Below are 144,179 nucleotides of genomic sequence, written 5' to 3'. Positions count from 1 at the left end.
GCGATTTTTTACAAAGAGCCTCCTCAATGCTCTACGATTCCTGTCCATCAGTGAATGAGGTAGACTCGTCTTTGGTTGTGGGTGTTTCTATGCGTTCCAACTTCACAACCACATAGCCAACAGTCGACTTGGGCAGCTTCAGATGCGTTGAAATGTCTCTGATGAATTTGCTACTCAGGTGATGTGTTGTGCACGGTCGAAGTTGTGAGCTCTCCTGGCCAACCCATTCTGCTTTTCTTGCTTCTATAACCGCAGTAGAATAGTCTCCTACTGCTTTCCTAGCTCATTACATAGGGATGTCCGGGACTTTTGATCAGATAGTGTATGTGATTGCGTCGTGGAGAAGGACATCGAACACACCATATTCTGCATGCCAGAGTGAATCGTGAGACAGCTGTTTGACTAAATCGGATATTGATTCGTACACTAAATCTTCTCAGCTGAATAAGGACACTATTTACAACAAATGAGGTGGCACTATACAAACAAATGCTTGTTCATAACTTAACGGCTGCAGAAATTACGATTTATTTAACACGTTTTCAATGTAACAAATATACCATGGTAAGCTAGGAAGCCAGTCATAGCTGTGTGATTGAATATGTCTTTATTACAATATCTGTTACTGCTTGTAAGATGTAGCACGTTGTGTATCCGAAATTAGCTCAGTGGATCATGTACGAGGTCCAAAAATAAAATGATCTAAAATGACATTGGGCTGAAGATGGAATGTATATGTAAATAATCGAGTTTATTTGAAATTTATACTTCGTTGCTCCATAAGTCAGAGTACAAAGCTTTGCCATCACAGAAATTTTTCGTCGCACTTCATTCAGAATTTTAAATTACTGACTCCGGTGGAACATGGATCTGCGACTGTTTCAAGTTAACGGCCGAGTGACGTGTATCAAAATTGCATGAAATGTTAGCAATAGGCATTTCAACGATAACATAACCAAAGCATTCACTGCCGACATTACATACGTGTAAACGTGTCATTTACTTCGTAGTTTGCCGGGTTTTGCCTTTCAGAAAGATGATTGCGAACGTGTCTGCAGCGGTCCAGAATAAGTGGATTAAGTTGGCAGCGTTTGAAGTGGACGAAGCAGACCTAGAATAGCTGTACAGCCTATGCTATTCATATTTTCCACTGATTACCCTCACATGTTACACAGATAATTGTGAGTGCCTCTGTACACGAGTGGCAGCTGCCAGATATTGCGCTGTTTCACACCATGTGACTCCAGTGCGCACGTTAAATGTATCTGTGGTAATGAGCCTTACGGCATGGTCTTGGACATGAAACACACTGGCCATATTATTAATTCGCTGCAGTGTTCCTTCTCGTTTACTGATTAACTTATAGACAAAGAAATAACAAGCACGAGGGCGTGCTGAAAAATAATTCCTCTTAATTTCTGTTTGAAAACTCTTTGAGCTTTTAAAATAACACAAATTTTATTAACATTTTAGTTTCTTAGTTTTCAATTCTAACTATTTCTCGAGATAGTCGCCCTGGCGCCGAAAAACATTTCCCCCAACTTGATACCAATCTATTGACATCGTCACTCAAGAACGTTTAACTTCATTGACGGAGCCACAACCTCAATTCTGCTTGCGGTTCATCACTATCAAAGTGAAATCCTCGATGATGTTCTTTATGGTATGGAAATAGACGAAACTCGTAGTAGGGGCCAAATGGGAACGGTATGGTGATTATCGATGACAGTGAACGCAAGGCGATGAATAGTTGCAGGTGTCGCAGCTCTGGTCTATGGACTGGCATTTTCATCATGAAGGAGAGGAAAAGCTGACGTTAACAGCTCGCCCGAATCACATCGCGTATTCATACCATGATCACGTAATGCATTGATACTGCCGTATGGAAATGAACGGTAACCTCGTTTCTTGTCAGCGACGCACAGAGGTTCTGGGGAAGATCATTTTCGCCTGCCGACCGTTTGCTTGTAGATTTTGCTGGTAAACGAAGCAATGATGCATGTAAGCGATCATTGACTTGACTGTCGTTGTCATATTTCTTGGGTCTTGCTATGCGTGGTGCATCTGTCAATGACCCAGCTGCAAATGCTTTTATTTCCAGTTTCCGAAGATATGCCCCGTTGGGGCTTCTTTCATGAAGCGCCTGAAAAATTTTTCCCTAATTTCACCATATGTCTCGCATGTTCGTTCGTTTTCATGCGCCCATACGCTAAGAAGAAGACGTTCTTCAGTTGACGTTTTGCTTTTATCCGCCATGTTTACAACAGTATCGCCTTGGTATCAAAACATGCCATAGCACTGGTCAGAACGAAAACAAAACAACACGATCACATGCCATATTTTCATGATGTGTCGCCTGAATTGTGATTTGAGCGACCTCTACCAGAAGACAGATGTGCTACGGAAAGGGAACATTATTTTCAACCAATAATTCATTTCCAGATTCACACAATTGCAAAACTGTAAGTTACTTGAATACTTCCCGACCGTGCGTTCTGGTCTACCCTCTAGAGCCTGGGTCAACATCGTGTAGCATTCTGCGATGTTCAGCTTCTGTGTCGCTCAGAACGACGCCAATGTGTTCAGAGCTGACCTTGCGACAGGGGAAGTAAGCTCTCCAACTCGTGAAATCATCTCGTACGGAGTGACGTCTGACAATGGAGACGTGGGCAGCTTAAAAGGGAGAGTTCCGTGGAAGGGCTCAGCGGTCGCCCTCCATGTTTCAAAGAGACTGAGTGCAGGTCGACTGCGGAAGCTGGCTGTGGGAAGAGGCATTGCCACTCAGACAGGCGTGTGGCTGGAGTCACAGTTTCCCGAGTGGCAGAAAAAACTCTCTGAAGCTAACTTTGTGGCACACTTACTGTCTAAACAATGGTATATGTTGCTAGTACAGAAGCAAAAACAGCTTTATTTCTTTTACACAAAACGTTATCCTATAGCTATTTCACGTTTAATAGCAGGGCATATCACCAACCTTAATGGCAAGGCATCGGTAATTCCCTAGCCTTCATTATGGCTGAGATTTTCCATAATAATTCAGAAAACCAATTTACACTAACAACCCTGCTGTAGCTAGCTAAGTTCTCTACTATTACCGCTGTGTGGATGACGCTATTTTGTTCGTTAAAGGAGATCAAAGCGATGTTAGTGACGTAGTGGAGAAAATGATATTCACCCAATAATTAGGTTTAGAGTAGAGCATAAAAATAAACGAGCCATGAACTATCTCGACATTACAGTTACAAAAAAGGCGGATAAACACAGTATTCGCGTGTACAGATAACCATCCTCTACAGACATTATTATTAACTTGGCACCGCGGAATAGTCGAAATAGCATATTTCCGATCCGTGATCAATAGTAGGCCCGGCGCAAGGTACGTGCGTAATGTGCGGCGGTAACATCTGCGGGGCGGTAACGAAGCGTCAGGTTTGTCATCCCAGTTGGACAAGACGAGCGGCAGAAGAGGAGAGGAATTCGTGAGAACTCATTTCTTGCGTATTTTGTTTTGAGACTTACCACTGTTGTGTTTATGTGGTTACTGAGTATGAATGCCATTTTTTGTCAATCGGTGTGTTTATTTTTAGAGCCACTGTAACCATTGTTGCGTTGTTTAAGAGTGAAATGTACAGCATTCATTTTGGCAGTTGGCGAGAGGGTCAAAACCGACCACATGCACTTTTATTACCTTACCTGCCAGCAGAAAAAGAGGCACGTCACATTTTGTTGTAACTTGGTATGCATGACTAAATAGATAAGTGTTTTTCACGTACAGTACAATTAGTATTGTGGATGCACATTGCCTGTATTTTTCGAGATTTCAGAAAGGAAAATTTGTTTTCTTATGATGTAGTACTTGAAAAATTGGCAGTGGTGGCAAAGAAGCTGGTGTCGTCCCAATAGCTAGAACGAAAATAAAGGTAAGAAAAGTGAAGTGATTTGTCGATGAAGACTAATACATGAAGGGGATTACATACATCAACTGCTGATTTTTTTTAAAAAATGGTTCAAATGGCTCTCAGTACTGTGGGACTTAACTTCTGAGGTCATCAGTCCCTTAGAACTTGAACTACTTAAACCTAACTAAACTAAGGACATCACACATATCCATGCCCGAGGCAGGATTCGAACCTGCGACCGTAGCTGTCGCTCGGTTCCAGAGTGTAGCGCCTAGAGCCGCTTGACCACTCCGGCCAGCTGATTTTTTGCTAAGGAGCGACTGTGGTGCAGCGTGTTAATATTTTTTTCTAGTTACTTTCTATTACACTTCTAATTTCAGAATTATGAAACAAGAAATTACGAAAACTGTAAATGAACGTCATTCCATTTGCTGGCCGTTATGAGAAACCTTCTCCCTATCTCTGTAGATGCTATTACGAATTGCATAGTGTCTGGTACGCGCTACATCCGAAACAACGAATTCAGAATGAAGTGATGAAAACTTACGAAACTGAGTCGTAGTGACACCTGAAACCTGACCCTCTCAGCACGCTGCGCTTTTCTGTAACGATTGCTTGGCTATCGCATCAGAAGCTTAGAAAAAAAGAACGTAGGAACAGGTATGGAAAGATTACGTTTCGCAGGGCTGACAAAAGTGCAGCTAGAGATAGGGATATAAGTTGATTTTAACATAATAACATTATGTAGATATTTTGGTTTGCAGAAAAAAAATTTTATTTCGTGTACAGTCAATCAACAATAGAGCTCGTTAGAGCGAAAACTTCAGCGGTTATTCCTTCGGAAGTATTTGGCAAACACAATTTTGCTTTTTATAGCAATTACTAGCGAGCTAGGTAATGCTTCTCAGTTGCTAAATATATATGGAAACCGCATGTACATACTAAATTCCTTACCCCCACCTCTCTCTGCCCATCTTCTCATGCCCCCCCCCCCCTCTCACTATACAGCTCCTCCTTCCTCCATGACACTGTACATAATGTCCTCGTCCCCCTCCCCCCTCCCCTCTCTCCGTCCAAGTTCAGTAGCTCAGTGCCTATCCTCCTCCATGTATCTCCCTGTTCCTAATAAATAGATCAAAGACTTTTCGAGATTTTTAGTAACATTTCCTCTTTCTGTATTACATACGAATTTATATTTTATATATGTAATTGTCAAGCTTTTCATTTTGTTATGACAATATGTGACAGCACAGCTGTCTAACGGAATGTAAGAATTCTCATTTCTCTTTTTCATACCAAAAACAGCATTACCATCTATAACTACGAAGATAGAAAAGAAGAAAACCAAATCTGTCGATGTGTTCACAGGTGAAGATCTTCTGATCTTTCATACGTGTGGCAGTTAATTCTTAGGCCTACACATTATGATAAATTACTGCACTGTGAACCATGCTGGATGACCTAACCTCTCTGTGGAATTATTTTTGAAACCTTCCGAACAGGAAATTGTTTCTTATATTCGGCTATTTCCAATCGACCAAGAAAAAGCTTTAATATCCCTTTTAAAGTATTTGGTTGAGAAACATGAATCCTCGCATATCTGCGTGTATATTTTTTACAATACAAAGTATCCTAACGTGGGACTGAACAAACTAGTTGTTTGAGTAAGAATTTGAAATTAAAGTTATTATATGAAGAAGTTTTTTAGTTTATTGACTGTACTTCAACCTGCTCCTTCGTGATATAAAGTTCTATAACACTCTAATGTGCTTTATTGACGTGTGCGTTTAAGAAACTGTAATGCAGGAAAAGTGTTTTCTGAAACCTGCCAGAAACTCAATATTCGTAAAATTCCAAAGGATGAATTAGTAATTCGGTAAGAAAATTCTATGGATTCGATGATATGTGAAATAATCTCAATGAATTGCAGGACAGGGAAAGGATTCCTAAGCTCCACGGGGCCAATGCCGGAATCATCCCTTTATTTCGACGTGGGCCGAATACCTTCCACATAACTTCTAGTTTATGAAATAGACAAAGCGAAGACGAAGAAAGCGATATGAAGATAAATATTAAAAAATCGTCGACACCCGCAGTTAGTTTCCCGTAATCGTTCTTTACAGGCCGGATAGAGACATGTCCGGCAAGAGAAAAAAGAAACGCAGAAGACTTTTTTGGAAGCTCAGTATCAACAGCCGTTACGTAATGTATAAAATGTATGTTTGACTGTCAGCTGCTTTTACTTTAAACCCTAAAATCGACCGGTTTCAGTCACTGACGATCTTGACGGATAAAGGTTCAAAAAATGGGTCAAATTGCTCTCAGGACTATGGGACTTAACTTCTGAGGTCAGCAGTCCCCTAGAACGTGTTGTTGTTGTTGTGGTCTTCAGTCCTGAGACTAGTTTGATGTAGCTCTCCATGCTACTCTATCCTGAGTAAAGCTTCTTCATCTCCCAGTACCTACTGCAGCCTACATTCTTCTCAATCTGCTTAGTGTATTCATCTTGTGGCCTCTCTCTACGATTTTTACCCTCCACGCTGCCTTCCAATACTAAAGTGGTGATCCCTCGATGTCTTAGAACACGTCCTACCAACCGATCCCTTCTCCTAGACAAGTTGTGCCACAAACTTCTCTTCTCCCCAATTTTTTTCAATACCTCCTCATTAGTTATGTGATCTACCCATCTAATCTTCAGCATTCTTCTGTATCACCACAATTCAAAAGCTTCTATTCTCTTTTGTCTAAACTGTTTTTCGACCACGTTTCACTTCCATTCATGGCTACATCCATACAAATTCTTTCAGAAACGACTTCCTGACGCTTAAATCTATACTCGATGTTAACAAATTTTTCTTCTTCAGAAACACTTTCCTTGCCATTGCCAGTCTACATTTTATATCCTCTCTACTTCGACCATCATCAGTTATTTTGCTCCCCAAATAGCAAAACTCCTTTACTACTTTAAGTGTGTCAGCTCCTAATCTAATTCCCTCAGCATCACCCGACTTAATTCGACTACATTCCATTATTCTCGTTTTGCTTTTGTTGATGTTCATCTTATACCCTCCTTTCAAGACACTGTCCATTCCGTTCAACTGCTCTTCCAAGTCCTTTGCTGTCTCTGACAGAATCACAGTGTCATCGGTGAATATCAACTTTTCTTTTGTTCCCTTTATTGCTTGCTCAATATACAGATTGAATAACATCGGAGATAGGCTACAACCCTGTCTCTCTCCATTCCCAAACCCTGCTTCCCTTTCATACCCCTCGACTCTAACAACTGCCATCTGCTTTCTGTACAAATTGTAAATAGCCTTTCGCTCCCTGTATTTAACTCCTGCCACCTTCAGAATTTGAAGGAGAGTATTGCAATCAACATTGTCAAAAGCTTTCTCTAAGTCTACAAATGCTAGAAACATAGGTTTGCTTTTCCTTAATCTTTCTTCTAAGATAAGTCGTAGGGTCAGTATTGCCTCACGTGTTCCAACATTTCTACCGAATCCAAACTGATCTTCCCCGAGGTCGGCTTCTATCAGTTTTCCCATTCGTCTCTAAAGAATTCGTGTTAGTATTTTGCAGCTGTGACTTATTAAACTGAGAGTTTGCTAATTTTCACTTCTGTCAACACCTGATTTATTTGAGATTGGAATTATTATATTCTTCTTCAAGTCTGAGGGTATTTCGCCTGTCTCATAAATCTTGCTCAGTCAGGACTGCCTCTCCCAAGGCTCTCAGTAGTTCTAATGGAATGTTGTCTACTCCCTGGGCCTTGTTTCGTCTCAGGTCCTTCAGTGCTCTGTCAAACTCTTCACGCAGTATCATGTCTCCCATTTCATCTTCATCTACATCCTCTTCCATTTCCATAATATTGTCCTCAAGTACATCACCCTTGTTTGGCCCCTTATATACTCCTTCCACCTTTGTGCTTTCCCTTCTTTGCTTAGAACCGGGTTTCCATCAAAGCTCTTGATATTCATGCAAGTAGTTCTCCTTTCTCCAAAGGTCTCTTTAATTTTCCTGTAGGCAGTATCTCTCTTACCCCTAGTGAGACAAGCCTCTACATCCTTACATTTGTCCTCTAGCTATCCCTGCTTAGCCATTTTGCACTTCCTGCCTGCTTCATTTACTGCATTTTTATATTTTCTCCTTTCATCAATTAAATTCAATATCTCTTCTGGTACCCAAGGGTTTCTACCTGCCCTCATCTTTTTACCTATTTTAGCTTCTGCGGCCTTCACCATTTCATCCCTCAAAGCTACCCATTCTTCTTCTACTGTATTTCTTTCCCCCATTCCTGTCAATTGTTCCCTTATGCTCTCCCTGAAACTCTGTAAAACCTCTGGTTCTTTCAGTTTACTCAGGTCCATCTCCTTAAATTCTCGCCTTTTTTGCAGTTTCTTCAGTTTTAATCTACAGTTCATAACCAATAGATTGTGGTCAGAGTCCACATCTGCCCCTGGAAATGTCTTACAATTTAAAACCTGGTTCCTAAATATCTTACCATTATATAATCTATCTGATACCTTTTAGTATCTCCAGGCTTCTTCCATGTATACAACCTTCTTTCATGACTATTGAACCAATTGTTACTTACGATTAAGTTATGCTCTGGGCAAAATTCTACCAGGCGGCTTCCTCTTTCATTCCTTGGCCCCAATCCATATTCACCTACTATGTTTCCTTCTCTCCCTTTTGACTACTTTCGCATTCCAGTCACCCATGACTATTAAATTTTCATCTTCCTTCACTACCTGAATAATCTCTTTTATCTCATCATACATTTCTTCAATTTCTTCGTCATCTGCAGAGCTAGTTGGCATATAAACTTGTACTACTGTAGTAGGTATGGTCTTCGTGTCTATCTTGGCCACTATAATACGTTCACTATGCTGTTTGTAGTAGCTTACCCGTACTCCTATTTTTTTAGTCATTATTAAACCTACTCCTGCATTACCCCTATTAGACTTTTTATTTATAACCCTGTATTCACCCGACCAAAATTCTTGTTCCTCCTGCCACCGAACTTCACTAATTCCCACTAAATCAACTTTAACCTATCCATTTTCCTTTTTAAATTTTCTAACCTACCTGCCCGATTAAGGGATCTGACATTCCACGCTCCGATCCGTAGAACGCCAGTTTTCTTTCTACTGATAACGGCGTCCTCTTGAGTAGTCCCTTTCCGGAGATCCGAATGGGGGACTATTTTACCTCCGGAATATTTTACCCAAGAGGACGCCTTCATCATTTAATCATACAGTAAAGCGCATGTCCTCGGGAAAAATTACGGCCGTAGTTTCCTCTTGCTTTCAGCCGTTCGCAGTGCCAGAACAGCAAGGCCATTTTGGTTAATGTTACAAGGACAGATCAGTCAGTTGTCTAGACTGTTGCCCCTGCAACTACTGAAAAGGCTGCTGCCCCTCTTCAGGAACCACACGTTTGTCTGGCCTCTCACAGATACCCCTCCGTTGTGGTTGCACCTACGGTACGGCTATCTGTATCGTTGAGGCACGCAAGCCTCCCCACCAACGGCAAGGTCCACGGTTCATGGGGGGAAGCTAGAACTTAGAACTACTTAAACCTAACTACCCTAAGGACATCACACATATCCATGCCCGAGGCAGGATTCGAACCTGCGACCGTAGCGGTAGCACGGTTCCAGACTGAAGCGTCTAGAACCGGTCAGCTACCCCGGCCGGCGATAAAGGTTAAGATGGTTTAAACCACATCATTACATTTGTCATTTCTTAAATAATGGGTAGAGCATGTCATGAATATCAATATACAGCACAGGAAATTTAAAAGCAGGCGTACTGCTTCACATCAGTGTAGTCAGTAAGACCCTCCAAAGCAAACGTTTCTGAGGCCGTAGAAACGGTTGAAAGTGCGAATGGATATTTTGGGAACTGCGGACAGAAGAGAAGTTTGTCTTTTTGGAAGGATCCAAAGAACTGGGCACAGAATTAGAGCAAGAATATCTACTTAACGTAGATGTTTCCCGGGCACAAAGAAAGAAGACAAGACACTTTACCTACGAAGGAACAGAGAGTCCAACGAAACTTTACAACAAACAATGCTTTCAGAGGAACATCCACAACTGTTATGCCAGAAGTTGAAAATATCACTACAGTTATAAGTTTTTTACTTAGAATACGACCGGGTTAGGGCTCTTATACGCCCATCATCAGGTGTTATACTGAAAACAGCAAAAGTCTGGTAGTAATAACAGTTTTTACACGCGATAATACACACATAAAAAGCAAAGAAAAAGTTCCGTATAACAGTTTAGAAACCACCGGTCGGGCTAGGCGCTGTAAAACCTTTGTGAATGGCAAAATGACACCAGACAGCACTACGGACGACTGCCTGCGTAAAGAAATATACAAAGAATACCAGGACACATACACTTCGTGCTGTGACCCCGAGCGCCGTGGGGGAAGAGTAGCGAGTGCGGAGCACGGAGTAGCGTCCGCTAGGGGGTAATCAAACTGGTAAGCCAGAGAGGCAAAAGTGCTGTCATATGTTGACATGAAGAAGAACGCGGGGCCACTAACCCGGCGGTTCACAATTTGGATTAGTGATTTACATTTAAAATGAAAAAAAATTACACAGAAGCTTACATGAGAAATGTCAAAAGTGTATTATGAGTGTTAAAATAACGTTTTGAACAGAGCAGTACAGAACTGAAGTAAAACTGAGTGGAAGCCAGCGACATAAAATGTATGTATACATTGTAAAACATAATGGAAGCTTCCCTGTCCGCGACTGTCATGCAAGTTTTAATTTAATTGGGATAGAGGAGGTAACTATGAATAACACACCACAGTCGACAGTTAAAAGTACATACACATGTGCCACTCCTATTTAAAAGCATCTCGCTTCCGAACGAAATGTAAGTTAGCAAAACCTTACAGCCCACGCTGTCAAGAACTGTTATGCCAATTAATAGGTAGCAGCAACAGCAGTAAAGGAACTCATTGAAACTGGGGTAAATTTAAAACCTGCTAACCAAAAATCGACGCCTAATCGAGGCTTACGTAAGGTAAGGCCTAAGACAAATTTTGCATCATGAAAGACAGATAAATTTTAAATTTGTGAAGACACGCATAATGACGCGGCACAGTAATGCACCATAGTCACAGAATAAAAAATGAAACACATGCAAACTTCTACTAGAATAGGACATTTTACCGCTGTGTAAAATGAACTGGGTGGACCTTGCAGACCTCACTATACGAGACAGACATATGCCGTACATCCGATAAGCCTAATTAAGAGCCACAAAACTAATGTCGAAAAACACTGACCCAGTTAAGGATTATACATGTACGGTGGACAATAATCAGAAATCAGAGGGAGAAGAAAATGAGGCTGGACTCTATTTCAAAAAAGAAAAGCTATTCAGCAGGACTGTGTGCTTAAGAGCAGTTTGCTCATTCCAAATGCCCGATGGATCACGGCAAATGCGTCGGATAATTTCCGTTTCTCCTAAAATGTTTAAAACCGGGCCCTTACGTTGAATATATAAAATGCTGTAGTATGTGTTTATATTTGAAATTGTATTGTTATTATTCTTCAGGTGGTTAGTGAGCGCCGATTGGGGACTGGTAAGGTCCTGATGCTCTCTGAACCGCACGTTAAAAGAGTGGCCACTATATAGGCGGAAGGACTCTGTCACCGGACTATCCTGTCATCTACCAGTAATGGTAACTCCAAAATATTTTTTCTGGATCCCATACGTAGGTGTTACATCTCACAAGATCGACAAATGGCTTAGAAAAGAGGCGACTATACATGCCTTCTACACCAGCAATAGCGTTGGTCACCTATCCTTCTACATCCTCATAACGTTGGACACCTCTTGAAGCACCACGAAACCAGAGAAGACAATCGGTACGCACCATCGGGTGTGTATCGCATGCAGTGTAGTGAGCGTCCTTCCACCTACGTAGGTCAAAATGGCCGCTCTTTTAACATCTGCTGAAAATGTCAGGTAAACAATTAATTGTATATCTGTTGTGAAATATGTGTTTAATTAATAAACAATCCAAGTTCAAACTTTGCCACTGGCCGTCTCGTAACAGTCAATCAGAATAATTTGAACTATAATTAATAATTCCGAAAGGAATTTTATAAAATAAATTTAGTATGGGAACTACTTTGCGCTGCTGAATAATCTTACCGGCACTAATAGACAAACGAAGCAATGACTCATAAGAAAATCGATAGTGCAATCTGTTCCACAAACTCAAGCTCGCAAGGAAGCAATAATATAGTTTTAAAACTAGGTCTCAGGATAATATTAGTTATCGTGCAACTTTGACCACACAAGAACGTTACTTATTCATTCAGCAGTTGCATCTCCTCGTACTCTACGATCAGGATTATTTTCTAGGCGCATCACTCATCCCTCCAAACTGTGCAAACTTAACTCCAATCCCACGTCATTATTGGGAATGATCTCTTGTATGCAAGTCGCTAGAGCAATCAAAAACGTCTTCCTTTTCTTTTTAGATGAAATACGGTACTGAGATGTCGTTTGGCATCAATCATAATTAGCTGTCACCTAACACCGTTGCAAAACACCATTTCTAACATTTCCTGTTTGTATCAACAAGATTTCACAGATTACGACCTACAAGCCTTACGGAATCACTACCCGCAACGATACAGATGGAACTGATCCTGTAGGAAAAAACAGTAAGTAACGTGCCCTACAAAAGAATCACAATCAAAGTACTTGGAAGTGGAAGAAAACCAGCAGAAAAAGTCAATGAGCGTGGGCAGTGGGAAAGGGTACTGGTCGCTCTCGACATAGTGGCATCTGGCAAGGAAAGACTTAAATTTCACAAGTTGCCAATTTTCAGTTTGTCGCTGAAAAACACGTGTGAAGTGATTCATCGTACACGAAAAACATCACATCTGTCTCTCTCTTGCATTTGTACCCTTCAGGGCAGCTGTCATATTTGTTGTAGGCTATTTCATGACTCGCCACGGCGAGATCTGTGTAGCTTCAGCATTGCTGCTGGTGGGTGTGCATGGGTCATTGAAGAAGAGTTGCTAAACTTTCCGTGTATTACAATATCTGTATTTATACAAAGTCTGTACCACACATGAATGTCTGAAGGAACACATACTGTTTTCACGATTACAGCTGTTGTGAATTTTACGAAATTTCCGTTCGTCGCTGAGCGCCAGTATATATAGACATTTCCGCTGTAACAAAAGTTCATATTGAATCCCTGTTCTCGGTGCAAACCACTTCTACATTATGTAACCCCATTTCTTCTTCTATTTTTTCGTAAATTCTGTTCCTTAAAGTGTACCTAATTTATTTTCCATATTAAGTTGTATTAATTTTCATAAATTGTAATTTTTCATTTTATATTTTGTAGCGAACAATTTCATTTTTCTTTTTTTATTGTAGCTTAAGTACTTAACTCTGCTGAAGGGTTCACTAAAGTATTATATTACATTAAGTATAAAAAGATATAAGATAAGGTGGAAAAGTGACGAAAGTGTTGTATGAGGGATCGTAAGAAAAACAAAGAAGTATTTAGAGAAATAAGAAAAGTGGTGGAGTTCAAAGAACTAAATAATTAATTATCTGATAACATCTCACATACGACGAGAACAGAACTACACGTCCGTATTACGACCGTATAGAATGTAATAGAATTTGCTGCAAAATATACCTACTTGATTTTTAAATGAAGCTTGTACTATTTCAATATCAATTTTATAAAATTCTTTGCGTCGATTCTCCTCACGTATTGCATTTTTGATTTGTCACTGCTCTTTCTGTTGTACCATATGTTAAATAGGTGATGTACCAAGATGTATTTGTTTCCAGACACGATTAGATTTTTTCTATCTTGGACAGTTACTATCTCCTGTAAGGATATGGGACGTTTTTCCTGTACATTTTACTAAATGAAAATCATGCCATTTTAGTAGCGAATATAGGGGAGTAAGGCTCCATGTCCATTATAAGCATCAGTATCAGGTGCAACTCTCGACGGACCCAAATGCACAATTACATTCGGTGCAACGTGGAGGCAAATGGCCTTTGAATGTCATAGCACGAAATTTCTTGCCATGCCTGAATCACACACCGTGTCCGTTCATGGAGATTGCTGACTAGAAACTGGTGTGGGCAAATCAGCGAACTGCGCAGGTGGCCCCAGGATCCATACATTCCTTAAAGTGTTTGTGATGTGAACGGCAGTATTGTGTCTGGCACTGTCTTGCTCGAATACGGGAGTGTCAATTTGTTCCCTGCCCACTAAGACTTTTACCGTTGTTGCCACACACTGCTGAGCATTCATCCTCAATTCAACTTCAATTTTTATCAAATCAGTCCTTTTATCACGTTCAGTAGCTTCTGATATCTGAAACTTTCTTTTAAACTAAGCTATTGCTTGCTTGCGATCTTGACGATATGTTTCAGAATGTACTATTGATTTTGTACATGGTGATCCACAACGAGTGAAACAGAACTGCAACGACAAAAATTCAGACGTTGTTCAGCGATATCTTCTGAGTATTTTAGTGTGAGGGACCCACAGCCTCTGGCAGTTCGCTTCAGCTCTATTGTATTTCAGTTTTTTTTCCCAACAGTTTCGTGTCTGAATTGCGCAGGAAGTGGTGAACAACAGCACCGTAGTGGTCGCAGGTTCGAATCCTGCCTCGGGCATGGATGTGTGTGATGTCCTTAGGTTAGTTAGGTTTGAGTAATTCTAAGTTCTAGGGGACTGATGACCTTAGAAGTTAAGTCCCATAGTGCTCAGAGCCATTTGAAGCATTTTTTTTTGAAGAGCAGCTCAACACAGGTTACTTCCGTGGAGAAATTGTTAGAGCTTTAGCTCCCAGCAGCCAGAGCCTCAAACCCTGGTGACGATGGTTTTTTTAATGTATTATCCGAGAAAGCGTTATATGGGGCATGTAAAAGGACAGTTTGGAGCTCACAGCAATGTTCCCTTTGACAGTCTTCCTTCGCTTCGTTTTTTTGAAAGTAGTAAACCTGTAGAGTACATTCATAGCTTCACAGAATATATAATCTGAACAGAAAAATAAAGAAACAACTGCATCACACGTGGGGAAGTAATAGTAATAATAAAAAATAATAAACAAAACAATAAGATCCATAAAAAGTACATAACGTTCAACTAACAGAGTGAAAGAAGATTACCCAAAGAACATTGCTACAAACTGCGAAAAGTCCTTTTACCCGAAAATGTTCCCCCGTACAACAGTTTCACGTGTAAACAGTTAAAAACAATTGTGATCATTGGGGTTTGAACGCTCTACCCACCCACGCGAGATCTGCAATGCAGTCACTCACGGACACGCTTTTCCTGTGCTCCGTAGAGTTCGTGATACTTTTAACTACCGTTTACGCATGTTCTACTTTACCGACAGCACACAGCGCGAACTAATTCGGTGTTTTGGTTCTTACCCTGTCGACGTACAACTTTTGATACCGATCTGAGTGTCTCACATCTGGAAGTTTGAGTGTCAGAAGCAAAGGCAACTCGGGCAACGAACTGAATCAAAAGTGTGATCGCACGCTACAGACAGTCAATGTCAATAAGTTGTCAGTAACTCATGTGACTATTTTGCCCATCTGCGGCTCGAAAGCATATTACCTCCTGCACGCACGAACAGCGCCAACGCCGAGATAACATAACAAGGCGCCGCACCGACGCCAGCCCAATCGGATAGCGGAATTTATTCGGTGCATTCGAGAACTATCACCTACCCTCGCTTCTTTGACGTTATCTACGACGAACTTGCTTGTATCAAGCAACTGATGGAACGTAACTTGACTTGCCGAATTGAAGTGAAGTAAACCACAGTTAAGAATGTCTTATGTGCCTTCTCATTACTTTGATCTCTGTCTCAGCCCCCCCCCCCCCCCCCCCCCCTCTGCCCGTGCCTCCGCAGCCACCGCGAGCGAACCACTAACTGGCGACGAGATTGTTCCAGTTTGCTTCTATTTCTCTCCATCCATTCGCTTTGTGCCACTAATGCTCCTGTATCTTTCTCTATAGAACTATAATTTTTCACCGGTGTTGGCTTAGTAAGGCTTTTGCATTTCAGAAAGTTGCTTGCAATTGACTGTGTTTAATTTTGCATGTTGAGATTAAAATTTGTGGTTGCGCATACAATTTCTTGTACTTTTTGGTTATGTATTTGTTCAAATGTGTGTGAATTCCTAAGGGACCAAACTACTGTGGTCATCGGTCCCTAGACTTACACACTACTTAAACTATATTAAAATAATGCATGCTAAGGACAACATGCACACCCATGCAAGGAGGAGGACTCGAACCTCCGGTGTGTGCGTTGTGGGGGGGGGGGGGGGGTTGGGGAGAGGGGTATTGGCGACACAGCTCTCCAAAGAAACTATCAGTAACAGAGGTTGTTCAGTTTTAGGTGCAGCAGATGCAGAATTTCATGGAAATGGTAAAATGACTGCTCGCTGCGCAAGCTAACGCGCCGCTATTGTCCGAGCCTATAATTGCACAGAGTCAGCAACACTTGTTACTGTACTGCCATTCCGTGCGTTGATTCAACACATGAGGAATGGTTTGAATATCGAGCACAGCGAAATGTTCGCTTCTTGAAGCATCACATTGAAACTACAACCAAGCAACATTATTCTCTTGCAGAGGTCAGTGTGTCTATGTATAGGTTCGCCTGTAAGCTTTTATCCACCGATCGCCCTGAAATGGTTCTTTATGAACGACTAACTGCTGTGTTGCACCAATATTTTGATAAATGTGACATCTACAAGTAACATTGTTTCGGTTGTAGACGCACTCCAGACTCATAAGCAGTGGGTTGCACACTAAAGACGGAGTACACACAGTTGCAAATTTAAATCAGAGGGTGGACGTTACTATAATGATGACATGATTAGGGACGCCATTACTCAGTAAGTATCAGATACACGCACACATGAACAGAGTCTTTACTGCGCTGGTCCTAGTTTATAGCAGGTTTTGGATTTGTTGGGGCATCTGGAGCCGTGCAACAGTGGTGTCTGATTCCGCTCCTGTTTGTGCAATACAAAGTAATGGTAAACAGTGGCCAAAGGTCACGTTCCGCAGAAGCAAGAACAGCGGCGTAAACAGAACCAGTATGCCAGGCAACAGTTTAGCGGTGCTAAACCTCGCCCTCGGTGTTTGACCACGCAAAAGCGGCAGGCGTGCTCCAGTCATGACGTCATTGTGGCAAGCACGGCCACGTTCAAGTTGTTTGTTAGCAATAATGCAGGCCCAACAAGCACTTTGGACGTTCTCGAAACTCTCGATCCATGAATGTGGTTGAAATTTTTTCAAATCCCAGTAATATTTCTAGGGGTATACAATGTAAGAAAAGTGCAACAGCGAAGAAGTCAGACACTGCTTCCATTCTAACTCAAGCCAGTAAGTCGTTTGTCACTCTGTTTATTGCCAGCCACAAAGAACGCATGCTGTTGGACACTGGTGCATCAGCGACTTTGCTGAATAGAAGGAATGAAGAACTGTTAATCAAGCCTAAGCTACGTAAGTTTGAAATTGAAATGGCTCTGAGCACTATGGGACTTAACTTCTGAGGTCATCAGTCCCCTACAACTTAGAACTACTTAAACATAACTAAGGACATCAGACACATCCATGCCCGAGGCATGATTCGAACCTGCGACCGTAGCGGTCGTGCGGTTCCAGACTATAGCGCCTAGAACCGCTCCTCCACTCCGGCCGGCGCTACGTAAGTCAAAGGCAACTCTTTCTAGCTGGCGTGTACATGATATTCCTGTTCTAGGAATTTGCAATCTATCTACCACTTCTCGTAACGTTACCAAGACAATTTCATTTATGATTTTGTTCTCATCCGAAAGTGAAAACACACTGACAGAAAAGAAATCACAACACGAAGAATGAGTTGTGTGACACCAAAGGAAGTTGGTAGGTACCTTTTTTACATCTGAAAGATGATGTCCATTCAAATTTCGCTTCAATCTCTTAAGAGTGGCGCTAGTAACACCGCTATGAGGTTGCAAGTTACGTTTGCTTTCAGTAAACGGTGTAACGGCCGTGAGCGTTAGTTACCTTTGGACTTTGACTTGGTGAGTTGACGTTAGTCAAGAACCCTTTAAAGCGAGAAATACACCGTTATCAACACTGAGTTCGAACGAGGTCGTGTAATAGGGCTAAGAGAAGCTGGACCTTCCTTCAGTGATACTTCACAAGGACTTGGCAGAAATGTACCCACTCTACATGGTTGCTGGCAGCGGTAGATACAATAATGTACTGTTGCAAGATGATCAGGCTCGGGACGGCCACGTGGCATTGCCGAGAGGGAAGACCATCGTGTACGGCCTACAAATTGGTTACTTCAAGGACAGCTTCCAGCCAGAAGCCATGTAGCGCGTGTTCCACGGACACAAAATCACTGCCATTTGCGACTTCAGTGGTGTCAAGTGAAACCTCATTGGTGGGCAGGGTGGATATCTGTTGTGTTTTCTGCTGAAAGCTGTTTCTGCCCCTGTGGCAGTTATGGCCATGTGTTCGTTTGAGGGAAGCTAGTTGAGAGGTTGTACCCAAACTGGAGTTATGTTCTGGGGTGCGAATTCGTGACGGCAGGAGCACTCTCATGGATGTCCTACTTGTACATCAGTCTGGTGAATACACCTGTTGTGCTCAACAGCATTCCAGAAGTGTTTTCCAACAGGATAACGCTCGTCCAGAAACCGCCGTTGTAACCCATCATGCTCTGCAGAATGTCCAAATATTGCATTCGCCTAGTTGATCACTGGATTTGTCTCCAATCGAGCACATATATTACATCATTGGACGACATCTACAGCATAATCAGCAACCAGCATTAACCGTCCCTGTATTGACCGACCAAGTGCAACAGGCATGGAACTCCATCCCAGAAACTGGCACCCAGCACCTGTACAACTGAATACATGCATTTTTGCGTGGATTCAATATTCTGGTGGTTACACTGGTTATTATCGCACCAGCATTTCACATTACGAATGGTTTATCCCACACTTACATTCACCTGTGATATTGCAGGCAAATATATTCTCGAAATTTCATAACTTTACATTAATGACTCCTTACATCAAGGAATCTTGCCTTGTAAGGACAACAGTGTGATTTCCTCTGTAGTAATCAGGCATTGGGCACCGCCTTCAGTAATAATAAAGAAACTTCCAGGGTGGTTACACTTATGTGCAGATTTCGAGGCAACAGTAAATCCACAGTCTTTTCCCCTGCCAAGATTTACGTCTCTCTTGGATAGCCTTGATGCAGGTAGCTTCTTCTCCTAGACTGATATTCACTATATTTCCAGCTTCCCTCGGTTGAACAATGGGAACAAAAGTGTGATCTACTCCAACATGCGGTTACCTACGGTTTGGTATTTCCCATCGGCAATTTCTGTCTGCACTTTGTATCTGCACAGTGCGTGTACTAATGTGTGCAGACTTAGCTTACCACATAGCAAACAAATGGACATAACATCTGAACTGTCTTCTGAAGCCCAGGGCATTAAACAGACATTATAAAAACATATGAACTTGGCCCTGTAAGCCAGCTAATATCAGGTGCGGATCAGAACAAAAATCATTAGAAATGCTGCTGTCACATAACTAGAATGCATGAATTAATAAATGTGAAAGTTTGGGGTATATTCTAGATATAATTTATCAACTGTGCTTTCAGGGGTCAAGTGTTACACAACAGTTATAGGTCAAGTGATACACAACCATCATACTCAATTACTTTTGACACTCAGTAACAAAATATTTAACTCTAGGACATATTGAATTGACGATTTTTCCAATACTTATCAGTGTTAACTGTTACAGTTCTTTCTTCTTCGAGCTATCTGAATAAAATTTCATTTCGGGTCCTACTCCTGACGAACATTTTCCGATTCTCACGAAAATGTTTCAAAATGGTGAGTACTTGACAGTAAAGCGCGCGAAGGGACAGATCGTAGCCCACAGGCGCCGACACCTCGAAGGGACGATCAACCGAGCATGATCACATGACAGACTCGCAACGAAACGACCCACAATGTACCACGTCATTGTAGAATATAAACTGCGAAGACAGGTGCTGATACAGGCCATCACCACTGAGGACGGTCGTCACCATACCACACAACGCGATGTTGGTGCAGCCTTCTTTGATCATTACGCACGACTTTATTCTACTCAATGTTCCGACGGTGATAGGAGTCTCACGACAGGTTTATGGCACTGTCCCACAGCATCTACAAACTGAATTATTGAATCACATTACGGAGGACGAAGTTATCGGCGCCATAGGTAAAAAAATGTTCAAATGGCTCTGAGCATTATTGGACTTAACTTCTAAGGTCATCAGTCCTCTAGAACTTAGAACTAATTAAACCTAACTAACCTAAGGACATCACACACATCCATGCCCGAGGCAGGATTCGAACCTGCAACCGTAGCGGTCGCGCGCTTCCAGACTGTAGCGCCTAGAACCGATAGGCCACCCCGGTCGGCACCATAGGTAAAGGATTGGTGAACAAGTCTCCTGGACCAAACGGTCTCCCTGTGGAGTTTTACAGAACTTTCCAGTATTTACTGGCTCACAACTTGACAGACATCTGTCAGGAGCTTATGCCACTCGCGGTGCCGCTCCCCGCGGCCTTCGTAAAAGGAATAACTATAACGGTTCACAAACCTAAAGGTGGGGCTCGAATACATGATTACCGCCCACCAACACTCGTCAACTGCGACGTGAAGATATTCACCAGACTATTAGCAAATTGTATACGACCTACCCTGCCCCATGTCATCTCACCAGATCAGGCTTCCCTAGGGGTAGCAATAACATCCACACAGCACTGTGTTGATACTGTGACAAAATAACCCAAGAGACGGCACGCCGCATCCCGGGAATGCTGGCACCACTAGATCTTAGACAAGCTTTCGATCGAGTGTATCACAAGTACCCACAGCAACTCACAAATGTTTTGCAGCGCCTCCTTTGAGGGGCAACCTCCAAGGTGCTCGTTAACGGGTGTCTCACACACTTCCTCCCGATTTCCAGATCGGTGCGTCAAGGCTGCCCCCTGTCGACCTTACTCTACTATCTGGCACTGACACCGCTCCTCTGTGGCCCCCGTCAACGCCTCTTAGGACTTACCAAACGTGACGTCATATTTCGCTGTGTAGCAAAGTAGACGACCTGGGTGTCGTGCTTCGCAATCGCGACGATGTAACCTGCGTACTAAAATGTATTACCTGATACAGTGTGGCTTGCGGCAGCTGTCTCAACGACACCATATCGGTCGCCATGCCCATAGGAGCCGGGTTGACCACAGCGTGTGTCGACCCCCTACACCTTAGTGGCTTTATCAAATGTCTCGGAATAGAGTTTCACGACGGCATACGGTGCACTGCGGCCCTTCACTACCGCCACTTATTACAACAAATTCAGGTCAAGATCTCCAATCTTCGTTTGCGGACCCTCGACATTCTTCAGAGGACACACTTCGTCAATGTTTACCTCGCATCGCACCTTCCACCAGTAGCGCGTGTCCTTCCAATACCGTTACTGATGGCGTGAGGTCTATTAGTGGCATTTGGAGCCTACGTCAATACGAGCATGCTCTTCAGATTCAGTTACTAAACTCTGACCCTTCCCCTGAAAGGGGAGGTGTTGGCCTAGTCCATGTCCACAACAGAGCGGTGGCCTTGTTATCACCTCGCACATCAAGCTGTGGCGCCATCATTCGGAAATTTTGACAGGTTTGCTGCTGGAGTCCTTAGCTCCGTCCACCCTTATGCTCCCACTGACGATGCAAAGCATACCCCCACCCTTCCACTGCTTCGGGCACTTTTACATTAACCACAGTGTAAGACATCGTGGTCTCCTGACCTTCATTTCTTACATATTCCGCCCTCACAATCATATTCCGCACATCAAGACGCTTTATTCGAACCCAAACTCGATAAGATAAAGTCAATGTTGTATAAATTCATGTAAACAATACCCAAATAACAAGTGCGCACCAGGGTTGAGATACTCAAAGCTGGCGTACACACACACACACACACACATATACACACACACACAAGACACATTCAAGACACGATGGTCACAAGAGCTTTTAGTTTGGGAGAGGCAGACCACACGCCAAGAGGCCGGTCCCTTCAGAGGACGATTCACCCAATCTACATCGGACGGCGACTGCCTGTGGAGCGGACAGTGTTTGCCCAAGTGAAAGGGGGGAATGACCCCAAGTTCAGCTTAAAAACAAATTCCGCTACATTGTGTGGGAGTGCCCAGCCTACGCATTCTTTACAAACATAGCACACAGTTTCAGAGGTTTTCACAGGCAGACAGCAAACGCCAAACGCCGATGCTAGACATCTCCGGATTGATCGCCTTAAACAATATGTCATTCTCCCGTTTTAGAAGAGCAATGGTGATTGGCAGACGATATTCCTGACGCCTTGAGCCGAAGGAGTAATGGAAGAGACGGAAAGATATACCCCTTCAAGTCTGGTGTGGAGAGGGGCCGTTCCGTTGCTGCTCTTGGAGCGAGAACATGTAACGAGAGCGTGTGCGCTCGTACGTGTACTCAAAGAGCGAGGAACAAGTCTCTCCTCAGTACTTCACTGGGAGAGCACCTCTGTCGAGAGTGAATCGGAATGCGACTCTGTATTGAGTCCTCACGATTGTGCATTGTTCACTGTGTTGGCCACCACACTTATTGTGTGGTGTGAATAGAGAATAGGCAGACAGGCAGTAGATTACCAGAGAATAAACACGATGACACAAGCAGTGGCAGATTATTTGAGTCCATGAATCAGCCACAAACCCGATTTATGAGTAGATATGATACAGACCACTTCCTTACAGTTAGAAAATTTCAACATTTCAAGGAAGAAGGCGGTAGCTTGCATGCACGCACATTCATCGATCAGTTTCAAGTAGGCTTACCAAACCACTGGAGCGTAGCTCACAAACTTGACTTCTTTTTTGCACACATGTCAGGGACAGTAGCATAGGTGATGCAAAATATCGCGGCCACCTGTACATCTTACCTACAGTTCAGAACAGCATTTCTCGAAAGACATTGGTCCAATGAGGCGCAAAACAAAATTAAATACGAGCTACTTCAGATAAACCATATGAATACGCAGGAGAGAAAAGCGTGGTAAAATTCTTTGATACAATGGACAAAAAGAATCAATGCCTATAGTAACCATACAGTAATGGAGAACTGATACGTCTATGTAAAATGAAATTACCGGTAAAGTATCAACAGGTGACAGTAGGAAAAAATGAAAATACCAAAGAATTCAAAGAGGTTTTAAGGGAACTTGAATTTTTGTTTAAAGAAGATGAGGGGAAAAAAAAGAAAGTAAAGGGAACAGCAAAAGGTGAGGACTAGGAACGAATATTCCAACAGTAATAATCGTAATCCTAACACCAATAATTTCAGGCAATTTAACAGACAAGGACAGTGGGACAATGGAGACAATTGGCATAGAAATGATAACCAGAATAATTGGTACCGATATAGGAACGGTAATGGACACTCATACAGTGGCGGATATGGGTTTAGGAATCAAAATTCCAACGGTCAAGGGTACTTTAAAGAGGTCGCGATGTTAGAAACAGCAACTGGCGAGATCAGGGCGCGAATAATTACCGAGGAAATTATGCTCCACAGAGACAAGAACAACACAGCAAAGAGGAACGAGATGTAGAAGTTAGGCCACCGAATACTGCAAAACGTAAAGATTGACGTGAAAAATGCGGAAGAGGTTAGACAAACAAACGTCTACCCTATCTTATACTAACCACTAAATAAATGTTAAACTAAAATATCAAGAGAACAACATAATTAAAAGAAGAAAAAAAAGGGACACTAAACAGACTAACAAGTTCTTGTAGTATCAAGTACACTACAACATACACACAAACAATGAATGGTACACAACAATTAAAAGAATGAAGAAGTGGTAGGACATAATTAAAATAAAGAAAAGAAATCATATATATACAATAATTTTTGCCACTGTTAGAAAATTCTTGCGTTATATAAAATCAGAGATTTTTTGTAAATAACAAATAAATGTAAGACAAAAATTGTAAATATTTCTCCGCGTCAGAGGGACATCGCCACCAACACCAATCACCAGCTCCCTTAACACTAGATGCTTCGAGACAGCGCCGGAGAGTCTACAGATATGTTGAGAAAGCACTTAGGGCAATAACAACAACACACTAACGCCACACTGGAAATGCAGGTTGCAACTAGGTTGGGCTTCAGGAGGACAACGCACAGCATGGACATTTCATATGTCACGACACTGCTACACAGGTTGGGGAGAATCATAATACGACGAGACGACAATGAAGGTACAAGAATTTACTTAGATATACAAACTCATCAAGTAACATTTGGAAAGGCAGTCAGATCCTATGGATCCTATATCACTCCTACACTAAAATTCACATATTCCTAGCCCAAGAAGAACAGAAGAATGCAAGAAAGAAGAGAAGAACAGAAGATGCAAGATGAAAAAGGGCAGAAGACAGCAAGATACCTTTCTCTCCTATCCTACAAAGCAAATTGCTACAAACATCTTTCCATGAACTTCGAGGCATGGCCACTACCACAACCATCTCTCCAAAAATAAACCTTGAATCGTCAAACAAATACAATCGAACGGCAAACAGAATATCAACTAGTACCAACCAACATTATCTAGAAATAGATTCAGAAAAATGAACAGTATTCTCCGTACCACATCATCAAATCGCCATACCGAACCAGGTGTGAAGTACCAAGACGTCACAGCACATTATTGGATTACGATCGTCGGTAGTCTTCTACAATCATTGAACTGCCATACTGCACCAGGTGTGACACTAAAGGAGTACAAGGGCATCACTGTATATTCAGTAAACCACAGTCATGAACAACCATTGGTGAGAACACCACTTCATGATGACAACATCAACAAATAAGACTTGGCATCGCATGCTAGTGCTTCTCACATGATTTGTGACACCCATATAAGTGAGTCTACGCCTTGCAGTACTTTAAAGGAGATCGTCAAGCACAGAAGCTGACAGAGCAGCACAAAACGAAAAGACTATTTCGAAAAATAAAAAAATTAATAAATTCTCTCTGTACTAAAACAAGTGTAGATTTATGAAAATTATATGTTGTTGTTGTTGTGGTCTTCAGTCCTGAGACTGGTTTGATGCAGCTCTCCATGCTACTCTATCCTGTGCAAGCTTTTTCATCTCCCAGTACCTACTGAATCTGCTTAGTGTCTTCATCTCTTGGTCTCCCTCTACGATTTTTACCCTCCACGCTGCCCTCCAATACTAAATTGGTGATCCCTTGATGCATCAGAACATGTCCTACCAACCGATCCCTTCCTCTGGTCAAGTTGTGCCACAAACTTCTCTTCTCTCCAATCCTATTCAATACTTCCTCATTAGTTATGTGATCTACCCATCTAATCTTCAGCATTCTTCTGTAGCACCACATTTCGAAAGCTTCTATTCTCTTCTTGTCCAAACTATTTATTGTCCATATTTCACTTCCATACATGGCTACACTCCATGCGAATACTTTCAGAAATGACTTCCTGACACTTAAATCAATACTGGATGTTAACAAATTTCTCTTCTTCAGAAACGCTTTCCTTGCCATTGCCAGCCTACATTTTATATCCTCTCTACTTCGACCATCATCAGTTATTTTGCTCCCCAAATAGCAAAACTCCTTTACTATTTTAAGTGCCTCATTTCCTAATCTAATTCCCTCAGCATCACCCGACTTAATTAGACTACATTCCATTATCCTTGTTTTGCTTATGCTGATGTTCATCTTATATCCTCCTTTCAAGACACTGTCCATTCCATTCAACTGCTCTTCCAAGTCCTTTGCTGTCTCTGACAGAATTACAATGGCATCGGCGAACCTCAAAGTTTTTATTTCTTCTCCATGAATTTTAATACCTACTCCGAATTTTTCTTTTGTTTCCTTTACTGCTTGCTCAATATACAGATTGAACAACATCGGGGAGAGGCTACAACCCTGTCTTACTCCCTTCCCAACCACTGCTTCCCTTTCATGTCCCTCGACTCTTATAACTGCCATCTGGTTTCTGTACAAATTGTAAATAGCCTTTCGCTCCCTATATTTTACCCCTGCCACCTTTAGAATTTGAAAGAGAGTATTCCAGTCAACATTGTCAAAAGCTTTCTCTAAGTCTACAAATGCTAGAAACGTAGGTTTGCCTTTCCTTAATCTTTCTTCTAAGATAAGTCGTAAGGTCAGTATTGCCTCACGTGTTCCAGTGGTTCTACAGAATCCAAACTGATCTTCCCCGAGGTTGGCTTCTACTAGCTTTTCCATTCGTCTGTAAAGAATTCACGTTAGTATTTTGCAGCTGTGACTTATTAAACTGATAGTTCTGTAATTTTCACATCTGTCAACACCTGCTTTCTTTGGGATTGGAATTATTGTATTCTTCTTGAAGTCTGAGGGTGTTTCGCCTGTTTCATACATCTTGCTCACCAGATGGTAGAGTTTTGTCAGGACTGGCTCTCCCAAGGCCGTGAGTAGTTCCAATGGAATGTTGTCTACTCCGGGGGCCTTGTTTCGAATCAGGTCTTTCAGTGCTCTGTCAAACTCTTCACGCAGTATCATATCTCCCATTTCATCTTCATCTACATCCTCTTCCATTTCCATAATATTGTCCTCAAGTACATCGCCCTTGTATAGACCCTCTACATACTCCTTCCACCTTTCTCCTTTCCCTTTTTTGCTTAGAACTGGGTTTCCATCTGAGCTCTTGATATTCATACAAGTCGTTCTCTTATCACCAAAGGTCTCTTCAAATTTCCTGTAGGCAGTATCTATCTTACCCCTAGTGAGATAGGCCTCTACATCCTTACATTTGTTCTCTAGCCATCCCTGTTTAGCCATTTTGCACTTCCTGTCGATCTCATTTTTGAGACGTTTGTATTCCTTTTTGCCTGCTTCATTTACCGCATTTTTATATTTTCTCCTTTCATCAATTAAATTCAATATTTCTTCCGTTACCCAAGTATTTCTACTAGCCCTCGTCTTTTTACCTACTTGATCCTCTGCTGCCTTCGCTACTTCATCCCTCAAAGCTACCCATTCTTCTTCTACTGTATTTCTTTCCCCCATTTCTGTCAATTGTTCCCTTATGCTCTCCCTGAACCTCTGGTTCTTTCAGTTTATCCGAGTCCCATTTCCTTAAATTCCCGCCTTTTGCAGTTTCTTCAGTTTTAATCTACAGGTCATAACCAATAGATTGTGGTCAGAGTCCACATCTGCCCCTGGAAATGTCTAACAATTTAAAACCTGGTTCCTAAATCTCTGTCTTACCATTATATAATCTATCTGATACCTTTTAGTATCTCCAGGATTCTTCCATGTATACAACCTTCTTTCATGATTCATAAACCAAGTGTTAGTTATGATTATGTTGTGCTCTGTGTAAAATTCTACCAGGCGGCTTCCTCTTTCATATCTTAGCTCCAATCCATATTCACCTACTATGTTTCCTTCTCTCCCTTTTCCTACACTCGAATTCGAGTCACCCATGACTATTAAATTTTCGTCTCCCATCACAATCTGAATAATTTCTTTTATTTCATCACACATTTCTTCAATTTCTTCGTCATCTGCAGAGCCAGTTGGCATATAAACTTGTACTGCTGTAGTAGATGTGGGCTTCGTATCTATCTTGGCCACAATAATGCGTTCACTATGCTGTTTGCAGTAGCTTACCCACATTCCTATTTTCCTATTCATTATTAAACCTACTCCTGCATTACCCTTATTTGATTTTGTGTTTATAACCCTGTAGTCACCTGACCAGAAGTCTTGTTCCTCCTGCCATCAAACTTCACTAATTCCCACTATATCTAACTTCAACCTATCCATTTCCCTTTTTAAATTTTCTAACCTACCTGCCCGATTAAGGGATCTGACATTCCACGCTCCGATCCATAGAACGCCAGTTTTCTTTCTCCTGGTAACAACATCCACTTGAGTAGTCCCCACCCGGAGATCCGAATGGGGGACTATTTTACCTCCGGAATATTTTACCCAAGAGGACGCCATCATCATTTAATCATACAGTAAAGCTGCATGCCCTCGGGAAAAGTTATGGCTGTAGTTTCCCCTTGCTTTCAGCCGTTCACAGTACCAGCACAGCAAGGCCGTTTTGGTTATTGTTACAAGGCCAGATCAGTCAATCATCCAGACTGTTGCCGTTGCAACTACTGAAAAGGCTGCTGCCCCTCTTCAGGAACCACACGTTTGTCTGGCCTCTCAACAGATACCCCTCCATTGTGGTTGCACCTACGGTACGACTATCTGTATCGCTGAGGCACGCAAGCCTCCCCACCAACGGCAAGGTCCATGGTTCATTGGGGGGGGGGGGAATTATATACATTTGTAATATATTTCTCTTCTCTTTCTTTGTAAAAGTAATTATTTTTATTATGTATTTAAAGTCCTTAATTTATAGATACCTTAAAACCTTTTGTAAAGAAACTTAGTTAGTATAGTTATATATCCACACAAACTCATTGAAAGTCTGTTTATTTCTTTGATATGTAAAATTGGAAAAGGATTTATGTAGGATTTTTCTTCTTTAAGTAACATTCAAAAGCACTTTTTGGGGTAATAATATTAATACCGAGGCTAAAAGCAAGAGGAAATGCTTCTTCATTGTTACACAAAAAACAGTGACATAAAGAAAACGATAATGCCTAAATAAATAAAACAAAGCAACACAACAGAGCTTTCTCGAACATTTAAGCAAAGCCTAACTGAAGAAACGAGATAAGCACACCAAGATAAAATACACTGTACACTTACAAGTTTAGAAAAATTAATATTGTAAAAACAATTTTTGAAAATGGAAAAGGAAAACAGAGGCACGTAATAGCAATGGCAAAGAACACTAATTTTGTAAAGTCCATTTCTGCCTAGCAACCAAACACAAATTGTATAACCAAAAAAATAGAAACAATAGCTATAAAGAAATCATTAGAAATTTTTTTTTTAAGAATGGCTGAGCAAAAAAATTTATTGGAAAATCTAAAAGAACTATTTTTGCCTCACTTTGTCAATATTTTCCTCGGCATTGATAAACCCCATACAAAAATTTTGTCAAAAGGAGGGAGGTAAGTAAGACATAGTGGTCTCCCGACCTTCACTGCTTACATATTCCGCTCTCTCAATCATATTCTGCACATCAAGATGCTTCATTCGCACCCAAACTCGATAAGATAAAATCAATGTTGTATGAATTCATGTAAATGATACGCAAATAACAAGTGCACACCAGGGTTGAGATACTCAAGGCTGCCGTACACACACACATTCAAGACAGGACGGTCACAAGAGCTTTTAGTTCGGGGGAGGCGGACCACACGCCTAGAGGCCGGTCCCTTCAGAGGACGATTCAGCCAATCTACGTTGGACGGTGACTGCCCATGGAGCAGACGGCGTTTCCCCGAGTGCAGGGAAATAACTGCGGCTTAACAGCAAATTCCGCTACATTGTGTGGGAGTGCCCAGCCTACGCATTCTTTACAAACATAGCACACAGTTTCAGAGGTTTTCACAGGCAGACAGCAAACGCCAAACGCCGATGCTAGACATCTCCGGATTGATCGCCTTAAACAATATGTCATTCTCCCGTTTTAGAAGAGCAATGGTGATTGGCAGACGATATTCCTGACGCCTTGAGCTGAAGGAGTAATGGAAGAGACCGAAAAATATACCTCTTCATGCCTGGCGTGGAGAGAGGCCGCTCTGTTGTCGCTCTTGGAGCGAGAACACGTAACGAGAGCGTGTGCGCTCGTACGTGTACTCAAAGAGCGAGGAACAAGTCTCTCCTCAGTACTTCACTGGGAGAGCACCTCTGTTGAGAGCGAATCGGAGTGCGACTCTACATCGAGTCCTTGTGATTGAGTGTTGTTCACTGTGTTGGCCACCACACTTATTGTGTGGTGTGAACGGACAGAGTTATAGTTAAACGCCTGCGAGTGAAATTTGGAGTGGCATCACGGTGGAGTGGTTATCTGAGCGGTGTACCACGCCAATAGTTAGACTAGGGGCGAAAAGGAGTCCTTGACTTCATCAAGGCGTAGGGAGAGTTTGCTTGGTAAAGGTCAATCCACATAGAACGAGAGTTACGTTATTTGTCAGCAGTGAGCGGCGCAGACAGCAGTCATCGCAGCTTACATTATTGTGCGCTACAGCTCTTCCTCCACAACAGTACACTTCTCTGCATTCCACACGCGACAGCCTCGACCGTACCTAGCAACAGTCTAACGGATAGTTATTCAAGTTGAGTAGGTGCGGCTCTCAGCCATTCTGCCAAGTCAATAACAATCTTAAACTTTGTATAGAAATTTCATTTGCGAATCCTATCCATAAGAGGTAACTTCACATTCCGAAAAGAACCTGGAAATAACTTGTTCAGTCCATAACTAAAAGTGCCATTGTGATTTCTCAGAATTTTTGCAAAATAAATGATAATTTTCGTTAGTTTCATGTTTTTCTTACACTAGCTAGGACTACTCTAGTACCCTAGTATCCCACTAGTTACGTAAGAAATTTTGTGAATTTTTGTGTCTTATCCTTACAGCAGACTACTCCAAAAGATATTTATTTGCTGAAAGTTTTTCAGGCATTTCTCTTTAGAACGTTAGGAGCGTCTGTCTGAATTCTGTAGTGGTGTGGGGGGTGAAAGTTGCATCTTTCAGGAGACACAGCGTAAAGGGTACATCTCAGATTAATCCTTTGCGCAGAATGACAGAATAGTACCCACTCACTCAGAACAGTTATGTCCGTCTCGCAGTACCACCGACGAAACAGGCGTTGGCGCGGGATATAAACACATCAAAAAAAGTTTTGCATCACCCCAGTTCCCAGAACTCCTGAAGACAGACGTGGACTGTGGATGTTGTATCACAGACACAGCCGCTCTGAATGTTGAGAGATGTCACTAAACCCACACAAATACGTAAACAACTATGCTTCAGGCGCGGGGGGTCCGACAGCCGATCAGTTCCAGTTATTCCACCAGGAAGGACGTACGCAGCTCATGGAGTCTGTAGTTCAACCATGCCTAGACGGTCAATACCGTTACTTTGTGTCAGGAAGGGCTTCCAACAAGGGAAGTGTCCTTGCGTCTCGGAGTGAGCCAAAGCGATGTTGTTCGGACATTGAGTAGGTACAGAGGGGCAGGGACTGTCGATGACTTGAGAGATGACTTCCGTGTCAATACAAGTGCCTGAGAGACGACTTCCTTAACAGGCTCCTGGGTACCTTTCCTTCTCAAATCAACGGAGTGCGTTATCATGCAGTAGCACACGTGATGTAGTTTTGTCGGTCGATTTTCTTACAATGCGAGCAAAAGCTGTGTCAATAAAAAAAAATGGTTCAAATGGCTCTGAGCACTATGGGACTTAACAGCTATGGTCATCAGTCCCCTAGAACTTAGAACTACTTAAACCTAACTAACCTAAGGACAGCACACAACACCCAGTCATCACGAGGCAGAGAAAATCCCTGACCCCGCCGGGAATAGCTGTGTCAATCGTTGGCTACAAATTCCATTTGTGATGGACATACTCTTGGGGAAGAAATGCTAGTGCAGAATACACTTTTGGAGCTATCAGATAAAAAATACTATGTTCATACTACTCTTTGTCGAGTTTACGCCTTTTGGTAGGGGCCAGCCTTTCATTTCTTCTTAGGATGTGAATGATAAAGTCATAATAGCTCGTAACCAGTAACAGTATTGCATAGGAATGCTCAATGAGCGACCTGATGACGTTCAAGCAAAACTACCATAATACACTCCGTTGATTTTCGTTGTTTCGAATTAGACCATGCAGTACTTCTGAACATTGTATGTTGAATGCAAATGTCGCGTGATGGTTAAATGGTAATCCATCATTTATATCAGTAGTCGAGACTTCCTTAATGTGGAAAATCACTCAAGTCACAACGATCTTTGTTGAAACAAGAATATCTTTTTCTTGCGTATTTTTTTCCAAAAGCACTCGCACCACACACAGTTCAAATCTTTCTAGCTGCCTCCTCTACATTCACCCCTCTGTTATACCAAAAGTAAATACTGTGTTGCAGATGTGACACCTTTTTCCACTTGAGATTCAGTTTTACAACGCTTAACGGTAGTTAATGATTTTCGAGCACACAAAATCCAATGCTTAACTGCAAGATGATAACTAGAACTTCAAATTCGAAATTGACAGTTGATACATACACTGACAGCGTCGCACCGCGTCCTCCCGTGCGGCGCCCGATTTCAGGCAGCGGGTGGCTTCTGGCTGGTGGCCGGTAGCCGCTGCAGTGAGAGGAAACGCTCGAGCGTAAGCTGCTCTGATCATGACACAGCCATGAGCTGACCTACGAAATTGTTTCTGAACGTATTTTTTATTACTAGTGGGTAGACTGTGAAGCGAATTATCTTCGATGTTCTGTAATTGTCATAACTTTAGAGGAGGGCTAAAATGTGGTAAAAAAAGAAGTACGGTTGAACACGAATATGCGACTATACTTCTAGAATTCACGGCGATTACCACTTTTTTTTCATAAGGAACCGCCGTAGGAGCAGAACGACGGGTAGGGCAGGGGTTGACACCCGGCGCCTTCCCATCCCGTCGCCATAGCCACGCAACGTGTTCTAGAATCGAAGGATCAGGGAGTGGATTAGCGGGTTTTTCTGTGTTATTGCATTTATTTATTTAATGAATTTGTATTTGTATTTTATTCTATTTTATTTTATTGTATTTATTTAGTTAATTTTGTTGTGCTAAAAAAGTGATCCTACAACTGCCGTACCCGAGAGTCCGAGTCGTCTTCTCGTCTGTTGGGAGGGGTTCCCCCCTATTCCGTCCGTAGTATATCAATACGCTCCAGGATTCTTCTTCACGATACGGGCACCTTGTCAAAGGGCACCGCCGTTTCGTCGGAAAGCTCTCCACGACATCCATGTACTTTGTCTCCTTTACGTTGATGACCACCCAGTACTAGCGTAGCCACCGAAGCGCCATATACATTAGATCCTCTGATCTGGCCAGACACACCGCGTCATCGACGAATGCATGCATTCCAAAGCTACGAGTAGGAAGCCGTGGTCGAAACAGTCGAAAGCGTGGTCAAAATCGACGGCTACAACGGAGCCTCGTATTTTGCAGGCCGCCGTCAAAGCAATTACGTCGTGGTATGCTCCTAACGCTGTATGAATGTTGCTGACACCACCTAAACATGTCTGATTGGTGTGGATGGCTTTCCCGATAGCGGTGTGGAGGTGCGCGCGGAGGATACGGGCGAAGATCTTGTAGTCGTTGTTGAGGAGTGTGAGTGGGTGAAAGTCCTGCCACCTACAACCACCATCCGGTTTCGGTACTGGGATCAAGATGTCGTCTGTGAATTCCGTGGGAACAGTGAAATGGAGGTGGACCAGTTCTTGAAACATTTGGAGCCGCTTGTCGCCCATAAGGTCATAAAAAGTGCGGTAGAATTCCAGGAGAAAACCGTCCGGGCCTGGCGATTTGTTTGGTGCCCCACGTGCCATGGCCAATGTCAGCTGGTCGGATATGATGGGCAACAGCAGAGTATCATCGGGTGCCACGTCCCTAGGGGCGGGAAAATCGTGTAGCAGCCCGCCATAATCATGTATGTTTCTCCGATCTTTCATGTACAAGCTCCATAGTGTGGGACGAACGTGTGAGCTATATCCGTTTGCGGGAGCTATATCCGCCTCTGTGTTTATTGCCGTAATGAAGTGACGTTTGCGGTGACGAGCACAATGTCATAGACTGATACCGTTTCGTTTGGTGTGCAGTCTTGCACACACGCACGGATGCGAAGTAGATGAGCTTTGATGCGTTATACGGACATCTGACGTTCGGGAAACGGTGGTTGCATCGCCAGCTCACGTAAAGCTGTATAGTAAAATTCAAATGTTGTCCTTTGCCAGTTCGGTCTGTCACACCTGTAGGCCATCAGGGTCTTTCGGAATGCAGGTTTGACGCATTCCAGCCACCGTAGCAACGTGGAAGCGTACATGGGTAGGCGCCTGAAACAACGATGTCACGGCCAGTGTTCTGCATATGGGTCACTGTGCAGAGACCACGCGAGACGAATGCCTGGTCCAAACGACAGGCAGAGTGGCTAGTAAAGTGCATATATCCGCGCTGGTTCCCATGATGTAAGAGCCGTGTGTCGTGGAGCGCGAGGTTTCGTGGAGTGCGAGGTAACGCCCCGGTGTTTGTAGAGCTGGGTATGAGACGTAATGCGGTATCTGGTCCTTAGGCCACAGAACACTGTTAAAACAGCTACCCACTATGTAATGGTCCATATTTCCTTGCAAAAGTCGGGCGACCTCTTCCGAATAGAAGACGTGCCTGTCACCACGGAGTGAAGTACCGGAGGGCTCATAGACGGTAACGAGACGGACTGCACCAAGTGTGAGAGCTATGCCTCGCACGTTCGGCAAGTATGTCGCATCCTTCATTTCCATACCATCTCGGAGAAGGATAGCCATTCCTCCTGCGCCGTCACCACATGGTACGCTGTAGTTGGTGTAGCCATAAATGTCTAAATGCAGCCCGGGACGGACCTCCTGTAGAAGGGCAATGTCCAAGTATGCCCCTCTGATCATGTCATGCAACATACAGGTCTTAACAGTGGAGTGGACACCATTGAAATTGACTTTCCCAAACGGTATGACTAAGACATATTAAGTGCTCCGCCCAATCACCAAGAGAGGATTAGGACGTCAGTGGTGTTTGGCTACTTTCACAGGAGCCATCATTTTGGGAGTCAATCCGATGCACCTCGTTTTCAGGGCCACCAGATGTAGGAGAGTGTACCACATCAACAGGCGCTTTCTGGTAAATGAGACCGCTGGAATCCATTGCAACTGCAGATGCGGCAACGGAGTCGACGTCTTCCGTCTCTTCTTGTGTCGCTTGCGTGATTTTTGCTTGCGGGTCCGAGACTCGACATCCACTGGATGGCAGGGCTCGACACAGTCTTGATCATCAGGAATCACTGTGTCCGATGGCGACAGTGATGGCGGCTGGGTGCCCGCGACGCCATGAAGGACAGAGACTGCGGGAACCTCTGCACTGTTTGGCTGTGGTGGAGTCGTTGTCGTCATCATCGTCGTCGGTGCCGACTCTCCAACGGAACTTGCAGTGGCTTGAGGTGGTATCAAGTTTTGATCATTCATAACATCATGAGGTGCCGCCTCCATCGTGGATTGTTGGGAAAGTTCATTGCGGGGCACCTGAACGAGGAGGCGCTGCAGCACTCAGTTCTAACATGGCCCTCCTGGCCACAGCCCGAGCAGGTCCTCTGTTGGCCATCATATATGACAATTGCTCGGCAGCCGCCAACCGAAACATATCATGGAACGTGCTTCTAAAGTTTTATGCAAACTTGGCGTACCCCGTTAAGGACAGGGTACGTTTCGAATGTATTCCATTTCTCCTCTGTGTGGTTCGAAATTGTGCCGTATGGACACAGCGCGTCTGCGACAAGGCTGGCGGCAACTTCGAACGGTAGTTCAAAGATGCGCACAGTACACACTCAACTGCTACCAAACTCACATTACCGTCAGCGTGGCAGAAGCAGAGGCCGTTTGTAGATAGTTGGACGAGTCTATCGCGGACCGCTTCGTCAATCAGTTTGAGGTACACTGTGCTGGATACAATAGGCAAATAGATGCCTATCAGTTCCGGCGGTTCTATGTGCATTACGTCTCGAAGAGAGCTTTCATGGGCCTTCGGTCTCGTGTCGATGCGTTGAACGTCAGTTTGACTGTAGCTTGTCGATATGATATAGCCAAGGCGGGTCGGTACCGGTACTTAAAGTCAATACAACGATGCATGACCGAGCGCTAGCGGCTAAATAACAACGCCTGCGGAGCGCTGCTCGGCACGCCGAGCCCATCCGCGCGGTATCACGTCTGAAAGCCGACTGTCACTAGACCACAGGCTCCCACAGCACAACAACCTCTCGCTAGTAGACAACACTTCCGCATCTTACAGTGTTGCCAGATTGTGTAGATGGCCGGACTTGCGATCTTGAGGGCGGTCGGTTTTATTGGTCGCTTTAAGTGAAGAACTCGGACTTAGTCTCTGTGGCGGCGGGTTGGTGATCAGTTTTCATGTCGAAGGCTATACAATCTCAGAAACTTCTTCCTCAAATTAAGATATATGTTTGATCTGAAACTTCCTGGCAGATTGAAATTGTGTACCAGACCGAGACTCGAACCCGGGACTTAGCCTTTCGTGGGCAAGTGCTCTACCATCTGAGTTACCCAAGCAAGACTCGCGACCCGTACTCACAGCCTCATTTTCGTCAGTCCCTAGTCTCCTTCCTTCCAAAATTCGCAGAAGCTCTCTTGAGAACCTTGCAGAACTGCAACAGATCCAACAGACCATCAATTTTTTTTCCATTCTTTTGTGTATTCTTCTTAGCAGCAACTTGGATGGATACAGTGTGACGCTCATTGTGCTGTAATTATCGAGCTTGTCAGCTCTTGCAATCTTCGGAATTTTGAGGATGATGTTTTTCAGAAAGTCAGATGGTATATCGCCAGACTCACACATTCTACACACCAACGCAAATAGTCGTTTCGTTGACACATTCTATACTTCATTTATCCTATTGTAGTCTTGTTATTATCAATATGGGCATCTTATGACTGTGATTTTTAATTTTTTATGAGTCTAGTATCTAGCACATACAGAAGATGCTTATAAATGCAGGCATCCCCTGTCCAAGATGGAGACTGTTAATGAACGTTCGGGTAAAACTACAGCAGGTCGTGCACAGTTTGACTGCTATTATTAGCTGTGCATGTTAGGGGCGAGCGTCATCAGATGTGTGTAAATAATGCTGTATCAGTTTCAGTATTATTAAGTGCTAAAAGAATTTACACCAGTCTTCAAAAACGTTTTGTACATTTTCATATATACATACGTACGTGTTTGAAGACTGGTGTACATACTTGCTTGAGGGTGTTAGTATTTCTATCGATGACTGATGACTATGTAATGAACAATGTTGCATCAGTATGTACATCAGTATGTACATTTTTGGTTTGGTTATTATCTCTTAGTACGCTTGGGGCAAACAAGGAATTAATTTTTATTTTCAGCTGGTCAGCAGGTCAGGTATTGAAGTGTGGAACCAAGGCCGCAAATCAGAAAGTTAGTACTCATAGGTGTATTCCACTTAGTGGCAGAGTTACCACTGTGCAGAAAACATCAGATACTAAATTATGAGATATATTTGCTTGACGACTTTTAGATGAAGAGAAAAAATAACTAACACACTGAATTAAATATATATTCAAAAAAATGTTCAAATGTGTGTGAAATCTTATGGGACTTAACTGCTATAAGGTCATCAGTCCCTAAGCTTACACACTACTTAACCTAAATTATCCTAACGACAAACAGACCCACACCCATGCCCGATGGAGGACTCGAACCTCCGCTGGGACTAGCCGCTCAGAAATACTAAAGTACCAATTGTCATAATTTCTGTAGCTATACTCCTAACACTCTGTATACATATACACATTCTGATATACAGGGTGTCCCATTTACCTTGACCACCCTAAATAACTGTTTGTCCAGATGCAATTTACAACATGTTTCAAGCCAATGCTCTCTAGCCGTCAGGGGGACATTAATCAGCGTAATTGCCTTTGTTGTTGCTTTGTTTTTTTTACAAAGATATGAACAGCCGTATGACTTTTTTAAATCGCACCCGGTATTTATTATTTGGTAATTCATTTCCTCTCCTAAAGACCTATAAAAAAAATGTATTCGCCGGTTCGAATCCTGCCTCGGGCATGGGTGTGTGTGATGTCCTTAGGTTAGTTAGGTTTAAGTAGTTCTAAGTTCCGCAACTGCTACGGTCGCAGGTTCGAATCCTGCCTCGGGCATGGATGTGTGTTATGTCCTTAGGTTAGTTAGGTTTAAGTAGTTCTAAGTTCTAGGGGACTGATGACCGCAGCTGTTAAGTCCCATAGTGCTCAGAGCCATTTGAACCATTTTGAGTTCTAAGTTCTAGGGGACTTATGACCTAAGATGTTGAGTCCCATAGTGCTCAGAGCCATTTGAACCATTTTTTTGAAAAATGTATTATAGTGTACCATTCACTGAAACACAACGTTATTAATTACATAACACAACATTGATTTTCAGTCCACATGCTGGAGTTGTCAGAAAACAAATGAAAACCAAGTAAAAACCTAACACAAAATTGACTTTCACTCTCTTGTACCATTGCCCAGGAGCAGAACATTCAAAGGTGCTCATGGTGGTGACCCTGGACACCGAGACACTGGTGCACTAGTTGAATGGTAGAATAATTTACTGCTTCCAGTGTCGCCTGCTGAAGAGAATTACAAGCAAACGCGATACGTTCCTGCATGTCCTCTGGAGTTGTTGGAATATTGCGATAGACAACGTCTTTCATACAACCCCAAAGAAAAATGTCCAGAGGATTTAAATCAGGAGACATAGCAGGCCAAGTAACTGTTCCTCCTCGACCAATCCTTCTGTTAGGATACCTTCGGTTCAGAACACGACGTGCACTCAAGGCATTCTGTGCTGGACATCCATCGTGTTGATACCACATAAGCATTATGGTTCTTAGCGGCACTTCATCCAGAAGAGGAGGAAGCATTCGTCTGAGGAAGTTGGCATACGTTGGCCGTTTAGACTACCATTGATGAAATAAGGGTCGAGAATTGTAGTGCCAAACATCCCACACCAGACGTTAATCCTCCATTGACGCTGATGTTCCACCTGTCTGAGCCATCGTGGTTTGTCGCTGGAACAGTAATGCATGTTCCTTGTATTTACCTGTCCTTTGTTTGAGAAGGAACATTCATCGGTAAATAGAACGTTGGAGAAGAAGTATGGGATGGCGAGGATTTGTTGTTGTCTCCACTGACAGAACTGGAAGTCATTCTCATGCAATTCTTGATGTAGGTGTACATGGTAAGGATGGAACCTGTGACGTGTAAGAATACGATGTGCACTGGTTTTAGGAATGCCGATCTCGTGTTAAAGCTGTCGTGTGTTTACATGTGGATTCATAGCAACGGAAGCGAGAACTTAACTTCGGCAGCTTCGTCTGTGCGAGTACTACAACGACTGTGTTGTCGTGGGTTGAAACTTCCCGTTTCCTGAAGCGTCGCAACATGACGAGAAAACATCCATCGGAAAGGTGAGTTCTTGTCAGGATATCGCTCTCTGTACGCTGCCTTCGTAGCATTTTGTCTATCTCCAACAAGAACAACAATAAAAGAAGCGTTACGTCGATGCAGTTTATAGGAAGTAAAATTACGAGCGTTTGTTCATTAGAAGACACATGTTTGAAAGTAGCGAAGACGAAAAAATGTTCACAGCTCTTAACGTCTTAACGTATGCATTTTATAACACATGTTTACTGGACGTTTTTTTCTTGTTGTGGTCCATACTATCAGTTCCCAAAACGTGGAAAGCAAAGAGCTTGCAATAGAAGAGATTTGTTTCACAGAATCGAAGATGAAAAATTGCTCGTAGCTCTTAAGGTATGCATTTTCGACCCTATGTTTACTGAGACTTTTTTGCTTCTAGTATCGTGTGCTTTCAACTGTATGCGTTTGCGCCATTAATTATGATACAATATAAACGTATAAGTAGAATCTTCACGACTAAATCATTCTAATGCCCAATGGTTAGGTATATGGCAGTAATCTCGCTAGTTCTTGATTATACTTACAAACTCTTGTACTCATTCTCCTTTCTGTGCTGGTACAGTTCACTTGTTCCCCTACAATAAACTCAAGTGGCGAGTTTTTAGTAAAACGAGCATCGGCGGAGACTTGCGAGTCATGTCTCGGAGCACGGCGAGTTCGGAAATGACATCACAGGACCCGCTGGCGAGTTTCAAAAGAGCATACGGAGCTTATTTGTAATCTCTAGCAGAGAGGCCACTTCGTCGAAATATGCAGGTAAACTCCCCGCGCGTATCAAAACTTTCGCATAACTGTCCCACTGATTTATGCCATGCCTATCTTTTTGCGTTTTCATCATTGTTGCTTGTGCATTGAAATGCTTTAAGAATATTGTCGGCTATTACCAGTAGTCCTGTGTTTATTATTTTTTTCAGGGACAGCTGAAGTAATATATTGTGCTGTGCTTTCTCGTAGCTATTGAAACGACTTACGGTCATAATGTTGTTCATAATTGTTGCAAATGAGATGAAACAAATAGCCTTTTATCCAGAGTTCTTTTACTTGTATTAATGTGCCCACTTACTGCAGCAGAGGAATCATTTTGTAACCATGTTTCTTTCAAATATTTAAACTAGGCATACCGTGACAATGGGTGCCATGAGTAATTAATTGGTAACAGTCTGAGACCGATGGATGGATAGATCCACAGCAGCAAGCGGTGCTTTTAACTACCTAAAGTGTTGCCATGAGGACACTGATTGTAAATTGTCATTATCTGTTTTGTTAAATACACGATCAAATTGCCCTCTAACTTTGGTTGTTTTATCTGAGTACTAAGCGTAAGATCTTGTATTACTGATTTACGACTATAACTTCAAGTGATGATGTGATCCTACAAAAATTGTAAAAGCCCTGCATAGAAGAATACTATAGAAAGAGGATACGGGCTGTTGTATAGCATTCACGTTGCGTGACGTGCAAATCTTCTGTGTGTTTCAGTGACTGGGAAATAATTACGGTTACTCATACAAACACCTCCAGCAGAAATCATTTCCGCAAGCTAACTCTTGTAAAATCTCTTTATTAAGCATCTAAGTGAATTCGGTGCCTAACGTTACTGAAAACGTTTTACTCTAGAAATAAACGCCTACAGATATCAAAATCGATATAACGGAGAGTAGTAGTTTTGCGGCAAATATGAGTCGTCTTGCGTCACTAAGGCAGTAGTGTCTGAGCAGTGGAAAATGCTTCGTCAGGCTTTGATGCGCTCGGTCCCTGCAGGTCACCCTAGAACCAAATACGAATAGTAATCTAGTGGCTTCGTTTATAGTGCTTTGTTGAGGGGGGGGGGGGGGGGTAGGGGGGGGGGGTGGTTTCAGTGTGAAGTGTTACAGAACTGATTGCATTTAACAAATACCGGCGACGGCGGTTAAAGTGCAGACAATTTTGTTGCATTTGTGATCCTCGCCATTAAACAACTACCAAGTGTGGTCGTGAATTTCGAAAACGTCTCGTAAGTTGTGTGAAGTTACGTCATCCTTCGGTAATATGACGACTCATCATAAAGTAGTGGCCGATCTGCCGCGAAATGGAAACCGCAGTGAAAATCAGAAATGTTTTATTTGCAGTACATTTCTACACCTTCTAGTCATTTCTCTACATAACCGCTGGTCCAACTTGGACTTTTGTCGTTTCGTTGTACCAACTTTCCAACACCCTCCTCATAAAACGCAGCCGCCTCCGCTTTCTGCCAATTCCACTGTTCGACATGGGTTCTATTTCTGATATTAAAGTATGTGCTTCTAGACCATTTTACCGTGGGAAATTCAAATATGTAAACAAAATATCGTTGTCAGGAATACTTTTTATGTAATATGTATATATATATATATATATATATATATATATATATATATATATATATATATATATATATATATATATATATATATGTATATTCACAATTCATGGCAAACGCAGAAACGTTGTAGAGAAATACGGATATGTTGCCGCATCCAGTAGTGATAGAACGTGATAATTTCTTGTGCAACAGCAGGTGGGAAGAATCAGATATCATTAGGTTACCCCCCGCCACACCTATGTCATTAAGACCACCTTAAACATCTCATTAACTCGAACGGTGACAGCCGGTCGCTGCCTCGGCAGTAAAGCTTCACGCCTCCTAGGGGCAGCTGCATCGAGTTTACAACAGTGGTGTTAGCCGCAATTTGTGTCAGTCTTAACGAGTGGGTGTTTTGGCTGCCAAGTAACTGTCTGTCATATTTCCGAGCACGGTTGAATTTTTTAGTTCCTGTGTGTAAACTGATTGAGCCTGGTGCTGAAGGTAAAACGACTCCTTGTTTTTACACATCAGCGTTCCTCTAGTTCCTACTATTAATTTAATACAGGTATATCACCAAAGTGGTATTTTTAAATTTGCAGAAATGCCACGTCGCCGTGGATGTCGATATAAGCCGGACAACGTCTGCTACATCTGTGGGAAGTTCACTTTTGCCAGAAATAGGAAGAAAATTTCTTCAGTCCTAAAGAAAGCATACAAACATTACTTTGGAGTAGAGGTAGGACACCAAGATAAAGAATGGGCACCACATTTCTGTTGTGCTACATGTTACTGCAAACTAATTCAATGGTGGAAAGGTAAAGAGAATGTGGCGTTGTTTGCTGTTCCCATGGTGTGGAGGGAGCCTAAGGACCATGTTACTGATTGTTATTTCTGTCTAACAAAAATTCAGGGTTTTACGATTGTTATTTCTGTCTAACAAAAATTCAGGGTTTTATAAACAAAAAGTCAAAGAGGCACATTGTTTACCCAGATCTGCCTTCAGCGGGAATGCCAGTGCAGCATTCCGACAATCTTCCAGTACCTTCAAGAGCTCGAGGTCAAATTCCGGGTGACAGTGAAATAAGTAGTACTGAAGAAATTCATTAACATACAATGAACACAAATGGAAAATATGTACAGATTTCAAGGTAATTGCTATGGTACTGGGAATGCAACAAGGCTACACAAAGTATTCCTGTTTCCTTTGCGAGTGGGATAGTCGAGACCGAAATTCTCACTACGTGAAAAAGGAATGGCCTAGGCGAAGATGGAAAGTTGGCGAAAAGAATGTACAACGTGAAAGTCTGGTAGCTCCTGAATATATACTACTTCCACCGCTTCACATCAAACTTGGCCTGATGAAACAATTCGTGAAGGCCATGGATCCAACAGGCTGTCGGTTTGCATATCTAGCTACCAAATTCCCCCGTCTTTCAGCTGCAAAAATAAAGGAAGGTGTATTTGTGGGCCCACAAATCAGGGAGCTGCAGAAAGATGCAAATTTTGAAACATGTTTAACTGATAAAGAAAAAACCGCATGGGACTGTTTCAAGATGGTGTCGGAAAACTTCCTCAGAAGAAGAAGAGCTACTAACTACAAAGCAATGGTGAAGGATATGATCAAAGCATATCAGGATTTGGGGTGCAATATGTCTTTGAAGGTACATATGATGGACTCTCATTTGGACTACTTCACAGAGAGTTGTAGTGACGTATCGGATGAATATGGGGAAAGATTCCATAAAGACATTTCTACCATAGAAAGGCGCTATGAAGGGAAGTGGGTACCTTCTATGTTAGCAGATTATTGCTGGAATATCATTCGAGAGAAGAAAGATTCACAATACAAGATGAAAAAGTGATGTGCATTACAAGGCAGTGGCTCATTGATTGACAATTTTCTGTAATTTCTGATGTCAAATAAATGCATCAAAGTGTATACACAAAGGTTACTGTGTTATATGTTAGATCCCACCCTCCATTAATGTGATGAACTTATAACATCATAAAGATGTGCATTTGTTTGTCGAATTTCACCTCACGTTTGCTGCACTATATCTGAAACTGAAAAGAGAAATAAAATTGCGATTACTCATAAACTATCCCTGACAGAAAAAAACCAAAAACAGTTTTCAATTCAGCACTCAAAATACAACTAGGATCACAATATTTTTTATCAGAAATAGAAGAAAAGGTTTTTTTTGTAGAATAGTGTTCTCTGCGCTGGTCAGCATTTCGCTTCTGTGCCAAAGCGTTGCCGTCATAGCCATCGGTTTATGTGAGCAGAGATGAACATCAGAGGGAGCTAAGTCCGGGCTGTGTCGTGGGTGATCGAACACTTCCCATCAACAATGCCGCATGGGTGTCTTCATTACCCTACAGTGTGCGGACGAGAGTTGTCACGTAGAAGGAAATGCATGACAGGTATGTTACGTGGGCTTAAATGAAATCAGGCGTAACCTCGCAGTGAATACCCAAACACGGCGGAAGACACTATTGATCAAGGCATCCCTACGTACTCACTGTGTACTCAGAACTGCAACGAGCGACGTGACACGATCGGCAGGCATACAAAACACACTGTCAAAAACATCTGTGCAAAGCTTCATCGGACTGTCCCTGTCTTGTCCATTTCGACATGTATCGAAACTTCCTTTCTGAACATCTCCCGTAAATGTCTGACCTAATTTTTGTGCATCATATCCATCTCCTACGGCATCAGGACAGTGTTCCTTAGGTAATAAATCACTTATGAAAAAACAGTGGGAAGGTACGGATGATACGGTGTTTTTAAGGCAAACACTAAAAGTTGGATATCAACCAGCTCACCAGAGGGTCTTTTTTGGTTTAGTCGTCTTTATTAAATGAGAACTGATATTTTCCCCTTGGTCAATATTATACTTGTGCTAAATAACTCTTGGTAGGAAACTTCCTGCAAGATTAAAACTGTGTGCTAAGCCGAGAGTCGAACTCAGGACCTTTGCCTTTCTCGGGCAAGTGCTCTACTACCTGAGCTATCCAAACACGACTCGCGGCCCGTCCTCACAGATTTACTTCTGCCAATTCCCCGTCTCCCACCTTCCAAACTTTACAGAAGCTTTCCTGCGAACCTTGCAGAAGTAGCATTCCTGAAAGGAAGGATATTTCGGAGACATGGCTTAGCCACAGCCTGGGGGATGTTTCCAGAATGAGATTTCTGTAAAGTTTTGAAGGTAGGAGACGAGGTACTGGCAGAAGTACATCTGTGAGAAGGCGCCGTGAGTCGTGCTTGGGTAGCTCAGTTGGTAGAGCAGTTGCACGCGAAATGCAAAGGTCCCGAGTTCGAGTCTCGGCCTGGCACACAATTTTAATCTGCCAGGAAGTTTCATATCAGTGCATACTCCGCTGCAGAGTGAAAATCTCATTCTGGAAACTCTTGGTAGCGTTACCAGCGGTGCGTCAGATAAGTAGAATGATGGCGTTGTCAGCAATGGACATACCTCCTAGCTCGTGTATTACCTTAAGAATCAAGGGATACTTCTGAAAGTTCTGATGGACCCCTTCTCCGGGCAATATGCCGTTCAATTCCTAATCGTAACTCTGTTGAATGGGCATTACAAAGCTTTATCCAAAGACTAATAGTCATTTAGCCGTAGTATTTAATAACACCACGTATGAAAGCCGATGATGACTGTATATTCGATGGCACAAATAACTGGAAAAGAGAGTTCAGCGAACCTACATTTGTAGACTACATAGAATATACTGAAGCTGATCTGTTCGCATAGGTTATAGTGCAGCGCATTAGCTTGTGAGAAACGGCCGTCAGTCATGCCTGTATCGAATCCGACCAGCAGGTTAACGTCTGTTTGTCTGTACTTAGACCAGTTGAGTGTAGTTTAAGATTGTTTTCCGCACTCGTTTAGGCAACTACTGTCTCATAAAACATAGTACATAAACAGTTGGAGTACGACAACACGCAGAACAAAGTTTAATCTGTTGTCATTCTGGTGGCGCACTTAACTTCGACCCTTAGGTTAACCAGTGGTAATATAAATATACACTACATAACACGATGAAACTGCGGATTTCATAAGAATAAACACTAACAAAGAGAGAGAGAGAAAATATGTTAAATCTACTAACAGAGTGGTTTCACGTAAACTATGGGAAATTACGGGAGAGAAACGAGTCTCAGGCCCTCTGACAATTGCCTTTATCAAGAAACAAACACTGAATGTGTGTGAGGAATAAAGCGAGACGATACTGGTAAAGGTGAAAAATTTTGGGTCCTGATCTACAATAAAGAGCGACCTAAACTGAGCCTACTCTTAGCATACGACCAAGTAGTCTTAACAGAATTATAGCGTTATCTACTCAAGTCGATTTGTGAAAAGCACTTCATAAAGAAAAGATATAATTTTGAAATAGTTGTGCTTAAACCTAAAATGCTATAACGGGAAACATTTGATCAATTCTCAGTTGGAGCCAAATATGTTTAACGGCTAAAGTTATTGATAGTTTGAGACAATCCTAGACTTATTGACTCCACAATTAAATCATTCTGTAGCTTATGTAGAAGAGGCGACTAAAAAGTTTCCGTTTGAAGGCCATACACTACATAATCGATATGCCAGTCGGGAAAAATCGCTGTGGACAGTGACGTAATCATCTCACCGACATGCTAGGTAAAAGATACTCTTTTGGTAAAACACTGTCTCCTGCTGCATGAAGGAGTGCGTAACTGCCTGTTACACTTTCTCGTCCGACAGGAATCGTCGACCCTTCAACACATTTTTTAAAGATCGAAGGTTGATAATCGCATTGAGGAGATAGGGACTATAGGGAAAAGGGGGGGAGGGGGACAGCTCGATTGTCTCCCAGCTAAGATAGCGTAACTTTTGGGTTAAATTTGCGATGTGGGGAGTGTGCGTTACCGTGAAGCATCACAGAACTTGGTGCACAATTTGACAACTGTGGTTTCCGACAGACATATTGCCCCACACATTTGGATGTGTACGTTGTTTGTCCTCTGGTAACCAGAATAAGGATAACAGCACATTGGTCCTGCGTGGACTCATTTGGTAACAACGTCGACATAATTCGCGTTGCCACATTTACCACAAGCACGTCGGCAAGACACGAATGCCACACTAATCCTTTGTGTACATGATGGTGTTTACATACCGGCATCGGAGTCACGCTACGTTCCTTATACTATGGAACCACTCCCTCGAATGGAAGCTTTTTGATCACCCCTTATATCTCTCTTAATAGAATCATAGGTGGCAAAATCAACGTGTAGCAATGGCAGTTCCTACAACCTTTTGTCGAGCGGAGTGATGGGCAGTGACAGTAAAGGAAAAAAAAAGAAATCAAAGAGATATTTGTTTTCGATTTTAAGGTATGCAGGAGCGGATCGCACCGAAAATGAAGCTATTAAAATTGAAATTAGATGTAAAGAGCATACTGAGCATCAGAAAAAAATTACTAAATCAGGTTGAGAGCATGAACGATAACGAAAAATATAATCCATCTGACCAGGTGACAGACTGCCCTTGATCCATGGTCCAACCTCGATAATCTCGTCCCCACACATGGATCTAGTATCTTGCGCAGCAAAACCTCCAACGATGTGAGCTGAACGATGTGTTCCGAAACATTTTGCCTTCACCAGTACTGTACTGTGTAGTCACATCTGTCACAGTTCGCTGCCTATCCCGTTTTACAGAGCGGGCAAACATCAGACGTCCATATGCTGCTATTAGGAACAGACGTTCAAACATTTTTCATAGTTCATAGACGCACACAACAGAATCCCGCTAACATCGACTTGATTAGCTGTTTCTGTGGTGACCGTTACCAAGCGCCACATCATAGCAACCTGTTCTTGTTCAGAGTCGCTTATGTCAGTGGATTTCCACATCTGCCGTCCGCCTGCTTAGCTGAGCGGTAACGTGTTTGCCTACCATGCAGCGGGCCTAGTTTCGAATCCCGTCCGGCTTGAAGATTTTCTCCGCCCGTAGACTGGGTAATTTGTTGTCATCATCACCATCATCATCGACACGCAAGTCGCCCAGTGTGGCGTCTCCTGAAATAATACTTGCAACCCAGTGGCCGAACTTCTTCGGATGGGGCTTCCCGACCAACAATGCCACACGATTATTCATTTCATGTCCACTTTTGCTGTGCAATGAGGGTCCATTCTTTCGACTCTGCTTATCCACTTTCCGTAGTGCTTCAAGTGTTCGTAACGCACCCAGCAGGCGTTCAGTCTCGCGGTGGGTCTTCATATTCTGGCACATCGTTTCATTTGCAGACAAATTTTACTTATAGTGGTTGACTTTTTGCGAAAGCATAACTCAGAATCGATGTACCATTTGTGGGAAAAACGCCAGGAAATACAGACAGTAGTGTGAGACAACTAGTATTTAAATAAGACCAGATACGGGAACCAGCTATGATATTTTCGGTGAAGAGTAAAGAACGCCAGGAAGTGCAGGGTAAAATAGGATTGCGAGCCACAACCACAGAGCAATTCCGCAGTCAAATTCTTCTCCTGCAGTAGAAACGGATGATACCCAAACACAGAGGCGCGCACCTATGGTTTGGAATGAGGCACCTGAAATCCCGTAGAGACCTGACGTATTTCTTGACGGGTCACGTGCCTTCCGCCACTTACTGGCATCGAATGGGGCAAGACACACCTCCGAATGTCATTGTGCTGAAGAAAGTACGGCGGATCGTTCTGTTTAAGGATGCCTGCTGCTTGTTACCGATCGGTAGTAAATATAATAGCACGCAAGGCTCGATGTCAAGGTGGTAGTGCTGGGAACATGGCAGTTCCTGGACAATATTAGCGATGCTGTTTCATGAAAGGCTTTGGTAGCGCTTCACCTTATCGATCAGCTTCCTCTGAGCTGCGTGAGGCTACTAGCAGGGACGCAGAAGCATAACAAGGAAGACAGCTGAGGTCAACAGCTGCTGCAGACGGAACAGCCAGTAGTGTATGCACGCCTATTATAACAACAACACCAGTGTGGCAACCCAACCATAAGCCGTGACTCACCACCGTTCGTGATACGACCCAGGGCCGACGAGACATACGGACCCTGTACAATACGTTACAGCACGGACACTTCAAGTCTCAAGAGCAGAAGCGACTGTCTCCAGATGGAGCGAGTTACTGTTACAGGACGTTATATCTACAACACACATCTGCTCCAAACGCAAGTGACGTAAGAATCAGCTCTAATTGCGCGGCCGTTATGCCTGCTGGCCCTCCTATTCTCAGACAGCTGATTATTTCTGACAACGATGACTATACTTGTCAATCATGTTGTTTTCATTTGCTGCAATTTAAGCTGTATTCATAGTCCATATGTTCCTACCTAACCACACACACTCAGAAATCACCACATATTCGGAAATGACATATATTTATTTAATCTTTCGTTTTATAATCGGATGGAATAACATCGAATATTGCACCAAATACCACTATGACGCTCTTAAGAAAGTACCAGAAGGTGCCAACAACGCCAAGATGAGAAACCTAGTTCTTTCGGCACCGTAATTCACGACGTTTCACATTACGCCCGCTGTAGTCATACGATTTTGGCGTTTTGTCTTGGGTATCTCTTGAAGTTAAGTATCAAAGTCTAGATCGCAAGGCATGTTTCAAAAATCACATGGTCATCTTAAGACCTACAGCCATTTTGATAGACAATGGGTGTGAATGGAGGAAGAACCGCTGAATAACGATTGTCAACAGCTCCAGCACATCTATTGTCCATTAGTACGGTGGTAGGACTCAGGATGATAATGTGATGATGGAAACTGGTCACCTTTTAATAAACGTGCTTTGCGGTCTACACTTGCAATTATTGTGATCACTGATTTGTCAAAAAATGTTTCTAAAAATATTCTCCTTAAGGCGTAAGCCGTTGACGAGTAATGAACTGATAATAACAAGGGAGGCACCGAGCGAGGTGGCGCAGTGGTAGCACACTGGACTCGCATTCGGGAGGACGACGGTTCAATCCCGCGTCCGGCCATCCTGATTTAGGTTTTCCATGATTTCCCTAAATCACTCCAGGCAAATGCTGGGATGGTTCCTTCGAAAGGGCACGGCCGCCTTCCTTCCCCATCCTTCCCTAATCCGATGAGACCGATGACCTCGCTATTTGGTCTCTTCCCACAAACAACCAACAACAACAAGGGAGGCATGTTTGTGATAAATATTCAATGCACTGTTACCTGTAAACGGCACACTGCAAATTGTGATGCAAAAAACCTAAGTATGCCAAAATAAAGATGGCGTCTGCTGCATCAAATCCCTTCCGTTTGGAGCAGATGCCTCTTGTAGGTTTAACGTCTTCAGTTACTCTATCAAGCCAGTTTAATACATTGTACCCGTTCGCTTAAATACAGTCAAGCTCTCGGTAACACATGACAGAGTTAAGGTCTTCAGTGGATACCTTTCTATTCACATACTGATTTCCCGCCTCCCCCAGAGGTAGCCGAGCATTCGCGAAATATGTCAGGCAACGCAACTAGTGGATGTCGCAAGTTGGTTGCGGGCCCGTATTTTTCGTGGGCGCCGCTAGGACCGTGGTTACGTAGGCTGGCTTTTGGCTGCTCTACTCACCAGCAATATGGGAACAGAGGAGTCGTCCCTCATAACCAAAGAGCCGTCAAATACGTTTATAATATGTAATGAATGTCTCCAGAATGAGATTTTCACTCTGCAGCGGAGCGTGCGCTGATATGAAACCTCCTGGTAGAGCAAATGGTTCAAACGGCTCTGAGCACTATGGGACTTAACTTCTGAGGTCATCAGTCCCCTAGAACTTCGAACTACTTAAACCTACCTAATCTAAGGACATCACACACATCCATGCCCGAGGCAGGATTCGAACCTGAGATCGTAGCGTTCGCGCGGTTCCAGACTGTAGCGCCTAGAACCGCTCGGCCACTCCGGCCGGCCCTGGTAGAGCACTTGCCCGCGAAAGGCAAAGGTCCGAGTTCGAGTCTCGGTCCGGCACAAAGTTTTAATTTGTAATGAATGTCATTGCACACACACAAAAACAATAAATCGACTAACTAATAGCATCTAGGTTTCTAATTTATTCCACGACTGTGGCCCTGGCATTCATGGAATCATTTCATTTGATGCTCTAGCGTCGTACAGTGCTCTCCTCTCTTACATGTCTGATAGATCGTCTCAGCGCAGCACAGTCAGAGTACCCCATTTATAGAGGCAGAGGACCGACCATATCCAGTACGAGTTTCATTTAATTTGACCCACACAGTTTCCTGTGAAGTGTGACGACAGTATCATAATTATATTTCTCGAACGATTCCCGTTCTTGATAATTTCCGATGTTTTGGCTGTTGTTGTTCCAGAGATCTGGTGTTACTTGTAGCCAAATGTTCAGCGTGCAATAGCGGCGAGTGTCTCGAACGAAGCCTATTTCGTCGTAAGATGGGTATGTCGTGATGAACAGGTAGTTTCGGATAGCGGAAGAGGCAGATTCCACTACAATGCCGTCTGCAGTCCACATGGATCGAGCGTGGTGTCCATATGGACTGGGGATCGGTGGAGTGTCTTAACGTAATGCGGCAGGTAGAGCGGGTGCTGTCACTATTTGTAAAATACTTGAATTAGTTACAGTGTATACCAGTCAGACAGAGCAGGGGAAACACTTTGTATGGCTACAGAAGTGGTAGAAACAGGTATGGCAGTACATGTAGACTCAGTAGCAGGACGAATCCCTTTGACGATGTTCTTCTTGTTGGCCACGAGGTCAGCATGTAATGCCAGGTTTTGACATTGTGACTTGTAGTGGGTGGCCGGATGAACTTTACGACACAACTCCACCTGGGGATGAAAGTTCATCTGTCTGTGTTCTATGTTATGTCATACGCAATGTAGAGAAGGTTTTATAATTGTAAATCGTGTAACTAAGGCAGAAAGTGTGTATTACCCCGATATCCACATAGTTATATGTGGAAAACTGCCTAAAAACCACATAAAGGGCACGTTCGGGTCACCAGCCCACGTCGTTAACCTACCGAGTGGAGTTGCCGGGGGCTAGCGGACTCCACGTCTCAGAAGCAGGTGCTTCAATACACTCCGCTATCGGGGCGGTAAATAATTCTGGGGACGGAAAGTAGTATTTTGTTAGATGGAAGTTACATTTTGTATCAGGTGTCAATGTAAAGGAGACAAAAAAGAAATTTAGTGTTAACCAAGGCAATTGGAGTTAGATTGTTGAGGTCTGTATTTAAACTATAGGTAGTTGGATACAAAGTACTGAATAAATAAATACAAATACAATGATTCTTATTGTTAAAAAATAGTGTAACAGTTAAGGGGGGAAAACGTGCGACATTTAACTTCTCTGAGCTGACAGGTTGAGTCTGTACCAGTCGCGAAGTTCGGAGAAACGAAAGGGTCACTCGCCGGCTTAAACGACCAGCCATCTGTCCCCACTTAGCACTCGTTGTGTGTGTGTGTGTGTGTGTGTGTGTGTGAGACCAGGGGGCTCCGCTGAGGCAGACTGCGTGCTCGCTTGCTTGAGGGTGCGGTGTAGGGCGGCGGGGGAGGGCCATGGGGGTCCGTCGTTTTTGCAGTGGGGTCGGCTCGCCACCGCGGCTTTTAGTCCCGCCTAAAACACCCAAATTGGATTGGAGCCCATCCAGGCGGGCCATTCCTCAAGCAGGCGCGCCGATAAAACTGCGCGCTGCCCACGCGGCTCTTTTGTTCGTTTTTCGCGCCCTCTGCCCCCCAACCCCGCTCTGGCTGACCGCAGGGCCCAGCAGTTGAGCACCGTGAGGCTATGTGGGCCAAGAGGTCTCCGCTGCTAAAAGGCTGGCGCTCACCACTGCCGTGTTTTAAACGCGGGAAGCACGAAGATCCATACCATTTTACTTCTTGTCGTTCAACCAGTATGTGGAAACATTAGTACTCATCGCAGGTAGATTTTCTACTTTGTTGTACCGAGATGTATTTACTCCTCTTTTTTTTATATATAAAACGCAGCGTGTTTCCGACTATTCAGGCGCAGATTACTCACTTTGCTGACTATCCCTTCATGGTTCAGAGAATTTTGAAAAATACATAAAGTGAATCTCTACTGGCTACAGTTCGGATTAATATTGACATGCGGCAGCAGTAGATGGTATGGATCATTGTAACTAAAATTACTGTAATACTTTCGTCGTTGTTATGAAATAACTCATAACCGCATATAACTTTTGCTTGAACATGTTTTTCAAGCAAATGAAGAAAAAAGGATTTCTAGCTAAAACGAAACACAAGACAAAAAGATATTCTAAGACTTACAATTAAGAAATGTGTCGCGTAGTACGAACAATACAACAAATTTAAGAATTGAAAAAGGTGTTGTTCCGGTTCACAAGAAAATTCAGCTGTTTACATCTCAAAATTACAGGGCGGAAAAGAAAGTAACTGTTTAGAAATCTTTCAGCTTGTGGTCTGTTGAATTTAACAATTGTGGCCTAAGATATTCTGTAAAACAGCTTCATGAAGTTTTAATAGAAACCTTTATTTTCCATTTTTTCTTTTTAAATCTTTGAGGCAGTTTTACATTATTTTCCAGAACTCAAACTTAGCTAGAGGCATTAGCCTGGAATTTAAATCTCTCTTTGTAATTTTGATAAAATGCTGCTTTGAGAACGCCATCTAAAATGTGACGGATGTCTGTTGATTCTCTGTAACTACTTTTAGTCTCTTCTGAGGTGTAGTTCTAGGAACAGTAAATGATCGACAGCAGACCTTTCGGTAATTTCGCCTACCTAAATACCTGCGACCGCTTGGTTCATTGCAGTCTTAAGTCACTGCCATCCATCCTCGGCGATAGGCTTCTTCTTTCAGCTAGGAATCGTGCCCTAAAAACGAAAAATAAAATCACTTGTATGCGCAGTATCACCCAATAGACACTACACATAAAAATAAACGAAGAAACAGAAACCGATTTGAATGAGAGGAATTTCATTATTACGATACAGTCTATATTAGACTCCTAAATATTAGTACTAGTACGATAATCTTACCTGTTACCGTTAAATGTATAAACCGATGCCGCAAATTACTCAAAAACAAAGAGAATTTACTTGTGACAAAAATTCCACAGCTGTAACACCCACGTTCTAACAAATAGCGGAGTGATGCATGTGTCTTATTCCAAGCACTGCAAGCGTCACCTGTTTTACGTCAAACCCGAGAAACACCATGCGGTTCATACGACACGCCGGCCTATAGTAAAACTGGTTTCCCCATAGAACAACTGAGGTACTGAAATACGTTTATCTGTTATTATAGTAAGCAGCACAAAATTCGTTTGAATATAGGAAAGTTCGTGTAGCATCGAAGAGTGGATTGGTGGGACAAGAAGTGCTTCTAAACTCTAGTACTAAAGGGAACACATAAAGCGCCATGGAAGAACAAGAGCCGGCCGGGGTGGCCGAGCGGTTCTAGGCGCTACAGTCGGGAACCGTGCGACCGCTACAGTCGCAGATTCGAATCCTGCCTCGGGCAAGGATGTGAGTGATGTCCTTAGGTTCGTTAGGTTTAAGTAGTTCTAAGTTATAGGGGACTGATGACCTCAGATGTCGAGTCCCATAGTGATCAAAGCTATTTGAACCATTTTTTGAAGAACAAGACAACTTCCGCGACTTGGATGCAAAACAACAGCGCACTTCGGAGTGGCAACAAATTATGTGTTTGTAGCGAGATTTATGCTGCACGAACTTGACTTTTGAGCATTCTGTTCAGTCTATAAGTCAGTACTACAACATTTTTACTGTACGAGTATCTGTTTCGTATATTGTAGACTATGACATTGCCTAGGCCATGTATTAAAGACGAGAATGTTTTCTACCACAACGGTGGTTTGGAGAAGTCTCGGACAAAGAAGTTTCAGTTTCTACCGATGAAAACAGTTAGCATAGAACTTATGTTTTTAAATTTTTCTTTCTTTGACAGGCAAATAAGGAGAAGTCATGACATAATAGGAAGGACATAACGTGAAAGTAGCCATAGAAAATGTGAGATCCTTTAATAATAAAACCCAGTAAGCTGGTAAGTACTATTCAGTTCCAAGAAGTATGTTACGTGATGGACCTAAGGTTTTACAGCAAAACAATCATGTCACGTTGCAAACCTGTTACAAGGAAATAACAAGAGTTCGTTTTGCAAAAGTATTAAGTGATGAAGGGAAACAACATTTTTCAAACAAGAAACGTAAAGGAAGACTTGAATCAGTGCCATAGCTGTGTTGGACATATGTGGATTACGTCCACTTAGAACTGAACAGTTTTTACTATGGGGGTGATAAACGTTTCAGTAAAGTATAACATGGTATTTTTATTTTGATCTGTATAGTCAAAAACTTTAACCTATAAATTTATTATTATTTATTGCTTACTTGAGTCAACTTCCTTCTGACGTGGAAACTTAGTACTACGAAGCAAAATTCTTAAATTGATCAGTAATCTACCAACTTTAATCAACTGTATATTTATCCCGTCTGGCCGTGCGAATTTCCTGCATTTCTCACTTTTAAATATATTTTCCACTTTGTGTAAAGTAATAAACTCTATTTTAACGCAATCAATTACATTTTCATAGGAAGAACAAAACTCTGGATTTCACCACACGCACTTATAGTGTTCTGCTCATTGTCCCTAGCTTATTACATATACTTGTGCTATACTTTTTTCATATCTAGTTGAATGTCTTTACATTTTGAAAGTGGACTGTATTGTGCCGTTTAAATCATATTGTATCACTGCTGCACATTTATCCACTCCCGACGAACATTTCATATCAGTGGCTTCACTTTTTCTCATCAGCCTGTAATTTTCGCTCACTTGCTGATGGGGAAAACATTCGTATCTTCTTTGTTTTTCTTTAATAATGTCCTCAGTTATTTCACTCCCAATTGTAAGTAGTTTTTTGCCATTAAGGTTACTTTCCTGTACCTACTTCCACAGGTTTTATTACAGTACTTGCTAAGTATCTGCCATTACCTAGATACATACTTACTCAAATTCTATTACTCCATCTCCTCCTTCCAACACTCGGTCCATCTCTCACTCTCTATCTCCTCATGCCCCGCTTGTTGTCCATCTAATACTTCTCTCTGTCTTTTTTCTATCTACTCTGCCCCACACTCTCTGTCCATCTACTCCTTCCCCCTCTATCCATTTCCTCCTCCCCTCTGAGTCCACTTCGCCCTGCCATCTCTACCTTCTCATTCCCCATATCTCCCCTTTTCCACTTTCTCTTTTAATCTCCTAGTCCTCCTTTCTCCGTTTTCCCTCTCCCTATGCATCTCCAACTCCCCGCTCTCTCAGCCCATTGATTCCCCCCCCCTTCCTTTGTCCATTTTGTCCTCTCTCCTTCCTCTGTCCATGTCCTCCACCTCTCTCCCCTCCCCTGTCCCAGCATCAAAACGTTATTAACGTTACCCCAATAGCAGGTTTTTGTTCCCATTACCTCAGTATATCTTTCCAGACAATAAGCAGCACGTGCACCAAGTTTAGAGGAATTAGATCCAGGAGTTTAGGAGGAGCGTTTACCTGCAGCTTTGCAAGCATACGCACATGTCACACATATTTATTTTACATATATTTGTACACATATTTAACCTGTGTTGCTAGTGAATTTCGCCCTCCAGTTTCATTTTCACGCGCGTTTCAGTTTATGACGTCATATCTCTTGGAACAATGTGTCGTAAAATGTTATAATTTGCCGACCGGAGTGGCCGTGCGGTTCAAGGCGCTACAGTCTGGAACCGAGAGACCGCTCCGGTCACAGGTTCGAATCCTGCCTCGGGCATGGATGTGTGTGATGTCCTTAGGTAAGTGATGTCCTTAGGTTAGTTAGGTTTAATTAGTTCTAAGTTCTAGGCGACTGATGACCTGAGAAGTTAAGACACATAGTACTCAGAGCCATTTGAACCATTTGTCATAATTTTGGACGTGCATTCAGTGGCAAGTGCGTATATTGCCTAGAATATGCTGCGAATAGAGTTAATACCAAAGAAGTAATAAATATAAAAGTCGTGCGCTATACGGAAGGTTTTTAAACATCTCAGCGTTTATGACGTCATATGCCCTGAACTATGTGTCGTACAATGATATAATTTTGGTGGCACATCCAGTGGTATGTTTGATTGCTGTCTACAAAATGTGTTGCAAATTGAGTTAGTTGAAGTAAAAACTATAACGTCACGCCTAAGGCGGCAGTTTAACGAAGTTAACAGCGAAAATATAGTAAGCGATAAACTTTTCCCTTTCATGAATTAGTGGCGGTTGACAGTGAGGAAAAGTTTCTGAAAGGTTCGAAATTGTGTGTAAAGTATGTTGGAAGCCTCTAAGAGCTCTCATTCTCAAATTCTGGGTATTTTCGCGTCGTGGGCTACACTTCATCACCACTGCCACACCTTTGCTTCGTAGGTGGTTCTTACCAACACAATTCTTTCCATACTGTAAATGAAACATCTACCGAAATTGGTCGAAATCGTTCCAGTGATTTAGGAGCAGATGGTGGCTTAGGAGAAGTGGGACACACACAGACGCATACAGTGACCAACCAGAACATTATATGACTACCGACCTAGCATCAATATAGACCAGTCCAGGCGATAGCAACGCCACCTGGTGAGGAATGACTGATGGCCACCCACACACACACTCAGGGTGCGTGTAGTATCAATGAGAATGCTGAACGTATGTAGAATAGGGAAGGCGCGATCTATCTGAGATTGATCGAGGGCAGATTGTCACGTCGTGGAGGCTCGGCGCGAGCATTTCGAAAACTACACGAGTTTTACGGTGTTCGAGGGGTGCTGTGCTGTCTTCGAGACGCAGTAAAACAAAGATGAAACCACATACGTCCCCAGACGTCATGGGGTTGGGCGGCCACCCCTCATTACAGATGTCGGGTGTTGTAGGGTGGGCAGACTGGCAACACAGGACAGGCAGCGAACTGTGGTGGATGTAACACCAGACTTAAATGACGGCCAGAGTACAAGTTTCTATAGACAAACAGTGTACCAAATACTCTTAATAATGGGACACCTCTGCCGACGGCCCATGCAAGTGCCAATGTTAACAGTACGATATCGGCAACTACGAATGAAATGGGCACATGCTCATCGGCACTGGACGTTGGTGCAGTGGCAGAGCGTTGATGGTCTCATGAATCCCGATACCTTCATCATACTGATGGGCGGGCACGAATCCCTCGTCTTCCAGGAGAATGGCTCCTAGACACCTTTACTGCGAGTTCCTTAATTCTGAGCATGAATCTGCTCCATGGATAAACTCTATATCGATTATGTGGGGCCCTTACCTTGCACCAAAAGAGGCCATCGGCATGTACACGCCTGGAAATGGAAAAAAGAACACATTGACACCGGTGTGTCAGACCCACCATACTTGCTCCGGACACTGCGAGAGGGCTGTACAAGCAATGATCACACGCACGGCACAGCGGACACACCAGGAACCGCGGTGTTGGCCGTCGAATGGCGCTAGCTGCGCAGCATTTGTGCACCACCGCCGTCAGTGTCAGCCAGTTTGCCGTGGCATACGGAGCTCCATCGCAGTCTTTAACACTGGTAGCATGCCGCGACAGCGTGGACGTGAACCGTATGTGCAGTTGACGGACTTTGAGCGAGGGCGTATAGTGGGCATGCGGGAGGCCGGGTGGACGTACCGCCGAATTGCTCAACGCGGGGGGCGTGAGGTCTCCACAGTACATCGATGTTGTCGCCAGTGGTCGGCGGAAGGTGCACGTGCCCGTCGACCTGGAACCGGACAGCAGCGACGCACGGATGCACGCCAAGACCGTAGGATCCTACGCAGTGCCGTAGGGGACCGCACCGCCACTTCCCAGCAAATTAGGGACACTGTTGCTCCTGGGGTATCGGCGAGGACCATTCGCAACCGTCTCCATGATGCTGGGCTAAGGTCCCGCACACCGTTAGGCCGTCTTCCGCTCACGCCCCAACATCGTGCAGCCCGCCTCCAGTGGTGTCGCGACAGGCGTGAATGGAGGGACGAATGGAGACGTGTCGTCTTCAGCAATGAGAGTCGCTTCTGCCTTGGTGCCAATGATGGTCGTATGCGTGTTTGGCGCCGTGCGGGTGAGCGCCACAATCAGGACTGCATACGACCGAGGCACACAGGGCCAACACCCGGCATCATGGTGTGGGGAGCGATCTCCTACACTGGCTGTACACCACTGGTGATCGTCGAGGGGACACTGAATAGTGCACGGTACATCCAAACCGTCATCGAACCCATCGTTCTACCATTCCTAGACCGGCAAGGGAACTTGCTGTTCCAACAGGACAATGCACGTCCGCATGTATCCCGTGCCACCCAACGTGCTCTAGAAGGTGTAAGTCAACTACCCTGGCCAGCAAGATCTCCGGATCTGTCCCCCATTGAGCATGTTTGGGACTGGATGAAGCGTCGTCTCACGTGGTCTGCACGTCCAGCACGAACGCTGGTCCCACTGAGGCGCCAGGTGGAAATGGCATGGCAAGCCGTTCCACAGGACTACATCCTGCATCTCTACGATCGTCTCCATGGGAGAATAGCAGCCTGCATTGCTGCGAAAGGTGGATATACACTGTACTAGTGCCGACATTGTGCATGCTCTGTTGCCTGTGTCTATGTGCCTGTGGTTCTGTCAGTGTGATCATGTGATGTATCTGACCCCAGGAATGTGTCAATAAAGTTTCCCCTTCCTGGGACAATGAATTCACGGTGTTCTTATTTCAATTTGCAGGAATGTATTAGCTTACGGCTGCTCCATTATGCTCTGCCGAATATTCACATGGGTATCCATGGGTCCAGTGGAGCTCGTGCAGGGCACCATGAAAGCCAAGTAGTATGATACACTGGTTGCAGACCACGTACACCCTTTCGTGACCATCACGTTTGGTAGTGGCATTTTTCAACAAGACAATGCTCCATGTCACAAGGCCAGGAGTGTGACGGAGTGTTTCGAGGAACGCAGTTGCGAGTCCTAATTTGTGCTGGCGCCCCAACTAGCCAGATCTGAAAGCAATCGAATACATACGGGATGTGATTGAACGTGGCGTCAGAGCTCATCGGCCCCCTCCCGGAAATTTACGGTATTAGGTGACTTGAGTGTGCAGATGTGGTGCCATCTTCCTCCAGTGATCTGCCGAGGCCTCATTGCTTCCGTGCCACGATGCGTCGCCGCTGTTATCCGTGCGAAAGCTGTACTACCGGCTATTAGGTAAATACATATACAGTATGACTCGTCGGCAAGACTCACCGGAGGAGAAACACCCCTCTGAAGATGTCTAGCGCAGCTCTGGACGAAACGTTAGGAGCTGAAGAGTTTCATGGACCACGACCTTACATCCCGGAAGGTTTACCAGAAGTCATACTATGACTCGTGTAAAACTTGCACCCAAATATTGCGGAAATATGTTACTGATGCCCATTTTTCACTGAACGGATTGATAGTCAGGGGCTCGTACTGTTATCCAATAAACAGACTGTAATAATACTAAGAGTACTTTTTGTTCAATCATATACTTCTTTAAATGGAACAATGCCTGTAGATATTAACAGACAAAAAGTAGGGTAGATCAGAATGTCAGTGGTGTTTGTTGTAGGGTTCTAGTGCGAGTTGTTTGTGAGATACCATGTTTTGGAAAGTTTCCACACCGATACTTGATTGTGCCGGTGAAGCCTGCGTAGCTTCTAGGTACCATATTGTTCATTGTGAGTTCCTTGAGTACACTGGGACTTGTTCGTCAGTTATTGTGTAACAGTCCAAACAATAGATCGTGAGGGGACAATGAAATTTACCAATGGAGGAAAAGCTGACGCCCTTATGATATGCCGAGAGTGTTCGTTTCTGTTGAGGTATATGCGGCAAGATATCCGAATGAACGTCAACTATGCCGTTAATTGTTTATCAATCTTTTCAACCGGTTATGTGAAAATGGTATTGTAAAATCTAGAGAACGTAACGGAAAGAAACAAGTGACGCGACAAGATGGAGAAATTAATGTTCATGCTGCTGTTATAGTTGATTCGCATGTTAACTGCCGCGCAATTGCACGAATAAGAAGCATGAGTCAGGAAAATGTCCCAAGCATTCTCCATCGTCATCGGTTCGATCCCTACCACACATCCCTCCATCAACAGCTGCACAGAAACGATTATGATAGTAGTGTTAACTTCTGTACATGGGCATTAAGACATGGTACTCTAGATGTATCGTGTATTTTCTTAAGGGATGAATCCACATTTACGAATCATGGCCAGGTAAACCGACGATGCACGCACTATTGATCTGTTGACAATACCCGTTGGCTCCAACAGGTGGAACGTCAACGTCTATGGAGAGTAAACGTGTGGTGCGGGATAGTCGTAAAAGCCCGTTTTTCACAGACGCAACGCTGAATGGTCACAAATATCGCAGTCTACTAACAGACCATCTTCCGTGGATGCTAGAAGATGTTCTTCTACAGACTAGGAGGAACATGTGGTACCAACATTATGGCTGTCCAGCCGATAGTACTACAGCATGTCTTGAACAACTGTTTCCAAATCGCTGGATTGGACACAGAGGACCTGTACCCTAGCCAGCCCGTTCCCCGGATAACATACCAGTTACATTCGATGATATGTAACGACTTATTACAGCAGCTGCACGGATAGCTCCGTTTTAATGCTAGCATGTGTGGGGCAGTGGCTTCCAGACCAGACTGGAAGCGTGTTCTGCCAGTGCCGATGATCGTTTTGAACACAAGTGATGGTCAGTTGTCTCGTTAGTGGTCCAAATCCACATAACCACAATATGCGCTCTTGTTGTTCGTTAGTGTTTGCGACCACAGATACAGTACAAGTGTGGCAGTGGGAACATTTCAAGATATGATCTCTTGTAAAAGACTGACAATAAAATCCTGCAACAAACACCACTGACGTTCTGATTTCCTTTAGTTTTAATTTGTTATTGTCAGTAGCACTGTTCGTTTGGTGTCAACGATAGACACCACGCTAAAGGTTGTTATAATCGATAGCGGTCCGGCACTTGCAACCTCTCTGGACTCGCTGGGGCTTGCAGCTCCGCCGTATGGCACGGACAGAAACTTGCAGATCGCACCAGACATGTCAGCTACAGGTCGTGAGCGAGGACAGATTAGGACAGCTTTCAGCTAGCTAGTTTCGTAGCCTCTAGTTCGCGCATGTATTATTCAACTAATACCAGAATTGTGTTATCTTGCTTTTTGTACAATCCAGTTAATGTTTGTTAATGAGTCATTTGCATTCACGAAAGACATTTGTTATTAGTTATGTTCCTGGAGTGCAGTAGCAGGACAAAGATATGAAAAAGTTATTTACTAAAGTATTCCAGTACTAATTATTATAGAATGATCAAGATTCCTACAACCACCCTACTCGTGCTAAGCTCTATCAACCCACTGCAAATCGCAGGGGTACCGATAGAAAAGCGTAATGCAATTGTGTGAGGTCATGACATGCTGCCATCGACCTTCAGATCATGTTTGCACAAAACATACACTACTACTCATTAAAATCGCTACACCAAGAAGAAATGCACATGATAAACGGATATTCATTGGACAAATATATTATACTAGAACTGACATGTGATTACATTCTCACGCAATTTGGGTGCATACATCCTGAGAAATCAGTACTCGGAACAACCACCTCTGGCCGTAATAACGGCCTTGATACGCCTGGGCATTGAGTGAAACACAGCTTGGAGGGCATTTACAGGTACAGCTGCCAATGCAGCTTCAACACGATACCACAGTTCATCAAGAGTAGTGACTGGCGTAATGTGACGAGCCAGTTGCTCGGCCACCATTAACCAGACGTTTTCAATAGGTGAGAATATGCTGGCCAAGCCAGCAGGCGAACATTTTCTGTATCCAGAAAGGCCTGCAACATGCGGTAGTGCATTATCGTGCTGAAATGTAGGGTTCCGCAGGAATCGAATGAAGGGTAAAGCCACGGGTCGTAACACAGATTGTATGAAATGTAACATCCACTGTTCAAAGTGCCGTCAATGCGAACAATAGGTGACCGAGACGTGTAACCAATGGAACCCTATACCATCACGCCGGGTGATACGCCAGTATGGCGATGACGAATACACGCTTCCAACGTGCGTTCACCGCGATGTCACCAAACACGGATGCGACCGTCATGATGCTGTAAACCGAACGAGGATTCATCCGAAAAAATGACGTTTTGCCATTCGTGCACCCAGGTTCGTCGTTGAGTACACCATCGCAGGCGCTGCTGTCTGTGATGCAGCGTCAAGGGTAACCGCAGCCATGGTCTCCGAGCTGATAGCCCATGCTGCTGCAAACGTCGCCGAACTGTTCGTGCTGTGGTTGTTGTCTTGAAAATGCCCCCATTTGTTGACTCAGAGATCGAGACGTGGCTGCACAATCAGTTACAGCCATGCGGATAAGATGCCTGTCATCTCGACTACTAGTGATACAAGGTCGTTGGGATCCAGCACAGCGTTCCGTATTACGCTCCTGAAGCCACCGATTCCATATCCTCCTAACGGTCATTGGATCTCGACGTACGCGAGCAGCAATGTCGCGATCCGATAAACCGCAATCGCGATAGGCTACAATCCGATTTTTGTCAAAGTCGGAAACGTGATGGTACGCATTTCTCCTCCTTACACGAGGCATCACATAACGTTTAACCAGGCAACGCCGGTCAGCTGCTGTTTGTGTATGAGAAATCGGTTGGAAACTTTCCTCATGTCAGTACGTTTTAGGTGTCGCCATCGGCGCCAACCTTGTGTGAATGCTCTGAAAAGCTAATCATTTGAATATCACAGCATCTTCTACCTGGCGGTTAAATTTCGCGTCTGTTGCACGTCATCTTCGTGGTGTAGCAATTTTAATGGCTAGTAGTGTACTTCCTTAATATTATTGCAAACTGTTGATTGGTTAACAATACGACCCCCTGACAATCAATCCATTCTGTTGGAACCGCATATCAATAACCATTCCCATTTCCGTAATATTTGCAGTGTAAATTTTAGGTGATTCACCTGGTACAGATAAACTGATAAGGAAAAACGTTATGACCACTGGCGACTGCTAGATTGTATGTCACCTGATGGCGTTGCGAGAATGTAACTCGGGAAGGAAACTATGTAAGTGGAGCAGAGACGAATGGGGCAATCATTCTTGCGACGATACGGGCCGAAACTGGAGAAATCCACTGACATAAGCTTCTTTGACAAATGCCAGACTGCTATTATGAAGCATGTGAACGAGTATCTCAGAAACGAGGAATCTGGTCGAGCGTTCACTTACTATTGTCGTGAGCATCTACGGAAAGAGGTAGGACAGTGAAAGTACCACTAGGCACCAAATGGTTGGGTGTCTGCGACTCAACAGTACTTGGAGTTCGGAGGATCGCGTACTCTGTAACGTAGGATACGCGGCAACCTATGGCATCTCTGGTGAAAAAGCACAATGCTGGTGCAGGCACAAGTGTTTCGAAGCACACCATTTCGAACATTGATGAACATTTGGCTCCGCAGCTGACGACCCCAACGTGTTCCCTATGTCGACCCAACGACATCACCAATTAGGATGGTAGTGGGCACGGGCTCATCGTGATTGGGCACTTATTTAACGGAAACTTGTCTTCTGGGCAGATCAATCACATTTCCTGCTACACCAGGTCGACGATCATTTCCATAAACGCCATCGTTGAGGTTGACGGCGGCTCGAATCGTGCTCTGCACCAAGGACGCAGGCTGATGGAAAAAGTATAATACCATGATAGGCATTATCCTGCTCTTGTAGGGGGCAAATCTATGACACTGTGACAACTGCAAACCACTTGACCCCTTTCATCCTTGGTGTTATCCCATATGGCGATGTCGTTTTTCTATAGTACAATTGTCGGTGTGTCAAAGCCAGAATCGTGCTGAGTGGTTTGAGGAGCGTGATAGATAACTCACGTTGATGCCTTGGTCATCAAATTTGCCTGATGTGAATCCGATGGAACTTATCTGGGTCGCTGTAAGGCGCCACACCATGTACACAAATCATCGGCCCGTTATTTAACGGAATTACATGACTTGTACCTAGACATCCGCTGTCATATACTTCCACAACGAACTGTAGAGCAGATGATATGCGGTGTCTGTGATGTATTGCATTCCAAAGATGGCCCAATAAGGTATTAAGCATCTGGTCATAATGTTTTGGCTCTTCACTGCACATGCAACTTGAGACGCCCAGATAAGCCGCAGGACAGGACAGGTAGTTGGGACTGTCAGTTACACTAGAACGCATATAACTTTATTTATTTGAACAAACATTACAGTACAAATTGTTGAACTTAGTTATCGGCTGATTAAGCCACACTATTTTATGCCTTAAGGGCACAACCACTCTAATTATAAAAAAACGGCTAAAAGCCGTTAACTCAAAATTCAGAATATTTAGAGGGCAGAAGGCCTCACGTTAAGTAAGTTCTACAATTTGGTTGAAGGCCCAAAATCTAACACTTTAAAAGCAACAACCTTGATTTAAAGACGGCTGAAGGCCCATGATTTAAGGCTCAATGTAAAATTAAATTTAAAAAAAACACAAGGAAGAATGCCTTATCTTCAATTAGGCTGAAGGCCCCAAACAGTATAATACTTGACAAGCCAGGAACTTTAATTTTAATTTTAAAACGGCTGAAGGCCCATTACTTAAAAGACAACTAAAATCATTTTTAGTAGGCAGAAGGACCAAGACTTTATCTTTAAGCAGTATATTTATCAGGCTGAACGCCCAAACAGTCTAACACCTCACAAGCAAGAAACATTTAATTTCAAAACTGCTGAAGGCCCATAACTTAAAACATAACTAAAGACAATTAAACTTTAATTCAAAACCATCGGCTATGAGCCATACAAATACACACACAGAAAATAAGAAAAGGCAGTGCAGCTAACGGCACTCAGAAGTTTCGGGGGACGGCCCAACCATTCTCGATCCGATGACAACCCAACCAACGGACAGTCAACAGACCCATTGACAAGGTAACTTGCGCTCCGCTCGACCAGCACGCAACCGGGAGTTCAATGCAAAACGTAAAAGGCATGGACGCCCACAACCAAGCATACATTAAGCTCTTAAACTACACTCTGTGCTGGACAGCGACAACACCGTGAGGAAGGACACTGGCTGAATTTACGTCAACGGCCAGGGCAGGCAACCGGAACGTTAACGGCCACAAAGCAGAAAATTCCGCGGGTGCACTTCAATTGCAAAAAACCAAATACAGTTAGACTCCAACGGACGGTGGCTAAACTTGCCAACTTGCGGGAATGTCCCAACAGCCAGCAACGAGAGCCAGATGGCACAATGTGAACAGTCTTGACTTGCTGATAAATTAAATCGAAACTCAACTTTCATATCCAGGGTCGGTTAGTGACGGACCTCGTAGTGGTGGAAACAGCCCCACACACTCCGACACTGCGTAGAGACCGCCGGCGAGTCCGGTAAAACTACGACCAGCGGAGATTTCCTGGCTGCTCCACGCCAACCAACCGACTGCTACACATCACCATGAAGACTGCAGGCAGTGACTGTGCAATAATAAGGACTAATCACGAGTTGGCACATGCAGGCAACCCATAAGCGATCGCCGGCCAACATACACATCGTCCGACAAGACGAGTGACCCACGACCAACCAAGGTGGTCCGCACTCAAGTGGTATGTACCAGCAACCATCCAGCGAGTCATGGCTATCCGGACCTCACTGCAGCAGCGCCCCGACTGAACTTCTGCCGCATCCTAAGTCAAACACCACCAGGTCCGAACTGCATTGCTAGCGTCTCCCAACTCCCTGGCCGATCCCAACTCACCCGAACACACGACAGCCGGGAAGTAATAGCGGTCAGCAAAGATCATACGCCAGGGCTTATAACGATAAGCGCCGCTACTGCCGCTCACCTGGAGGCAAAGCAGCAACTCAGTGACAACAGAAATAGAAACTAACATTACGAGGTGGCAGTTTTGTTAAAATAAAAATTCTGTCAATATTGTACTGATTTATTATTTTTACTTACTCCCGCATGCAATAATTTACATTTTGATCTGAACCTCAAGTAAAACTACGAACAAAGTAAGAGCATATGGACTACCAGACCAATTGTGTGATTGGATTGAGGAGTTCCTAGATAACAGGACGCAGCATGTCATTCTCAATTGAGAGAAGTCTTCCGAAGTAAGAGTGATTTCAGGTGTGCCGCTGGGGGGTGTCATAGGACCGTTGCTATTCACAATATACATACATGACCTTGTGGATGACATCGGAAGTTCACTGAGGCTCTTTGCAGATGATGCTGTGGTGTATCGAGAGGTTGTAACAATGGAAAATTGTACTGAAATGCAGAAGGATCTGCAGCGTATTGACGCATGGTGCAGGGAATGGCAATTGAATCTCAATGTAGACAAGTGTAATGTGCTGCGAATACACAGAAAGATAGATACTTTATCATTTAGCTACAAAATAGCAGGTCAGCAACTGGAAGCAGTTAATACCATAAATTATCTGGGAGTACGCATTAGGAGTGATTTAAAATGGAATGATCATATAATGTTGATCGTCGGTAAAGCAGATGCCAGACTGAGATTCATTGGAAGAATCCTAAGGAAATGCAATCCGAAAACAAAGGAAGTAGGTTACAGTTCGCTTGTTCGCCCACTGCTTGAATACTGCTCAGCAGTGTGGGATCCGTACCAGATAGGGTTGATAGAAGATATAGAGAAGATCCAACGGAGAGCAGCGCGCTTCGTTACAGGATCATTTAGTAATCGCGAAAGCGTTACGGAGATGATAGATAAACTCCAGTGGAAGACTCTGCAGGAGAGACGCTCAGTAGCTCGGTACGGGCTTTTGTCAAAGTTTCGAGAACATACCTTCACCGAAGAGTCAAGCAGTATATTGCTCCCTCCTACGTATATCTCGCGAAGAGACCATGAGGATAAAATCAGAGAGATTAGAGCCCACACAGAGGCATACCGACAATCCTTCTTTCCACGAACAATACGAAACTGGAACAGAAGGGAGAACCGATAGAGGTACTCAAGGTACCCTCCGCCACACACCGTCAGGTGGCTTGCGGAGTATGGATGTAGATGTAGAACCTGCGGCATTTCGTGTCACATTATTACACGAATCTGATGATGTTGAGTCTGTCCCATGCTTATCTTTTAAGCTCATGAGTGATGAGAAACTTAGCGAGGCAACGCTGTAAAGCAAGGCAGCAGTTTGTCTTTTCATCACCCTTAGAGCTACTTCCGATCTTTGAGCCATTGTGGTTGTCGCTTGGACCCATCTCGCTACACTCTTCGCTGTAGTCTTCACCGCAAACCCGGCGAGGAATCCTTATGAGATTCTACTAGCTGAAGCAAGCTGGACCAAGATTTCTTCAAATACAGTACTCCTCTCGCCTCGTCCTTTCGGAAACGGACTTGTGATTGGCTGGGAGGATTTATAGCCGAATTCACAGCCTCTTTATTTTAATATCTGGAGGGAAGGGTTGTATCATTACAAATATTTCCTGTATTTAGATTAATTCTGTCGGATCTTAGGTGGACTTCGAAGAGAATATATGCGATTCAGCGATCATTATATTCCACCATTCCAGTAGGCCATCCGGACCTGAGATGTAAACGCCTTGCTGCTAGAGGTTTTTACCGGACTGGCTGAATTTAACGATGGTAGCATGAGAGCCTGATCGTGGCCAAGTCTCGTGATCAGCCATGCTGCCGTTCAAATAGTTCATCTGCTTCTACCAACATCTTTATCTACAAATCTATCGTTCGTCCCATTCTACCTAACGCCGAAATTGCTCTAACGTTAGGCTCTCCCAGATGCTATAATTCAATTCCAAACTAAAGGATACACACTTCCTCTCCTTCACAAATGGTTCAAATGGCTCTGAGCACTATGGGACTTAACGTCCGAGGTCATCAGTGTCCTAGAACTTAGAACTACTTAAACCTAACTGACCTAAGGACATCACACACATCCATGCCCGGGGCAGGATTCAAACCTCCGACCGTAGCAGTCGCGCGGTTCCAGACTGTAGCACCTAGAACCGCTCGGCCACTCCGGCCGGCCCTCTCCTTCACATCCGTGTGCCTTTCCCATTTCTCATCTCGTACCATCTCATTTAACCCCCACAATTTCTCCTCTTCCTAGAGCATGATCCAATGCAATAAATCAACAGTCCAGTTTCAGCACCCAATATTCTACCCTCCACCCACTAGTCGTGGTACAGTGCTACGTAGCTGTACCCTCATCTACTCATTTAATTATCACTGATTGTCCATTCTCACCGACCAGAGTTCGCAATAACTCCAAATCCTTAATAATTATTATTATTATTAAGCATTACAATCCATGAAGGCTTTTTGCTGCAGAATGGACAATGTTGAACCACTTTGCTCTGTCTTTACAAGTAATTTGCCACTGTCTGTCATGTCCTAGTTTTCTGAGATCGTCTTGAATATTGTCCAAGTATCTCATGCGTGGGCGTCCAAGAGGTCGTCTTCCGGTGGGAATCTCTTCAGTCACTTTCTTGATGGTCCTGTTTGGTGGTGCTCTGATGACATGCCCTATCCATTTCAGTCTTTTGGCTTTAATTTTGGCCACTATATCGGAGTCTTTATATAATTTGTAAATTTCATTGTTATTTAGCAATCTCCATTCATCACTGATCCTATCTCTTATGGGTCCAAATATTTTTCTCAAAATTTTTCGTTCAAATACTCTTAATCTGTTTTCCTCTTTTTTTGTGAGAGTCCAGGTTTCAGATCCATAGGTGAGTACTGGTATAATCAATGATTTGTACACTTGTAGTTTGGTGTTCCTAGAAATTAACTTGCTTTTGAAAACTGTCAAGAGACTATAGTAGCATTTGTTAGCCTTCTGAATTCGTGATTCTATTTCAATTTTTATGGAGTTGTCAGAGGTTACTATTGTACCAAGGTAATTAAATTCATTTGTCTTTGTGAAAGCTGTGTTATTAATTTGCAGTACATTATTATTTGATGGATAGCGGGATAAGATAAAGTACATTGTTTTGTCTGTATTCAGCTGGAGGCCTGTGCCATTTGTGGCTTTAATTAATTGTGCTGTAAGAAGCTTCAAATCATTCTCACTGTCAGATAATAATGCAATGTCATCAGCGTATGCTACAATGTTAATTTTGCTTTCCAGTTGTGCTCCAATTTGTAGTAGCTTTACTTTTTGCATTATTCTATTGATTACTATGTTAAAAAGAACTGGTGAGAGTGAATCCCCTTGTTTGACTCCAGTTTTAACCTCAAAGTCTTCAGAAAGTTTGCTAGCTACTTTTATTTTGTATTTTGAGTTTAAAGTGCAAGATTTTATTAAATTTATCAATTTGTTAGGGATGCCAATCTGCCTCATGCACTTCCATAAATATTCCCTGTTGATACTGTCAAAAGCTTTTTTAAAATCAATGAAAAGCATATGTACATTTTGATTGAATTCATATTTCTTTTCACCCAACATCCTTAGGACATATATATTGTCAATAGTCGATCTGTTAGGTCTAAATCCACATTGGGCATCATCTAGGGAGTCTTCAACGTAAGGGCTTATCCTTGCTAACAGTATATTTGTCAGAATTTTATATGTTGTGTTTAGTAACGCAATTCCTCTGTAGTTTGAACAATTTGTTGGGTCCCCCTTCTTGTATATAGGGCACACAACTACTTCTTTCCAATCATGTGGGACCTGTTCCTGCTTCCAGATGTTGGTGATGATTTTGTGTAAGCAGTTTACAAAAGGAAATTTACTGAGCTTCCATATATCTGTGTCTATACCATCACTTCCAGGAGCTTTATGTCTCTTCAGCTTCTTGATGCTTTCTTTAATTTCTGCTAAGCTGGGCTCTTCGTCCGATGGGTCAGCAGTAAGATATTCATTGTCATCTTCCTGAGAGACGCTTATAGTTGGAGCATTTAGTAACTCATTAAAATATTCCTTCCATCTGTTAGCAATGTCACTTCTTTCTGTTAGCAAGGAGCCATCTGGGTCTGTTATGAACTGTCCATAATTTTTTATATTCCCACTTTTAAACATATTTATGCTCTTGAAAAATCCTCTGGAGTCTGTGGTACGGTCATTCTCAGCTCTTTTTAATTTGTAATTCATAAAATCCCTTTTCTTTTTCCTAATGAGTTTCCTGGCAAGTTTCTGTTTCTCTTCAAAAATAAGTTTGTTTTGTGTTATTGGTTTTTGTAGGAATTTTTCCCTTGCTAATTTTCTATCTTCGATAGCGTTCGAGCACTCGGCATCAAACCAGGGGTTCTTAGTTGTAGTAAAATGTCCCAAAACTGAGGTAGTTGCTCGTGTGATATTTTCTTTCAGAGCGTTCCAGGCTTGATTAGTATTATCATTGTTAATTTTACTTTCCACTTCAGGTTTGTGTGTTTCTAATTCTCTAATGTACTGGTTGAGAATGTTTGGGTTTTTCAGTTTCATTGTATTAAACCTAGGAACACCATTTAATTTAGACCATTTATGTCTTGAGAGTGAGATCTTGAACTTGGCTTTTACAAGAAAGTGATCCGAATCACAGTCTGCTCCCCTTTGACTTCTGATATCATGTATGCATTTATGATGTTGTTTTTCGATTAATACATGATCAATTTGATTTTTTGTGATGCCATCTCTTGAAGCCCATGTTTGTTTATGTATATCTTTATGTGCAAAATATGTACTTTTGATCAACATGTTTTTGGAAGTGGCAAAGCTAATAAGTTTTGTTCCGTTTTCATTACTCTGCTGATGTAGACTATGAGGTCCAATTGTAGGTTTATAATGATTTTCATGTCCTAACTTGGCATTGAAATCTCCTAGAATTATTTTAATTGAATTTTTCGAGAATGTATCATATACCTGTTCCAATTTGTTGTAAAATTCTTCTTTAATATTGTCCTCTTTATCCTCTGTTGGAGCATGGCAATTTATAACATTTAAAGTCTTATATTTGCATTGAATCGTAATGTGAGATATCCTTTCATTCACTGCCTCAAATTTCCTAATAAAAGGTAACAATTTGTTGTTTATTATAAATCCTGTCCCTAGTGCATGTATTTGTGTATCATTTCCCCCATACATTATTGTATACTTATTTTTGTTTATACTTCCATTACCCGTCCATCTGGTTTCTTGTACTGCAACTAAATCCATTTTATACCTTTCAAGTTCCTGTATGACATTTATCAGTGATCCTGATCTATAGAGACTTAATACATTCCATGTTCCCATATTCATAACCTTTAAATCTTGCAAGTTCGTCATCAAGTTTGGTGGCCCAGCATTCTTGTCATTCTGATTCGTAGCAATCCATTTTCTCCTACAGGATCCTGTGATAGGGTCGCTGGCCCTAAGCACAACCCCCAACCTGGAGGACCAGGGTCTTGATTTCGGGGATGCCTACCCCTAGAGCAGTTGCTTTCACTTCAGCTAACGAACTTGCTCTGCCCGGCCTGTTGGTCCGCGGGAGGTATTTGATTTCCCTCCTACCACCCATATCCTTAATAATGGCGTACAGAAATACACGCTTCCCATAATTCACAGCTAACTTATCCCCATCTTGGACTCTTCTCAGTGTTTTCCTTTGTAGTTTCCTCGTGTTCCCTCATAATAAAATGTCATCGTCAGTTCCCTACAGTAGTATTTCTAACATTGCTGTAATTCACGAAGAGCCAGAACTGTTCCTAAACTCTGCGTGTAGAATGCAAAACAAAATGCTACACACACAAATACATGGGTTAGATAAAAATATGGAATTACCGCGATAAATGCATGCAGGAACGTAAATGCAAGTGGGAGCCAAGAGTGCAAGTTGCGCTGCTGTCTTTGGCGACGAACATCACTTGTCTAATGTTCTCAATACGTTGCAAGTGCCGTCGTCAAAACACTGTTCTGTGTAGTTGCGAGTGTATTATGTTGGAGCTAAATGTATTCGAATGTAACTGGTTGGTGCTCTTATGGTGTGTGGTTCCGTAATCAAGGGTACCGAAGTCTTTGGTGTTTCAGGAGGTATTGTGATGAAGATTTATTATGCCTCATACAGGGAAAGTCGAAAAATATCATTCCCTAAGTTGAAACGCTGACGAATGTGAGTTGAGTGATCGTGGTAGACGGTCATCGAAGAGGATTTTGACAAAAATAAGACGACAGGCGAAAATCTCTCCGCAGAACTGAATGCTGAATTCGCGAACCCTATCAGCCTCAAACCAACAAAAACTGGCGGGCGAGCTGATATTTCAAAATCACACATCAGTGATACAGAGGTAACGTCTTTCGTTTTTGGTGTTTACATAGTTTTGTCCAGTCACTGCACATTAAAACCTAATATATTATACCAGCATTAACGCAGTTATGTGTTTTAGCTGTTACACAGATTTTCCTGGCTACAAAATTTTGAAACTATAAAATGGTAATCTATGCATAGTTTTGAGCTTATAAATATCACATCGTTCGTTGTAATTAGTCATTTTAACACAATTCACGGATTTAACTGAATAGATGACTTTACAAACCGCCAATAACTGAAAAATGGGAAATTCGAATGAAAATAATGGAACAAAATGGCACACCACTTCATGTTTGCATGGGAAACAGATGAAATTGCTTCAGTGGCTTGTTAAAATCTTCATAGAACGTCTTTCCGACTAACTAGGTCGTCGGTGCTGCTGGAGTTCAAATAGCCCAAAATCCGGCAGTAACTGTACGCAGTTATTCACAAACAAAGGCCACAAATTATATGTAACGTGCATGAGAACTAAGCACGGTGTCTTCCTGCAATAGTAAACACTGTAATAGCAACACAGTGAGCACCTAAAATCAACAATACGTCTGGCAGTGTAGTAGGAATGAAAGTTGGCAATAGGAGAATCTCGTCACTTAATCTGATTGAAACGTTAGCTTTTGAGTAATCTCAGCGTTGTATTGTTGCGAGATGGCAACTAACCGTTTAGCAGCGGTGGTGTCAGCCCGAGTACATATATATACTCGTATATCACTATCATCATAAGAGTACGCGGTAGCAGTAAGTGACTGTCCGAAACCTTTCTCTCGCGCGCACACTCACAACTTTATAACGTCGAGTCACTCTCCCTCCGAACCACCCAGTAAACTTGTGGCCGCCCTTTTTCTTCAGAGTCGGGCGTATCCGGAGAGGCCTAATTTGTGTCGTGGAATTAGGCCAGGAGCTGCGGCCACGTTGGAGTTTATGCGACAGTTAGGGGAGATGTTAATGATTATGAAGCACCGAACTGCTCGCCGGTAGCTCGAGGAGAGGAGGAGATAGCTCCAGGGCTTGCGTGTCTGGTCTTAAATGGAGGGCTTTCACAGCCAAGTATCGAGGCGCGCTGCGTAAATTGATTTATAAGGCTCACCCGTGGCGAAAAGAAAAAAAGGCACCAACATTTTTGCCCCTTCTTTACCACCTCCACCAATGAGCACCTGAGTTACGCAATGGAAAGTCAGTCTTCAGGGATCCTTATGAATATTGCATTATTATTTAGCTCGAATTGTGTAAAACATCGTAATTCAATCAAATAACGACTTTCAGTGTATTTCCCTACATTAGCACCCTCGAATACCACGTGGGAATAATTAAAACGTAGGTCTTTCCATGTACGGTCTGATATGCCTTACTTTACCAGGATGATCGTCTCTCCGTGTGTACGTGGGAGTCAATTAAGTATTTTCCCATTCGTAGGAATAAGCACGTGATTGAATTTTCGTGAAAAGATGTCACCGCAAAGAAAACTTACGTTGTTATATTATATCCGTGACACACGATCCCGTATTTTGTGACGAAATAAAATAAGTCTGCCATTCTATGAAAATTTTCTGTGTCCTCTGTCAATCCCATCATGTAACGATTCCATATCGCACAATAGTGCTGCAAAAGACGATCAAGAGTGATGAAAATTTCTTGCTTCTTTTAAGCGCTCTGCAAAAGAACACTGTGACCTCGGGGCACATCGGATTGAATTTCCGCGAAATGGAGGAACACGCGAGACAATACGCACCTTACGACTTACCTTAGACAGATTAAGGTAAGGTAAACCAGCGTTTAAGACATCTGAAAACTTAGGAAAAGCTTTTGAGAATGCTAACTGGAGTGTCCTTTTAGAAATTCTGAAGGTAGCAGAAGTAAAATATAGGAAACTAAAGGCTCTTTACAACCTATAAAGCAACCAGGCGGCAGTTACAACAGTCGAGAGGCATGGAAAGGAAGCAGGGTTTGAGAAGGGAGTGAGACCAGATTGTAACCTATTCCCGAATTTTACTCACTGTGTGTACATCGAGCAAGCAATATAGGAAACAAAGAAAATGTTGAGAAGCAATTAAAGCTCATGAAAAAGGAATAAAACCTTTGAGTTTTGCCTAAGCCAGTGAAAAGGCTTGGGAGAGTATATGAACGGAATGGGCAGTGTCTTCAAACAATAAGTAAAATGTAAATAAAAAAAGCAAAACAGGCGTAGTGGAATGAATCGAATTAAATCCTATGATGCTGAGCGAATTATATGAGGATACGAAGCAGTTAAAGTGGTAGATGGGATCTGCTATTTGGGCCGTAAAATTACCTACGTTGTCGGAAGCAGAGAGGACAAGAAACGTAGACTAACAATGGCAAGAAAAGCGTTTCTGAAGATGATAAATTTGTTACCATCGAATGTAGATGTAAATGTTAGAAAGTCTTTTCTGAAGGTAGACTTACATGGAAACGAAATTTCAACGGAAAACAGTTCAGACAGAAAGAGAATAGAAGCTACTGAAACAGGTAAGAATGCTGAAGATAAGATATGTAGGTCTATAACTAAGGAGGTGGTGCTGAACAGAATTAGGGAGAAAAGGAATTTGTGGCACAAGTTGACTACAAGAAGGGATTGGTTGATGGGACACATTCTGATACATTAACGGACCACTAGTTCAGTATTTGAAAGAAGTGTATGCGGTAAAAATCGTAGATGGAGGCTAACAGATGAAAACAGTAAGCAGATTCGAAATGATGTAGGTTGCGGCAGTTATTCAGAGATGGATAGGCTTATTCAGGATAGAGTAGCATGGACACTGCATCAAACCATTCTTCAGACTGAAGACCAAACCAACTATTCGCTTTCCTTAGAATATTTTCTATGTGACGATTCCAATTTAAGTCGTTCGTAAATGTAAATCCCTAATGTTTTGTTCAATCGACAATTTTAAAATTTTGTGTTTTTTAATGTACTCTTGTTAAAAACTCCTAAATCAATTAAAATCAAATACGCCGTGTAGTTCAGATCGCAAGTTGAATGTGGTATTTTAAGTCATATTGTTCTTGCTTGTAGAATTCTCGGGTGTCCACCCTGATTACGTCGTATGTTCTACGTGATATTTCGAATAACGGCCTAGTTTCCATGTTTAGGTGGTTCCCAAGAACTGACTGCTGCTCTGCCCGGGAAAGCAGCGCTCATCACAAAAAAAGCTCAAAATGGAAATGGTGTTGACAGAAATGTTGTGGAGGACTTACAATGTGTCCAGGAGAGACAATCGAGAATCCCGCAAGTTACAAATACGCACATCTTCTCCTTAAGACACCGCCTCCTAGTAAGCTATAAGTATTTCTGGGAGCACACTTGTACAACTGTTCTACGTTTTATTGTGACGTATTTCTGGTTTTCCATTTAAAATATATCTTAGGAATTTGAAAAGCTAATAGGATGGCCGATGTCTCCACTGCTCTGAACTGACACTTCATGATGCTTTGAAGGGAGAGCAACTCTTTGGCAATGATGACTGCGTCGTCCTTATATCAGAGCCTCTCAGTAACTTCCCGATCCCTCCAGTATCTTCTCCCACTTCTTCTGATACACACCTGTGCCATCTTCGACAGCCTTTCAGCCACGGATTTTCTCCGTCTCCCAGTAGACCTTACACCATGTACCTTTCCTTCAGTATAGATTTCCCCAAGGAAATGTTATAAGCCCTCCATTAACGATATAGGAGACAATCTTAGTAGCCGTCTTAGATTGTTTGCAGATGACGCTGTCATTTACCTTCTTGTAAAGTCATCAGATGACCAGAATGAATTGCCAAATGATTTAGATAAGATATCTGTATGGTGCGAAAAGTGGCAACTGACCCTGAAAAAAGAAAATTGTGAAGTTATTCACATTAGTACTAAAAGAAGTCCAATAAATTTAGATTATGCGATAAGTCATACAAATCTGAAGGCTGTAAATTAAACGAAATACTTATGGATTACAATTACAAATAACATAAATTGGGACGATCACATTGATAATGTTGTGGGTAGAGAGAACCAAAGGCTGCGATTCATTGGCTGAACACGACGAAGGTGTAACAGGTGTACTGAAGACACTGCTTACACCACGCTTGTTCGCCCTATTCTGGAGTATTGCTGTGTGGTGTGGGATCCGCATCGGGTGGGACTGACGGATGACATCGAAAAAGCACAAAGAAGGGAGGCTCGTTTTGTATTATCGCGAAATAGGGGAGATATTTCCACAGACATGATACGTGTATTAGAGTGGCAATCATTAAAACAAAGGCGTTTTTCGTTACGACGGGATCTTCTCATAACATTTCAGTCATCAGTTTTCTCCTCCACTTGCGAAAACATTCTGTTGGCACTCACTTACACAGGGAGAAATGCTCACCACGATAAAATAAGAGATATAATAGCTCGCACAGGACAATTTAAGTACTCGTTTTTTCCCGCGCCGTTCGAGAGTGGAACGGTAAGGCGACCGCTTGAAGGTGGTTCATTGAACCCTCTGCCAGGCACTTTATGTGAATAGCAGAGTAATCACGTAGATATACATGTAGGTGTAAATGAGTTGTAAGAAGTAATATCGATTCTCACAATATCTCTCAATTATTGTATCGTTATTTTTAATTTTTCATTGCATTACGGTCCTCGATATTTGATATTTTCAGTACCCGATGTATACGCAAGAGACGACGACAAGACTAAATTCTTCCGTGCTTGTTTCCAAGGTACAAATGTCTTACCCATAAAGCAGAACAAAGTTCATGTAGCACGTCATCATTCTGGTTCTGAGTTTCAAACTAAGATCTGACATCATGAAGAATTTACGCATGTTGATTAATTGTTTCCTGGCTTGTTCAAGTCTGGGTGTGGACTGCCATAATTGATCCAAAATGGCGTCCATGTATATCAAGATATATGCTAGTAGGCACATTAGAAAGTGATTTTATTTAACACACAACTGATTTCGGGCTTGTGCCCGTTTACAGTTTGTTTACTTTCAGGAACAAGTTTCCATACTCATTGTTCGCGATCACTGTTTACATCGAAAACAAATTGTCCGATGATGACTAAATAGACACAAATAAAACATTAGAAAGTGACTAAGCAACACGTGCTGCAAAATATTATTGTACTTACATAAAGTTGTTTCCACAGTACATTTGATACATTTTTTACAAAACTATATTATTCACCTTGCCAATTATTGGTGCCTCCCTGTTATGTCTTTAATAAAGTGGTAGCACCTTAGATGTTTGTGACCCCAGACGCACGTGCACTCATGAGAGCGACCGTGTTTGCATTTGAAAAACAGATGTTGTGGTCAAAGGGCCTAATTCAAGGATTACAGACATTACACCTATAAATACATAACAGATATTACAAAGTATTAAAATGAGCTTCTTATATGATTGTGGAACCACACTGTCATTTATGATATGTGCAGTGGTTGCTGGTAAATTATATAAGGTTAAAGAAACTTTTTTGCTTTTTTTTCCCTCAAATATTTCTAGTTGTGCCATGAATTAATTTTTGATTCTTAAATATCCGTTATGAATAAAGTACATATCAAAGAGTACATCAGCACAATTGTTTCACCTTTTATTGTAAAGTATATCTGGTTTTCCATTTAGAGAATATTATGTTTTTTAGGACTCGGAGAGGCGAATAGGTAGGCCGAAATCTTTATTGGTCTGAACGAGGCATTTTATGATGCAATGAAGGGCTGGTAGCTCGTTTAAGGTGATGATGGTGTCGCCCACATACTGAAGATTATCAGCAACTTTCCTATTTAGGATCTCATTTCACTCTTTCCCGAAAATTCTTAAAGCCAATTCTTGCAAATATCGCAACAGGTGGAAAATTCCAATAGGATGCCTATTCGAAAGAGCTATCACTTTCTACATTACATACTTAATTAAGCGCCCTGCTAAATAAGATAAAGTTGTTGAATATAATTCGTCCCTCTTGTAGCGTATCTTGTTACTGAATAATGATGCGATGAAACCTCATAGCCTTTACATTGGTATCTACTTATGTAGAACTTTAATGCAAGTCATGCTATGCACAGCAGCCTTAAGTTTATATTTCATAGTTATACACATGATAACAACAAGTCTCCATCACCAATATCTGAGACATACCAAGTCACTGTCTCTCTTATTTTCATATTCAATGATATTCTTTAATATTGTTATTACACCTTGGTCATCATTTTCTGTGAGATGACAGGAAGTTAACCTGAGCACGTGCTGATGACAGTATGTACACTGTCAACGCATACTGGATTTTTATGGTGTCTCATCTTCGATTCGTATTTTTTGGAGTCGAGAACAATCAGGCAGTTTGGTCATCTAACAGTAAATCTTGCAATGGGCATTCGGGACTTGTAATCCACTTGAATGCTAGAGAAAGGAACATCTCAAGGAACTTATCGGGGAGAGGAAGCTGGTCCCAAGCATTTCTCGCACCGGTCCTGCAGATGTGCTTTCGAATGAAGAGGTGAAAAACAGCCTACCTCGATCTACTTCTGAGGAATTTCTGGCCACGGAAGGTATATGGGCACAGGAGAGTAAGTATGTCACCCGGCCAAGGCATTTGCACAGTGTTGTAAATTTTATATAGCGCTGGCATCCGTAAAGATCCATGAGTTTCCAAATTCGTCTTGGACTGGATATTATACATGGAGCTATCACGGGGTGTTGTCAATCTGCCTGCCGAGTTTCTAGAAAGTCCCAGGCATCCGGCAGAATTTTAGGATGGAATGCAACATTTATGGTGGCTCTGAAGCAGTTTATATTGTGACACAAAAGCCCTTATTTTAGAGGCCGCTGTTCGGACGTGCTGAAACTTTCGGCCTGTCATGATAACCATCTCTGTGATAAATGTGTTGTTCACTTTGGGCCTAAACAAAAACTCTTAAAACATCCAGCGTAAAGTGGCCATGAGAAACACCACGTGGGAGCGCATAGTCTTTTCCTCCCTGCAAAGAAATGTATGAGTCAGTAATTGGATGCTTCTCCAGCAGGGAAAGGAATATTATTAACTTTGGTTAGGATTGTCCTGGAAGTTGAGCAGATAAGCTGACAGGACACATGAAGCTCCTGGAATCTTGTTATTGGCATGAACCCCATGTGGGGGTGATTGTGCTGGTGCATTTTTCGAGTTTGCTGAGTTTATGTATGGTAATGTAAAGAGAGCAGAAAAGTGCCTGTCCAATTCAGTCTCCAGTCTGGAGAGGCAATTTGGGTATTCACTCTTGCTATGCGTGGGCTGTACTTGGAACACTAATGCTAAGCGTGACTTTGCACTGACACTGTTCTTGACTGGGGAACTTGTGGTGATGTCTTTGGACGTCAATCATTCGGGGAACTCGCTGTGCTGAGAAATATGTTATTCGTATCAGGTCTGCTGCCTTGATGTTTGATCTGCACGTGTTCACTGCCTTATAAGTGAGTCAAATTGGCCCATGGCATGACAAGTGAGTGGTAGTGTCATCTTGGAATCTGCAGAGATTGCTCTGCTACTCTGCCAATGCTTGCTCCACAACCTGGGAAGAGCTACTCATCAAGCAAGACGTGTACTATGGCTGCCTCAGGTTGTTAGGGGAAACTGAAACACAATCTCGCCCCTTGTTCTCAGCTGCGCCAACGTAGTGTAACTTCCGTGTTGAATAAATCCATCAAGCTCTGTGCAGCGTTAGATCATTTCATGTTATGTTATCCATGTTTTAAGCGAGAGTAAATAGATTACACAGATAAACCTGAATTTTTGCCAACCAAAGGCCACCCAGTGGAGTGTAATTATTTGTTACTTCTATTTGTGTTGCCAACAGTTCGTGCTTTATTTCTCATCTCGGTTAATTTGTGTTGTTTGTTATGTTTTGTTATTAATAAACTCTTGCCATTTTTATGAAAGATTAAACCAATGTTAATGTACTAATCAGCGATCACTCATTGCGTACAATGGTGACAGGGCCAACAGTTCATTAATTTTTCGCAGCATCCAGTTTTATTTAAGATTCTGATGAAACTGATAATCTCCAGTCTAGGCTAGCAATAGTGGCCACTGTCAGAAGGCAGATGAGACGCATGGCCACCTAGATAAACGGAAGACTGACAAGTTAAATTGTGCCAAGGTGTAAATTTGCAGTCGCCTGTGTTCTTACAAATCAAACCACGGAACAACTGTAATCTTGCGTACTTTAATCAGAGAGCTATTAACTGTAGTTAGATATTATGGAAAATGTAATGTTGGATGTTTTCGGCACATAGTGAAGAAGTCCATCTCCTTGCATTGCAACACTTACTGTTGGTTACTGTGACCTAGGTTTCAAGCATGGCACGTAGAACCTTAATGTTCATACTGTAAATTGAAGGTAAAGGCTATTTTTATGCACGTTGATGTCAAGAAGTGGGCGTACATTATTGCCTCTTCGCCTTATATGACTTTATTTCACATACTTCGCAAAATTTTTCTTAAGCTCTCCTCTTGCTCGGACTCTATCACTGCCTTCATTGGAGAGATAATCAAATTTTCAGACTTTTTTCTTCAGGTGATTACTGTTTACTGCTCTTTGTCCTGTGGGTGCAGCCACAGATTCCGCAGACAGGGTTACGTTGTAGCAGCGTGGCTGCACCTCATGACGACAAAGAAGCGACTTAAGTACAGTGCGACTAATAGAAGAGACAAACGGCTTGTATTACATCAGCATCTTGCACTAGTCCCATAAAAAGTGCTGTGTAAAAAGATACTGACCGAATTTTGGTACGTTTCTGAATGTTGTTTTTACCTCTACAAGTGCAGTGTACTAAGCCACTGTTTAGTGTGTGGCAAAGGATATTTCGTATTATTAACTAATCTCTGTCATAAGGCAGAGGTACGAGGGAATCTCAAAAATGGTTCAAATGCCTCTAAGCACTTAACATCCGGGGTCATCAGTCCCCGAGAACTTAGAACTACTTAAACCTAACTTACCTAAGGACATCACACACATCCATGTGCGAGGCAGGATTCGAACCTGCGACCGTAGCGGTCGCGCGCTTCCAGACTGAAGCGCCTAGAACCGCTCAGTCACAACGGCCGGCTACGAGGGAAGCATTCGCAATATACCGGGTGATCAAAAAGGCAGTATAAATTTGAAAACTGAAAAAATCACGGAATAATGTAGATAGAGAGATACAAATTTACACACATGCTTGGAATGACATGGGGTTTTATTAGAACCAAAAAAATACAAAAGTTCAAAAAATTTCCGACAGATGGCGCTTCATCTGATCAGAATAGCAATAATTAGCATAACAAAGTAATACAAAGCAAATATGATATTCTTTACAGGAAATGCTCAATATGTCCACCATCATTCCTCAACAATAGCTGTAGTCGAGGAATAATGTTGTGAACAGCACTGTAAAGCATGTCCGGAGTTATGGTGAGCCATTGGCGTCAGATGTTATTTTTCAGCATCCCTTGAGATGTCGGTCGATCACGATACACTTGCGACTTCAGGTAACCCCAAAGCCAATAATCGCACGGACTGAGGTCTGGGGACCTGGGAGGCCAAGCATGACGAAAGTGGCGGCTGAGCACACGATCATCACCAAACGACGCGCGCAAGAGATCTTTCACGCGTCTAGCAATACTGGGTGGTTCTAATAAAACCCCATGTCACTCCAAGCATGTGTGTCAATTTTTACCTCTCTATCTACATTATTCCGTGGTTTATTAAGTTTTCAAATTTACACTGACTTTTCGATCAACCGGTTTTTGAAGAAAGCTTTAGCGCAACAGAAATATTTACACAGATGTCGTTACACTGAAAAAGTGTGACATTGTAACGTAGAACATACCATGAGAAACAGAATTAGACAAAGGACAAACCGCGATAGCAGAGATAAGATGCACAAAAAGAAGCTAGGAAAAGACATCAGACAATCATGCCCTCCCTTTCCATCCCGATTCAACGGGTAACACTCATTTCATAACATTTCCTGCAAACGTCATGTCATTTTGATCTCACGCGCAATGCTGTTGATCAGGGGAATTGCTGTCGATTTTAATTAGCGTTCGATTTGTGTCTCTTACGCATGTGTAACAGCGCACATATGTCGTTAGTGTCAGAAATATATCAAACGCAACTGCCATTGGTTTGCAGGACTTTTAAGATGACCGTTACCCTCCAAAAATTTCTGACAAAGAAAAGGGTGTTACTGCTCATAGTTTCACTTGAAACAATTTAAACTATTCTCTTAGGATCCTGTCTAACCGCAAGTTCGAAAACGGTCACATATTCTGATATAAGAGCCAAATATTTATTTTGTCTTTCGGTGTCCAGTCAGACGGCAATCTTAAACAACGACGAATATTGTAGAACATACTTGTATTACCATCGTAAGGAAGGCATAGAATGTGTTAACAATGTGTTAATAAAAAACTAATGGCATGTAGTGAGTTGGGTACCGCCCCCTTCAACGCCATAATCCATTATGCTACGGTATATTCATGTGATAAATATCTTAAGTTTTGCTGAAACTTGTCACTACTCGACATGTTTTGCATCCGACAATTGGAAAATTCCGCTTATATATGTATCGCTGTATCTTCCAAACGAGTCCCTGACGGCATTAATTAATTACGAAATACTGTCTTCCAATACGCATTCGTTCTTGCATGATTCCTGAATAACACCATTTGTATGTGTTACAACATTGCTCCTGTTTTCCGCAGTGCTATCAGTAACCGTGGTTACGTGAAAATTCAAATTTCCTTACACTGGCCACCTTAAACCATACATGAATGGATAGTTGGGGAAAACTTACCGATCCATTCATGTATGGGCTGCGGGCAGTTTGATTAATTAAACGTCCCTCTGCCCAATGCAATTAGTATAATGTTGTCCTGGAGAGCCCACGGTGAGCGATACTTAGGAGTTTTAGTATACTCGTAGATTCAACACTTAAAGCGGGATCTTCAGTCTTTCAAATAGGCTTTCGCTTCAATGTCTCACTGACAGTTTAGTTTCTTCAGAATCTCCGTAACACTCATCTCTATGAAACGAACCCGAGACCTCTCCTTTTGGCCGCACGGTGTATCCACGCGGTATCAGGCACCTTGTCACGGTTCGCGTGACTCCCCTCGACGGAAGTTCAAGTCCTCCCTCGGACATGAATGTATGTGTTGTCCTTAGCGTAAGATAGCTTAACTTAGATTAAGTAGTGTGTAAGCCTGGGGAGTGATGACCTCAGCAGTTTGGTCCCATACGAACTTACCACAAACTTCCAAATTTTTCCTCTCCTTGTGCATCTCTTCAATATCCCCTCTTCGTTCAATTTGGAACGAGTCTTTTGCACTGGAACAGTATTGTAGAATGGGTCGCTTGAGTGTTTTGTAAGCAATCTTCTTTACTGACCGAGCCTATGTTCCTACTATTCAACCAACGAATGGACGTCTGCCACCTGATTTACCTACAGCATTATCTCTGTATTGTTCCATTTCACGACGCTATAATTGTTACTCCCAGGTATTTGAATGAGTTGAACTAATCCATTTGTGACTTGTTGATATCGTATAACGTTTTCGTCTTGTGAAGCGCATTATTTTCATTTCTGAAAACTTAACGCACGTTGCCAAACTTTTCACCATTTCGAAATGTTATCCAACTGAAATTATGGTTCAAATGGCACCGAGCACTATGGGACTTAACTTCTGAGGTCATCAGTCCCCTAGACCTTAGAACTACTTAAACCTAACGAACCTAAGGACATCACACACATCCATGCCCGAGGCAAGATTCGAACCGCGGTCGCGCGGTTCCAGACTGAACTGAAATATGTTCAACTTTTTTCAGACATTGCTTCATTATAAATAACTACATAATTTCCCTAAAGTCTTAAGCTGCTATTGATATCGTAAGGAAGATCATTAACATACAGTATAAGCAGCAAGCGTCTCAACACGCTTCCCTGGATACACCTGAAATTACTTCTTCAGTGCAGCCAAGAAATCATGCTGCTTTCTCTTCACATGGTAAAGTTCCGTCTTTTACTGACTTCACATAATACATCACACGACAGTACTTTCGATAATAAGGCGACGTTTGGTGTTGAGTAAACGCGTTTTGGAAGTTAAGACAAAGCGCATCTGCCTGACTTAATCCATGACCTTGTAAGTAGGCTGTTTAGGTTTTCTTATTGGTAACGCCACGTAGCGCTACGTATGAAAATCACTGGCTGTACTGTGTGCAGTCTGTGGCAAGTTTTCACTGTTGTCTGCCATTGTAGTGTTGGGCAGCTGGATGTTAACAGCGCATAGCGTTCGGCAGTTGGAGGTGAGCCGCCAGCAGTGGTGGATGTGGGGAGAGAGATGGCGGAGTTTTGAAATTTGTAAGACTGGAGGTCATGAACTGCTATATATATTATGACTATTAAGGTAAATACATTGTTTGATCTCTATTAAAATCTTTCATTTGCTATCTATGCCTATCAGTAGTTAGTGCCTTCCGTAGTTTGAATCTTTTATTTAGCTGGCAGTAGTGGCGCTCACTGTATTGCAGTAGTTCGAGTAACGAAGATTTTTGTGAGGTAAGTGATTTGCGAAAGGTATAGGTTAATGTTAGTCAGGGCCATTCTTTTATAGGGATTATTTAAAGTCAGATTGAGTTGCGCTAAAAAAAATATTGTGTGTCAGTTTAAGCACAGTCATGTATAATTGTTCAAAGGGGACGTTTCATATGTCGAACCTTAGCCGAGGATACCTCACTGGAATCTTCTGATTTTTTCTTGTAGTTTGTGTAATTAGTGTAGCTTTTGTTTATTGCTAGCGCGTAATTGTAAAGAGAATCTCTTTTGTAGTTGCAGTCTTTCATTGTTGTACAGTAAAGCAGGTGGGGCACGCATGTAAATTTGCACCAAGTACACTGCTGGCCACCGTAAATTCAACACCAAGAAAGACAAGAGGTAGCACAACAAAATTTATTTTGTAGCTAACATGTTGACCAAGTATCAAATGATTACGTTTACAGACGTCTGTCACATGTGGTTCCTGCCAGGATCAGTAGACAGAGTAGCCGCCATTGTTGGAGATCACCGTTGCCACCCGTCTCGGCATTGAGTCAAAGAGACGTTGGATGTGTTCCTGGGGTACAGCAGCCCAAGCAGCTTCCACACGTTGCCAAAGATCATCTGGTGTGGCAACTGGGGATGTAATCTGGGTCACTCGTTGAGCAACCATGGACCACATGTTTTCTATCGGCGAAAGATCAGGAGAGCGAGCCGGCCAGGAAAGCACTTCAATCTGGTTATTGACGAAGAACCTTTGGACAATCCGTGCCACGTGTGGTCGCGCATTATCCTGTTGAAATATGGCTGAGGCCGAGCCCTGAAGGTAAGGAAGGACAACTGGCTCCAGCACCTCGGATATGTAGCGCCGGCTATTTAAAGTACCGGCAATGCGTACTAGAGGCGTGCGAGAGTATTATCCAATACCGCCCCATACCATAATACCCGGTGCAAGACCAGTGTGGCGGTGCATAATGCAGCTGTCCAGCATCCTCTCTCCACGGTGTCTCCACACTCGAATCCGACCATCGTGGTGCTGCAGACAGAGGCGTGCCTCGTCAGTAAAGACAACGTCATTCCATTCTGCTGTCCACATCCGTCTGTCATCACACCATTGGCGACGGAGACGTCTGTGGTTCTGCGTCAGTGGTAGACGAAGCAATGGACGTCTTGCGGACAGACCACTCTGTTGTAAACGGCGTCGAATGGTACGTGCAGACACTGGATGATGCGTTACAGACGCAATGTGCTGTGCTATGGTTCAGGATGTCACTGAGCGATCCGTCACTGCCATGCGCACAATTTGCCTATCAGCACGTGCAGTGGTGCACCGAGGTGAATGCGATCGACCACGTCGGTCCGTCGTACCCTCCTGCATCCAACGGTCACATATCCGCATTACAGTTGTTTGGTTTCGTCCAACACGACTAGCGATTTCTCTGTATGATAATCCACAATCTCGGTAAGCCACTATCCTTCCTCTGTCGAACTCGGATACTTGATCAAACGATGTTCGCTGTTGTCTACGGGGCATAGCTGATCGTCTTGTGAAACAACCACAAGGTAAACACACGTGCCGAACGTACACTCGTCGAAATCGCCAAGCCTTAAATGGCGCTATGAGGTGGCGCCACAGGCGCGCGTGATGTGCGTCTGCGGTGAAATTCTAATCAGTTGCATATCTCATCGCTGCAAACCCATGGTGTAAATTTCACTTGATTCGGATGCTTCCTTCAGGGTGTTGCATTTACGGTGGCCAGCAGTGTATTTCGCAGCTTGCAGTTAACTAGATATTATTTTCAGCGCTATGTTAATGTGTTCTCTTATTTTCTGTTTTATCGTGTGAAATATTGTGACAATAATGGCGTGTGAAAAACGTAACACTAGGCTCCAAATTAAACAGAGAAATAAAGTGAGGACAAGCGTAGCTTACCAGCACCGCTGTGTAATGAATTAACAGACATTCAAAGTAGTAATTTGGTAATTGTGCATAGGGAAATGGAGCGGGCGTCAAATAATGGTGTAGACAGTGAAACAGGTAGTGAACAGGGAAGCATTATCGATCGATCCGTCGGCAACAGCTCGCCTCAGGAATCGGGAATGACAGAAGACAATATTGCAAATACTGTAGACTCAGGTTTTGGGTTCTCACCGCTTTCTCAAATGAGTCAAGACACATTTTCCGCTTGTCAAAATGTGAATGTTGCCAGTGCAAATTCACTGCCGAAAAGCACTGAGGAACATGTTTCAGACATCAGTGCATTGTTATTACAATTAATGCAACAAATGGGACAAAAGCTTCAAAAGTTAGACACAATGGAGCAAAATCAGAGACAAACACAGCAAAAGCTTCAAAAGTTAGACACAATGGAACAACACCAGAGACAAACACAGCAACAGTTAGACGCAATGGAACAAAATCTTCACACCACGCTTGAACAAACACGTGAAGATTTAACTACTGAGTTACATAAAATCGAATCGAAATGTCAAAAAGTCTGTAACGACGTAAAAACACAAATTTGTGGGCATTTTCAACCTATCTTTTCGCGGCATGAAAATGCATTACAGAATCACGAAGCAGCCATAAAAGAACTGCAAATTATTGTTCATGAAAATCATGAGACCTTGCAAGCTAAAATTGATTTAGTTGCATCTACCGATTCGGTTACGCAACTTGCAAAAACTCAGGAAAAATTAAAGGACACAGTAGAAAGACACATGGAGGAAATTAGTTCATTATCAGAGAAAGTAGTTGAACTTTCGGATCAGCTAAATAATTTATCTACGAAGGTAGATGATAATCTGAATGACACAAAACCGGTAGTCTTTAATGACACAGAAGTGTGCGAACAAATTAGGAAATTCAAACAAAATCAGAATCAAATTAATACGCAACACCAAAGAGAAATCCGGGAAGTACAAGATCAGATGACACAGTTAATACAAGAATTACATATTTTAGAGGACACTCGCGCTCCAATACGGGAAGAGGGACATAGAAATACGGAACAGCCACAAAATAATAACACAGGGCACTTCGGAAATTATGAAAGAAATTGGCAAGGTACACCGAATTTTGAGATGGAACCGCCGAAACTACGTAACAATGACCGACATGCGACTCGCCGACATGATGATTTTGACTATAAGCTGTTCATTACTACACGTAAATTCAAAACATTTAAGAATTCTGGCAACGACATTCATCCACAAGCATGGCTTCATCAATTCTCTCATTGTTTTCTTCCCAACTGGTTGTTAGAACACAGATTAGAATTTATGTGTGGCTACTTGGAGAATGAACTAGCTGTAAGAATGCGATCGGTCATGCACGATTGTCACAGTGAAGGAGAATTTTACCATGCCTTCCTCTCAGCATATTGGTCTCAAGCCACACAAGACCGAGTAAAACATGGCATCATAATGATGAAACATTTCGAACAATCTGAATTTTCCATTCTTGTCAAATATTTTGAAGACATGTTGCATAAGAATCAATATCTTTCAAACCCATACAGCCCTTCAGAACTCATCCGCATTTGCGTAATGAAATTGCCTGAACATTTAAGAAATATTATTTTGGCAGGACGTTGCAAAGACGACATTGGAGCTTTTCAGGGACTCTTACAAGAATTTGAAATTGACACAGACAGTCGTGGGATTCGAAAACAGGAAAACAATCACTACAGGTCACATCCGTCACAATTTCCATGACGACAGAAACAATAATTGAACACGACAAGTCTATTCTTACAACGCAAATCGTGACCAAAACAGACACCACCCATATGACAACCACTGGCAGAGTAATAATAGTTACAGAGAAAGATCGCATTTCCGTAGTAATGAATATGACAGAGATTACCTTAGAAACAGACAATATGGGAACAAAAACAATTATCAAGGGAGACAGAATAACTTCAGATGCAACAGTTCAGCTCGCAGTTACGATTCAGGAAGAAATTCCCCACCACATGACCGACAAGAAAGAAATTATGAAATCTACCGACATGACGACAGACGAGATAATCATAACGACAGACCTGAATTTCATCAGAACTGGCGGGATTCAAACAGAGCAGGTTACTATCGACAACGTGAATTTGTAGAAGCTAGGTCTCCTAATCCCCATAACGACGCGCGCCAACAAAGGAACAGACAATGTCTCCCCGCAGGCAGCCACGTGCGCCGGGTGGCTAAGAGAAAAATAACATAGACGCTAACTTTGAGAAAAATTTTAGCATACCTCACTGACATATACCGCATGATAATTCCGTTCAAGTTGAATCTCTGCGTACTAGGAAGAGTAAAGGATTGCACCACATTTCACATGTAAAACCGTTTATTGAAAGATAATCTGCTTTATAACTTAGTCTTTGCCATAAAATTTTTCACTTCACATTTCTAGTATGCTTTGTCAAACTTAGAATCTGTTAACATGCAACAATGTCTGAAGTTAAATATCCAATCAAGAACCAAGAGAACTTATTTAAACAGAAATTACGAATGCATTGTTATTGTGAACAGATGACACAGTGTTATTGTGTGCGTACATTCTTGCTTGTTAGTTGCACGATTACGTAACGACTATAAGGCTCACATACTTAGAACATTTACCAGTACTGCTAATGAGATTTGACTGACGTGTTATGCAACATTTTGGTTTACTTGAAAATACATTCTGGATTTAAAGTACTTTCTGTGAGGTACCAGATGACGCAGTGGTTTGTTTATGTGACATCTACACGACTTTATCACGACGCTACTAATGAGTGACAATTTACAATGTTGTTTTTGCAGTGTTTCTGTTTTATATCTGCACAGTTTTTCTGAATTCTTCTGGAAAGTAAAACATGTTTTAGTAGTACCTTTTGTGGTATAGCTACAATGAGACAGCCTTTTTCGTAGCACAACAATACGTTACAGTATAGTACTTTCTTGATCACGGTAATGTACGTGATAACTACGATATCTATATGCATAGCATTTCGCTTTTGTTTATTACAAGGTAAGTACATTGACTTCCACAGAACTTTGCTTACGGACGACGATAATTACGACACTAGGCACATTTTTTACCAGCGCTACAGTACACGTATTTGCGTGATTAAATTTGTTCTTAAAACATTTATTTTTAAAGATTTTTGAATTACAAAGAAAGTTTTCCGTGATACGTTTCATTCCATTGCTGTAGTCTGTAACACCTGTGGGTATAATTACATTAATCCTCAGGGAGGTACACGCTTACTTTGTGTACCATGTGTGTGGCAAGCACAAGGAGCCCTAGCTAATATGGTATTTGCTTATACAACTTTACACATCGGTACCATATTTCTCTAACACAGAATTACACAGCTATCTGATCATTTAACTGAGAGAGACAAACTATTTTACTACGGCAGTGACAGATGTTTACGTAATTACACCGTTGGATAACTTCACACTTAGGAAATTGTATTTTGTCTGTACTTTGTGAACTGTTCATATTTTTTCAGACCCCTTGTGACATTATGAGAGCTTTGAATGATATCTTTGGTATGGGATCACGATTTTTAAAGTACGTTTGAGGCAGATGACACTTTTGACATGAGCAGAGAATTTTTTTTTAGGTTTTGAAATTATTGAAAGAAGTAGGAACGATTCTGAGATGTGATTGATCTGTTACTATATTATTATTACGATGACTATGTGTATTATGCTGTTGCGGTATGTTTATGATCAATAAGCTGATGCTATATGAGTTATTTGATTATGCTACATATCTGTTATGATGAAATATTGAAGAAGTGTCGACGAATAAGGTAAGGAATAATGAGTAGTGGTTAGGGACTCTGGTCTGTGTAAAAGGTTGTTGGAAACCAAGAATCGTACTTTAAGAGTTATGAAATGTGTGTAAATGCGTGAATGTATGTAAATGCTGACGAAAATTTTTTGGACACTGTTATACCAATAGGATTTTGTTTCTACAGATTTGTAATGCAAATTCTTGACCTGTGAAATATTTTTATATGAGACTGTCACTGTAGTGGAAACTGCTGTCGTAAATATTTTGGTAAGAAAGTTAAGTGACCACCTTGACGTAATGCGTCGTGGGCACCCAGCTGCCCGACACATGCCTGGAAAAAAGCCATTAGTGTGTGCCTTTCAGAGGTACAGGTGGAGAAGAAAAAAAAAGAGGCCATTAGCCTCGCTATTGACATTCCTTTGTAGAAAGCATCGTAAATACAACACCCTCAAACTTGAAAACATGATTACACTGTAGAGTTCGTAATTTATGATATTTATTGAAATGAAATGATGAGAAACATTTCATGCCTATTGTTTTGCTAGTTGAAAGATTGTTTACTGCATTATGAAATGCCATATGGCTAGTGAATGACGTTTCACGCCTTGCTTTGCCTATTTTGTTTAATATCTAGTTCCTAGCTGCACTGCAGCATTGGTTAAAGTAAAATTTTATAGATGTACTAATATAAATATTTTATGCCCACAGATCCAGTAAAAAATAACTTTATGATGGATAGACTCCAAAAAATGAGGGAGCACAAAAAGACATTTCCACTTCACAGGAATTGCATACATAATTTTTGTCAGTGACTTGGTAACTTGTCTGCTAGAGCAAGTTACAGTGATGCATCACTCTGGTATTAAGATGTGACATAGGTATTAAACATGGCCATTTTTACTGTAATATTTTTTCTGCTTGAGCTTTCTCATGTTTAGATATAAGTTATTGCATTTGCTGCAGCTGTTTGCCAGGCATAGTGCTACCAAATTTCACTTTGTATTACTCTGTTAAACTAGTTTTACTACTGATATATTTTTCTTGTTGCTGCACATTGGCTCATATTAGTTGTAATGTTGCATTGCTTGGTAATTTAGATTTACTGCAGCTCGTTTGACAATTTCCATTGTTTTTTCATTGCTGTTTGTATTAATTGTTTTATGCTGCTGCATTGCCTTGTCCCTTAGTTTAGCATCTGAGCTCAGTAGATTTAAGTTAGCTTAAGAGGGGGTAGACTATATAAGAGAATGAATTGCGATGGAATGGAAGAAATGCATTGAGAAGTTATACGAAAAAAGTACAGAAAGCAGGTATAGATAGGACTTTTTGGGAATAATGATGAATGAAGGGAGATCTCCAAGGAAAAAAAGGTTTTGTTTGCAAAGTACTGCAGTACCAAATGTTACACTGAAAACAAACCCTGTCCTTTCCCTCTGTGTTATTCTGCTATGTGTTTGTGTGCTCTTGTATATTTGTGTTTTTCCTGTCTTCATGTGTTTAACTAATAACATTTATGTTGTAGAATTTTTCAAATACTATGTTATTTACTTTGTAAAGATGTTTAGACATTATTTATTCTGTTTTGTTTTAATGATCATGTGTGAAATTAATGTTTCAAGAACTATTCTCATTATTTTATTTATTTAATTATGTCATAATTCCTGTAACACTGATGTGTATGTTTATTTCTATTCTTTTGTAAAGCCCCTATTACTACAAATGTTATCTGTATTATTATGTTTTAATGATTTATTTTGTACTGTTGTTATTGTATTATTATATTATAAAATTGTAATTGATACCAGTTCATCATATTATGAACTTGTAAGTTACATATCACTGCACACGTTTCTGTTGGTCATAGTATATGGACAATATGTGAGAAGTAGGGATTGTTAGTGTTTGCAAGTGTGTTAATAATTCAGCAAGGGACTGGATAACAGCATTGCTGGTTCTAAGGAGAATTCCAAAAACTTTGTGAGTGCACAAGTGGTGGTTATGGACTTGCTATATTATCCGCAAGACTCTTCAATCGTGATTGTGCACCTGCACAGTCACAACAGATGGCTGCTGGCCATCTCTACAAGGACTACAGTGGGTCTGCATCTTTGATGACCCACCAATACCATTATTTCTACAAGGACTACAGTGGGTCTACACCTTTGCTGACTCACCAGTACCATTATTTCTACAAGGACTGCAGTGGGTCTGGACCTCTGGTGGCCCACCAATACCGTAATCTCACTGTCCATAAAGACAGTCCTGATCATCAATCACAGTAAAATTGCAGTGGTTTTTTTTTCTCAAAGTCTGAGCAGTAAAAGAAAATGCACACGGAAGTAGTGGATTTCCATGCAATCTTGAAGAAGTAGTGTTGTCCTTCCAACGGAAAGACAGTGCTGACTCTTGACATGCAGACAGGTATTGGTCCACAACAGAGCAAACCCACAGCAGAGTCAGTCGAAATTTTGAAGAGTATTGGTAGATAGGTCATCACACAGCAGACCCACTTGTGTGTTATACTGTTGATTTCTTGCCACTTTGTTATTTTGAAGATACAGAGGACATGATTTTTCAAAGTTTACTGTTGTAGTGAAGGTTATGTTTAGTGCTCTGGCCCGTGTGGAGACGATTCAGTTTTGTATGTATTCATGTATGTATATTTGTATTCATGTATGTGTTTTCAAACTTTATCATTACTTGAATTGCCAGTGTAATTGTATTATTTTATTTGTGTTTGATATAATGATTAGTATCTTTGGGGCCTGTTACAACATTGTGGATTTTAACTAACTCGATGGTTTTTTCATCTTGATTTGATTGTGTGAGCAATAGTTTATTACCAACACTTTGTTGTTCTTTAGCCACTAGTTGTTGCATTTTAATGCATTTCTCTTATACATTTGTACGATTGTTTGTAATATAGCATCCTTTCCAATCCGGTAAAATGAAAGATATAAAACTGTGCTTAACGTAGACCTACCACTTCCTGTTACGACGTGCTTGTAATGAAAGGATGTGGATGTGGTACATGTATGATGGTACACTGGCGCATTTACAGGTGGCTACTGTGGATTACGTAGCTTGAATCTTTGACAACGGGTATCGGATGTGGCTCGCCGTTACCATGGCCTATCACGTTCCCCCGAATTGAACCGGCCGGATTTTTTTTTTCTCTGGGAATATTTTAAAGCTTTGTAGTATTCCAACTCTGTTGATAGTGTCAATGATTTCATGAAACGCATTGTGGATGGTTGTCAATGCATTTGGAACAGATCAGGAACTTTTGAACCTGTATGGGCATCGATGAGGAGACACTATGAAGTCTCCCTGCGCATAAACGAGGCCTTGGAGAGCACTTGTTATGTTGTGTTTATCATCCAGTGAAACTCTGCTGTTTCGATCATCGGGGACTCAGGAATAGCGTTCAGGCATTCAGTCGTAACACGTACTGTCGGCGAAGCCACTGATTCAGAAACTGCGTTTATTAAGATTATTTGCTTCTTACACTCTCTTCTGCTCGCTCGTTTCGTCTGTATCCATATCAGACCAACAACCTGTACATCTTGTAGATTATGATTTATTTTCTCTGTGTACTGACAAAAAGTAAACAAAACAAATTTTTTATTCCAAGAAACTGGCAAACATCTGCAAGTAAAAATCTTGTCGCTCATGACGTAGTCTTTAGACTAGCATTCATGTTTCTTTATAGAGCGTGTAAGTTGTATGAAAATAATAATGGTTATGTACCTGATTCGTCAATAAATTTTAAGAACGTTTATAGGCCCACATAGTAATAATAAAGCAATGTGATGTCTAAATGCTAAGTTAAACAGTTTTACGAATGTTTGTAGGCCCACATAGTAAAAATAAAACAATGTAATGTACAACAGTGAAATTCTACAAATAATTTCTGAACGAGACAAAGATTTCGAATTATCGTGCTGGGCTTCGTTGAGGAATATTAAGTGGAATAACAATTTTTGCTGTGATAAGAGAAGAACGAGTCCTGGTGTCCTGATTTGCCTACTAAGTTTTACATGTCGTCAAATTATGTATATTGCACACTACCTAAAACGCTTTCAACAATTCGGCATTTCATTTTCTCATCTTCGCTACGGGCCATGCGCTGCTAAACGCCGAAAGGCTTCCAGCAACCAACTGCCGACTTCGAGAAACTTTCCCGACTTCCGACAACTTCTCAACAACTGCCAGAAATTCTTGCAATTGCCGGTAGCTACTTTAACGCGCACCAACTCGTTCTGACAATACCATAATCTGATTCTCTGGCTCCAAGCCTTTGTTCTCTAATTGCTTGTCTTGCTTCCGCACCGTTCCGCGGTTGTCTCTCGACGTTGTATTTCGTATGTCTAACTTCCAAAGCCACCACATTTTCCCTAGCGCACGTACACACCACTGTTTTACGGGTAGTTTCAGTTAGCGGAACGCTATTACGATTTGAATCCACTTACGGAGTGTTTCCGGAAAAAATTCTAATTCTTTGTTAACTAGTTTTCTTCGTAAAAAGAGACTGGGTTGCTGACAGAGAACATTAATAGATTAAACTGCATGTAAGGCACCACTTGCAAGTTTCTTTTAGCGAGCTGCTATCAATCACACTGACTTTCCATTGTGCCTACTGTCATCCGCTTCTCTCCTGATTACCACTAATCAACAATACAGAGGGGTCCAAAAAAATGTATCCACTGTTTAAAAGTCCATAACTAGCAAACTAATTGACGGAATTGTCTCATCTTTGGTAGTGTAATGGTTTGTAGTTCTGGCAATCGCCACACAAGCGTTGTATTGCGTTGTTTTGTTTTGTCATATGACAGTCGACAGATAGTGTTTTGTTCTTAGTTGCACCCAGTTACTCGAGTAAATATGGCTGACGCAAGGCTTACATTCGATGAAAGGAAATCAGTTTTGAAGTGGTATTTATAAGTAGGATAACATTAATGAGGTTCAACAGCAATGGCGAAATGAGTATCAAACAGAACCACCGATTAGTTGCAATCGAGGCAAATTTGAAGCCGAAGGCTGTGTTAGAGATGTACACAAACAACGATATGGACGACCTGTAACAGTAACAAGTCCACCTAACTCCCGTCGTGTGGTACAACAATACACCCGCTCACCACAGAAATCCGTGAGACAGTGTGGCCGTGAAACTGGAGTGAATCGCTCAAGTGTTCGGTGAATTTTGAAGGCAGCAAAGTGGAAGTGCTACATCCCACGATTGCTACACACAATGAACGAGGATGACCCAGATCGAAGAATGGAGTACTGCGAGTGGTTTACTAACATGGTGCGCAACGATGAAGAGTTTGCAGAGATGATTGCATGGTATCATGAGGCACAGTTAAAACTCAGTGATACAGTAAATCGCCACAATTGCATCTACTGGGCCGCTGAAAATCCGAACGTCCATGTAGACAAAGCCGTGAATTTTCCAGAAGTAAATGTGTGGTGTGGGTTGTCTTGGGGGGGGGGGGGGGAGGGGCTTGATTGGGCCATTCTTCTTTGACGGCACAGTTACCGGTGAGGTGTACCTTCAGAAGCTTCAGACATCCTTTTACCTGCCATCCGAGACTTGTATGGAGATGGAAGAGTTTACTTTCAACAAGATGGTGCCCCAGCCCACTACCAAAATCGTGTTAGGGCGTATCTCGAAGAAAATCTACCAAGAAGATAGATAGGCCGTAGAGGTGCTGTGGAGTATCCACTATGTTCCTCAGACCTAACTCCTCTGGACTTTTACCTGTGGGGAACACTAAAGGAAGTCGTTTATCGACAAAAGCCACGCACATTGGATGAACTTCGAGAATCCATCGTACATTCATGTGCAAATATCCAACTGAACACGTTGCAGTCAGTAGTTCGTGCTGCAGTTCGGCGGCATCGTTTGTGTGTGGATGTTAATGGTGACTATTTCGAACACCTAAAGTGATGTCTTTATGTTGGACTTTAAGCTCCACTTTCACCAAAAATGAGACAACTCCGTCAATTAGTTTGCAAGTTATGGACCTTTAAACAGTGGATACATTTTTTGGGCCCCTTTGTATAATTCTGCAGAAGTGAGGAAGCGGCCAAGGAATTCTGTTACCTCTATATAAAATACACTGTCCAGTCAGAAAATTGCGAGCACCTGCCAAAAGTCTGAATAGCCACCTTTGCATCGCGGACCGCTACAAGACGGCAGGAAGAGAGCGAATGAGGTTCTGGAGGGGATCAACAGGGATTTGAAGCCATGCCGACCCCAGTGCAGTGGCCAGCTGCATTAGCTTTCTCACTGAGGATCCATGAAGGTGAGTCTAAATCTGGAAAGGTCGCTTGCCGGGGGAGTACAGCAAATTCTTCCCGGTGCTTTTAGAACCATGCACATACATTGTGAGCTATGTGACACGTTGCATTGTCCTGCCGGCAGATGCCATCGTGCCGAGGATAACAAACTACACGTAGGGGTCGACATGATCCCCAACGAAAGATACATACTTGTTTCGGTTCATTATGCCTTCCGGAATACGGGATCCACCAGGAAACGCCACAAAAACATTCCCCGGGACATCGGGCTCCGTTCTCGTTGCGTGGTGTTTACTTCCAGACGTTTCACACCTTACACGCCAACGGCCATCTGTCAGATACTGCATAAAACATGAATCATTTGAAAAGGCCACCTGCCGCCATTCAGTGGACGTCCAACTGCAGTACCGACTTGCAAGTTCCACCCTTCGTCGCTGATTAACGGCAGGCGGAGTGGGTGAGCGAACGGTGCTATTGAGCCGCATTCGCAGCAACGTCGCTGAACCGTCGTTGAGGAGACATCGTCCGTAGCTCCTTGGTTCACCCGGGAGCGCATTTGGGCAACAGATTCACATTTGTTCGCTCGCACACACTTCCACGTTCGCCGTCCACCTTTCTATGGTCCGTGTTGCACCGTAGGTGCTGGTTTTGGCTACCCCCATTCTGCCATGTATGGAGTACTTTAACCTTGGCAGTAGTCGTACAGTTTAGTAATGTATCAATTTGGGAAATGCTTCTTCCACACTTGGTTCGAAACCAAATGATCGCGTCTTTTTGCACGTCAAATAAATCCCTCCGTTTCCGCATTACGATAACATCTGTACTGTTATAGGCCTCCTCCCATCACGCTTTATATCCCCTCCTCTACTAATGCTGCTACCTACCGTTTGTGATTGGCTACTGCACATTGACGTCGAACGTAGGTAGTGGTCACATTAATGTAACTGCACAGTCTAGACAGTGTTGTGTTACGGGAACTTCCAAAAGGTGAGTAGTTTGATGGACTCTGGTAAGATAACATAATTTCAGCAGCAGTAAGTAGAACATAGGAAATTGTTAGGATAGAATGATTTATAAATGGAAAACGTGAAGATGACCACCGTAAACTAGCAAATGGAAAGTTTTGCCTTGCATTTATATGAGTGTGGAGGTATAGAGTGCAAGTTGATAATTGCTAAGTTGCGACAGCAAATGAATGAAACCGAATTTTATCGTGCCATACACATTGCGCCTTTACGTTTTTGGCAGACATCATCAACGGCTCGAAATTCTTGGGACGTCCAAAAATGATTGGCACTTATTCTTTTTCTGTTCAGAGGAACCATTTGAAGGCCTCACAGGAAAAAGAGTGGTAAATCCATTTAATTAGAACATAATTTTACCGCACGTTCGGTACTGCAACGCAGTTAAAATCACTTTCAAATAAAATGGCAAGTCACCGAGATACAAAGGGCTACAGTTTTAGTGGTGACGAAGAGAACGTTCTGAGTCGGTCTTCAGACGGAAAGATCGGGGGAAGTCATTGTTTGCTTCCACAGTTTACATTACACCTATTAGGTCAGTTGAGTTGCGACTGCAATCCTGATCGGTTGAGTTTCTCAATTTCTGTCTTTTTCTGATTGTAATAGAGTTTAGCTTGAAGAATGCTAATCCTGTGGTCGTCTTATGAACTTTAAAACTTGTGGATCACCACAAGAAGAAGATGAGAATCCATCTGTGAATCAATAAGCTAGAAACAGAAGAAAAGTTATGACACAATGAGTAACGTTTGTAGGAACCTTAGAGTAATGTTCCATCAGCTAGGCAGTAACTGCGAATGCTCATTGTTTGAGTCTTTCGAAAAACTCCTATCCCACGAAAGGGAACAGCTGATCAAGAATTTTAATTTGTTAGGTAAATGGAACGATGAATCTTTCTACATAACCAGCTTTACTTCTGTGACATTAATTGCTCGAAGAAGGCCTAGACAAGACTATGCCTATGCCAGAAATTGCTCTTTCTGACACATTGTCTGAATCAAACAAAATGGTACCATGGCTGAAATTCCTGTTTGTCCGCAGGCCTTCACTGTTTTGCATAGAATAACAAGTAGCAGACTGCAGGTTATGCATTCGAGCATGAAGAGTTGTAGAGTATCTTCCAAGGACGAAAGGGGCATACATCCTAACGACCTTACCTCACAAAAAAAAAGTAGGCGTTCGTTATAAACCACATAGCTGCATTTTAGGGAAGGTAGAGCCATTTTGGTAAGAGTCAGACTGGCATAATTTACACTCATGAAGAACTGTCAATAAAAAATGCCTTGAGATACATAAAGAAAAATAATCTTAACTTCTTGTTGCATATGAGACACACCGGAAAATATTTAAAAGCAAATTCAACTAACGATTTGGGTATCCGCGTACTGATATCTGTTCATCATGTGACAAAGTCTGAGCAGAATTAAAGATGCAAAGCTTTCACAAAATATCTCTGAAAAATAAAAGTTAGAAATAAAAATAAAATGAAAGTACTTGCTGCAGAATACCAAGTTCACAAGCTAACGACTACTAAATTTGATACAAGAAATCGAAAAACGAGACAAGAAAGTAAAAAGATAGCGGAAAATGAAGCAATATGCTTCGACTTCCACGAAAAACTTAGCCTTGACAAATATCACGATTAATGACATTTATTACAAGTGTCAATTGTCATTTTACCGTTTCTACAGTCATCAACTGTCCAACAGTGATGTGATATTTTATACTTACAATGAAGATGAAGGGTATAAAGGAGAGAATAAAGTTATTACCTTTTTGCGCAGTTATGTGAAAGAAATCATTGATCCAGAAGTAAGGGTTCTTGTAACATTCTGTGATTCGTTCTCAGGACAGAACAAGAACTATGCACTGGTCTTATACCTTCACTATGCCGTGCATGTTATTAAGATATTAGATAATGTCAAAACAATGTTTCCAATGAGAAGACACTCTCACGTTGGATGTGATAAAAACTAATGCTTGCTAGAAAACTGTTGTAGAGTTACCTGAAAACTATGTTAATGATTTTGAAATCGCAAGAGTAAATCCAAGGACTCACAAAGTCATTCTTGTTTAACAAGAATTTAAACGAGAATGGACGACCTTTTTAAATGCATGTTACAAACTGAAGCGTTCTTCCAAGACACAACAACTCAGGGAATCCCTGGTTGTGAAGGAAGATAAACTGCTCAGATATACGATTACTTACACTGTGGTGTGGACAGCATTAGATTTGGAACGTTCTGGTGGTCTACAATTAGAGGCCGAGTCTGAGTATTAGCCTCAGGGACCTGACGAATTCGTATGGCCTAAACAAGCGTGTAATGGTAAGTGTTTTGTAATGTGTAACATTTTTGTTTCTCAAGTAACTGATTCTAGAGGTATGTTTTCAGAGCTCTGGCCGATATCATGTGAAAAATATGCAGACCTTCAAGAACTTAAAAATTTTTGTGGTCGATCTACCACATAACGAACCAAATTCAAAGACTAATAAAAAGAAATTCAAACAACACAAACAAGGAACGACAACCTTCAAAACAGTGATGGCCTTACCATGTTCTTTCGATGAAAAAAATGTACTTTCTTTGCGTGTTTTGCTTTTTTATCATATAATTTCAACTGTTATTTTTTTTAAAGTACCCTGTTTAGAATAATTTAATTTGACATTATCACACTGAATACGCTGGATTGTAGTGTCTTAACTCCTTTCTTGTAGCCTTGAACGTTTATATCTCTCCTACTGATAAATGTACAAAATGTGATTTTCCCAAATTTTTCTGTGGGCTCTCCATTTACTGAACAAAGGAATACAGATTATGTTAGAGGAATTCTTCGCCATTGTCTATATGCTTCTTCTGTGTTTGCGTAGCGCACCAATCTGTGGGGGTATCCCGGTGCCACTGGTGGACGGCTGCATAAAGCTAGTCATGGCGGTGAACTTCTTATCGCGCATGACCTCTTTCATGGAGACGAATAGGGCATAGTCGCTAGGAGCCAGATCCGACAAATATGGAGGGCGTGGTGGCAAAGTAAACCCTGGCACGGTGTCATTGGTCTGGCAACTGGCATGTGGGCGCGCTTAGTACTCTTGCAGCAGACCGGTACAGCTCTATTTTCCGTGATGGCGCTCTTGAACGCGTCGGCGGAGTTGTTACAGTGAACTGCGGTACCAATCACTGTTGAGATCTGAACTGAGAGGGAACCAACTCACCAGTAGGATCTCTTTCTGATACCAGAACACGATCGCCACATATTTCTGCATAAATAGTCCCCTCTGCTACACCTTGGGACGAGGGCTGGCGTTTCTTTTCGTCGATGGTGATCAGGAGTTCAAAGAAATTCGTAGGATCTGCACTGTACTGTTGAACCACCTGTTGGCATATTTCCACACGCTTCTCTTTCTTCGCATCGTGAGGGAACGTGGTACCCACTGAGCACAACCTTTCATCTTCAAGATCCTGATGTATGATGTTTGGAGTGTAGACCTGTTGCCGTACTAGTTCTTTAAACGTGATTTGCCTGTGTCCCATTATCAAGTCGTTGACACGCTGGGCATGGTTTGGTTTGCGTGCAGTTGCTGGACGCCTATTGCTTTTACGTTTTCCTGCACAGTCCCTGTTGTCTCTCCACTTAGATTCGCAACGAGACACGGATTAGCTTCTTGGTTCTCTTTGCCTACATATTAGCTACTAACCTCTTATGTATATTTGGAGGAATCACTTCTCCCTACAGACAAATCGCACTGTCCCTCATTGCCCTTGGTTTTCTGCTTCCATGATGTCTTATCGATGTCCACCAATGTAGTCGCAAACCGACACAAATGCCGCTGCAATGTACGAAACGACATCTGGTGGCGGTAGATAGTACAACAGTGTTTAATGTACACATCGAAACACATTTGAAACTACTAGTTTTCTGGAGGCACAGGGGAAATGCCAATCAATATTGAGCGAACTAAATACATTCATATATATATATATATATATATATATATATATATATATATATATATATATATATATATATACCATTTTGTTTTAGATCACAGATGATGTAGTTCAGTTTAGGGACAGTTATGGCACTTTATGAATCGTAATAGTAGTCAGTAATCTCAGTTAAAACGTGTACAGCTATTGCACATGACTGCTCGATGTGCTGGTTCTGAAGCTGCTCTTCGGTTGCCAGTCGTTCGAATTATCATTAGTACAGAACTGAGCACATACGCTTCCTTCATGTTTTGTTTCGAATACTGTTAACTGCTGTAAGCAATTACTAACTTCTGAATATTATTGCCAACTGGCGAATGTTTCTACGTGATACCATGTGTGCGTGTCAACTGGTATATGCTTCTGTATAGTTAGGTTTTATTTTTTAAAACTGCTATTTCTTTAATATTTCATTTCATTTATGAGACTGAGCGAAGAGCATGTTTTTATATGCGTTTGGTCTTTTATCGACTGCTCGTTTTTGTACTAAAAAAACAAAAACAAAAAAGAAACTGCCAACAATATTCAAAATGAAAGGCGAAGTAAACATGTGTTCACATTCTCAGTCCTGAACTAGTGTAATTCGACAGATTGTACGAGAAAGAACTACTTTACAACCAGCAAAGTGAATACTCAAGAAGATTATCATGTAAAAACATTGTAAGCAGAAGTCTGCACTACCATTATGTTGCAGCGATTCATTAAGTGCCAGAACTATTGCTAAACAAAGCATCTTGAATGTAAAACAAAATACTACACAACCAAATACACGGGACGAGCAAAAAATATGGAAACACCGTGAGAAATGCATGTTCGAACATGTATGTATGTTCTAGAGAAGCCTGTTGCTTTTGCGGCACCTGTGCAATGTCCTGCATACGTTGCAAGTGTCAGTCCTAGTCGGAACTGTGTTCTGTTTAGTTGTGAGTGGATTATGTCAGAGCTTCGTGAATTCGCCCCGGGCATATTGCTGGTGTTCTTATGGTGGGTGCTCCGTACGCAAGGTTTCCGAAGTGTTTGGCGTTTCAGGAGGCAATGTCCCGAAGATTTATACTGCATACAAGAAAAGCGCAAGAACATCCGCTGTCAGACTAGATCGTAAAATGTGTGTTGAGCAGTCGTGACAATTGGCCACTGAAGGGGACTGCAACGAAAGATAAAGAGCTCGAGAACTGCAAATGTCATTGCAGAAATTTCACGAACCCTGAAAACAGCTGTTGGCACAGAAGCGATTTTTTCTGAATATTTTACGGCTGTAGATAACCATTTCAAAAAAAAAAGTAAAGACGATAAGACAGCAAACATTCAACAATGCAATCGGTAACAAGTGGGGACCATAAAGACTGTCAGAGCTTTGGAAAGTAATTGTTTGTGTAATAAGAGAAAACGAGATGATTTTAACAGTATTCAGTTACAGGTTTACTCTTCTTGAAACATTTGAGACTGTAGCATGTATGACTCTGGTATCAGGAGGATTCGACCATTTGTTGGCGTCTGTGGCACTGTTAAGGCCATCAGTAGTCAGTTCGTATTCTGAAAATTTTCGGGTAAGTAATACCAGAAGGCTTCTATAGTCAGCGAATGAGGGCTACAGTTAGCTCAGTTCTGTTACCTGAAAGCCATACACCTTCATCAGTATTGATGATTGTCGACAACTATGGCGCTCTGATTCTCTGGGGTGCTGGAGATCAGAGGTCGCGAACACTGTGAAATGAATATCACAGCAGACGAATAACACATCATGGAGATAATTTAACTCAGGGACTGAGCATATTGCTATGATTACATCATAATGAACTTCGAGCTGTTATATGCGAGGTGTTGGGAATATAGTGGGTGGCTATAAATGAAGTGCGGCTACTCACATAGGGCGAGCGTGGGCTGCAATTATCGTGTGGCAGCGATGCTTGTTAGATATGCCAATGCGTTACTGGTTTACGCTGGAAAAAAAAAGTTCCAATTATGTCCACAAGGTGCAAATCTGGCACTGTGAATTGAAGAAAGACGTATAGAAATGTTTCGACATGTAATGGATTTGGAGAGGGACGTGAGCAGAAAAGGTCAAACAGTGAGAAAGGAATAATATTGATTTTATATTTAATCGGTGCTTACACAATTTGTCCGGTATGCGCATCGGAGATGTCGACGAGACTTTTTGCGAGGGTTGTTGCAGCTTCTTGCAGTTACGCCGTAGCGCTGGTTCGGACGACAATCCCGCAAAATCTCAAAAAACTTGCAGCATTTCCAAGCTTCTGATACAAAGGCGGTATACTACCTTGTTTATTATGCATGTATCAATCTCTGCAGACTGAATTATTCCATTAACAAAAGCGATGTGTTCTCAAGTCGTGAACATCATCAGTTGTATACTTACTGAAACTTTTTCCCGAATCTTCCAACTATTCTTTGATTTTTGTGAAGCTCCTTGGCAAATAACTTCTGCAGGAGGGTTCCATGGCGCGGCGCACAGCGCTGAAAACTCCGAGAAGTACTGTATACGACGCAAGCATTTTGTAAAGCACCCCGCGTCGCCACACGACGTTCCAGAAGTACGTGAAACGTACAGGTGCCCAACAAACAAAAACAGCTTCATGCTAACATATCAGCTTACTAACGCCAATCATACGTTGGCCGGACCTAGTTCAAAATATCCACGGAATTTCAATCATACAAGACTGCTGAGGGTACAAACGCTATCCAAACGCTTGCATATGTTAAAAAAAAAACACCTGTACCATCACAAACCTTAAAACTACATGATCAACGGTTGCTCGCAATAGTTCCTGCACAATCTCAGCAACGTGTTCGGTATAGCCTCCAGATCAGGTAGCGACCGAGTGTGTACCTGGTAAGTGCGTCTTTTTAGATGTTCCCATACACAAAAGTCTCATTGATTGAGATCAGTCGATCTTGCAGGCTATGGATCTGCAACACCTTTGGAGATAACGCGATCGTGTGGTGTGTCCTAACACAGTATAGAGATAAGACAGTCTGCAATTTCCGAGCGGTGAAGAGCATATGAAAAAAAGACAAATTCCCAGTGAAGAAAGGTTGGTGACTTGGATCAGCGCCAAACACTGTCACAGGTCACCAACGAGAGGTGCGGATTTTGAGACTCTACAGGATGCTTCCGGGAGGAGACTCGAGGAATTGAGGGGTCTAATTAACATTATTTAATAGCGATCAGTCTAACTACTACACTAAAGGTCAATTCCAAATGTTACAAAAAGCAAAGAAGGCATTGGTTGCACAACAAAGTCATTGTTTGAATCCACGGAGTCAGTGCTAAAAAAGCAACGTACAGTAGCACCATGTTAAGTACAAACTTGAAGGCTGCGGTCAAAAAAAAGTCAGAAAAACACACGTCTCGGAGCTTACCGACGCTAGCCACCAGCGACACGGAGTCAGCGCGCCAGCGATCTGAATACAGGAACACCGGTTTTTAAAGGATCGTGTCGGCGCACTATTTCTCACTTCCACTGGCACTTAACAGGATTTGTAGAATCTGAGAAGTAGCTCTGCACTTCCAGGGCGCCTCCGGCCAACCACATTTAGATTCCTCGCCTGTTCCTGCGTGGTAGGTAGGGACTTTACTTAAACAGACTCCAAGTTTGATAGCAACAGCATTCAGCTGAAAGCTAAACGTCACTACCACTTCTATTACGGCCAGAAACAACAGCTTTTTACGTCACTTGCCCCTCCCTCAGTCCTTTTGCGACTGGGGGACACTGTAGTAGCACTCTAACCTTTGTAAACGTGCTGACGGTGCAATTCTCAGGAACAAGCACGAAGCTCGCTGCGTCTGCTAAGAAGTGCCTTTTCGTTGCCATCTTCTTCTGCGACGGCATGGAACGGCATCTGGGTAGTGAATGGAGTCTCCAGTTAATTCCCTTCTCCCCTCCCCCTCCCCCTTCATCAGTACTATTCACAAATTCATTCATGTGGCTATGAAACTTTTCCATGTTTGTAACAGTCATTTCCTCGATACGTGCTAGGCTACCTACTGTACGATTGAAAGTATTCAATATTGCTTTTACTACTGTCACTTGCTCTTTGGTCAACTTACGCAACTGCCTCTGTTCATTTCCAGTTAAATGAATCTTTGATTTGAAATACCTGCCCATCAAATGTCCCAAACAACATTTTAGTAATTTCATTCACATAACACTTCGTTTCTTATGTGCCTCATGTCTGGTTAATCGCCCAATTAAACCTTGAGAACACTTGGATCTTTTTGACATGCCATTGTAGACCTTGCTCTACTACGATACATTCTTGATCGCTTATTCTCAAACTTGTTAACTCCCGTTTCACGGTGCTCTGACGGTAAATGTGAAAGTCTCTCTCTTGTTCCTCGAAGTTCTCCCAAACTGATATAACTGACGCTTTTACACATCACACCATAGATTTGTATCTTACCAATACCGTCATAATAAGCCCCGCGACGAAGAGAACTTTATTCTAAAATCTGGAAATTGTTCAAGTGTGTGCACTGTGGCAATACAGCTCACCTGGTGTAACACTCTCTCCAGTTTCCTTATCTGAAATTCGAGAAAATTCCTGTTTCAGTAAAGCTCTTATAACCTATTGGCATGCACCGTTAAAAATTCGTTTATCTTTTGACGGATAACCACATTTTTACCCTTTGCCCTGACTAGAGTATATCGGCCAAGCCACTGCCTGTCTAGCTTATGGCTTCTTCCTCTTCTAACGCTTTCATCATACAATAAGACTTGATAACCTGTTTTAAAGCCGGCCGGTGTGGCCGAGCGTTTCTAGGTCCTTCAGTCTGGAACCGCGCGACCGCGTCGGTCGCAGGTTCGAATCCTGCCTCGGGCATGGATGTGTGTGATGTCCTTAGGTAGTTAGGTTTAAGTAGTTCTAGGTTTTAGGTGACTGATAACATCAGATGTTAAGTCCCATAGTGCTCAGAGCCATTTGAACCTGTTTTAAAACCTGTCTGTTTCTGGTCTCTATCACAGCCTTTTTGTTCTTCTCCTTACACTGTTTATTATTATCACTGTTTATTATTATTTCAGGCACTTTGGGAAATCTGTTCATCTTCTATTTGAATTCGAGTACATAATCATCGTAACTGGAACACCTGTGGGATCTCTCTGCAATATAGCCGGTGTGTTACGTCCCCTACAGAAAAATAACTCATGTGGTATACTATTCGTTGCTCTTTGGGGCTTCGTATTGTACACAGATACCGAGAATGGAATCCGTTCGTCCCAATCTGATGAAGCCCTGTTGATATAGCGTCTCAGATATTCTGTTATACTTCGTTGTGATCTCTCCAAAGCTTGGTCCGATTCGAGATGTTTACAGGTAGTTTGTACCTACCAACCCTTAAGAATCAGCGGACTCTCTGTAGTGTAACACTGAAAAAATTACTACCACTGTCATTGAGTATTACTCATGGTGCCAAAATCTTAGAGAATTATTCTTTCCACGAGGGCATGAGTTACTGTATGTGCATCCTGTTTTTCTTCCGGTTCTGCTACATTGAAGTTTCTCAGACTATCTTGGAATGTTAGTATACATTTACTATTTTTGTCTACGCCGCCAGTGGACCGACGACATCAATATCAAATCTGTGAAATACTCGTGGTGTTGGTGTTATAGCTAACAATATTTTTGGCTTCTTTTGCGTTATTTTGCGTTTGTGACATCTAGCGCAGTTTCAGATGTAGTTCTCAATATCCTTCTTCATAACGGACCACGTTCGGTATTTCCTAATTCGATCGCTTAAGTAAGTTCTTACCACCTCTTGATGATCTCTTATGTGTGCGCCATGGACCTGCCACAAAATTTCCGCTTTTTCTTCTGTAGTTTTCTCCTTCTGTTCGCTTCCTCGACTACCGCTTCTTCCTCACTTCCATTAGCCCTGTTTCGGGATTAGCTGACTGTACTTCCGTTATAGTCGACAATGCATCTCTACACAGTTGTTCTTGCCTATTTTAGATACAAATTCGTAATCATACTCCTCTAATTTCAATCTGGGCATCATTAAGTGTGAGGACGTATCACTAATATTTCCAGTCCAGTAGAATGGTTTACGATCTGTACAAATCGTAAACTTACGAACAGAAACATACGGTCTGCAGTGTCTGACAGCCCAAATTGCGGCCAATAACTCTCTCAATTGTGCTATAATTTCGCTCCGCATTGTTTAAAGCTCTGTACGCATATGCAACCTACTCCCCTTCGCCAAGAACTGAGCCAATAGCGTCCTGGCTCGCGTCAGTGGTGACTATAAATTTTTCTGAAAAATATGGATACTGTAAAAAAGGGGGACTGAGTAGCTTCTGTTTCAGCACTTGGAACGCCTCTTCTTGCTTAGATCCCCATTCATACTTAATGTCTTTTTTCAACAACTCATGTAGTGGTTTTGCCACTTTACTAAAGTCACTTAGAAAGCGTCTATAGTGTACAAATAACCCGAGAAAACTTTTAATACATTCATGGTAATGGGCTGTGAATATTCCTCCATTGCTGGTTTCAACTCATCTCCGGTTAAGACATGTCCCAAAAATGTGATCTCCTTCCTGAAAAATTCACATTTATCCACCTGCGATTTCAACTGGTGTTGCCTTAGCCTCTCGGTAGCCCCGCCCCCGTCGGACATTGCGTTTTTTCTGCGATTGACAAAAATTTGTTACGTTGTCGAAATACATAAACATCTTTTCACCCTGTAAAGTAATTAGAACCGAATTCATCAATTTTTGCAACGTTTAGGATGCAGAGAGGAATCCCACTGGCATTCTTTTGTACATATAACTGGCGTATGGTGAACAAAAAGCTGCCAGCCGTCGGTCTTTCTCGTCTAATAACACCTGATAGTATCCCTTAGCCAAATAAAGCATTGAAAAATATTTTGCTCTCGGGCAAGTCTATAATTTGATTTATACGTGGAATGGCAAAGTCATTTAGTTTTATATACTTTAACCACATGCGTATATGTTTTTGGGAATCATGAGTAATAGGAAACTATAGTCGCTTTTTGATGGTACTATTATATCGTCCTCCAACTTCTGATTTATCTCCTTTTGTATCACTTCTTTCTGTGCTTCTGGTGCTCTGTAGCCGTGACAAATAACTTGACCCTCTGCTTTGGGAATAAGTTTTATTTTATGTCGGATTGTATCCGTATATGTCAACTTACGCCTGGCAAGTGGAAGATATCAGTGTACCCAGAACACACCTCTTTAATGGACTGTTTTTCTACGACATTTAAATGAACTAACCGCTAGATTTCTTTTAACGAACTGATCTTCGACTTTTTCTCGCTGGAGACTTTGTCTACCTTATGCACTGTCTGATTCAGATTTGGGCTAAATGGCGGAACTTCTTCCACCTTATTACGAGCCATCTTCATAGAGATCGTCTTTTCTCGTGTATTTAACACAATAATTAATTAGGAGCTTTTTCGTACTTGCTCCAGCGCCTCTGGCAGCTACAAGCCTTCCTGCAACTTTTGTTTCTTGACAACTCCTTCTCTTAAACTAGTATTTACAACATTGATCCTCAAAACCCTCTCCTCAGGAGGACCCCACTTTATTTTAACCACCTGACCTGCCTTACGCTCTGAAGCGTCCGTTTCTCATCGGTAACTCGCCTTCCTACTGGTACCTTCCGTCTACTATTGTTTATTGGCCCCTCTGAACAGCTCAGAAAACTTTGAACTCGATTGCATTCACACCCCGCAGTTTCAAATTCTGTTTGTGGCTTCCCAAAGCCATGCCCCCGTTTACTTGTGCATTGGGCTTCTATCTCTACACACAGATTAACTGGCCTACCCACGTTCCACAATGTTCCCTTATCGTAATCAGTTACTACAATGCGCTTCGTAAAGATGTCTATACCAATTAAAATGGTTCAGGGAATATTCAGTTCCCCTCCTACTAGATGAAACTTATGTTTCACTCTTAATTCCCGTTCTATTACAAGATCTAATAGTGCCGTCACGTATTTATGACATTCCTTTAATCTTTATAGTTTCTATAGATCTATACACGACCTGGCTCTGCAGTTATTTCACGCTAAACAAGCTAATTTGTGCTCCATTATGTAGAAACAACTTTAATGGAATTTCTGTATTCTGTAGGCAATTCAGTTCTACAAACTGACAGTCGATTTTGAATACCCTTCCCAATTCAGCAAAAGGCGACTGTAGTCTTATGCTTTTCTTTCATTTCCCTGCTTTTTATTTTTCACGGATTACCCTGCGTTCTCATCAAACTCTCTAGTCGTGTACCCTGGTCTATGACATGCGATACTCAACTGTCTTCGATTCCTTGCAAGGACTTTTCTGTCCCAATAATGTGCAAGTTTCGCACCTGACTGTATTCGGAGCCTTTATTTCTCGCACGTCTTATCCGATTTACTTTGCAAATTCTTTCCTCAAGTCGGCAGCCTCGTATTCAGTGCCCTGATTTGCTACAGGTTTTACACTTAACGTTACTTATGTAATCCTTAGACATCTGCCCTACTCGTCCACAACGGAGACGCTTACGGGTAACCTTCCCCGTCAAGCCCTAATTATTTTCATCACCAAATCCCATTTCCTTGGTGGATATAGTTGCCAACTCTTCCGACAGTGCTACCTTAACAGCCTCAGTGAGGGAGATGTTTTTGCCCCTTGCAATCACAATTGTGTCTATGAGCCCATCATAAATGACCTTAATGAATAGTTCTCCCCATGTAGAAGATAATTCACGCACAAGCAGCTTACTTCTTGCAGGACCCTGAATACGTGGTTTTGCGAAGTTGAACAATTCAAAAGCTATGTCCACATTATAAGGCATTAATTTAACGCACATTTTGTACCATCGGAAGTATGAAGAATGCGTCTGAGGGTATCACTAATACTAATGTTAGATACTAGTGCTCCATCATCGGCGTCTTGATTGTTAGAGAAGACGGTGACTTATTGCCTGCTGCCGCGTTGTGTACAGGCGACATGACATAGCGCCACTACTGAAAGTGGAGCGCCCTGCTGAGGTGAGGTGAGCTGAGCTGAGCCGATACCAGTCGAGTTGAGCTGAAGAGGACTGGACAATGTGACACCTCTGTGCTGTGCGGGGCAACTGACTGCTGCCGCTTGCCGTCTGTTCGCTGGCTGCCGCTGCTGCTGGATCTCGCGAGCGCTGCGTGTGGTCGCTACTGGGTCGCACTGTCCCCTCATGTCGTTGACCTGGCGGTCCCTGCACCACGGCCCCAGCTCCGCCTTGTTGCCGCTCGTCCGTTCCCGCGACCTCTGCGTTGTCCCGAAGTCTTGCAGACATGGCTGCCCTGGCCGCGTCTTCCCTTATCAAGCGTCGACCTCCGGGCCTGTGCTTCTTTCTTCTGCTCTTCGCGCTCCATCTGTTCTCACTGGTGTGCAAGTGCTGATTCTCATGTGAATATCAAAGCTGTCAGTTCAAACCTGATGTCGGGCTCATTATGTGCGAAGCCCTATCTGCCTCAAAAATCGTTTAGGAAACGCCCCACATCTGGCACCAGAAAATGTTTCCCTAGTCATGTCCTAACACAGGATACAGGGAAGACAGTGGATTTGATGTCAGTCTGAAGTTTTCGAGTGGTACCAGAGTAAATGCAGAAAGACAAAATCCCAATGAAGGAAGGTTGATGACTTGGATCAGCGCCGATATGTGCGGAGCCCTATCTGCATCACAAATCGTTAACGAAATGCCCCACATCTGGCACCAGAAAATGTTTCCCTATGTCATGTCCTAACACACTGTTCAGGGCACCTACGAGAGGTGCGGATTTTGGAACTCGACAAGATGTTTGCAGCAGGAGACTCGTGGAATTCAGGGTTCTGACTGACACTGTTTTTTAGCGCCCAGACTATTTCACTGAAAGCTAATTATAAACATTAGAAAAAGTAAAGGAGGCAATTGTTTGCATAGCAGAAGCCAGCGTCTAAATCGACGGGGGTGGGCGCTAACAGAAGTAGCGAACAATAGCAGCATGTTAAATACGAACTTGACAACAGCACTCCGAATGAGAAAACATACGTATTGGTGCTTACTGAAGCAGGGACTGGAAGAAGGCCCAGGTCATAGCAATCTATAAAAAGGGTAGAAAATCAGATGCACATAATTACCGGCCAATTTCACTGACAGCGATTTCTTGTAGAATCATGGAACATATTTTGTGTTCAGACATAATGACCTTTCTAGACTCTGAGAAGCTCATCTGCAGAAACCGGCACGGTTTTAGGAAACAGCGGTCGTGCAAGACACAGCTGGCCCTCTTTGTGGATGATACACAACAGGCTCTAGATACCGGCTCCCAGGTTGATGCTTCCTACAAAAAGTGCGCCCATACGGTCTATCCGATGACATCTGCGGTTGGATAGAAAGTTTTCTAACAGACAGGAAGCAGTATGTCGTCCTGAACGGGGTGACTTCAACAGAAATAAGCGTAACTTCAGGTGTGACACAGAACAGCGTAATAGGTCCTCTGCTTTTTACGATTCACATAAACGATCTCGTTGATGGTACTGACAGCGGCCTTAGACTGTTTGCCGATGATACTGTAGTCTACAGGAAAGTAGTATCACACGAAATTTGTGAACAAATCAATGAGGAATTGCAGAAAATAAATGCGTGGTGTACAGACTGGCAGTTATCTCTCAACATTAGTAAGTGTAACCTAATGCGTATGACAAGGCGAATATCCCCATTAATGTACGAGTACAAAATAAATGCCCAATCTTTGGAAGTGGTAACGTCCGTCAAGTATCTGGGTGTGTTTATTCGAAATGATCTCAAATGGAATGATCAGATTACACAAGTAACGGGTAAGGCGAACTCTAGATTGCGGTTTATTGGTAGAATCCTGAAGCGATGCAGTCTTTCAACAAAGGAAATAGCTTACAATACGTTAGTTCGTCCAGTCTTGGAGTATTGTTCGTCTGTGTGGGACCCTTACCAGTTGAGTCTGATTCAAGAGATTGAGAAGGTCCAAAGAATAGCGGAAATATTCGTGACTGGTACATTTAGCCATTGCGATAGCGTTACAAATCTCATAGAAATTATGAAGTGGGACATTCTTGCAGATAGACGGCGCGCTAAACAGAAAGGGCTGCTCACTAAATTCCGAAATCCGACCTTCTCCGAGGATGTAGAGCATATATTATTACCACGAACTTTGAAATCGCGCAATGATCACTATTCAAAGATAAGAGAAATAAGAGCTCGTACTGAGGCGTTCAGACAGTCGTTTTTCCCTCGGGCGATCCGCGAGTGGAACAGAGGAGGGGAAATATGACTTTGGCGCGAATTGTGCCCTCCGCCACACACCGCTTGGTGGCTAGCGGACTATATATGTAGATGTAGACGCTGGAAATGAATGACTTGGAGTCGGAGTGCCAGCAATCTGACTGAGAACCCCCTCTGAATGCAGAAACATTGGTTTATTAAAAATCTTGTTAGCGCGTAGTTTCTCCCGTCCTATAGTCGATCCACCGGCACTTAACAGGCTTCAGCCAATTTAACGAGTCGCTCTGCACACCCAGGATGCCTGTGGCCAACCACGTTTAGATTCTGCTTCTGAACCTTACATCAACACGCTCCAGGTTTTGTAGCAACAGCTACAAGTCAGCGCCATTTCTACTATGACCCATAGTGTTTGCAATTTGCCCTATCGTTACTACTTAGCTCTGTTAACTTAAACGCTACCACTTTTGCCTGCTCTCTGCATTACGTCTCTGACTCCCTACCTTTGAGTGCCCCTTAGCTGGTTCCGACAGCTTTAAGCCTAACAACGTACAAGTCATTACTTCGTCAATATATGACATGCGGGAGGTTACATTAAGCAGTTCTTCCTGGGCAAGTGACACGAGTTGCTGCCCCACCTTGCATGAAACAGGGGTTTCCACACAGTTGCGCTCATCCAAAGCAGGAATCACAAGATGTACAAGGAGGTATAGATAACGTTCAGACGCCACGTACATCTGACAAAGAAGTACGGATCGAAGATAAAGACGTTTGTGAATCCATACCGCAGTCACATACCGCAAGGGAAATGGCTCTTCGTTCACAACACGCGGTTTGATATTAGCCCTTAGCACCGTGTAGTGTAAAATGCCTCATCGCTGCGTAGAATATTGAACGAGAGCATGACATTACCTTAAGTCCGTACCAGATACCAAAGAGAAAATTCAGAATACTGCTGTGAATCGTGATGTTTCAGCTGAAACATCATCTGGATCTTGTGCAAGCATCAGTGCAAAACAAACTGTTGATCATGGTATACACAATTCTCGTTGTAAGTAGGCTGTTTTGGTTTTTATGTTGGTAACGCCACGTAGCACTCTGTATGAAAATCACTGACTGTACTGTGTGCAGTCAGTGGCTGGTTGGAATTGTTGGAATATTCGCTATTGTAGTGTTGGGCAGTTGGTTGTGAACAGCGCGTGGCGTAGAGCAGTTGGAGGTGAGCCGCCAGCAGTGGTGGATGTGGGAAGAGAGATGGCAGAATTTTGAGAGGTTACTATAAGCGAACGATCTGGACGTGTGTCCGAGAGAAAAAGGAATATATATATATATATATATATATGATGACTTTTGAACATTATTCAGGTAAATACATCGTTTGTTCTCTATGATAATCTCTCATTTGCTAACTATGCCTATCAGTAGTTTGTACCTTCAGTAGTTAAAATCCTTTATTTAGCTGGCAGTACTGGCGCTCCCTGTATTGCAGTCGTTCGAGTTATGAAGATTTTTGTGAGGTAAGTGATTCATGAAAGGTATAGGTTATTATTAGTCAGGGCCATACTTTTGTAGAGATTATTGAAAGTCTGATTGTGTTGCGCTTAAAAAACACCTAGTAAGGGTGTTAAGTTCACGTTCTCGGTCACTTTCTGGAAAAGAGTGCCACTAAGTACGACGTGATTGTATTCGAATTGTGTTTGAGAGGTGGTATATTTCAAAAAACCACTACAGAAAAGAAAAAAAATGAGTTATCTAACGCGAATAATGAGACGTATAAGGTAATTCAACACCATCAAAAATTGCTTGAATACGACACAAGAGGGTATACGAGTCAATGTGCAGGTTGTGGGGTTGATAGCCTTAAAGGACGCACTACGAAATTCTATTCCATTAGACATGCGTACTGTGTCCCCATTCCGCTATTTTTTTTTTTCGGCAGTCTACAGATAACACACAACTAAAGTCGTGGAGATCAAGGAGGATACTGAAAGCTTGCAGATGCTAATTAGAGTACCGAGTCTGTCCAACTTTTAAACAGATTTAGGTTCACTAAACACTCAATCAAAACTATTCGAATTTTACATTGAAAATGTTCAAAAGTGGCCGGCCAAGATGGCCGAACGGTTCTAGGCGCTTCAGTCCGGAACCGCGCGACTGCTACGGTTGCAGGTTCGTATCCTGCCTCGGGCATGGATGTATGTGATGTCCTTAGGTTGGGTTAGGTTTAAGTAGTTCTAAGTTCTGGGGGACTGATGACCTCAGATGTTAAGTTCCATAGTGCTCAGAGCCATTTGAACCATTTATGTTTAAAAGTGGCTTACCACATATTGTCCAGCAGTGAGCGTCCGCCTGTCACAGGATTAGAGTACAGAACTGAGGAGATGATGGTGACGATGTTTGTTGTGCCTAGTGGGAAAATTATGAACTTCTAGATTAGGAAGCTGCATATATTTGATGTGTGCTCTTGCCCCACACATATTATTACCTCCACTTGTCCTGTCGCTAAGCGAAATTGTTCCAACCTTTTTCCACCGTTTCGTGGTTACTTTACTGTGAGTATCAGACGTATTTGCAAGGCAGGTAAGCATTTAGTTTTTCTCAGAATATGCGCTCCCGGTGTGGTATCAAGAGTCTGATTGTCAGCAGAAGGCAGACAATGAATATCATTAAGAGAGTCGAAACTTCCCGAGGGAACGGACAGTTTTTACGGAAGTGCGGTTTTGGCCTCCTTTGTGTTTTGTGGACAAAGCTGGCGCGTGTCTTTGCTAAAGGCAGGGAATTCCGTGCACCCACTGCTGTCGCCAGAAAAAGACCGCAAACGGTGAAGTGCTTATAGGCCACCCAGACAGTATTAAAAACTCACTTGCTTGTACTTCAAATATTTTGGTGTATTTGATCGAATATGTTACCCCTGCCAATATGCTTGGCACCATGGACATGAACAATCAAGGAAACAAAATGAGATTTTCACTCTGCAGTGGAGTGTGCTCTGATATGAAACTTTCTGACACATTAAAACTGTGTGCCCGACCGAGACTCGAATTCGGGACCTTTGCCTTTCGCGGGCACTTGCCTGCGAAAGGCAAAGGTCCCGAGTTCGAGTCTCGGTCGGGCACACAGTTTTAATCTGCCAGGAAGTTTCAATCAAGGAAACATTGTTACATATCGGTACCAACATTTATATATGTTAATTTCCGTTTGTATGCCAGTGGTGGGTAGTTTGTATTGAATTCCCTTGTTGTTTCGTGAAATAAGCAATATTCTTGAATATCATATAATCAACAGCATTTAGTCATCCTCTCCGTGTAAAGTTTTTTGAAGACAGAGTTGAGGAGAGAGAACGAAGACTTATTGAAAATGGTTCAAATGGCTCTGAGCACTATGGGACTCAAGTTCTGAGGTCATCAGTCCCCTAGAACTTGGAACTACTAAAACCTAACTAACCTAAGGACATCACACACATCCATGCCCGAGGCAGGATTCGAACCTGCGACCGTCGCGGTCACGCGGTTCCAGACTGTAGCGCCTAAAACCACTCGGCCACTTAGAAGATTTATTCATCTCTAGCCCACGTCTGGTGCTGATGGGTGCACGCTTTGCTAATTTCGGGGAAATGTGTCTCAATCTGGGGTTTAGCGATAGACATTTTGAAGAGCTCTCTACTTTCCTGTTCCGTGTACAATTTAATCTGCAGATTTTACTTTTAGTTTGTGATTTTGTCCAACTCTGAATTCGTGAGCGACCCAGAGAAGTAGGGCCTACATGTCTTGTGTTTTGACCATTGAGTCTTCTACAAAACTTCGAACCTTACTACATTGTTTTGTATAAATTTCGACGTAACAAGCCACAACACTTTTATATCAATTTCATATTATAACGCCCTTCCGATCAGACACGACACACACGTAACTTCCAACATTTTCAAGTTGTATAAGTCTGTAGGGGGTTATCTTCCTTAAGATGTAGTACATGTTGGAGAGATGTTAGCATCTGTTGAGAACTCGCGGGGATAGTGACTGAAATCTCTCTTTTAGCTCTGCTACGTCCTGTTTCTTTGAGCTTATTTCCACTCCATGGTATCTAAGGCAATGAGTTTCTCTAAAACGGCGCGAAGAAGGTCGAGTCAGCTGCACTGACTTCACGGATCTGAACCGAGGGAGGGACGTAATATATAACAGTGACCTCGTATTGAGGAAAACGCCAGTTCAGATTCCCATCGGACAATCTAAGCCTTTAGGTTTTCCATGAATTTCTTAAATGTGTTAAGGCAAATTACGTGAAGGCTCTGATGACAGTTTAAGGCTTATTTCCTGCACCACGTTTCACCAATTCAAATTTGTATTTCGTCTCTAACGACGTCGTTGACAGGTCGTTACATCCTAAACTTTTTTTGCTGCAGGTGTGTTGTTTATGTGGTACCTTTACGATTTATGGTGTAGTCACTTCTCAGGGTGCTCGAGCTTTTAGGTAGAAAGTTTTCTCCAAGGAAGAGTGAGTAGTGGAAGATTAGTCTGTAAACATCATGGGCAGATCTCGAGATAAATAACGTGGGCACTCTACATAAACTTTCTCTCGTCCTGTCCGGTAAGTGCATCAATCCCTATTTTTTGGAGGGGCAGCCGCCTCAATTGACTGTCACGTAAATATCTGTAAACCTTGAGTGTTCTCATTGCTACACTACTGGCCGTTAAAATTACTACACTAAGAAGAAATGCAGATGATAAACGGGTATTCATTGGACAACTATATTATACTACAACTCACATGTGATTACATTTTCACGCAATTTGGGTGCATTGATTCTGAGAAATGAGTACCCATAACAACCACCTCTGGCCGTAATAACGGCCTTGATACATCTGGGCATTGAGTCAAACAGAGCTTGGATGGCGTGTAGAGGTACAGCTGCCCATGCAGCTTCAACACGATACCACAGTTCATCAAGAGTAGTGACTGGCGTATTGTGACGAGCCAGTTGCTCGGCCACCATTGACCAGACGTTTTCATTAGGTGAGAGATCTGGAGAATGTGCTGGCCAGGGCAGTAGTCGAACATTTCCTGTACCCATAAAGGCCCGTACAGGACCTGCAACATGCGGTCGTGCATTATCCTACTGAAATGTAGGGTTTCGCAGGCATCAAATGAAAGGTAGAGCCACGGGTCGTAACACACTTGAAATGTAACGTCCACTGTTCAAAGTGCCGTCAATGTGAACAAGAGGTGACCGAGACGTGTAACCTATGGCGCCCCATACCATCACGCCGGATGATACGCCAGTATGGCGATGACGAATACACGCTTCCAATGTGCGTTCACCTAGATGTCGCCAAACACGGATGCGACCATCATGATGCTGTAAACAGAACCTGGATTCATTCGAAAAAATGACGTTTTGCACCCAGGTTCGTCGTTGAATACACCATCGTTGGCGCCCCTGTCTGTGATGCAGCGTCAAGTGTAACCGCAGCCATGGTCTTCGAGCTGATAATCCATGCTGCTGCAAACGTCGTTGAACTGTTCGTGCAGATGGTTGTCTTGCACACGTCCCCATCTGTTGACTCAGGGATCGCGACGTGTCTGTACGATCCGTTACAGGCATGCGGATAAGATGCCTATCATCTCAACTGCATGTGATAGGAGGCCGTTAGGATCCAGCACGGCGGTTTGTATTACCCTCCTGAAACCACCGATTCCATATTCTCCTAACAGTCATTGGATCTCGACCAACGCGGGCAGCAAATCGCGATTCGATAAACTACAATCGCGATAGGCTACAATCCGACCTTTGTCAAAGTCAGAAACCTGATGGTACGCATTTCTCCTCCTTACACGAGGCATCACAACAACGTTTCACCAATCAACACCGATAAACTGCTGTTTGTGTACTGTAGAATCAGTGAACTAGTCATGTCAGTTGGTTAGCAAATGATTACCTAGCGACTGTCTCTAATTGATCCTGTGGAGTTACTGAAGCCGCTTGGCCAAGCCCGGTCCTGTTGACCGAGGACCCGATTCAAAACTGAAAATCCTCTCGTGAGTTGAGTCACTCCTGCGAGGTGATACCTAAGGCTTTGTTTAAAATTGTTTATTGCACCTTGCGAGAACGAGCGATACCTTAATCTCATAGTTGTTTGTCCTGTATTTGTATAGCATGTAATTTTAAAACTGTTCATCTGTGTCTCGTGTGCTGTAGGATGGGTGCCTTGTAATTCTTTTTTCTCTTTTTTTTGTATTCGTGGGCCCCGGAACGGTTATAATTGACGCCTGTAATGAACCCGATGATTGTCTTGCAACGAAAAAGGTTTATGGTAACCATAAACTGCACTAACGGTACTACATTAAAGAAATAGTTAGGCAGGCCATCTGATTAGTCAAGTGCAGCTAATTCAAATTTCTGTTTTGGTTCTGCATTCGTCACCGCCTGATGATCCCATGTTACCCTCTGCACTCAGTTTTGATTACGCAAAAAATTATGTGCCCATTATTAAATAAGATGTCTGATTGAAAGTTTCAACCATTTCTTTTGACTTTCGTTATTTAATAGGGCCTTGCTGGTTCGTTACAAGTAAACATATCTGCTCCCCTATTTCGGTAGACTACTGACCCCAAATTAAATTTAACTTCCAATTAAATAATCAGTATCAAACAAACCATTAATTACTCCAATGGCCGGCCGCTGTGACCGAGCGGTTCTAGGCGCTTCAATCCGGAACCGCACTGCTACTACGGTCGCAGGTTCGAATCCTGCCTCGGCCATGGATGTGTGTGATGTCCTTAGGTTAATTAGGTTTAAGTACACTCCTGGAAATGGAAAAAAGAACACATTGACACCGGTGTGTCAGACCCACCATACTTGCTCCGGACACTGCGAGAGGGCTGTACAAGCAATGATCACACGCACGGCACCGCGGACACACCAGGAACCGCGGTGTTGGCCGTCGAATGGCGCTAGCTGCGCAGCATTTCTGCACCGCCGCCGTCAGTGTCAGCCAGTTTGCCGTGGCATACGGAGCTCCATCGCAGTCTTTAACACTGGTAGCATGCCGCGACAGCGTGGACGTGAACCGTATGTGCAGTTGACGGACTTTGAGCGAGGGCGTATAGTGGGCATGCGGGAGGCCGGGTGGACGTCCCGCCGAATTGCTCAACACGTGGGGCGTGAGGTCTCCACAGTACATCGATGTTGTCGCCAGTGGTCGGCGGAAGGTGCACGTGCCCGTCGACCTGGGACCGGACCGCAGCGACGCACGGATGCACGCCAAGACCGTAGGATCCTACGCAGTGCCGTAGGGGACCGCACCGCCACTTCCCAGCAAATTAGGGACACTGTTGCTCCTGGGGTATCGGCGAGGACCATTCGCAACCGTCCCATGAAGCTGGGCTACGGTCCCGCACACCGTTAGGCCGTCTTCCGCTCACGCCCCAACATCGTGCAGCCCGCCTCCAGTGGTGTCGCGACAGGCGTGAATGGAGGAACGAATGGAGACGTGTTGTCTTCAGCGATGAGAGTCGCTTCTGCCTTGGTGCCAATGATGGTCGTATGCGTGTTTGGCGCCGTGCAGGTGAGCGCCACAATCAGGACTGCATACGACCGAGGCACACAGGGCCAACACCCGGCATCATGGTGTGGGGAGCGATCTCCTACACTGGCCGTACACCACTGGTGATCGTCGAGGGGACACTGAACAGTGCACGGTACATCCAAACCGTCATCGAACCCATCGTTCTACCATTCCTAGACCGGCAAGGGAACTTGCTGTTCCAACAGGACAATGCACGTCCGCATGTATCCCGTGCCACCCAACGTGCTCTAGAAGGTGTAACTCAACTACCCTGGCCAGCAAGATCTCCAGATCTGTCCCCCATTGAGCATGTTTGGGACTGGATGAAGCGTCGTCTCACGCGGTCTGCACGTCCAGCACGAACGCTGGTCCAACTGAGGCGCCAGGTGGAAATGGCATGGCACCCGTTCCACAGGACTACATCCAGCATCTCTACGATCGTCTCCATGGGAGAATAGCAGCCTGCATTGCTGCTAAAGGTGGATATACACTGTACTAGTGCCGACATTGTGCATGCTCTGTTGCCTGTGTCTATGTGCCTGTGGTTCTGTCAGTGTGATCATGTGATGTATCTGACCCCAGGAATGTGTCAATAAAGTTTCCCCTTCCTGGGACAATGAATTCACGGTGTTCTTATTTCAATTTCCAGGAGTGTAGTTCTAAGTCTAGGGGACTGATGACCTCAGATGTTCTCACAGTGCTAAGAGCCATTTTATCCTTTTTTTTTTTTTTTTTTTTTGCTCCAATCAGTTACTTTCGTGCCAACACTTTCTTTCCTTGAGTTGAAATGGTAAACTGTTTTGGCAGTGTTATTTATTATTGATATCAGTAGATTGGTGTGTTGGTGTTTCTAGTAAGTTCTGCCACTATTAACCTTTTGCAAACTGATGTTAATAAATTCTGTTCATAGGTGTTGTCCTTATGTGAAGTGATCTAAGCTTGTCTCACAGTTTGTTTTCCTGTAAAATTTTTCGGTCGTTTAAATAAAGTGATTTGTTTAAATTTTAATAAACTTATTTTGGTCCAGTAATTTAACACTCAATATCAGCTTCCTGCCTCCTTCTGTAGTTATCTGCAACGCCATTACATTTTTGTCGTGAGAGAGAAACCATTTAATTGAAAAGTATTCTTGAGAGACTTGCAGGATATTGTACTTACTCCAATCATTAAACAAAGACAGTAAGGAAGCAGAGGGAAAACACAGCTACAAGTACTTCCCAAAGCCTCATTGCTGCAAGAAAAACACAAAACAAGGAGAAGAAAATTTCATGTTTAGTTAATACTGACGAACATTTTGTCAGGGTAATGACACAAAATTTGCAAGTGACAAATGTTCTTTACTTTACATTTTTCGTGTTTTAGAACCACCGTTATCTGTTATGCCACCGTTTTTACGTTCTAATTTATGAGGCTTCCTTCAGACGGCACAAGAGGGTACTTTTTTTTTTTTTTTTGCTATGGCTGATGCGGCTGTATCATTTTCGACACAGTATTGTCGAGCGAAAAACTACTGACTTTGAATTGTAAGTCATACTAACATAGGCCTAAACTGTTAACATAGTCGTTCTCAGACTCACCTTCCAAGCCATGTAAGAAAAACATTTTTACGTAGGCTTCAGTTGTCGACCAGTACCTTACCTACCGCGTGGTAGCCTTCACAGCGGAATCTTTACCACTACTCTTGCCCAATTCACTACGGCACCGCCTGTGCATCTACAGACCCAGCTATTTTGTGCGAACCCTACCTTGTAAATTGACGGTGTGGAAATCCGGTGACCTTCAATAACCTATACTTAAGTTACGAAGAGCTTACGCAAACTCGCTGTACAAAAAATTACTCACCCCTAGAGAGAACGTTACAAGCATCATTTAACACTATCTAATTTCGCCCCTGGACTTAACAAGTGCCTGCATTCCGTTAGGCAGTGAGTCCAGAAGGTTGTGCGAGTACGTCGCGTTCAGGTTAAGCCACTCGCTGAGGACTTGATTGCTCAGTTCCACCAAGGAGAGGCGGGAAAATTACGTCGACGTCTTACGCGCTGTCCCATCATGTCTCCCAGATTTTCTATAGGGCTCGAGGAAGGTGATTTTGCAAGACAGTCGAGATGTGATGGGCTTGAGAAGTGTTAAGAGAAGCACATATTCTTCCAGACCGGTGAACTTTGCCGTTGTCGTCCTTATGTGCCCGTGTGAGCGATGACCATTTGCGAAGTGACAGATTACAAACGCTCACTACACGCAGTTTCCTTCGCCACGACTCCTGTCGGTATAGGAGGCGAGTTTGATTCACAAGCTGTAAAACGAGTCTCCGTTCTCTCGAGTCAGGACCTTTTCCTGACCAGAGTTCTGACGTTGCGCCTCGTGACAACGTGTTACACCACTACATATAGCTACAGTGAACAGTCCACTGCAAGATACCAACACGTCTAACAACTTCATACACTTAAGAGACTGTCTCCACTGTTTCCGATCTGATCACGTAAGCTTAGAAAAGTTGTGAAATGATTTCAAAGAGATAGTATCGACAGCAGTTGAGAGATGTACTTCACATAAATTAATAAGTGATGGTACTGATCCCCCATGGTACACAAAACGGGTCAGATGGCTGTTGCAGAATCAAAGAAAAAAGCATGACAAATTTAAAAGAAGGCAAAATCCCCAAAAATGGCAATGTTTTGCAAAAGTTTGAAATTCAGCGCATACTTCAATGCGAGATGCTTTAATAATTTCCACAACGAAACTGTCTCGGAATCTGGTAGAAGACCCAAAGAGATTCTGGTCATACATAAAGCACACCAGTGGCAAGAAGCAATGAGTACCTTCACTGTGCGATAACAACGGTGAAGTCACTGATGACAGTGCCACTGAAGCAGAGTTATTGAACACGGTTTTCCGAAACTTATTCACCAAAGACGACGAAGTAAATATTCCTGAATTCCAGTTAAAATTAACTGCCAAGATGAGAAACATAGAAGTAGATATCCTCGGTGTAGCAAAGCAGCTTAAATCGCTTAAAAAAGCAAGGACTACGGTCCAGATTGCATACCAGCCAGGTTTCTTTCAGAGTATCCTGATACAATAGCTTCATATTTAGCAATTATATGTAACAGCTGGTCCACAGAAAGTTCCGTACCTGAAGACTGGAAAATCGCTCAAGTCACTCCAATACCCAAAAAGGGAAATAGGAATAATCCGCTGAATTACAGGTCCATATCACTAACGACGATTTGCAGTACGTTTTGGGAACATATACTGTGTTCGAACATTATGAATTACCTCTAAGAAAACGGTTTTATTGACACATAAACAGCACGGATTCAGAAAACATTGTTCTTGTGAAACACAACTAGCTCTTTACACTCATGAAGTAATGAGTGCTTTCGACAGGGTATCTCAAATTGATTCCATGCTTCTAGATTTCCAGAAGGCCTTCGACACCATTCCTCACAAGCGTCTTCTAACTAAACAGCGTGCCTGTGGAATGTCGCTTCAGTTGTGCGACTGGAATTGTGATTTCCTGTCAGAAAGGTCACAGTTCTTAGTAATAGACAGAAAGTCATCAAATAAAACAGAAGTAATATCGGGCGGTCCCCAAAGAAGTGTTACAGCCCTGCTATTGTTTCTGATATATATTAACAGCATAGGAGACACTTAGATTGTTTGCAGATGATGCTGTCATTTACCGTCTTGTAAAGTCATCAGATGACCAAAACGAATTGCAAAATGATATCTGTATGGTGCGAAAAGTGTCAATTGACCCTGAATAAAGAAAGGTGTGAAGTTATTCACATGAGTATTAAAAGAAATCCGCTAAATTCCGATTACGCGATAAGTCACACAAATCTGAAGGCTGTAAATTCAACCAAATACTTAGGGATTACAATTACAAATAACTTAAATTGGAACTATCACATTGATAATGTTGTGTGTAGAACAAACCAATCACTGCTATTCCTTGGTAGAACACGTGGAAGGTGCAACAGGTCTAACAAAGAAACTGCTTACACCACGCTTGTTCGCCCTATTCTGGAGTATTGCTGTGCGGTGTGGGATCCGCATCAGGTGGGACTGACGGATGACACGAAAAAAAAAAACAAAAAAAAAACAAAGAAGGGAGGCTCGTTTTGAACTATCGCGAAATAGGGGAGATAGTGCCACAGACATGATACGCGAATTGGAATGGCAATCATTAAAACAAAGGCGCGTTTCGTTGCGTCGGGATGTCATCATCAAATTTCAATCACCAATTTTCTCCTCCGATTGCGAAACCATTCTGTAGGCACCCACCTGAAGAGGGAGAAAATAAAAGAAATAAAATAAAATAAGAGAATTCAGGTTTCACACAGAAAAATTTAAGTGCTCGTTTTTCCCGCGCGCCGTTCGAGCGTGGAATGGTAGAGAGACAGCTTGAAGGTGGTTCATTGAACCCTCTGCCAGGCACTTTATTGTGAATAGCGGGGTAATGACGTAGATGTAGATAACAATTGTCACGACCAAACAAAAAAAATGTGTGTGAAGTCATCAGTCCCTAAGCTTACACACTACTTAACCTAAATTATCCTAAAGGCACACACACACACCCATGCCCGAGGGAGGACTTGAACCTCCGCCGGGACCAGTCGCACAGTCCATGACTGCAGCGCCTTAAACCGCTCGGCTAATCCCGCGAGTCGCCGCCAAACAGGAGTGCCTCTTTTCGTTACTCTGTAACGTCATTACGTTTACCCATATTTACGTATAATGTCCGTTTGAAACATAAATGGCTGACTGATCACTACTGCCTTATGCTCACGTAGAGGCAGTGGACAGGTGATAAAGCAGTTGATTCGGTCGCTGCTCAATCTATAAAGGCTTAACGCTCGTATTCCTGGACCCTTACTGAAGTTGGACATAATGTCCGAGTGTCGCCTGTCCTCTTTCATCTTGTTCGTCATACGGCACTGCATGAGCCAGTAACGGGTTGCACTAAGCGTTCAGAATTCTCTCCGACCAAGAGACGTTAGAGTAAGAAGGCGGATAAAAACTGCGTTGGCAAAGTGATCGTTAATAATTCACCGGCGCGCCGCCTAATATTGCCGCATAAAACGCTTTCCGCGGAGCAAGTTGTCTTTTTAAGAAGTGGCGCTGTTTTTGGGAGAGTGTCTCGCGATAAAAGGTTTTCAGCGGCCCCGGCAGATAAGCCGCCTATCCCATTCCGTCCCGTCCCGTCCCGTCCCGTGGCGCGCAGTTCCGTTCCGCACGCCTGCTGCAGCACAGCTTCCGCGCCTCACAGTCGATGTCCCCTGCTGCTTCTCCCGTATTCCACTGCTTCGCTGCTCAGCCGCGTGACGCCTCTGCTGGCCGAACCGCGTCGAACTCTTTGTCACCAGCTGCAGTGCGTCCAATCCTGCAATCGCTCCTTAGAAAAGCTGTTGCGTATTGATCCAGTGACCTCCGATTAGTGACTGTTATGAAGCAGTATGTGATATAATATCGCTTCTGCACAATGAATATATTCAATTATCAGGGAACCAGAAATGCTTCACAATTGCTGTATATGTAAGAGAATTGCATTTACATGCCTATTTCTTTTGCCTCTCCAACTCCCTGCTCATCATCTCCTTCCTCTCACTCTTTCCATCCCCTCCTTCCCCTATCCCTTTGCACATCCTCCCTCCTTCTCTCTTTGCTTATCCTTTTCTTTCCTATCTTCTGTAGTGTTGGCAGAAGAGCCAACACTTTTTCTAGAGGAGGCCGAAATGCACGCGTTTAATTACACGCTGACTGGCGTGAGGTCTGGAACAGGACAGTATCTTGAGAATTGTAAATAAAGTACGTAGATGATGTATCACTTAACTTTAATCCACAATTGTAGAACATCTCTCGTTGCGGTACATGCTTCATAATATTAATTATCAATTGAATACGGCGCCTTGCTAGGTTGTAGCAAATGTAGCTGAAGGCTATGCTAACTATCGTCTCGGCAAATGAGAGCGTATTTGTCAGTGAACCATTGCTACGAACGTCGGCTGTACAACTGGGGCGAGTGCTAGTATGTCTCTCTAGACTTGCCGTGTGGTGGCGCTCGGTCTGCTATCACTGACAGTGGCGACACGCGGGTCCGGCGTATACTAATGGACCGCGGCCGATTTAAAGGCTACCACCTAGCAAGTGTGGTGTCTGGCGGTGACACTACATCTTCATGTCAAGTTCCTCCCACACCCATTCTCCCACCTCTCTGTCCATCTCCTCTTCCCCCGTCTTGCTCACCTTTTAGCTTGTTCGTTTCTACAGACAATGAAACCTTGGATGGGAATTGAAGTCGATTAAGTTAAGTGAGTAAACAACCGAGGATCATTGGTAAACGAGGTATGAGAGATCCCTCCTGGAGCTGGATATGTGAAGATAGGAGCTTCAGCGGCAGTACTTGGCATAGTTTTTATCTGTAAACGGATAGAATAACAAAGTTTGGCATGATACGTAGTTCGTAGTACTGGTTTAATCATAAATCGATAAGCCATTCACATAACTTTCGTGTTTTCCTTTAAAATCGACTGTGATGGAAACAAAACAGGACGTAGCCGTGTATACAATTTTTGTTTCAAATTATACAAAAGGAGGAAGAATATATACATAAAGGAGAGTGAATTTGTCTAGTGGTTAAGTAACTGGCAGCAAGAAAGAAAACGAAACCACGCATTTTCACAGCGCAGCATTAATCATGCCCTGGTCGGTTTTAACGGTAAACCAGTACATTGTTGTTTAAAAAGAATATAGACTATGTCCGTCTGTATTTCTCTTACAGTATCCTGTAAAAATTTCAAGGATGTCGGTCAAGTACTTTTCCAGATTTTCAGTCGAAACATAAAACGACTTGCCCTTATATGGCAGTATACTGTTAAACACATCTCCTCTAATGAAGAAGTGTTCATACCTGTTAAGGTAATCATTTTATAGACCATGTTTACTAGACGTTTTAGCTTCGAATTATCGTTCTTATCATGTTCGGGTATACTGACCACTCACCGTAAGACACCCTGTACAACCTTTCGCTCACTGTATTTTACCCCTGCTACTTTCAAAATTTCGGAGAGTACATGCCAGTCAACATTGACAAAATCTTTCTCTAAGCCAGTTAAACTAGTTTTGCCTTTCCTTAACCTACCTTCCAGGATAAGTCGCAGCCAATATTGTCTCACGTGTTCCACAATTTCTCTTGAACCCAAATTGATCCTCCCTGAGGTCGTCTTCCAAAGATTTTCCAGTCCTCTTAAGGAAATATAATGTAATCGTATAAAACTATCGTTGGACCGAATCTTGAGTGTTGGTTTAATCGAAGGCAGAACATACAACTTAGGTCGGCACGCGTAGTCACAGGATCGATTAGTAAGCACGACAACATACATTGAAAGAGAGGATCTGCCCATCACGAAGAGATTTAGTGTTGGAATTCCAAGACGTTCCATGAAGAATCCAGCAGCATATTTCTGCCTCCTATATAAGTGTCGTGAAATGACAACAGCGAGAAAGTTGAAGAAATTGTTAGAATATGTAAAGGTAAAGTTGTGCAAGTTATTTGAAAATCTCAGGAGCATAGCTGTAAATTACTGGCAAACTTTAATATTTTCCAATATGTACAAGAACCAAGAACTAGGAATCAGAATGGAAGACCATTAACCAAGTGCTTCAATTAGAAACAGATAGAGATAAAGTCTCTCACCTACTGTTCAGTCCATACATCGAAGAAGTAGTGACAGAAATAACAATTTTAGGAAAAGAATTATAATTCGTTGTAGAAGGAGGTCAGTGATATGATTTGCTGATGATGATATTCTCACGTTCACTGCATTGCAGGTCCTGTTGAATGGAATGAATGTTCTTGTGAGCAAAATTGTTTACTGAGAGTAAACCGAAGACGAAACTAATTAGGAGTAGCAGAAATGAAATGAGCGATGAACTTAATGTCAAAACGGGGGAGCGCGAAGCTGACAAAGTGAATTAATTCTGCTACCTAGGAACCAAAATAGCACATGGTAGCAGACTAACACAGAAAGATAGGGCAGTCTTAGGTTAAATAATTCTAATATTAAGCGTTAGTTTCATTTTGAGGAAGAGACTTACGAGAATGTCGTTAAGCAAGAGCTGCCACGGTACTCGAGGAAGCCGTAGTGTATAAGAACTGTGCTGGATGACAGTTTTAACGCATTCAATCGATATTCGAGGAGCTTGTGATCGGTAGGGTTAACTTGTAGGTTGGTTCTCTTACCGTAAGTACAGGCCTTCCACCTTTTTCTGTTTTCATACGCTTGTGTATGAAAACAACAATTAAAAGAGGCACATTCTTTATTCATAACAAGAATTTGTGTCCTTTGGTGTACAGCTTCTATATATCTCATGATCATTTATTTCTGATGCTATTTTGTCTTTACTGGTATCATGTAATGTGCTATTTTTTTATGATGCTATGCTACTCCACTTTGCCATTATTGCACATCTCACGCAAAATACTATTACTACAGAAATTAATACTATTGAGTGACGAATTATTATTACCGTTATTGTTAGGTTAGCCACTCTTTATACTTTATGGTGTCTCTATGTTTCATTTATGTCCAGTCTTGTACTTTAATTTGCTATATATCTCTTGCACTTTATAATGTAACTAGTATACTTGCTTTCACCTATGTAGACTTACGAAATCAGTGCACCCTGTAATTCATATCCATTGCATATACTCTTCCATTTCGTATATTTTCTTTCCGAACCAATGTACCGAAGTCTCATTATATCTGAATGAGCCATTATGCTCTTCAATAGAAGCACATGAAAATGTAAAATGTGCCACGTGTAACGGTGCGCAGGAAATGCATTACGTAGAAAGCATGACATAAGAACTTGTATGAAATACTAAACATCAGTGACACTTCTCACACTGTTTCCTGGCTGGCACTCATCACACTCAATTTTCCCGAACGGTACACAGGGAGAGGGAAGGCATGTTGCGGAGAAAACCTGTTGGGAATAGTACCGTCCGTCATACGCCGCAATCTGGCTTGCAGATTACTGAGGACCAAAAAAGTTATTTGCAAAATGAATAACAAGCTGATAATTTGAAAATGGAAAACAGTGAAAAAGAAAAAGGCTGTGTAACCTCAGAGTCGCTGAACGCTTTAAGGCATCACCGTCAAACTACGTCAACGTTCTGACAACGGTTTCTGTAGCCATTGGCTATGTGGGTCGAGGTGTTTTCAGCGGAGCAATCACAAGTAGATGCTCGTGCTAGGTTCACATGATTCATCATTCAATTCTTAAGCAGTGAATGGTTGAGGCATTCCCACAATTTGCAGCACACCAAAACTGTAATATCGCCATCGATGGTATACCGACGGTACACCCTACACAGTTATGTCATGGCTTATGGAGTTCTGTGCGTCACCAAAATGGTTGACATCAATCGCTCATCTAGTGAAATAAGCGTAAAATACGCGATGTAACAAAAGTTGTAGACATTCTCTCGAAGCCTCTTTCGTTGCCTTCCCCAGCTCTCACCAGTCTGCCATATTCCAACGTATACAAAATTTCTGAATCCCCATCCGGTCTGTTACCATAACCCAAATTACCTGATTGCACGTTCCGTCAGAGACGGCCGTGCGAAGTCAACCGGCCGTCGTGTTTTCTTCTGCAGTTCGTGCCATCTGGTTACGGTAGGCAATTGCGTAGCATCCACACACCTGTCTCGCAGGTGTCAGCTTTAAAGACCTTTGTGTCTCTACTTCTCATTCAAGTAGTTTTTCAACACTCCTACTAAGGAGGAACTGAACCCGGGTCATCCACGGGGCAGCCACACAGCTGACCACTCAACTAGGATGACGGACGGGCCACAATCTACCTTCCAAGAAAATATATAGAAGCAAATAAATATGGCGTGCGCTCTGTTCTACATCCGTTTGCGAACGTATGACAACGCAAGTCATAATATCATTAAATCACGTATTATAGCTTAAGTCTGGTCTCGGCTGCTACGGGTCACAGCTTTCAGCCACGCCGCTACTTGTGGTCACTGCGTAAAGGTCACTTGGCTTCACTTTGCTCGCTGTAACGACCTAGGCTACAATTGACTGGTTTCTGTTTTACTCCTTCCTCCACAACCTTCACCGCATTGTCTACGGACTTTGTACGACAGAACTGATTATTTAATGATCCCAGACTCTGGCTTTGTCGGTCTTGTATTCAATAAACGTCTACGACTTCAGACGGAAGGAGAACATTTCTCACTCTGGCCATTTGACTGTCGGCCATTTACTTACTCCTAGGATCAATGTCGCACCAAGACTTCATCCTAATTTCCAGCATGTATGAGTCAAACGTCACACAATCCTGGATAGCCAAGTGCGTTAATGTGACGCTTCCGGCACCCGGGGATTGGTAATCCTCGCGGATTGGTAATAAGATATGGTAAGCCGGACAGCCTGGATGTTGTTTTTAGGAGTTTCCCTAAATCCCATTAGTTAAATACTGGAAGCCATGGGCAGCCTTAGATACACGGTACGCTAATACTAAGAAAACGTTCTCATATTCCCACATGAGATTTGATGCAAACGTAGTCAGACGGGATGCGCAGATTCCATCCTGGAAGTGAAGGCGATGGCTGGGGGCGCTGGATAAATAAGAGACTGAGAGATTGATAACTACAGATGTACAGTCCGTTTAAGTAATAATAATAATAATACAATAATAATAATCATTATAATAACCATAAATGTCACTACATCCTCATAAATTAGACGATTCAATGTTAAGCGACATGAGAATAACTACCATGGCTGCAAGTAGAATGACTCATGTTCCTCTAATGACGATGAGAAAAGGCTCGCTGACAGCTTTTGATGACGTTACTGGAAACAGTTGTGACGAAACCTTTGATTATTAAAATGGAGTGCGATTCCAGCTTCCTATCAGACTCTAGCACTGAAGGCACTGCAAGGGAGAAGTAGTCCGCTACGAAGAACACAGGCGCAGTTATACGGATTTCTCAAGCTGGTACAATACTAGTTAATTCTTTGTGATAAGCAACTACGGAGAATATACTACATAACGAAATAAAGTAAATCGCGATTAACAAGTAACACTTCGTTTTGCACCAGTTCTCAAAGTCGTGTTTGTGAAGAATTGCCCGTTTCGATGCGAAACTGTATTTTCTTCCTGTCACCCCACTTGGACAGCAAAGTTCCCTCAAAAGTTTTTAAAAATAAAGTTGGGTGTAACTCTCTTCTGATTTGAAACTTAGGAAGCGATTATCCATGAGGATACTGTTAAATAAATTGAAATCCTAACACCATTCACATGACGAACACGGTTTACTTTCTCTATGTTAGTTCAAAACCAGCGAAACCTTTTTTGCTAGTTCTTCGTTCTGTTGATCCTGTCGTACCATTCGAGAAATCGAAAACTGATTTATTGTCACTTCCTCCTACATTAATTCTGCTGTCCATAGTATGAAGGTTCCTAGATATCGTAAATTCCGACATCCATTTACAAATTTCCTGCAATCGCATCTCTTTTTCATTCTCGTCGTCCTAGCAATGCTGCCGTTTCTATTCTGTGATCTTCACCACAGTACGAACTCTCTCAGCTATTCTTATACTTTAACATGCCTAATGACTAACAGTTTCGAGACATTTGTTTCTTTTAAAATCCTGTATTCCCCAATATCATTCCTCTGCACGATAAGTGATTAGTGTCATCTGCTCATCTGAAGACAGAGGCTGTCTGGCGGCTCCAGTATAAGTGTCCTCAACTCATTCAAACAATTCATTGCTTCCGCGGTCAGTCTGATCCATGATCTCTTGGCGGGTAAGATTATTTTCATTAATACCAAACAACAGTCCTAGGTTCAAAGACGACGTTCTCACCCGGGTGGTGATCATTAGATTATCTGGAAGTACAAGCAAACATGATGATGATGAAAAACCAGACATGGTCCTATACTGAGGCATTATGCTCAAAACTGAAAAACCAAAACGTAAATATATAAGACGTAAAGATTATGAAAGCACGCAAAAAATATTTTGTAGTTACTACAAAAAAAAAAAAAAAAAAAAAAAAAAAAATCCGTAAAATACGCCTAAAGCACCCAGTAATGACGAATACTTTTTGGCAGTAATTATAAAATATTTTATACGTGCTTTCCTATCCTATAATACATATATTTACGTTTTTGGTTTTCACTTTTGAGTATAGTAGCTCAGGATAACACGACACCCGGTTATTTACTATGCCCATTGTTCATTGTACCTCCGGATAACCTGATTATGCCCTACTCGGGTCAAACGCTTCGTGTTTGAATCAATAAAAAGCATTGTGCTAACTAGGACTCTTTTTCAGTATTATTTAAAATGCAGGACTGCTGTTACACCGCGTCATAATGGATTGGAATAAGTATTATTTTTATCAGTTTCCTTGCAAACTAAGAATTTCATACTCCCGATATGGTCAGTCAAGTTAAGAATATCCTGTTTCATTTATAACTTCTCCTCCCTAGACTCGGGAGTATGGTCTTCTAACCAGGAATGCGTTTTCGCAAGCTGAGTGCTTCAGCTGTTTAAATCAGATATTGTCTCGGAACTCAGAGTCTCTACTTTACGATTCATTTCTTGATTTTGCGCCCATAAACTTGTAATATCCTCATTTCTCTCTATATTAGAGGTATTTGTGCTGGTTATCTCCACGTTAGCACTATCCAGTTTCTGGTTAATTATCTTGCCTGTAAGGTGCATAATTCCATTACACCATTACTTGATTATTGCTAATTCAAAACGCGAATGTATTTTCTACGTGACTTACGGTTATACTAAACCACCAGTCACACTGATAAAATTGAGTCTGTTCTCCCAACACAGCATATTACACTTGTATTGTCTACCAATGTAAACTGCACCCACCGAATTAATTTCTATTGACGGTGTGCTGACTCCTTGTGTAAACCACCAGCTGCTACCGTCCAGTCATGGCGTGCAGATCAGATCTCGTGACACCCTGCCGGATCCCACGAAGACACGTTACTCGACGCCAGGCAGATACCACCAAGATGCGACGAGTCTACGTCCACCCTCCCCTCCCGCCCCCCCCCCTTTCCCGTCCCCGTTCCCCCGGCTGCTACTACGCAGAATGCTAAATTTCCGTATCAACTGCCCTCACTTGTCACCATACGAAAGCTGCGCCTCGTGTTCGTTGTCAGGATACTTCCATGAGGACAGTGCGAGCAATGGTTGTTGCTCGCGGGACTAACAATGGCCGCAGTATCCGCCACTACACTCACTTCCACTCCTTCAAACAATAAATGTAACTGCGTTCCGTCGCATCACTCTCTCTCTCTCTCTCTCTCTCTCTCTCTTGAATACACAACGAGACGGAGTATCTAAAATAAACGAATTACACTCCATTATGGCGCCCTAGTTGAGGACGCGATTATAGTGGTGTTAGAGACCAGTAATAAGAATATTTTTAAGCAATTTACCGGGAACAAATTGGAGCAACACGCTGTTGGCCTTCTCAACGACTGTCAACAGCCGCCAATAATTCGCAGCGTAAGCGCTGTTAAGAAACACTGCCCGTGAATAAACAAAAGTAATTGTGTATAGTCCACCATGTAACAGCTATTTTTTGCTACGACGAACGTTCAGTAAATAATGCGACACTTTTTTCTAGGCCAGTTGCCGTTGAAAAAAATGCAGAATTTGTAGTGGGATATCTTGGAATATTTCTCCTTTAGCCCCTACAGTTTCAAGAAGTTCCGACAGGTGGTGGTGCTTTACGTAGCCTTCAAAATGGTGTCTGTAACGGAGATGCGTTGAAAGCAAAGAACTGGTTTCTAATCTCTTTTGGCGGTAAACCAGAGCATCACAGATTTTCAAACTGGCTTGTAAAATGTCTACCAAGACCTGGCAGTGAAGAAAAGGCATGACAAGTGGTCGGGAAAGGCGTATATCATCGCAACAAGGTCACGTAAATCCGCCCGATCACAAGCGCCCCGTCAATGTTAGAACGTCAGCGTGTTCGCTGCCTCAGAAATGCAGACAAATTTCCTCTTCTCCATTACAACGCAAGGCCTCACATGAGTCACTTCATTGAACTGTTGTCCCTCATCCACCCTACAGCCCGTATCTACTAGCTGGCTGGTGTGGCCGTGCGTTTCTAGGCGCTTCAGTCTGGAACCGCGTGACCGCTACGGTCGCAGGTTCGAAACCTGCCTCGGGCATGGATGTGTGTGATGTCCTTAGGTTAGTTAGGTTTAAGTAGTTCTAAGTTCTAGGGGACTGATGACCACAGATGTTAGTTCCATAGTGCTCAGAGCCATTTGAACCAATTTTGATCTTTCACCTTCCACCTTTCATCTGTTTGGCCCAACGAAGGATGGACTCCATGGGAAGCAGTACGCGGTTGTTAGGGAGGTTACTGATGCAGCAAGACGTTGGCTCTGATGTCGACCAGTAGAATGGTACAATGCGGATATACGGGCCCTCGCTATAAGGTGGTGTAATTTGGTTGCACTGAGTGGAATTTATTTTGGGAACTGGGGTTTCCTAGACAAACGAGTGGGAAAATATGGTGTATCCGGATTATGAATAAAACCAATCTCCTTTCGGAAAAAAGAAAGTGTTGCATTACTTACTGAACGCACCTCGTATCAGCGAACCTGACGGAGCAAACAGAAATAGACAAATTACACTCCATTTTGTGGCCCCAGTGAATGATGCTACTTTAGTGGTGATACAGAATAATAATAAGAATATTTTTGAGAAATTTATCGAGAAGCAATTGGAGCAATACGCTGTATTCCTTGCCAATAGCTGTCGATAGCCACCAATAATATGCAATATAAGCACTACTGAAAACCACTGCCAGCGAATAAAGAGAAGAAATTGTACGTAATAGATCAATCAACAGTTAATTTTTACTACAACGACGAAATACAACTCAGGTGAAGTTTGATCTGTCCGCTAGTCGGTAGAGCGACGGCAGTAGTTCGTATGAGCTCCGACTGTGACGACAGCTTAGCTACGACGCACCCGTAGTGACCTACCCGTATTTTCCTGCCTCGCCACAACCCAAAGACGCTCCTACTTCGGCAACGCATTCGAGTCACCCGACGAGACGTGAGCAGTAACGGGTTACCTTCACGGTAGCAGTTCACCACAAGAAGAAAATGTGCAGCTACACAGTTCGGGTGGGCTGTATCTATCATGAACTATATATTTCTCTATTATTTTGAGTCTGGTTGTGTAGTAGTAACTTATCATGGAGCAATTTAACAACAAGTGGTTTTTACCAATTAATAGCACAAGTGAATGATTTTGTACTCCTACAAGACTAAGTTAATTCTTATTAGAAGCATATTGTCGAATTTACTCTATGCCTGTGACGTTTACGATCTTATAAGCTCATCCACACTGTAACATCAAGGTCATTATGATAATAAGCAATTGATTTACATTCGCACAGGTATGTATTATGAGATGTGACAATAGGTATTAACTACGAAAATCATTTTCTGTGAAAAGCAACGCAATCTTAGGTTGGTTCTTAAATAGAAAGAGAATTTGTATGTGTGCATCATCACACATCTAGTTAAGAAAACGCAGTAAAGAGCATACAGATAGTTTTAGAGTAGGAGATCTGACACTTTTTCCTTTCTGTTATCAGTGTTATGGTTAGGTTTGTAATAAATTTTGTGGGGGAGGCTAAATGCTGTGACAGGGTAATTCCAGCTTCCCAGATGAGCTTACCTGTCGAAAAATTTAGGCCGGTAATTCTACAACTACACCAGCCATTTCCTGTTACTAAAATGTATAATTTTTATATTTATACACCCTCTTCGTTGGCTCGCAATAGGGTGAGGGCTAGGGGAAGGGGAGAGAAAGGGTCACAATTTGAGGCATGTGTAGGTGAATCAGGGACGTCTCTTCTGTAGTGTATGCCAAATATCTACATCCTCCGGTTCCTATCAGAGAGGGAATCCTTGGGTGGGGGGTGGCCTGTCTTCTATATTTCTTCGGGCCTGACACTCCTAGTTTCCTTTTCTGTTCTTCCTTCTACAGCAGGAGGACCGGCTCTATTCTCCCTCTATGTCTATTCAATAGTTTCTACCTCAGAAACCCTTCTTAGTTCTGTTTCACATTGTAATATCCAAACCTTTTCTTATAGGAATGCCCGAGGAGTAACTCAAATACACGCACGCCCACACGCACGCGCACACACACATCATAGTAGTCCAAATATGGCACTTTCGCATCTTTAGGTACCAGTCTATGAATTTTAGGCATTACAGACATGAATACTGTCGGAAATCACGTCAATGTTAAGTGCTGCGTGTTAGAAATGTCATCTTGACTGGCGTAAAGGAAGGGAACTGCAGCCATTTCCGAAATTTAGTTATGACGTGCAAGCATCCAGGCAAAAGAACTGCAGTTTGTCCAGTGTAATTGTGACAGTAAATCAGGTAATTAACGTACAACTGCACACGACGAAAATTAACAGAAGAACTTAAGTTGGAGCTTTTCTAGTACAGAGGTGGGAGGACACTATGTCTTCTAAATGCGTTTAATAGATCAGATGATAGTAGAAGAAATTTCTTCAAAGTAGGTAAATAGGGAAGGGGAATTTGTCTAATTTTTCTTGTACTGTACCTCGTTTAAACAGTATGCTAGAAGAAAAGATTAGGTGCATCCAGGAAAGGAGGACCTATACCATAGTTAGGGATACCCATAGAAGAGATGACCTATACTCCGTTAGGGAGAAATTTCTCGATAGAAACAATAGCACTGTTAGGACTGCAAATAATTGAGAAATATCGTCCTAGAAAAAGAAAGATTCTAAACAGTTTCTGCAAAGTAAGGAAAGGCAGTTCTCCAAACTAGCAAAGTATAGGGAGACTTAGCTTAGTGGAAGAGACATCGTTACATGCATGAACACAAAAAGCAGGTGTCAGAGCAATGCTATTGATGATGCGAGCATGTGATTACCTCTCAGCATGTGTCTTCCCAGATACGATGCAGCAAGGTTCGTTTAAAAGAAATGTAAATGGCCTGTGCATAAGCTAGGGTAAGTCACAGCAACAAGTGGATCGTTACCGAATGGAAACATCACAAAGAGGCAACGTAGATAATTTAATATGTGGTAGAAAACTAAAAAGAAATTTCTTTTTTAAATTTCTCCCACGTGTACTCTAGTGTAACAGTTAGTTAAACAGACCGGAATAACACCTATTGACTGTCAAAATATATTAAGGCGAATAATTCATACTCTTATTAGTTTTTAAGTAAAATCTGTGGAAGAATCAGCAAAATTATTAGAGGTTAAAATGAGCTTAACCATACACAATGTTCTGCCGAGCTAACCATCAGACAGGTGAACGGAATCGAGATTAGCAGCAGTTGCTAACTAGGAGAGCTATGCTATAGTACCTTTATTTTATATTTTAATGAAAGTTTTCTTTTTGGTCGGAAATACGTTAAAATTACTTGTAAGGATAAAAATTTATTTTTTATGTTAAGCGAAATGAAAAGGATTAGAAGTTGTTATTAGGTATTTAAAATAAATATCATTCATGACATCGTTCATGTCACTGGGAGATTATCAGATGTAACACGTCGTTTTAGGGAAAGTGATGTGCTACACTTTCGGTCTAGCTAAACGATGAAAGATTATCGTGACGTTCAATGAAAGTTTTCATTAGTAGTTAAGTTTCGTACAATATGTTGTGGGAGAAATGGCTTGCAGCTAATACTGTGTATATGAGCACAGCAAATCTTCATGACAGAATTGCGAATTTTACATGTCCACCTCCTGTGGGCCACTTGTTCTTAGACGTCGGTTTGTAGGTGTGTTGTGGCCATGGAAGAACTACGTTCACAATTAAATACTATAATGACGTTGTAAAAAAATAGCAAAGGTAATTTTTAAGACTGTCTTGCACATGAACGTCTTACTTGTCAAAATGTATTCTCTTTGTGCATGGTATGTATATGCAAATAGCTGCGAAACAGTTGTGATATATATATTTGAGAACAATTAACTCCATGCATTATGGAGCTTAGATAGCGTTGAAAGAAGAAGTACTGGTAGTCAACGTGTAAAATCAAGAAAGATTACAGCTTTCACCCTCTAGCACTAAAGACACTTCAAAGGAGATGTAGTCCGCTAGCAAGAGCAGCACAGTTATCCGGACTTTACTAGCTGATTCGGGTAGTAGTTAATTTCACTAATAAATCAATAACTAGAGGAAACTTTTTTGATATGTGTGTTCTCTTTGTTACAGACAACGTCTGTTAAATCACCCCAACAAATAAAGTTCTCTGCTGGATACCACATCTCCAGTTCGATTGGAATTTATCCAATTCATGCACGGAGCTGTATTTTTATGAAGGTCCAGATCGTGCTGAAACCTTTCCGTGTCTCTGGTGGCGTAACTGAGTTCTCCCTTTTGATTTCTCGTCAGACTCTCCCACTTCTGTTGGATCTACTTCATCTACATCTACATGACTACTCTGCAATTCACATTTAAGTGCTTGCCAGAGGTTTCATCGAACCACAATCATACTATATCTCTACCATTCCACTCCCGAACAGCGCGCGGGAAAAAAGAACACCTAAGCCTTTCTGTTCGAGCTCTGATTTCTCTTATTTTATTTAGATGATCATTCTTACCTATGTAGGTTGGGCTCAACAAAATATTTTCGCATTCGGAAGAGAAAGTTGGTGACTGAAATTTCGTAAATAGATCTCGCCGCGACGAAAAACGTCTTTGCTGTAATGACTTCCATCCCAATTCGCGTATCATATCTTCACACTCTCTCCCCTATTACGTGATAATACAAAACGAGCTGCCCTTTTTTGCACACTTTCGATGTCCTCCGTCAATCCCACCTGGTAAGGATCCCACACCGCGCAGCAATATTCTAACAGAGGACGAACGAGTGTAGTGTAAGCTGTCTCTTTAGTGGACTTGTTGCATCTTCTAAGTGTCCTGCCAATGAAACGCAACCTTTGGCTCGCCTTCCCCACAATTTTATCTATGTGGTCTTTCCAACTGAAGTTGTTCGTAATTTTTAAACCCAGGTACTTAGTTGAATTGACAGCCTTGAGAATTGTACTATTTATCGAGTAATCGAATTCCAACGCATGTCTTTTGGAACTCATGTGGATCACCTCACATTTTTCGTTATTTAGCGTCAACTGCCACCTGCCACACCATACAGCAATCTTTTCTAAACCGCTTTGCAACCGATACTGATCTTCGGATGACCTTACTCGACGGTAAATTACAGCATCATCTGCGGACAACCTAAGAGAACTGCTCAGATTGCCATCCAGGTCATTTATATAGATCAGGAACAGCAGAGGTCCCAGGACGCTTCCCTGGGGAACACCTGATATCACTTCAGTTTTACTCGATGATTTGCCGTCTATGTGGCTGTACTTCCGTACAAACTCTTGCGTCTTATATTTAACTGTACTCTTTCGGCACACACAACACTGAAGATTTATTATGAACACCTGATGCTGGTGACAAACGCCAGCTGTCGGTTTACAGGGCCTGTGAATTCTGTAATGGCTCGTGAGCGAGAGGTAGCAACAAGAGACGAGGTCACATCTAGGAAACGTACGAAGGGAACATTGTCCAAACATTCGGAATTATAGCTATGAATTAAAAACAGAATTTACATTTAAAGAATCTCAGCTCTAATGATTGATTTATTAATGAAATTGCTGTAGCGAATGTAAGTATTTCTTAATACTTCTGGAGGACACATTATCTAACGACGTCCTGCACCATGAAACTGAAAAAAATTTATAAGGGCAGGATTTGACCCAGGACCACCAGCGTGGCAGCTTCGGGCAGTCATATAAAGAGCCGCTGGCCAATTACTCAAGTCAGGTCACTTTATAACCAACCTAAGATTCATCAAAATCCATTGGCCCATTGTTCGTGTCGGCTTGATGCACTGTCCAATTACTGTCGCTTCCCAGTTGTTCGCCTTATTAAAGCATAACTACTGCTCTACGTCGTGAATGAGCAGCCTCATATAATAGTCACAATCCTCTGATTCTCACATTACGTCATACTTTCAACAATAGTTTTCAACAACTCATGTCATAGAAGGTGGCCAAACGTTCTGACTCTCCCACTTCTGTTGGATCTACTTCATCTACATCTACATGACTACTCTGCAATAGTTTTCAACAACTCATATCATAGAAGGTTCTTCGTTGGGCATGTTTTCCTTTTGCTGACACTGTCTTCATCCCTTAAACTATCTGTACCTCTGATAGTCAACAGTGTTTTGTAGCACCATACTTTTAAGGATTGTGATGGTTTCAGTTCAGCATTTTCCTGTTCTGCGCTCTTCGCAACTATTCGGAGCCGTGACCCAAATATAAATCTGTATTAAGGCCTTGACGTACTTAGACGAGTACGAGTCGTGGAAACAAATGCGGACCAAGCGTACGTATCACGAGTCGCACTTGTGGAAACCAAACTGTTTTTGATGTGTCGGATATGCGTCTGTTCAATGCGTACGTCATCCAAAAAATAATACACGGCCAGAGAAGGGACACACATACTGTTTGCACAGCAAATACAACAGAGGTAATGTTAAAAAATGTCGAACTGCCGATCTACGAAAATCGTGGAAAACCGTCACTAGGTCAAATACCTCTGTGGCCCCAATTCCCAAAACATATTGATCCAACGCAAAAAATGAGCAAGGATACAAGATGTGTAAAGTTTGCATGGGAAGCAAAGTATGAAGCGAAATCACGTGGGAATGCACGGGATGTATAGTGGCTTTCCGTCAACCACAATGCTTTCAAAATTACCAAGCCACGTAGGACTACTAATTTTTAGAGTTGTAGTTATTTTCAAAAAAAAAAAATGGTTCAAATGGCTCTGAGCACTATGGGACTTAACAGCTGTGGTCATCAGTCCCCTAGAACTTAGAACTACTTAAACCTAACTAACCTAAGGACATTACACACATCCATGCCCGAGGCAGGATTCGAACCTGCGACCGCAGCGGTCGCGCGGTTCCAGACTTAAGCGCCTAGAACCGCGAGACCACCGCGGCCGGCTAGTTATTTTCCTATTATAAATTCGATCAAGGGGAGTATATCTCCTAGCAATTACATATTTTGTTGACAATATCTACGTTTGGGCGTCGTGTCATTACATTCCTTCCGAGGAAGTCTCACCTGCGGATGCCCACGGTGAGTGTAATTTCTATTAAAATATTGTTTATGTGTCAAAATTCATATTTGTATTCTGAAGTATTGTTTGAAATATCGTATTACAAAAATATTTACCAGTAAGAAACGAGAATGAAACTGATGGAGCAGTATCACTTGAAACAAATAAACTGCAGCTATATATCAAATATCCACTCCCCGGCTGGTAGAGCGATTGTGCTGCGCATCACGTTATCTCAGTTTCCACGCGTTGTCTCCAATCGCTCAGGCATGGATTTCTTCGAAATAAATGGTACGACAAGGGGTTATCATTTTCGTGGTCTCAAGTTTTACGTTTTTTACGTTAGCAACAGTTCTATAGAACTGCTTACAGAACTTCTCCTTTGATAGGTGTAGTCTCGGCAACTTTACTTCTTGCATTATCCTTCTTAATATATTCTTCATCAGCGACAGCAGAAGTCGTCAACCATTTCATGAGTCTCTTACATACCCGATGCTCGTACCATTACCTCAGTTTATATGTTTTTTTTTTGTTTTGTTTATGCGTATACTACAGCTATCAAAAATGGTTCAAATGGCTCTGAGCACTATGGAACTTAACTTCTGAGGTCATCAGTCCCCTAAAACTTAGAACTACTTAAACCTAAGTGACCTAAGGACATCACACACATCCATGCTCGAGGCAGGATTCGAAACTGCGACCGTAGCAGTCGCGCGGTTCCAGGCTGTAGCGCCTAGAACCACTCTGCCACTCCGGCCGGCTATAGCTATCATCTAGCACACGCTGTATTTCAGAAATCCAATTTAACAAGGAATAAGTAAGAGTCAAACAATAAATGCTGGATACTTACAGTACTGCTACGGACACCCAGGGATGCTTTTCCGACCTATTGTTCACCGTCTTACCCAAAATGTCAGCTGCTGTAACTGGGAGTTGTTTGCTGCTACGCCTCTCAACTCAATTCGTCACTGTGAGTTCAGTAGTCACGGGTAACGAGATGATACCTTGCCGGAGCAGATGTATTCCTCACAATTCTGTAACTGAGTCATCGCCAAACGTTTGTGCAGATCTCGTTAAAACACCTGTTAAAACTAGTATCATCTACGAACAAATTTCTTTGATAAAGTGCAGCAGACAATTTGCTTAATGAGTGTCGGATTTTTCATAATTGCAGAGAGGAGTATCGCTTCTCCCATCTAACGATTACGCGTTTTCTGGATTCCTTTAAGTCGTATTCTCCTGCGTTTTCTTCATATGCTAAAATACGCTGAAGTGTAGCTAACGAAGGAGTTGCATCTATAGAGTTAAAGCTGCAGCATATCACGTATATGCTTTGTGAGTTTGTCGCATTTCAGTCTACACAAGAAGTGATATTAGTCCTGTAAACTGTATTTATTAATTTTATTCTGACTTTTACGCTGACTAGCGATTCGACCTTATGACATTGTCATAGCCTCTACAAGAGAAATACAAGAGAGAGTATCAGTGGAAAC

General features: G+C 42.5%; 1 non-coding gene across 1 annotated transcript; it reads left to right on the top strand.

Moving 5' to 3' along the window:
• Positions 1–44,866: 44,866 nt before the first annotated feature.
• Trnas-cga lies at positions 44,867–44,941 on the top strand. Its single transcript has one exon. It is a non-coding gene; the product is annotated as a tRNA-Ser (tRNA).
• Positions 44,942–144,179: the final 99,238 nt, after the last annotated feature.

The sequence above is a fragment of the Schistocerca piceifrons genome, chromosome 6 (genome assembly GCF_021461385.2).
Source record: "Schistocerca piceifrons isolate TAMUIC-IGC-003096 chromosome 6, iqSchPice1.1, whole genome shotgun sequence".
NCBI classification, from domain to species: Eukaryota; Metazoa; Arthropoda; class Insecta; order Orthoptera; family Acrididae; genus Schistocerca; species Schistocerca piceifrons.
This window is presented reverse-complemented; position numbering and strand designations above follow the sequence as displayed.